The 144,179-nt window shown below is 45.5% G+C and overlaps 3 protein-coding genes, 1 long non-coding RNA gene, 1 other non-coding gene and 1 pseudogene across 12 annotated transcripts in view; 4 read left to right on the plus strand and 2 right to left on the minus strand.

The window, feature by feature from the left end:
• Window positions 1-3,360: 3,360 nt before the first annotated feature.
• LOC129623799 (E3 ubiquitin-protein ligase makorin-1-like) lies at window positions 3,361-6,751 on the plus strand (annotated as a pseudogene).
• A 27,047-nt stretch (window positions 6,752-33,798) lies between these two features.
• LOC129623150 (uncharacterized) lies at window positions 33,799-40,929 on the minus strand. Its single transcript, XR_008700385.1, has 3 exons — window positions 40,412-40,929; window positions 39,911-40,113; window positions 33,799-35,954 (listed from the first exon to the last, which is right to left on the minus strand). It is a non-coding gene; the product is annotated as an uncharacterized LOC129623150 (long non-coding RNA).
• A 101-nt stretch (window positions 40,930-41,030) lies between these two features.
• UXS1 (UDP-glucuronate decarboxylase 1) lies at window positions 41,031-97,543 on the plus strand. Of its 8 annotated transcripts, none has more exons than XM_055540260.1 (16): window positions 41,114-41,238; window positions 42,658-42,783; window positions 54,904-54,931; window positions 56,116-56,179; window positions 57,157-57,200; window positions 61,130-61,190; window positions 73,593-73,773; window positions 80,316-80,420; window positions 82,618-82,677; window positions 84,244-84,365; window positions 87,482-87,601; window positions 88,097-88,140; window positions 91,497-91,557; window positions 93,167-93,224; window positions 94,897-95,000; window positions 96,882-97,543. In XM_055540260.1, the coding sequence occupies exons 3-16, from the start codon at window positions 54,927-54,929 to the stop codon at window positions 97,011-97,013; spliced, it is 1,161 nt and encodes a 386-aa protein (XP_055396235.1). In that variant the 5' UTR covers window positions 41,114-41,238; window positions 42,658-42,783; window positions 54,904-54,926; the 3' UTR covers window positions 97,014-97,543. The 8 variants fall into 8 exon arrangements, with proteins under 8 accessions (XP_055396231.1, XP_055396232.1, XP_055396235.1 ...); XM_055540261.1 differs by having other exon boundaries at window positions 56,131-56,179; XM_055540256.1 differs by lacking the exon at window positions 42,658-42,783 and having other exon boundaries at window positions 41,031-41,238.
• Window positions 97,544-97,715: 172 nt separating this feature from the next.
• On the plus strand, window positions 97,716-97,827 carry LOC129623947 (U5 spliceosomal RNA). The gene has a single exon (XR_008700692.1). It is a non-coding gene; the product is annotated as a U5 spliceosomal RNA (small nuclear RNA).
• A 34,225-nt stretch (window positions 97,828-132,052) lies between these two features.
• On the plus strand, window positions 132,053-132,785 carry LOC129623151 (60S ribosomal protein L14). The gene has a single exon (XM_055540265.1). The coding sequence runs from the start codon at window positions 132,086-132,088 to the stop codon at window positions 132,725-132,727; it is 642 nt and encodes a 213-aa protein (XP_055396240.1). The 5' UTR covers window positions 132,053-132,085; the 3' UTR covers window positions 132,728-132,785.
• Window positions 132,786-143,764: 10,979 nt separating this feature from the next.
• Window positions 143,765-144,179, minus strand: part of ECRG4 (ECRG4 augurin precursor) — a 9,954-nt gene continuing 9,539 nt past the window's right edge. Inside the window, exon 4 of the mRNA XM_055539099.1 lies at window positions 143,765-144,179. This exon is cut by the window's right edge and continues 185 nt beyond it. The gene's annotated coding sequence lies outside the window, so the exon portion shown is untranslated.

Here is a 144,179-nt window from a genome sequence, read left to right on the forward strand (position 1 = left end):
GATACCCACACACCAGCTTTCACACAGATTTGATTTTACCAAGCATTTTCCAAGAATTGGGCTTCCCAGGTGGCTCAGTGGTAAAGAATCTGCCTGCCAATACAGGAGACACAAGAGACAAAGGTTCGATACTTGGGTCAGGAAGATGCCCTGGAGAAAGAAATGGCAACCCACTCCAGTATTCTTGCCTGGGAAATCCCATGGACAGAGGAGCCTGGTGGGCTACAGTCCATGGGGTTGCAAAGAGTTGGACACAACTGAGTACACACACATTTTCCACTTATTATCTCATTTGATACAGAAAAACTTTGCAATGTATCAGACTTTTTATCCCTGTTGTTCAGATAAGAAGACAGACCTTGAGAGAATCTTCAGTGCATTTAAGAAAGTTCCTCGGAACAAAAAACAAGTTAATGTGGAGGACCAGCTGGTCCAACAGGACCAGCCTCTGTTATGACACAGTCTGGACTTTTCCTATCACTAATTTCTGTTGTTTTCTTTCTTAAAGAGGCCATCTCCATCTGCCCACAATAAGATCCAGGTGCCCACAATGCCAGCCCTCTGCTGAGTGGAAGCAGCCTCTAACCGCCCTCCCCTTTCTGCAGGCCCGTTGGCCAGAGCCTCTCGGGCCACAGTGAGCACAGCTGGCCACATGCTCAGAGATGCTACACACCTGAAAGTAGAGCCAAATGAAACCAGATCTGAATCCTGGCAACAGAGATGCCTGCCCGACTAGCTTCTCAACTGATGCTGACTAAGGTTGCTCTCTCATACAAAGATGAATTGCAGGGACTTTTCTGGCAGTCCAATGGTTAAGACTCTGTGCTTCCAATGCATGGGGTGCAGGTTTGATCCCTGGTCAGGGAGCTAAGATCCCACCTACCATGCAGTGCTGCAAAAAAATTAAGAATTTTTTTTAAAATCATCATATAATGATTTTTTAAAAAAGATGAATTGCAAATCACATCATTTTTACCAGTCAAATATATGCAGCCCCACAAGATGAAAAGCTCCACACCCACTTCATCCCCATCCTTGGACTGTGCCACTGAGTGGGTAAAGGGAGTCCTTTGGATGGAGGTGTAAATCTGTGCAATTTAAAGAAACCCATTGAAGGCACAGCACCCCAGCCACCAAGGAAAGAACATCAGAAATAAGGTGTTGCCCCTGGATCTCAGATGAGAAATGAGACAGATTTCATGGGGTCACAAGGGGGAGAACCCTGGGTTTAAAGAGAATCCTGGGTTTAAGTCCAACTACAAACCCGCAGGCTCTCCTGGGCTCAACTCTGTCTCCTCCAAGGTGCCCTCTACCCCCAGAAACTGGTGGCAAGGCTGAACAGAGACCATTTCCAAAGACAGAAGACAAAAAACACTGTTTGGGCTAAAACCATTAACATATGCTCATCCTTACTGGAGCCTGTCTCCCCAGATCACGTATCTTGCCGTTTTTGTGTAGATACAGTGCCAAAGCGTGGGAGCAAGGGAATGACTCGGAGATGCACAAAAGACAAGAGCTGCCCTTATTCCCTCCGTGGCAGACGGTAAATGGCATTTCTCACCTACAATTCTTTAGGCAAGCTGAAGGCTGAGGCAATGACTGTCTCATACATCTGGCCTGCACTGCTCCGGGGCTCGCTATAAACGCCTTTCAATTTGAACGCACCAGTGAAAGCAGGTGCACAGAAAGAGAAATGGGTGCTTTTATGGGACTTTTAAAGTGCTGTGCTCTTTGTTTCTAGAGTTATTGTCTCTGTTGTAACTCTTCCTGCAGGTTGGGCATCTTGATGTTTCATGATGAAGATCATGGTGGTTCTGGTATGAATACTAATGATGTCTGATTGAACACTGGTTCATTTTTGAGATAGTGATTTTCATTTGAAAATGGGTATGCAAATAATTTGGGGCTTCCCAAGTGTCGCTAATGGTTAAGAACCCACCTGCCAATGCAACAGACATAAGAGACTTGTGTTTGATCCCTGGCTCAGGAAGATCCCCTGGAGGGTAGCAACTCACTCCAGTATTCTCACCTGGAGAATCCCATGGACAGAGGGGCCTGGCGGGCTACAGTCCATGGGGTCACACAGAGTCTAACACGACTGAAGTGACTTAGCACGCAGTACACATACAAATAGTTGTATACATCACAGGGAAAGGAACACAATGTGTGTTTTATTTTTTTTTTAATTTTATTTTATTTTTAAACTTTACATAACTGTATTAGTTTTGCCAAATATCAAAATGAATGTTAACAATCACTGAACAAAAGCAGAAGTACTCTTTCTCCGTGCCTTATAGATATGCAAGCTCACCTATTTGAGGACAAGTGGGACACTATGAGCAAACTTGAAATCAGAAAACACAGGAAACTACCCATAAAATTAGCAGATGTTTTCAGGTAATTCTCAGTGATAAGGAGGGAAATTAAAGAAACAGGATTGCCTCATGGTGGCAGAACTGAAAATTGGCAGAACCTTTCAGGAGGGTGGTTTGGCAGGATGTCTCGGTACCCTTATAACTGCTCTTCCTCTGCAGTGAGTCATGTCTGTTTGAAGAAATAATCTAGAGAAATAATCCTGGATGTAGGGAAAGGCTCTAGACACAATAGGGCTCATCTCAGCATTCTTTATCCTAAGGGGAATATTAGAAATGACTGAGCAGGTATGGGAGAGAGACATCATCAAAATGGTGGAATGGGTATTTTCTAAAAATCTTCTCCCCAATTAAAAAAAAAACACACACACACTTTTAATTTTGTATTGGGGTATAGCTGATTAATGATGCTGTGATAGTTTCAGGTGAACAGCAAAAGGACTAGCCATACACGTGTATGTATCCACTCTCCCCAAACTCCCCTCCCCTCCAGACTGCCACATAACATAGAGCAGAATTCCATGTGCTATACAGTAGGTCCTTGTTGGTTATCCATTTTAAATATAAAAGTGTTGAATACCAATTTTAATAATTACCCACCAGCGAGAGAACCTTTGTGGAAGTCCAGCAGAAGGGTTCCAACATGCCATTGGCACAAACACTGAGTGCCTTGGGCACACTAGTAAGAGGAACAGCATCAGTTTGCCAAGTCACCTCTTCCCCAAGGGTCACAGTTCAGGGCCAGGACTGAGGTCCACGATCTTTCTCAGGGGAAAAGGAAGAGGAGATGAGTGAGTGCCTTTCTTCCAGATCAGTGCACAGCACTGCCAGAGAGGCCCGTTTCATCCACGTCCCTTGCAGAACACCGCAGTGCGTGGCATGATGGAGGTGAGGAGCGGTTGGGAGGACAGTAGCCAGAGCTCTCAGAGAGCGCCAGAGGGGAGCAGACCCCGCTCTTCACCTCATCATCTCCAACAGGAAGGCTCCCATGAGCCACGACGGACACCCTGCCTGCAACCTCCCCCCACCCCCGCTGGTCCACAAGCACCTCCACGTGCCACACCCTGTGCCTGGCTCCCTGGGCGTGCCTCCAGGGGAGGAAAGTATGAGCCTCTGCAGATGGCTGGTGAGCACATGTAGAAAGCCAGTCAGACTCTGCAAGACGGGGAGAAACACACACACGCTTGAGCAGTTGGCACCACCAGAGGGGAAGCACGAAGTTCAGTTTTGCAGGATCTAAAGATACAGGTGTGCTAAATCGTTCAGTGATGTCCGACTCTTTGCAACTTCATGGACTATAGCCCACCAGGTTCCTCTGTCCATGGGATTTCCCAGGCAAGAATCCTGGATTGGGTTGCCATTTCCTTCTCCAAGGGATCTTCCCCACCCAGAGATTGAACCCAGGTCTCCTGCACTGGCAGGCAGGTTCTTTACCACTGTGTCACCTGGAAAACCCAAAGAACACAATTCTAAGAATTCCCTCCAAAAGGAAACAAGAAGTGTGAAGCAAGGATATCCATAGAAAAGACTGAGAAATCTCAGAATCCTGAGCAAAACTGATGGAAGGCGTTAGTCTTCTGAAGCCAGTGAGTGAAGACTGAAGGAGGTGACTCTTCAAATGCAAAGACAGCAACACAAGACTTCAAGGAGCATGGAAAAACAAGGAAACATGACATCACCAAAGAAACGGAGATCTGTGATTTGCCAGATAAATAATTCAAAATAGTTGTTTTAAGAAAGCTCAGGGTGCTACAAGAAAACACAAAAAGACAGTCCAAAATCAAGGAACTGATACACACACAAAATGAGAAACTTAACTGAAAGATACAAATTATAAAAAAGAAGTAAACAGAAATTCTGGAGCTTGGAAACTACAGGGAATAAAGTGAAAAATGCCCTAGGGAGCAACAGCAGACTTGACCAAGTAGAAGATAAAGACCTTGAGAAGTCAAAAACAGGTCACTGGAAGTTTGACCTGTTTTCAGGAGAAAACAAAGGAAATAAAAGAATGGACAGAGGGGGAGAAAGTATACATGAGCCATGGGAGACAATTAAAGAAACATCTACAGTTACTGAAGTTCCAGAAAGAGAAGAGAGGAAGCGCATTTAAAATATTAATTCTTGAGAACTTCCCAAAGCTGTGGAGAGATTTGGGCATCCAAGTTCATGAAATTCATAGTTCCCAAAAAAGTCTATTCCAAGATAGCACTGGATTCCCAGATGACTCAGTCGTAAAAGAATCCACCTGCCAATGCAGGAGACTCAGGTTCAATCCCCGGGTTGGGAAGATCCCTTGGAGAAGGAAATGGTAATCCACTCTAGTATTCTTGTCTGGGAAATCCCATGGACAGAGGAGCCTTGTGAGCTGTAGTTCATGGAGTCACAAAGAGTCAGACACGACTGAGCATGCATGGCAGGGGGAAGAGAGCATTAATAAAAATCAAGGAAAGAATTTTAGAAGCAGCAAAAGAAAAATTCCTCATATGTAAGGAAAATGTGATAAGGCTCCAATTAGATTTCTCAGCTGAAACTCTGCAATCTGGAGATGGCAAAATAACATACTCAAAATGAAGAAAGGGAAGAAGGTCCAACTAAGAATACTTTACCCAGAAGATGCGTACTTCAGAAAAAAAGGAGAAAGAAAGACTTTCCCAGACAAACAAAAGCTGAGGGAGTTCATCACCACTGGTCCTGCTTCACAAGAAGCGTTGAAAGGGTTCTTCAAGCTGAAGTGAACAAACGCTAAGTACTAACATAAAAATGTAAAACCCACTGGTAAAGGTGAGTATACAATTAAATTCTAAAACTGCAATACTGAGTATGAAAACACAGCTGGATTAAAGGTAAAGGAATAGGCAGTGACAACGGCTGGACTAAGCAGTTCACCTGCAGATGTAGAGATGGGCTGGCAAGGAGGGATATCATACGAAGACTGAGAGACAAAAGGCATGACAAACAAACCAGAAACCCTGATGGTATTTCAGGCATGGGGTTTGTAAGGAAGGAGATAACTGTCGCTGCTCACACGACCTCTCTGACAGTCCATATGGTATAGTGTGCAAGCATTTTCAGTGAGGGTACTGTATTTACAGAGACCACTCCAGATATGAACATAGCAAGCCACTGAAACAGGAAGAAGCAACTGCTACAGATTGCTTAAACTGCAAAGTCATCCCTTGCTGCTTCCTGGAGTCTCTCATCAGTTGGACCAACCGTTGAAATGAATATGGGCAAGGGTGAGCCAAGAAATTCAAATTTTGCAACTGTAGGAACTGGTTCAGAAGACTGAGTGAACACCATCGAGTTTGTTCCAGGGCAGCCCTACTGTGACCAAACTGCCCCTTCCTCCACTGAAGCCCCCCTGCAGGGCTCAGTGACCAAGGAAGACTTGGAGAAGGAGCAAAGTGCAGTGGAGACCAAGAAGCAGCTCTCACCCCATGCCGTGGTGGGGGATTGCCACTATGGGGAGAACTCTGCGTATCTGCATGGAGACGTGTGTGATATGTGTGAGCTGCAGGTCCTCCATCCCGTGGATGCTGCCCAGAGGTCACAGCATATAAAATCCTGCATCGAGGCCAATGAGAAGGACATGGAGCTCTTGTTCATGGTGCAGCGCAGCAAGGACACGGTGTGTGGCATCTGCATGGAGGTAGTCTACAAGAAAGCCAACCCCAGCGAGTGCCACTTCGGGATTCTCTCCAACTGCAACCACACCTACTGTCTCAAGTATATTTGCAAGTGGGGGAGTGCTAAGCAATTTGAGAGCAAGATAGTAAAGTCCTGCCCAGAAAGCTGGATCACATCTAACTTTGTCATTTCAAGTGAGTACTGGGTGGAGGAGAAAGAAGAGAAGCAGAAACTCATTCAGAAATGCAAGGAGGCAATGAGCAACAAGGTGGGCAGGTATTTTGATAAAGGCCATGGGAGCTGCCCATTTGGAGCAAACTGTTTTTACAAGCATGTGTACCCTGATGTGGAGAAGGAAATGGCAACCCACTCCAGTATTCTTGCCTGGAGAATCCCAGGGACAGAGGAGCCTGGCGGACTGCCGTCTATGGGGTCGCACAGAGTCGGACACGACTGAAGCGACTTAGTAGCAGCAGCAGTACCCTGATGGCCTTAGAGAGGAGTCACAGAGACAGAAAGTGGCAACAGCAAGCAGATACTGGGCCCAATGAAAGAAGCACTTCTGGGAGCTCATCGAGGAACGAGAGAACGGCAACCCTTTTAACAACGAAGAGGAGGTTGTCACCTTTGAGCTGGGCAAGATGTTGCTAATGCTTTTAGCTGCAGGTGGGGACGATGACCTGACAGACTCTGAAGATGAGTGGGACTTGTTTCACAATAAGCTGGAAGATTTTTATGACTTGGATCTATAGCAGCTCAGCGGGGTGCATGAGCCGATCTGCCGAGCCTCAGATGGTAGCAGGCCTCCGGGGTGGTGGCCGTGCCCGGGCCGCTCTCCTAGGCAGGCCTCTCAACTCCAGGTACTGTAGTACTCATTTTTACCCAGGGCCTGTCTTCTCAACCCCTCACCTTTCCCCAAGGAGTATGTTGATTTCTCTGTTTAAAAAAGTTACAAAAATAAATCTGAAAGTTAGTTTTTTTGTAACATGAATTTAACTGTCTAGACAGTTAGTGTAGGTGTGTCCCGTCATGTTTTCCACCAGATCCACACAGTTTGAGGGGAGTGTTTCTGGATTTCCAGGACTCATGGTTGAGGACCCCGGGTTCAGAAGTATCAGCACTGGCTCCTGCTTTGGGGGCCCAGGAATCGGGGTGATGGGTAAAGGATCTGAACTGTAGCAAGGGGCTGCCTTCTGCTCTAAACTTGGGAGGTGGGCACTTGGTTTCTGATGAAATCTGCACATCTGTGTTTTCTGTCTGGTCCCTGTCCTGTCTTCCACCCCCTATCCGCTCCCCCACCCCTGCTCCCATGCACTCACCCTGTGGTTTTGGTCTCTTGTTTCATTGCACACAAGTAATACTACTGGGTAACCAGAACTAGGTGTGAATGTATTTGAGATTTCTACCGTGTCTAGAGTGAAAGGAAAATTGTAAAAGAACACGTATGAAAGACGGGAGTGGAAGAAAATAATGCAGAGTTGGAAACTGACTCCCCAAGGCTGATGGACTTCGAATGTGCGAGTGTGACTGCGTGACAAGCTTCCCATTCCCGCATAGGCGCAGGGTTTGCAGCCTTAGCGAGAAATCTCAGTTTAGTGGTTTCAGCCTCACGGGGCAAATAGATCTTAAAAAACAAAGCAGTTTATTGTTAGCTGTTAATAGAGCAGAGCTAGCTCTGTCTGTATAAACAGAGGAACGGGCTTAGCCATAGAAGTGTAACACTATCTGGTATCCCATGTATTAATACAACCTAGGGCTTGGGTCCACAGTTGTGTTTAATGTTGTATATCTCCAAGACTTCCCAGTCCAAGCACTTTTTGACAAGCCTGGGTCCACAGTTGTGTTTAATGTTGTATATCTCCAAGACTTCCCAGTCCAAGCACTTTTTGACAAGCCTTTGTCCTCATTTGAGGGTTTTTGTGTTCCTTTTTTTGTGGATATTTGCCTCATTCCATCCCCAACCTTTTCTGCTAGACAGTGTGATTCAAATCTATGTTCTAAGGTGTTTCCTGTAGTGGAGTCATTGGTTGGCAGTATAGTAAGTCAGGCTTCTCCACTAAAAGGGAAAACAGAGGGTGGTAATCCACAAGATAAGCTAATGTTAGACTATTAGGAGAATCCCTCGATCAGAAATTTTAGCTTTGCGTTTTGTTGTCTTCTTTCCCAAAAATAACTTGGAGGTGCCCCGGATGTGTACATCTACTGCTCTGATGCCTCGGATATCACTCATTCTTTTCATGTTAAGACCAAAAAAAAAAAAAAAAAACTGTAATTGTTGCAGAGGTCTTTGTATTTTGCAGCTATCCTTTTGTAAGAGGCACTTTTCCCAAATAAAACAATTTCCTCCCCCCGCCCCTGCCCCAAAAAAGCAAAGGAACAGAGAAAAACATGCTACACTAAGTGAAAGAAAGAGGAGTGGGTAATTCAGTTTAAGACAGAGTGGACCTCAGAGCAAAGAAAGAAGATTATTAGCTTAGACAGAAGGATTACAATGGCAAAAGGGTCAATTCATCCAGAAGACATGACAGTAACAGTTCAGTTCAGTCGCTCAGTCGTGTCCGACTCTGTGACCCCAGGCCTCCCTGTCCATCACCAACACACAGAGCTTGCTCAAACTCATGTCCATCGAGTCGGTAATGCCATCCAACCATCTCATCCTCTGTCGTACTCTCCTCCTCTTGCCTTTAATGTTTCTCAGCATCAGAGTCTTTTCCAATGAGTCAGTTCTTCGTATCAGGTGGCCAAAGTATTGGAGTTTCAGGTTCAGCATCAGTCCTTTCAAAGAATATTCAGGACAGATTTCCTTTAGGATTGACTGGCTTGATCTCCTCCTTGTAGTCCAAGGGACTCTCAAGACTCTTCTCCAACACCACAGTTCAAAAGCAGCAATTCTTCAGCACTCAGCTTTCTTTACGGTCCAACTCTCACATCCATACATGACTACTGGAAAAACCATGGCTTTGACTAGACAGACCTTTGTTGGCAAAGTAATGTCTCTGCTTTAACATGCTGTCTAGGTTGGTCATAGCTTTTCTTCCAAGGAGTAAGCATCTTTTAATTTCATGGCTTCAGTCACCATCTGCAGTGATTTTGGAGTCCAAGAAAATAAAGTCTGTCTCTGTTTCCATTGTTTCCCCATCTATTTGCCTTGAAGTGATGGGACCGATGCCATGATCTTTGTTTTTTGAATGTTGAGTTTTAAGCCAACTTTTTCACTCTCCTCTTTCACTTTCATCAAGAGGCTCTTTAGTTCCTATTCACTTTCTGCCATAAGGGTGGTGTCATCTGCGTATCCAAGGTTACTGATATTTCTCCCAGCAATCTTGATTCCAGCTTAGGCTTCATCCAGTCCAGCATTTCACATGATGTACTCTACCCATAAGTTAAATAAGCAGGGTGACAATACACAGCCTTGACATACTCCTTTCCCAATTCGGAACCAGTCTTTTGTTCCACATCCAATTCTAACTTTTGCTTCTTGACCTGCATACAGATTTCTCAGGAGGCAGTTAAGGTGGTCTGGTATTCCCATCTCTTTCAGAATTTTCCACAGTTTGTTGTGATCCACACAGTCAAAGGCTTTGGCATAGTCAATAAAGCAGAAGTAGATGTTTTTCTGGAATTCTCTTGCTTTTTCTATGATTCAAGGGATGTTGGCAATTTGATCTCTGGTTCCTCTGCCTTTTCTAAATCCAGCTCAAACATCTGGAATTTCATAGTTCACATACTGTTGAAGCCTGTCTTGAGGAATTTTGAGCATTATTTTACTAGTGTGTGAGATGAGTGCAATTGTGCAGTAGTTTGAGCATTCTTTGGCATTGCCCTTCTTTAAGATTGGAATGAAAACTGACCTTTTCCAGTCCTGTGGCCACTACTGAGTTTTCCAAATTTGCTGGCATATTGAGTGCAGCACTTTCACAGCATTATCTTTTAGGATTTGAAATAGCTCAGCTGGAATTCCATCACCTCCACTAGCTTTGTTCAGAGTGATGCTTCCTAAGGCCCACTTGACTTCACATTCCAGGATGTCTGGCTCTGGGTGAGTGATCACACCATCATCGTTATCTGGGTCATGAAGATCTTTTTTGTATAGTTCTTCTGTGTATTCTTGCCACCTCTTTTTAATATCTTCTGCTTCTGTTAGGTCTACACCATTGCTGAACTTTATTGAGCCCATCTTTGCATGAAATGTTCCCTTGGTATCTCTAATTTTCTTGAAGAGATCTCTAGTCTTTCCCATTCTGTTGTTTTCCTCTATTTCTTTGCACTGATCACTGAGGAAGACTTTCTTATCTCTTCTTGCTATTCTTTGGAACTCTGCATTCAAATGGGTGTATCTTTCCTTTTCTCCTTTACCTTTAGCTTCTCTTCTTTTCTCAGCTATTCGTAAGGCCTCCTCAGACAACCATTTTGCCATTCTGCATTTCTTTTAGGGGGGGTGGTTTTGATCACTGCCTCCTGTACAATGTACGAACATCCGTCCATAGTTCTTCAAGAACTCTGTCTATCAGATCTAATCCCTTGATCTATTTGTCACTTCCACTGTATAATCATAAGGGATTTGATTTAGGTCATACCTGAATGGTCTAGTGGTTTTCCCTACTTTCTTCAATTTAAGTCTGAATTTGGCAATAAAGAATTCATGACCTGAGCCACAGTCAGCTCCCAGTCTTGTTTTTGCTGATTGTGTGGAGCTTCTCCATCTTTGGCTGCAAAGAATATAATCAATCTGATTATATTTAATCAATCTGGTGATGTCCATATGTAGAGTCTTCTCTTGTGCTGTTGGAAGAGGGTGTTTGCTATGACCAGTGTGTTCTCTTGGCAAAACTCTTAGCCTTTTCCCTGCTTCATTTTGTACTCCAAGGCCAAATTTGCCTGTTACTCCAGGTATCTTTGACTTCCTACTTTTGCATTGCAGTCCCCTATAATGAAAAAGACATCTTTTGGGGGTGTTAGCTCTAGAAAGTCTTGTAGGTCTTCATAGAACTGTTTAGTTTCAGGTTCTTCAGCGTTAGTGATTGGGGCATAGACTTGGATTACTATGATATTGAATGGTTTGCCTTGGACACAAGCAGAGATCATTCTGTTATTTTTGAGATTGCACCCAAGTACTACATTTCAGACTCTCGTTGACTATGAGGGCTACTCCATTTCTTCTAAGGGATTCTCTCCACCATGACCCATCCATCTTTGCTGGTCCTACATGGCATGGCTCATAGTTTCATTGAGTTAGACAAGGCTATGGTCCATGTGATCAGTTTGATTAGTCTTTTGTGACTGTGGTTTTCATTCTGCTCACCCAATGACAGATAAGGATAAGAGGCTTGTGGAAGCTTCCTGATGGGGCAGACTGACTGTGGGGGAAACTGGGTCTTGCTCCGATGGGTGGAGCCATGCTCAGTAAACCTTTAATACAATTTTCTGTTGATGGCAGGGCTCTGTTCCCTCCCTGTTGTTTGACCTGAGGCCAAATTATGGTGGAGGTAATGAAAATAATTGTGACCTCCTTCAAAGGTCCTGTGCGTGCACTGTCACGCTTAATGCCCCTAACCCTGCAGCAGGCCACCACCAACCCACGCCTCTGCCAGAGACTCCTGGACACTCACAGGCAAGTCTGAGTCAGTCTCTTGTGGGATCACTGCTCCGTTCTTCTGGGACCTTGAGCACACAAGGTTTTTTTGTGCCCTCCAAGAGTCTGTTTCCCCAGTCCTGTGTAAGTTCTATAAATTCTGTAATCAAATCCCACCAGCCTCCAGAGTCAAATTCTCTGGGAGTTTTCAGTCCCTTTGCCAGATCCCCAGGTTGGGAAATCAGTTGTGGATCCTAGAACTTTCTTAACAGTGCGAGAATTTCTTTGGTATAATTGTTCTGCAGTTTGTGGGCCGTCTGCTCGGTGGCTCTATGGTGGGATTAATAGCAACCTCATCCAAAGGGCTTATGCCACAGGATGTGTGACCCAGGTAGCTGCACCCAGAGCCCCTGCCTCTATGGCAGGCCACTGCTGACCCATACCTCCACAGAAGACTCAAACACAGATCTGCCTCAGTCTCTGTGGGGTCTCTGGGTCCTGGGATGCACAAGGTTTTGTTTGAAGCCAAACACGGCACCTTTGTTTGTGTCTGACTCTTTGCCATCCCTTGGACTGTAGCCCATCAGGTTCCTCTGTCCATGGGATTTTCCAGGCAAGAATACTGGAGTAGGTTACCATTCTCTTCTCCAGGGGATATTCCTGACCCAGGGATCAAACTGAGGTCCCCTGTATTGCAGGCAGATTCTTTACCATCTGAGCCACTAGGGAAGCCCTTGACAATATTTAATATATGTGTATCCAAAAGAAAGCACCCAAATCTATGAGGCTAGAACTGCAAGAAGAAACAGGTGAATCCACTGTTACAGGCCAGAGAATTTAACTCCCTGCTAGCAGGCAGAAAATCAGGAAGGATCTTCATGGCACCATACATAAACTGGACCAAACTGACATTTATAAAATACCTCATCCAACAGCAGCATCATAAACATTCTTCTCAAGTTCACATGGGACATTCACCAATGCATACCACGTTCTGGCCCATAAAACCGACCTTAACAGATTTAAAGAATATATATCATACAACGGAGAAGGCAATGGCACCCCACTCCAGTACTCTTGCCTGGAAAATCCCATGGACCAAGGAGCCTGGTGGGCTGCAGTCCATGGGGTCGCTGAGTCGGACACGACTGAGTGACTTCACTTTCACTTTTCACTTTCATGCATTGGAGAAGGCAATGGCACCCCACTCCAGTGTTCTTGCCTGGAGAATCCCAGGGATGGGGAAGCCTGGTGGGCTGCAGTCCATGGGGTCGCAGAGTCAGACACGACTGAAGCGACTTAGCAGTAGCAGCAGCATATCATACAAAGTGTGCTCTCGGACAATAATGGAACTAAAAGTCAATGACAGAATGAAAATCCCAAAATATTTGGAAATTAAACAACACACTCCTAAATAACAGAAGAATTTCAACAGATATTCAAATACATTTTGAACTAAATGAGACTGAAACCACAGTCTATCAAAATTTGTGGGCTGTAATGATAGAAGTGCTTAGAGGAAAACTTATAACATTGAATGCGTACATCAGCAGAGAAGAAAGATCTAAACTCAGTAATTGAAGCTTTCACCTTAGGAAACTATTCAAATCAGAAGAGATTCGATGCAAATTTATGTGGAAGAAAATAAATTTTTAAAATCGGAGCAGAAATCAGTGAAATTGAAAAGAAGAAAATAATGAAGATATCAATAAAAACAGAAGGTGTCTCTTTGTAAAGGTGAATAAGCTGAATAGACCTCTAGCCAAGTTAACCAAGGAAAAAAGAGAAGACATAAGTTACTAGTATCAAAAATGAAAGAGATGTCATTTCTACCAATTTGATGGACATTAAAATGATAATAATATTATACATAACTCTGTATCCACAAATTTGGTAGCTTAAATGACATAGACTGAGTTCTTAAAAGATATAATCTACCAAAGTCACACAGGAAAAATAGATAATCTGAACATTTAATAAATTTTCAGCATAGAAAGCTCCAGGTCCAGATGGGTTCACTGGTAAATTCTACCAAATATTTAAGAATTTATACAAACTACTATGCAGGAAATACTGCTGCTGCTGCTGCTGCTGCTGCTGCTGCTAAGTCGCTTCTGTCATGTCCGACTCTGTGCAATCCCATAGATGGCAGCCCACCAGGCTCCCCCGTCCCTGGGATTCTCCAGGCAAGAACACTGGAGTGGGGTGCCATTGCCTTCTCCATGCGGGAAATACTACCAGGATATATTCTACAACACAGGGAATAGGGGAATACAGCCAGCATTATAAGAACTATCAATAGAACATAAACTTTAAGAACTGTGAACAACTTACTGCACACCTGTGATTTAAATAATATTGAATATCAACCATGCATCAATTTTTTAATAAATTAAACTTAAAAATCATTCCAATGGGGTGCAGGCTGTATGATACTATAACGGTCGATACATGACATTATGCACTTGTCACAAATCTATAGAATGTACAACACAAAGAGTGAACCCTGATGTAAACTCTGGACTTACATTAATAATGTGTCAGTGCTGGGCCATCCACTTTAACAAAAGCACCACACCTGTGCTGGGTGTTAACTGGGGCTCCTGAGGGACTGTGCATGGTACCTATGGGAAATAGCTCTACTTTCTGCCCGATTTTCCATAAACTTAAAACCACTCTTAAAAATAGTCCATTAATTTTTCCTTTTAAAACTGGAAAGGTGACCAAGTCCCATCTGAACAGTAACCAGATGACCAAATACAGTATTTATGCCATAGGGCAAGGCCCACCAGGTGACACCAGCTCTCTGCAGGGTAACCAGGTAGCTCGGGCTCCAAGTGGTCTCCAACCCCTGCCCCCACCAGGTGACAGCCCAAGAGCATCCCTGCCCCCCAAAGGAGCCCCAAGTCAGCAGCATCTGCAAGCCTGGCAGCTGCTGGAATTTCAGGTTCATCTTCCTTCTAGGTAGGGGCTGGGAGGCAGCCGGTGCCAAGCCCGCAGGCGGACATGCAGGGGTTGGGATCCGAGGGCAGACCTTCCTGTGGTCCTCAGTGCCCACAGGTCTACTGGCTTCCTCCCAGCAGCTTCTCCTCCCACCCTTCTCAGCGTACCCGGCTGCTCCACTTTCTCTAAAAGGAGGAGAATGACTCATCTTCTCCTGCTCCAGTGCCTTTCACGCTCAACAGTGATGCATCCGTCTTTCATCTTACAGAGAAAATGGCACTCAGGCATGGCAGCATCATTCCCTGACTCCTCACACAGGAACACAGCAGCACCTCACACACCCCAGCTTTGTCCCCTGAGCTGAGAGTGAGGATACTGTCCATCTTCCTACCTGCGAGCAGTGACCCCCCCCTGGCCATTCACCCCATCAGCCAGTCTCCAGGGCCTTGTCCTCTACAGGACGATCATGTGTGGGTATATGTAATAACTGTCTCTGCTTCAATTCACCCTCTTTAATCAGACACATCTATCGGCTTTAAATTAACCACCTCCTACTTCTCTGAGATCCTTTCTACTGCTTTTGAGTAAGTTTCTGCTTCTTGTATTTTAAAGCACACTGGGATGACTGGGTGGGGCTACTGGTAAAGAATCTGTCTCCATCAATGCAAGAGATGCAGGAGATAAGGATTCGATCCATGGGTCAGGAAGATCCCCTGGAGGACGAAATGGCAACCCACTCCAGTATTCTTGCCTGGGAAATCCCATGGACAGAGGAACCTGGAGGGCTATAGTCCATGGGATTGCAAAGAGTCAGACACCACTGAGTATTTGAGCATAGCACAGGGATGACCTTCACTTGACCTTAGCTGCTACCATATGTCCTTTTGGACCCTCGTAAGTCTCTTTAAAAGTTATTTAGAGGGTCTAGATGGAGTAATAAATTCATGTTCTGGTCCACTCCCTCTGCTACCAGCCATGATACTTGAAATAGAGAGGAAATCAAAGTGAAATGACTTGTCTCAAACAACAAAACCAAAAAGGATAAACCATAAAGGAAGACATTTATAAGTCTAAGGACATTGGAATTAAAAACATCTGTTCAAAGAAAGACACCAAAACAAACTGAAGGGTAAGGCACAGATTGAAAAAATATTTTTTAATGCACATTCCTGAGAAAAGATTTGGGTACCTAAAACATAAGAAATTCCCAGATGTTAATAAGGAAAAATAGAAATTTCCAGAGAGTAATGGGCCAAAAGATGAGATGACGCAGAAGAGGAAGCCAAACTTCCCATAAATGAAATAAACACATTCACCTCCGTTCAGGCTCATGACCTTACATCCCAAGATCCCACTTCTAACAGTCCTCTGACATGTATACAAAGAGACAGATGATGGTGAGTTCAGGACAACAGTATAGCAGTAAAAACCAGAAACAGTTTAAATGTCCATTACACATGAGCATCACATATATACACATGTTCATGCATGCATGCATTGTACACATATGTCACATGCATTATACACATGTGCGTTTATGTTACATGCATGCACACATGTGCACTCACGTTACATGCATACGGACATCACATACATGAATGCATGAACGCATACATACACATTCCGTTACATGTGTGTGCACCTAGTGCACACATATACACACTGCATGCACACATGCACATGTGCACACGTATGCATGCACGCATGTGCCCAGAAGCCTGTACTCTGTTCCACTCCACAATGCCCCCCTCTCGCAGCTACCAACAACTCCTTTAAAGGCAGTGGCTCATGAGCTATATTAAATGACATCCTCCCATGTATTTAATTGACTCAAACACTAAAAGGTAAATTAAAAATCTAAAACAATCAATATGTAACAGTGGAATGACAAGTAAATGCTCTTGTTTTATGTGAGAGCATCATATCCTTCCTCTTTCATCCTCAGTTTAAACCCCATCTGCTCCTAAACCTGGCCAAATTGCATGACAAGTCAGGAAATAAAGCAAGTATGCTGGAACCAAAAAAGCCTCCAGCCATTTCTGTGGACAAAGTGCCAGCTTATTAGCGTTCATTTTATTTCCTGAAGTTTAATTTACTAGACTTAAAAACCTTTAGTGATAGAAAAGAGGAAATTTCAGAGGTGCTTGAAGCTTTAAAGCATGCATGTGATATTCTAGGAGATATCTGTGAAAATTAGAAAATTAGATTGCAAAATAGAAACATTTAACCCCATCTGAGTCACCTGAGCCTCAACTGAGCCATCCCTGGTGGCTCAGATGGTAGAGAATCTGGTGTGTCAGGTGTAACTGTTGAATATAATAACCCGTGAAGTGCTAGTGAAATAACTAATTTTGGGCCAGCCAAAATAAACATTGCCGTCACAGGCATTAGTTTCTGGGGGGGGAAAAAAAGCCGGCATTTTAAATGCACATAACCAATGACCCAGTAATTATCCTTCTTAAATTCTATTTCACAGAGAAATTCATCCCTTTATAGTCATTAATTTGATGGGTCTCCATAGGTCACAGTTTAATCGACATAAGAATATTTATTCCCTATTTGCATTTAGAGGATTTCTGGAAGGGGAAGGTCACACGCAGGGCAGAGGTGTGAATAAATATCAACCAGAGGGCTGAGGACAGAGGTCCTCTGAGATCCTTTGATCCGCTCCTGCGGTTCCTGCCAGGCCAGTGCAGATTACAAGGTGAGTGATGAATGAGAAGGGAAGCCAATTCTCGGATCTCGGTGGTTGGATTTAGCTGTCTTACCTCGTGTGGACGCCAGGTGACAGCACAACCCGCATCTTTCTCTGTTCGGGCCACGGAGCCTACGCAGCAGTTGTGCGGGTGCAAATGTTCCGCGCCCTCCTCGTAGGCGTGTGTGCAGCCGGCCAGAGTGAGAGGGGGTCTCCTCATTGCACACAGCTGGCCCATTCCCTCAATACCTGCAAACTCAAGTCACAACGCACTTTCAAGGTCAGAGAGGGAGCTGTGGTCTCTTTGATTTGGGGGTTTGCACCAACCCAACGGGCATCCCTGGGCTTCCCTGGTGGCTCCATTTGTAAAGAATCCGCCTGCAATGACCGAGACCAGGTTCAGTCCCTGGGTTGGTAAGTTCCCCTGGAGGAGGAAATGGCAACCCACTCCAGTATTCCTGCCTGGAGAGTCCCATGGACTGAGGAGCCTGGCAGGCTACAGTCCATGGGGTCACAGAGAGTTGGACATGACTGAGCGACTAACATTTTCACTTCAGTGGGCACCCCAACCTTTCATGAGGTGACCCCAAAGCTGCTCCACTGTGCCTGGCCCAGCTGGGTCCCAGGACTGCACAGCCCGTGTGGTGTTCACAGGCCCCTTGGGACCACCCGGGCTAAGGCCCATAAGGTCTCCTTCCAGCTGTTCTGTGCAGGAGGAACAAAGGACCAGGGGCCACACCTGCAGTGCTGGACCCTCCACTCTTTCTGTTCACCCAGAGGGACAGCCTAAAAAACACACTTATAGACGAAAAGGGAAGGAAAGCAGTGATGAGAGAGAGGGCCAAGCAGGCCAGGAGTCAGGGAGCGGAAACAGAAGAGATAAACAAGCAGCACAGCGTTATCCTGAGGCGCGGATGCTGTGATTTTGAAATGAGGTGGTGAGGGGACGTGCTCTCTCTGGGTCTCTCTGTCCTTGTCTGTCTCTGTCTTTCACACACACTTCATGTAAAATGTGGGAAAGGAGAGTTGGATAAGATGAGTGCACAGATGTGAGATGGGAGTGGGGCAGATTGACAGGCAGGAACGGCTGATGAGAAACCCTGCCAGCCTGTCTCGCCAGCAAATATGTCACTCGAGTCTCTCATCTCGTTAGGGAAGTGGAACGAACAGAAGGCCCGGCTTCTGCTGGCGGGGGAAGCGGGTGGGGGGATTGTGAGCGAGTGGTTCCACTTGATAGAACAGGTGGGGCGAGGGTTGGGTAGGGGGTGAAGAGACGCTGCAGGAGTCCACAGCCCACAGCTGGCAGACACGTGGCAGACAGGACAGGGTGCCCCGAGCAGGTCGACCTTAAGGTGGCAATGGTGAAGCATCTGAAAAGGCCAGGGACCCAGACTGAGGTTGAAGCTGCAGTTAAAACTGGGCTTCCCTGGTGGTCCAGTGGTTAAGAATCAAGCCTGCATTGCAGTTCCATCCCCGTCCAGGAAGATGCCACATGCCTCAGCACAAATAAGACCCTGTCCACATTACTGAAGCTCACGTGCTCAAGAGCCCCTGCTTCACAAAAGAAGCCACTGCAATGAGAAATCCGCACACCACAGCTAGAGTGTAGCCCCCTTTCGTGGCAACCAGAGAGAAGCTCAAGCAGCAAGCAAGACCAGCACAGACAAATAAATAAACCAATTTTGTTAAAAGTTGCAGAACAGAGAACATTTGGGGAAAAAAAAAGGATGCAAAACAGAAGAGAAAAAACCCAGCAGCTTTGTTGACATAAATCAGTGCAGAGATCTAAAGAGCCCTGGTGATGACAGCAACCTCCAGGCCACTCACCAAGGAAATTAGATGAAGATCCAAAACATTCCCTCCCTTGGAGTGAAGTGTTGACAGAAGCAGGGAAGCATGAGTTTAGCAGCCAACTTAGGAGGGGTGAGCATTGGCCTTGAAAATCTCGGTTCTGTTCCATTCTTTCCTCCCTCCCCCATCGTGGCCCTGGAGCAGGGCAGTGAGTTTCTGCCAGCCTCGCTCCTCGGGCTTAAGTGACAACACCCATCGGGTCAGAATCCACAAGGTGAACAGCAGAGAGAAGGGGCAGGAAGTCCCTGCGGTGATGGGAGAGCTGAAAGGACATCACCCTCAGATGAGCAGTGGCAGAGGGGTGGGGGGTCCTGGAAAAGCTGGTTATTTGGGGAAATCAGGAGCTAGGATTATGAGTATTTACGTTTAAATATAACCTGTATGCTCAGCAGAGTAAGGATGAGATAACGCCATTTGCAGCAACATGGATGGACCTAGAGATCATCGTACTGAGTGAAGTCAGTCAGACAGAGAGAGATAAATATGTGATGTCGCTTATATGCAGAACCTTTGAAAAGATGACACAGATGAACTTATCTATAAAATAGAAACAGACTCACAGACTTAGAGAATGAAATTACGGTTGCCGGGGGGAAGGGAGGGAAGGACGGGGGGGAGGGGATAGTTAGGGAGTCTGGGATGGACACGTACACACTGCTGTATTTAAAATGGATAAACCACAAGGACCTACTGTATAGCACAGGGAACTCTGCTCGATGTTATATAACAACCTAATTGGGGAAAGAATTTTAAAAAGAATAGATACATGTATATGTGTAAATATACATATTTACTGGATATGGATACTGGATAAGAATACTGGAGTGGGTTGCCATTCCCTTCTCCAGGGGATCTTCCTGACCCAGGGATTGAACCCAGGTCTCCTGCATTGCAGGCTCAGATGGCTACCATCTGAGCCACCAGGGAAACTCCACACATATGTGTAAATATATATGTATACATATATATGCATGATATATATTAAATTAAAAAATAAGCATATACATACCATACTGGTATATATAAAATATGTATATTATATACATGTATAAAACTTATATGGGATAAATTAAACTTGATATTACAGGTACCATATTTTTAAGGGAAAAAATGAATATATGGCTGGACAAAAAAAAAGTTTCTGATTTGTGAATTCTTATGTGAAAATCTATAAACAGGTCTGAATACAAAGCCTGTTTGAAGCAGTCCATAGAATGTGTGCTCAAGAGCAGGCCCATCGATGGACTCCTGGTGCGCTCCTACCAGCCCAGGGGGACAGCCTCCTTCCTCCTGAGGGGCCGGGGAACCAACATTTCAGCCTCAGTTCTCATCAGCATGGCTGAAGGCTGCTCCTGCTGGTCTCGTCTCCTGGGTGCTTCTGGAATGTTCTGAGCAAGCCGGGCCTGGCAAAGAAACATCTCAGTGGAGAACCCCAGGTGCTTGCAATAGAAGCTTACAGAACAGCTGGGGAGGGCCACACCTGAGGGGCCTCTGGCACCATCAGCATTCTCTGTGCATGCAGGTGGGAGGCAGCCGGCAGACCGCGAGACAGCCTGTAGACGTGGCCCCTGGGGCCACTGCCCCGGGAGACACAGACCACTGCCTGGCCTCCCCTGGCTCCTGGGGAGCAGCTGTTCGGTCTCAGGAACAGCCAGTCAGGTCTGTTCGCACAGTTCCTCTCTGCTCCCGGGGCAGCAGACATCCTCCAGGGCAGTTCTAACCCCGGGTCACCAAGTTCACCAGGCCCCAAGGTGAAGACGGGAAAGTGTCCTCTGGGAGCCACCCCGGCCAGCTGTGCCCGTCAGCGAGGGCTTTGACCCTGGGCACTGGGCAGGAGGTGACCCCTGGGACGTGAAGGGGTGCCTTTTTTATTTTGCTGGCTGCCTGGGAGTTTTCATACATCCAAGCTGACGGGAAACCCTGGACATGATGTGCAGAATGAAAAAAAAAGACCATTGACAACTTAGTTTGTGGTTTCTGCAGACATTTCACTTTCCTGATTTAGTCTGAATTCAGATCTGCCCCAACGTTCGTGTCCCCGTCGAGCTAACAATATTTAAACGTCTAAATTGGCCAGTAGTGTAACTGGATGAATTTTTGTCGTCCAACCTGAGTCAGTCTCTCACCCACCTTTGAAGGTACAAGACTCATTTCTCTGATTGTTTGCCTTCTGAAGTTCGAATAGAGCATCTCTAAACAGAGTTTATGACATAATCAGCTTGAGATTAAAAATATCCATCTCATTTTTTTTGGTTTCACAGCCACTGCTGCTTCAAAAACCCATCACTTTGCTGTGTTTATTGTCATATCATTTATAATATGTCCATAAATCCAGAGCCAATTATTCTAGTTTCTCATTTGTTGCCAATAAAAAGTCCTCCACCATCTCAACTTCTCCACTGATGGATCCTTTCCATAAGAAAATTAGAAAGCTTCCAACAATGCATCTGATGTACAACTTCTAATTTTTTCTCCTTTCCAAATGACACAGGGGCTTCCCAGAAGGTGCTAGTGGTAAAGAACCTGCCTGCCGATGCAGGAGGTCAAGCAACTAAAAACGAACAAACAACATGGACCCAGAGAAAGAGGGTTGAAGATGATGCCTGTGCCCACCTGTAGGGCAGGGAGGAGCAGGGCTGGGGAGTGGCCAGAATGTACCAGTGAGGGGGAAACCTGTGCCCATCATCCAGCCTCACCCCTCCTCCGAAAGGGATCAATCCAAGCGCCACAGCTTGGCCACAGTCTCTCCCGGATTCCCTGGACACAAATCCTTGGCTTCCCGGAGTGCTTTGTCCCTAAACATCTGCATGTACAGCTGCCAAGGAGGAGGAATTGTGGCCTCTGAAATGATGGTTTTTTCCTCCTACTGTCCATTTCTTACAACAATGTTGGGAGGTTTAACCATGGTTCATCTTGGTTTCTTGTAGTAGTATTATTATTGTCATTGTTGTTATCTTAGCAGAGAGTCTCCGCGCGTTTGGGCAGGAACAGGGAGCCAGTCTCTCCTGCTTCTGTGATTTGCAGAGACCGAGGGGCAGATGCTTTTCCCACTCTGCATCCCTCCCCCCACTTCAGTCTGCCCTTCTTCCTCCTTTGTCACCATGACCCCTTCTCCCTCTAGAGAGAGTCTACTGGCAATTTTCCCTGTGGGGAATCTCTGTTTGGGAGAAAGTTTCCTTTCCGGGTTTGGGGCCTTCCTGTGCCTGACCCCAACCTCTCAGCACCTCATGCAGCCCTGCAGACACCCCAGGGCCCCCTCCAGCTCAGCCTGCTCCATCAGTGCCCACCCTCCCCCCGGGGTTGTCCTGCCTTCTCTCTGCTCCCTCCGGAGGAGGACCAAGGTCTCCCTGGTCCTGGGCACAGGCGCTGGGGTGGGTAGGGATCCCTCAGCACCCGGCTCTCCTGGAGATGCTGGATGCGGGTCTCTGCCTGAGCTGTCTGGTGCCACAGGCTGCCCCACCACCCGGAGCTCCATCTAGAACAGAATCTGCAGAAGAGAGGGGACATGCTGAGAGAATCTGGCAAGACCAGCACTGACATGAGCTCTTTCTTTGCAGCTAAGATGTGTTTATTGTCGAATATCTATGACCCGCCCCTCACATCTGTCTATGAACTTGTTGAGGAAAGCTATCCTATTTATCCATCTTCCTACCCCCAGGGCCTGTGATGCTGTCCATCATGGAAGAGACACAATCAATCATGGTTGCACTGAATTAAAGTCATGTTTCTTGCTGGAAACTGTGGTTCCTACCAGGGCTAGACAACTGCTGGGAAGTAAGAGATGTGTGCAGTCCATACAGTTTTGAAGACCCAAACACATTTTCTTTTCTTGAAGGGACAGCAGGAGAATAAATAAACCAAGGAGACCTGGGGTCAAAGTGCTAAAATCTGAGCCCCTCGTTGATAAACTCCACGGATGGACACTCCCTTGTTTAGAAAAATAATTGGTGTAAAATTTTCAAAATTGCATTCTTAAAAAGTCAATGTGGGACATCCATGGTGGCACACTGGATAAGAATCCACCTGCCAATGCAGAGGACACAGGTCCCATCCCTAGTCTGGGAGGATCCCTCATGCTGTGGGGCAACTAAGTCCATGCGCCACAACTACTGAGCCTGTGCCCAGGAGTTGCAACGGCTGAGAAGACATGCTGCAACTACCAAAGCCCATGCCCCTAGAACCTGTGCTCCACAACAAGAGAAACCACTTCAATGAGAAGCCGGAGCACCACAGCTAGAGAGTAGCCCCCACTCGCCACAACCAGAAAAATGCCCACACAGCAACTAACACCCAGTGCAGCCAAAATAAATGAATAAATAAAATTATTTTTTTAAAGGTCAATGTAAAAACGGTAGCAGTTGTAATCATGCATTTTGTTGATTTGCTGCCTTGTAAGATACATCCCCGTTCAGGCAATTTTCAGAGAAACTTTGCAAAGGAAATAACTTTTATTTTCCTCTTCAAATGTCAATAACACCTCCATATCCCCTGCTCACTACAAAATTGGGTTCTTATTAGCAGAGGAGGACAGGAAAGACTAGTGGGCAAAGGACAATATTTGCCATCTTTGTTATCAGAAAAAAAAAAAAAGTGGGTGCAGTTTCCTCAAGGAGCAGCAGAGGGCAGCAGTGGGCCCACATCTCACAACAGTAGGACCCTAAACAAACCTTGAGCATCTGCCTCTGACTTTGCTATTTGAGCATCACTGAATGGGCTGCCTAAGTAGACAGCAGTGACACATGTGTGATGTACCCAATAGCAACACTTCCAGAATTTAAATGTCTTGATGCCAAAATGATAAAAAAAAAAAAAAAAAAAAACATCTTAGTAGTACTCTCGCCTGGAAAATCCCATGGATGGAGGAGCCTGGTAGGCTGCAGTCCATGGAATCGCTAAGAGTCGGACATGACTGAGCGACTTCACTTTCACTTTTCCTTTTATGTACTGGAGAAGGAAATCGCAACCCACTCCAGTGTTCTTGCTTAGAGAATCCCAGGGACGGAAGAGCCTGGTGGGCTGCCGTCTATGGGGTCGCACAGGGTCGGACACGACTGAAGCGACTTAGCAGCAGCAGCAGCAGCAGAGTATAATAACATAAAGTGTAAGGTATGCAAGAAATCAATAAGTCAAACTGTATTTAATATAAATGTTACATGATTCCAAATGAAAGTCTAAATGATGAAAGTTTAGCATTTTCTGAAGACCAAACATATCCACTGGGACTTAGAAAACAAAATCTTGGTTACCAAAAAGGAATGTGTTAGTCACTCAGTGGTGTTTGACTCTTCTGCGACCCCATGGACTGTAGCCCAACAGTCTCTGTTGGTGGATTAGTAACTGGTCCATGCCCCTTCTTGACCACGTGATAAATACCCAGTTTCTTTTTTTTTAATTTTACTGAAGTTTAGTTGATTTACAATGTTGTGTTAATTTCTGTTGTACAGCAAAGTGATTCAGTTATACGTATATATTCTTTTTCATATTCTTTCCTATTATGGCTTATCACAGGATAACATAGCTCCCTGAGTTATGCAGTGGGACCGTTCTATTAATAGATATAATAGGTTGGATCTGCTAATCCCAAACTCCTGATCTACCTCCCCACACCCCTCTCCCTTGGCAACCACAGATCTATTCTCTGTGTCTGTGAATCTGTTTCTGTTCTGAAGATAAGTTCATTTGTATCATTTTTTTTTAGATTCCACATCTAAGTGACATTATATATTTGCCTTTCTCTGTCTTAGTATGATAATATAAATATACATACATTTTCTTAGTATGATCATCTCTAGGTCCATCTGTGTTCCAGCAAGTGGAATTATTTTATTCCCTTTATGGCTGAGTAATATCCCACTGGATATATGTGCTGCATCTTCTTTATCCACTCATCTGTCAGTGGATGCAGGTTGCTTCCATGTCTTGGCTGTTGTAAGTAGTGCTGCTGTGAACATAGGGGTGCATGTGTCTTTTAAAATAATAGTTTCGTCTGAATACCCCCAGTTTCTTGAGGAAGACAGTGATTTGCAGTGGTCTCCCTTGACTTTCTTGGCTCACATAACTCCTGAAGCAGCTAGCTGAGGCACCCGTGAGACCCTCTGCCCCGCAAAAGCCATCTAGACCAGCACCTGACCTCGACTGACCTCCAGCCGGGCTCCTGCCAGTTGGCAGTTACTCTGCTGCTGCCGTCTTGACCAAAGCCCCAGTGTCCTTTTGAGGCATCTGCAAGTATGTGTCTTTTTCACACAGAAATAATTTTTATTCAAGGAGACTTCCCCCAGCACAATCACTGGACTGCAAACAATCAAATGCCTTCCTAGCTCTAACACTCCTCCATGTGATCAGCAGCACTTCTCTATTCTATTTCTGTGTACTTCCTTGTCTTTTTTGGGTTTAATGTATGTTTTGAATCTTACAGCCTGTTTTGATTTCTTCTATACAAAAGAAAGTATTTCATAAATTCCTAATAACTAATACATTGTCAAATAAGATTAGATGTTAAATGATTTCTGAGGCAAACTGTACCATTCTAGGTTTATATCTGCCTTTTGTATTCTGACGCCTTTTTACCACCAGTGACATCTGTGCTAAGACGAAACAAACCCTGAACAAACCCTGAACCCTGTGTTACCGATGAAATGAACGCTGAACACTGAGCAAAGTGTATCAAGCTGAAAATTTGCCTGGCATTTACTGGAGGCTCATGCCTTGCCTTTTAAAAATTTATTCGCCTGTCTTTTCTGTTGGAGCCTCACAAAGAGTGGCCCAGACAAAGCATCAGGCTGGTAATATGAGCTGCGTGACAAGCGCTCCATATGGACCCATATGAGCTGCTAATAAGCTCTGAAAAAGATGAGGTCAGTACAGAGCGCTTGGGTCAGTCCATCCCTCTGGTTTATGGCTCTGCCGACCCTCATGCAGATAATGGTACAGCTTCTGCCTCTAGGCTTCCTCCAAGGAGCCCAAAGTGCTTTGCAAATGTCTTCTTATCGATTTTCACGTCTCTGATGCAGTTTTAAAGGCAGCAGACAGAAGAGGTGAGTAGGCAAGCCAACCTGTTCAAAGTCAATGAGAGATGCAGCTCTGCATCCCACAGCCCAGCCTTGGTGGGCTCCTCCCTGGCGGTGGGTCTGCCCCTCTTCACATCTTCCTCCAAACAAGCGAGAAGCTTGCACGGGGTGGGGGGTGGGGTGTGGGGGGGTTGTTTCTCTGTGCCTGCAGTTTGCTCATTTAGATAGCTATTACTTCCTTTGGAGGCTTATCCCAGTGAAGTGTTTCTCTACTGGAAAAAAGACTTCCCACTGTCCCAGCCTGCTTTCTTTTATCTATAACACAATGGACAATGGCAGACACTAAGAAATTTGTTTAAAAAGAAAAAGAAGGAAAAAAGGACAGGAAATTTCTTAAAACTCCCAAAGGAAATACTTCCTTGACTTTAAATCAGCTTAAATATATATTTATATATAACATTTACATCTATTTATTATTTAAAGTTTAATATACAAATTAATTTTACATATTTTAATAAAATTATACATGTATACATATATATTTGACCTTTCAGAACTAATTAAAAGCAAACAACCCTAAAGCATTTAGCTTTCTGACCTGGTTTCCTGGAGACTGGAACACAGCCCAATAAGGATGTCCAGGCGGGGCCGTGTGGAGAAGCAAAGCAGATGCCAGTGGGAACTGCCGTTTCCACACACCAGCTGCTGTGCTGTATTCACCTGGCTTCTGGGAGGCTGGGCAGTATGGACCTGAGAGGCCCGTGCAACCTCCAAGGAAGCAAAAAGCACTGCATCCAACTCAGTTCCCAGCATCAGGACCAGAAATTCTCTGTTGTGTTGGGATGGGAGGGGGGTATGCTGGGCTCTGTAGAGGACTCAGTGGCATCTCTGGTATCTGCTCACAGATGCCAGCTGACCCCTCCTGACTCTGCCAGGGAAAGATGTCTCCAGAACCAGTGTCCTTGATCAGGCACCCTGAAGGGTTAAAAGCTAAACACCCCCAAAGCTGGCTGTTGTCAAATGTCACCAAGAACACTGTCATTCCACGGGGGCTGACCCAGCAGCACCTCAGCACATGTGTGCTAAGTCACTTCAGTCATGTCTGACTTCTTGCGACCCCATGGACGGTAGCATGCCAGGCTCCGCTGTTTATGGCATTCTCCAGGCAAGAAGACTGGAGCAGGTTGCCATGCCCTCCTCCAGGGAATCTTCCCCCATCCAGGTATCAAACCCACATTTCCTGCAGCTCTTGCATTACAGGCTGATTCTTTATCGTCTGAGCCACCAGGGAAACCGAAAGATGAAACACATGGTCCCCTAATCACAGGCAGAGGGAAGAAAAACTTTGCCCTCTTCCCTTCTTGGTTCACTGGCTGGTCTAATAATGAAATTGACAGAAGACGGACTAACAGAACAAAAAACAAATTTAATTTTGTCCATACGTGCATGCTGAGTTGCTCAGCCATGTCTGATTCTTATGTGACCCCCATGGACTATAGTCCTTTAGGCTCTTCCGTCCCTGGAATTCTCCAGGCAAGAATAGTGGAGTGGGTTGCCATTTCTTACTCCAGGGATCTCATAAAATAGGGGATTCAAAGATCAAAGCAGGCAGCTTTGATACTTTTCAGACAAAGAAACTGCACATTTTTGAAGAATTGACCCGACGAAAGGGGTTTGGGCTGGGTTAGTGAATTAGAGAGGAAGTAACAAGGTCTGTTTGTACAACCTTCTCAGCCCTTAAAGTCTGGTCTCCGGGAGTAAGGAGGCTTCTTCCTCCTGTCCAAGGAGGGCACCTTCACCCAAGAGATTTATCTTCTGTGTTCAGAGGGACAGAGGGAGATCAGAATGTATCAGCTATTTCTTAAGTAACTTTAATTCAAAATAATCAAAATGGCATATTTGGGGTGGCATTGTCTGTTCCCTTTCACAGGTGTTACGAATTCACTGAGGGCTTCTCTGGTGGCTCAGTGGTAAAGAACCATCTGCCAATCCAGGAGACAGGGGTTTGATCCCTGGTCTGGGAAGATCCCACGTGCTGCCAAGCAACTAAGCCTGGGCACTGCAACTACAGAAGCCTGCCCACCCTAGAACCATGCTTTTCAACAAGAGAAGCCACCACAATGAGAAGCCCACACACCAACCAGAGTAGTCCCCTCTCACCTCAACTAGAGAAAAGCCCACACAGCAGTGAAGACCTAGCACAACCAAAAATAAACTTAAAAATGAAAAAAAAGAAAGTTCACTGAAAGGTTACACTTAGCAATCAACTTTAAGATGAACTGCTTTGCCCTTAAAAATGCATTCTGATTGTAGGAAAACTTAGTGATTAGCCAAGCAAATTGACACACGTTATAATCATGCTATCACACTGAATTTTTACCTGTTGATGACTAAATTATAGATTTCCACTTCAAGAGTAAACAAATTCCCTTGCATTATAATATCTTTGACTGTTGGGAGTTTTTAGAAAGATAAATAATCAATCATTAAGAGTTTTTTCAAAGTGACTCATTTACTGGTTTACAAGCAGTACTGTTACCACTAATTTGACTGTTACAAGTATTAATTAAGTTATCTACCATTTCCTTTTCTTTGAAATGTTCAGCTTGGACAAAGTGCAACCCTAATGAATTAAGTCTGCAGTGGCTGCAGACAGATCTCATTTATAGCAAAAACAACAAAGGCAGTATTTTCCAAGGGAAGTCCCCCGGCAGGACCCTGCTGGTACAAGCATTTCGATGCTGCATCAGTAAGAATACACCACCATGCACAGTGGATCAAACATAGCCAAGCAGGAAACAATGGGACTGCAGGAAACATTTTTTAAATGGGATCAAAGAAAAGCTAGAGGAGGCCAAGAGCTGAAGCCCAGAGCCTCAAAAGGAAGCCCACAGCGAGTGAAGTAGCAGTTATATGGCATCAGCAGGGAGAAATCAGGAATTAACCAACAGAGAAGGCTGCGGTGTGTGCTTCTAATGAACTACAAGGAGAGACTCAGAGACCAGACAGGACGGCTTTATGCTACCTGACAATCATGGATTGGGTTGTAGCATTTGTTCTGAGAGTTGCCGCACTGTAGCAAAAACAGGTTAGTAAGGTAGACATGCCAGCGCCCTCACTTGCCTTTTAACTAATAAATGCTACAGCGGCTACTTTCCAAAAAGAGACAGAGCATGCTCGGGGGCTGGAAGAGTCAGTACCGTTCAAATGAAAATTCTTCCCAAATTGATCTAGAGACTCAGTATCATCCCAACCCATCTCCTGGCAGGCTTTTCCTGGATGTATAGACATGTATGTGTATGGTGTGTTTATGTGTGTTTACCTGTGTATATATATGTAGATGTGTGTATGTATATTGTGTTTATGTGCGTGTTTAAGTGTATATGTATATTTGTATATACTGAAGACTCTTGAGAGTCCCTTGGACTGCAAGGAGATCCAACCAGTCCATTCTGAAGGAGATCAGCCCTGGGATTTCTTTGGAAGGAATGCTGCTAAAGCTGAAACTCCAGTACTTTGGCCACCTCACGTGAAGAGTTGACTCATTGGAAAAGACTCTGATGCTGGGAGGGATTGGGGGCAGGAGGAGAAGGAGACGACAGAGGATGAGATGGCTGGATGGCATCACTGACTCGATGGACGTGAGTCTGAGTGAACTCCGGGAGTTGGTGATGGACAGGGAGGCCTGGCGTGCTGCGATTCATGGGGTCGCAAAGAGTCGGACACAACTGAGCTACTGAACTGAACTGATAGACCTGTATGTATATTGTGTGTTTATGTGTGTATGTATATTTGTGTAGATCTGTGTGTATGTATATTGTATGTGTGTGTACACACATGCGTAGATGTATGTGTATAATGTTTGTGTGTGAATGAGTGTTTATGTGTGTGTGTGTTTACATGTGTACGCACATATGTGCTTGTGTGTGTGTGTGTGTGTGTGTGTAGATGGATTTGGGAAGAGAAATGTCAGAGGAACTGACCTGTCTGGGTCTGATGAGGAAACAGTCTCCACTCTCTACATTCTGTGTTCACAGCATTAGCGGGGCTTCCTGACTCTGGGAGGAGCAGGAGAAGAGCATGTCAGGAGGCTGCCAGTGAAGGTCAGAGAAGCCGAAGATGGAAACATCAGTGAAAGTATCAGGGGCAGGTATCAGGGGGAGAACCAGAATTCTACTGCCTCCATCAGGCGGGAGCTTCTGCAGGGCTGTGTGCCCACCACATCGGCACCCAGGGAGAGACCCACAAACAGTCCCGTCCTACCAGCAGCCCTCCTCGAGTGGGGTCTTCCCCTCCCACACCTCACACATACCCTCATTCTCTGACTGTGACCCAGAGTCACACAGGTAGGGCAGCATCCCGACCTCAGGTGGGTGGATGACAGTGCCAGTGGCCGCCCACAGCCCCGCCCACAGCCCCGCCCACAGCCCCACCAGGCACCTGTCGGGATTCACCCAGTACCTTCATAAGGTCAGAATCTGAACGTGTGGCCCCTACTCACAAATGCTGTCACCGCCTGGATCACTCCCGGAGTTCATCCAATCCCCCACACGGCACATCCACTGGGGAGACATTGCCTTTAACACAACCACTGAGAATGTGACCACGGTTCCTGTTAATTAACCTCTCTTTATTTTCATTTGAACAGAAATAGATTCTAGCAAAGTGATGGGCATCTATTCAAATGAGTCATTAAAAGCCCACTGACAGCTGCTCACAGGCGATGATAAGTGCCTCTTGTAGAGATTTATGATGGAGAAAAGCAATGCACCTCATTTGCCATTTTCTCTCCAAGAAAGATGCACAGGGGCTCACCTTCAGGTTACCGTATGTCTCACTCTTCTATCTCTTGCTTCTGAATCCAGAACATGGAGGCAGGCAGATTTACTGCCTGTAATGCCACTTCCCCTTCCCAGGATGGCAGAGACCAGTTTGTTGTTGTTGTTGTTGTTTAAATTATTTGTTTATTGGCCACAAGAGCAGCATGTGGGGCTTCAGTCCCCCAACCAGGGATTGAACATTGGAAGTCAGGAGTTTTAACCATTGGACCACCAGGGAAGTCCCATAGCTCTAAGACTTGGGTGAATTTGACTGATCTGAGGTATTCTCTCTTCAGGAATCATTCCAGGCGGCCCAAGGAACCTTGAGGGACTTGAAGGAGGTCGTGGGTTCCTCTCAGAAAGGTTTCCCTCAGTCATCCAAGGAGCCAGGCAGGACAGCATCTTATCTCTCAGCAGATCTCGTCCTACCTGGATGTGGCACCCAGACAGCCATCTTCATGGTGAAGCAGTGTGGGAAGCGGCCAGGCTGAGGGCAGTGCAGGGGGGACAAGGCTCCTGGTGCCCTAAAGTTAGGGTGGAGTGCCGCGCTTGCCCCTTCTCTGCAGGACAGTGGACAATTTGATGTCTGCTGCTTTCCATTAATGGACCTGGGATTACTGGCATCCCAAACTGTCTTACTTGATAGCAGCTACTCTTATTAGAATCCTTAATTATGACCCTGGGCATCCTCGCATGCTCAGTTGCTTCAGTCGTGTCCAACTCTTTGCGACCCCATGACTGTAGGCTGCCAGGCTCCTCTGTCCATGGGATTCTTCAGGCAAGAATACTGGAGTGCGTTGCCATTCCCTCCTCCAGGAGATCTTCCCCACCCAAGGACTGAATCCGCGCCACTTGCATCTCCTGCATTGCAGGTGGATTCTTTATTGCTGATCACCAGGGAAGCCCCTTCCTCTCCTCAGAAGTGAAATTTAATGGGAGCATGAGGTCACATTAAAATCTAGACTTGCCGCCTTCTTAAGCTCATCTCTGTTCCTCAGTTAAATCATCGTGATAACCGATATTTCCATTCTGTCATTTTAGGACTAGTCGCTAACTTTAATCCATCCTCAATGGATTTGAAAAGAAGCCGGTAATGAAATCAGGAAATCAGCCACGTTGGGTCCATAAGGAATTTCATGACTGGTGGGGCACATTTACAATGCTTGGGTCACTAGGATCTTCCCAGAGCAAGCTGGAAAAGCGGCTACTCTTTGAACAGATGGACATATTTTATTAGTTTTTATTGATCTTATTGATTTTTTTTTTTTTTTGCTTTTATGCTTCCACAATTATAGGCTGCTTCAGCAATAAATATGTGAGAGTTTTGTTTGAAAAGGTTAGACCAATTTATTAACAGCCATGCTTTCTTTTATATTTTGGGCAGTGAATCTGATGGAATTTGTCACAAAATGTTTCAAGCTGAAATAGATGTTATCAATCACATTACTGTTTTCTTTCACTCTTTATACTGTTAATAGGGGCCTTACCTGATGGCTCAGCAGTAAAGAATCTGACTGCAATGTGGGAGACGCTGGTTCAGTCCCTGGGTTGGAAAGATCCTCTGGAGAAGGAAATGGCAACCCACTCCAGTATTCTTGCCTGAAAAATTGCATGGACAGAAGGGACTGGGGGGCCACAGTCCATGGAGTCCCAAAAGAGTTGGACATGACTGCGCAACTAAGCATGAGCACTGTTAACACTGCTGGTTGATTGGTTGTTGGTTAATTCTAAGAAATCTTCAAAAGTGGAGGAAAACTCTGCAAAGCATTCTATCAACACATTTAATCACACGATACTTTTCCTTGAGCAGAGAGAAATAACTTAGATTTATGATGATATAAAGAGATTCATGTTAATATGGTAAGCATAATAATAACGGGGCTTCCCTGGTGGTTCTAGTGATAAAGAACTCACCTGTCAATGCAGGAGACAAAAGAGATTCGGGTTCAATCCCTGGATTGGGAGGATCTCTTGGAGGAGGGCATGGCAACCCACTCTAGTATTTTTGCCTGGAGAATCCCATAGACAGAGCAGCCTGGTGGGCTACAGTCCATGGGATCACAAAGAGTCAGACATGACTGAACTGACTTAGCATGCATACAATAATAATATTGTAGTGATTTAAGACCTTTATATTTGAAGATAATTTCTGAAATATTTATAAGTGAAATGCTAGTGTCTGAAATTTGTTCAAAAATTCAGGGTGGAAACAGTGGGTGGAATAAAAACGAAATCAGATCAGCTGTGACTTGATAATTAATGAAGCTGATGGCGATGAACTTTTGCATATGTTTGAAATTTTCAATAACAAAAAGTACTTTTGAAAACTTTCAGGACAATCCAAAAATAAAATTTTAAAATACACTTTCATCTGCAATAACATCAGAAAGAATAACAGAAAGAATATATAGGAGTAAATTTTTTAAAAGAAGTACAATCTTAAACCTCAAAACTACGAAACAAATAATTTCATCTACATAACTGGGGAAGGATCCCATGATTATGGATCTAAAGATTTACTGCTATGATGGCAATATTCCCCAGACTGATTTACAGATTAAATCAATTCCTATTGGTTGGATGGCATCACTGACTCAATGGACATGAGGCTGCTACTGCTGCTAAGTCACTTCAGTCGTGTCCGACTCTGTGCAACCCCATAGACGGCAGCCCACTAGGCTCCCCCATCCCTGGGATTCTCCAGGCAAAAACACTGGAGTGGGTTGCTATTTCCTTCTCCAATGAATGAAATGGAAAAGTGAAAGTGAAGTCGCTCAGTTGTGTCCGACTCTTAGCGACCCCATGGACTGCAGCCTACCAGTCTCCTCCATCCATGGGATTTTCCAGGCAAGAGTACTGGAGTGGGTCAATGGACATCAGTTAGAGCTAACTCCAGGAGAAAGTGAAGGACAGGGAAGGCTGGCGTGCTGCAGTCCATGGGGTCACAAAGAGTCAGAGATGACTGAGCAACAGAACAACAATCAGAATCTTGGCCAACTTCTTTGTAGAAAGTGATAAACTGATTCTAAAATTCTTATGAAATTGCAATGGATCCAGAATAGTCAAAATAATCTTTTAAAAGAACAAAGTAGGAGGACTTACATTTCTCAATACAAAGCAAGTATTACCGACGTGGGTTCTTGGACCCTTTAATCCATAAGAATTGAGGTCAGATGAGAAATTCAGGCTTTATTGGGACTTGTGCTGGAGCAGGAGGAGGGAGCAAAAACAAGTAACAAGTTAACAACTAACCCTAACCCTACCTACTCCCTTAAATGGAGTACGGGTGCAGTGGTGAGCTGATCCCTCAAGTGGAGGGAGGGTGGGGGAAGATCAGTGGTGCTCAGACACAGAACAACTAGACATCAAAATGAGAAACCCACAGAAGACATTTACAACAAAACTAGGAGACAAGGTACCTCTGCGTGCCCCAAGATACAAACATCCGCACAGGAGAACTGAGAGAGAAGCTGACAGAACAAGTAAAGGGGTCCTCCTGGAAGTTGATGGATGACTCCCGAGCAGAATTGTTTCAAAGGATTTGGTTTAAAGGTCTAACATTATTTGCAAATTTTCTTTAACAGAGGTCCTAGGCAAATAAAAGCCAACCTGCATTCCAGCTCTGTGTAGCTTTGTATTGGGCTAGTGGTATAGAACCCTCTTGCCAATGCTGGAGATGAAAGAGGCATGGGTTCGATCCCTGGGTCAGGAAGATCCTCTGAAGGAGGGCAACCCACTCCAGTATTCTTGCCTGGAGAATCCCATGGACAGAGGAGCCTGGGGGGCTACATGGGGTCACAAAGAGACACAACTGAAGTGACTTAATGTGCGTGCATACATAGCATGCATTGTATCCCTAAAGTCCCCATGGAACTTCCTAGTGGTCCAGTGGTTAGGACTCCACGCTTTCACTGCTGAGTGTCCAGGTTCAAACGCTGGTTGGGGAACTGGGATCCTGAAAGCAGCACCACTCAGCCAAAATAACTAACCAACCAAACAAAAAGACTCTGATGCTGGGAGGGATTGGGGGCAGAAGGAGAAGAGGACGACAGAGGATGAGATGGCTGGATGGCATCACTGACTCGATGGACAAGAGTTTGAGTGAACTCTGGGAGTTGGTGATGGACAGGGAGGCCTGGTGTGCTGCAATTCATGGGGTCGCAAAGAGTTGGACACGACTGAGCGACTAAACTGAACTGAACTGAACCAAACAAAAAAGTTAAAGTGGCTCTTCTTTCCTCCCTTTGTTCTTTCAGTCAGCCTGTGTCCTGTAATTTTTTTAAAAATTCCAACTCAAAATTCATCTCCTAAAGAAACCTTATAGGATTGGTCCTTCCAGGTTAATCCCTACTTGAGGATGACCCCCTCCAGTTCTCAGATGCCTAGTTTACAGGATACATTTCCTTGTGTTGAGGTTTTGTGCTTTTTCCAGGTGGGCCTGCCCAGTGAGTGCAGGTTTTCCTGGATAGGAGGCTGATTTCCCTGCATCACCCCAGGGTGACCAGGATGGGTTAAGTAGGACACAACAGGAAAGCTATTCTGATGCCTGTTCCTGCACAATCATGGGCAAGTGGGGACCATTCATATTCCACTTTAAGCAGTCTGCTTAGGGATATGTGATCTCTGATGGCTCATCAAAGTGCTCTGTCTTGTTTTAAAATGCTGAGAGGATCATTAAAGAAAACCACAGTGTCCTTTTTACCTACTCCTGAGGGAAGTATTGAAAGTATTGCGCTAGTAAACTTCCCAACTGCATTTCTGTTTGAAAACTTGTTTATAATTTAGAGAGCAAACTTATGTCTAGGTGAGCCAAAGTGACGTCCTGTGGTACATTTTCAGCAGCCCACTCAGAACATCATCGGTATTCCCCCAAAGGAATGAAGAGAGGTGGATATTTCGCAAACCCACTTGACCAAGCATATTTTACAAGGCTGTCCTCCCCCATAAAGGGTGATATAAGATACTAATTTGCGATTTAGATACTAATTAAGCAGTTGGGAATGGATCATCTTTTCCAAACAGTTAGGGAGATCTCCTTTCCATTTCAAACAGGTTTCACCTCTTCTCCTGGGAAAGAAAAAAACAATGATGGGTTATTAAACCCCACCCTTTTTTTGCAAGGCTTTTGAATTTTCACTCAAAATCATCTGGTATCACTATATAACCATGTAGTTAGAGTGCTTAAAAATTAATTGGACTTCTAATAGTGAACAGATTCACAGTAGATAAGGTGCCTGTTGAAAAGGCAAGGCATCTGCCTCTTAACTGCACATAATAATCGTCAAAAGCGGACTTTGTGAATTGTGATGTATGTCTGATGACTGCTTTTTATCTTCGCTGATGGGAAGTTAATTATTTAACACACCCCAGAGAAATCATCTTCTTTAACAGCCAATGCAAACTTCAGAAAATAACAAGTAAAAAACGTAATTTGCCTGTATCTGGCACTTCCCCCAAGTCCATTGGTTGGTAAGTATTCACTGGGCATTCACACTACAGCTGGCACGCATATTAACAACCAGAATTTATTACTTGCTCATCAGAAACCTGGCTCTAGTGGAGAGACGATATTACCAGTCAGATATACAAATCACAGTGTATGTTTCCCAAAGGACGCAGAGCGAGAACCTTAAGGAGACCCCAAAGGCAGTGTCTTTCTTCCCTCCCCTCAGCAACAAGAGCTCAGTAGGTCCTTCAGCAGATCCTTCACGTTCTACAGAAGTTTACAATTAAGCACTTTAAAAATGACTAGTCCCAGCAGCATAATCTACTTCTCAACCTGATCTTGGCTGATTTTCGGCAAAACCCTCTGCTCACATGCTCTGGGGCACATAAGCCAGGTGGAGGAGGGAGGTGCAGAGAGGAAAAGCTGTCACCTTGTAACAGGAAGAACACATCTGACTCCCTTTCAGATCTGTTTCTTTTACCTTAACCTTTGTATCCTTTTACCTTAACCTTTGTATCTGTTTGCAACAACCAATCCTTTGGATATAAAAAGAAAAAAAAAGTGTTAGTTGCTCAGTTGTGTCTGACTCTGTGACCCCATGGACTGTAGCCTACCAGGCTCCTTTGTCCACGGAATTTCCCAGGTAAGTGGAAAACCGACTGGAGTGGGTTGCCATTTCCTACTCCAGGGGATCTTTCCAACCCAGGGATGGAACCCGCATCTCCTGCATTGGCAGGCGGGTTCTTCACCACTCATTGAGCCATCAGGGAAGCATTGGCTTAATAAGAAAAGTAGCAGGAAGAAAAAGCAGGTGAAGTGCACAACGGTTGGAGGCCTGGCTTCTGCACTCTCAGATACATTGCTAGAGGCTTTCTTATCCAACATTATCTGCACCTTTTTTTCCTGCTCCTCCGGCCAAACAGGTTCCACTATGTCCTATAGAGTCCTTTCTCTCCCCAACGCCCCTGCCTGATGTGTGTGAGCAAAAACCTTACATGTGATTTCAAATTCAGCCCACATAGCCCTGGCTCTGCACAGCCTCCCTCTTGCTGTTCTCACCTGGAAGGGAAGGTGTGCTGGTCAAAAAACAGAAAAAGCCCTGATCTGTAGCAATTGCTCATTCACATGGGAATGAGCACACCACAGAAGAGTTGTGAACACTCAGCTTTCGGAGCCAGGAAGCTGTTCAGCCAATTAACTGGGCAAACCACACTCCCAGGGAGTGATGTCTCTTTCTTGTGAATGCCTTGGCCATTCATCTGCATTGTCCTGGTCCTCACCACTTTCTACCATGAAGTATGATGGATTCTGCATGCCTTCGCTCTCCTCCCCAAAAGCATCCCCTTGCCCCCCTCCCACCCCAGCTGTGTGGACACTGACAACTTTCAGAGCCTGTTTTCTGTCTATTAAGCACAGTCCCATCAGCAACCCTGTGTCTTGGGGCTGTTACAGAACTCGGGTGAGGTGACACATGCGAGCATCTCACATCACAGTCCCTGCCTGGCTCCTGGTGGACACCAAATAGACGGAGGTTTTCTACTCTTCTTGAAAAGTGTTGGTTGCTCAGTCATGTCCGACTTTGCGATCCCATGAACTGTAGCCTGCCAGGTTCCTCTGTCCATGGATTTCCCAGGCAAGAATACTAGAGTGGGTAGCCATTCCCTTCTCCAGGGTTTCTTCCCGACTCAGGAATCAAACCTGGGTATCCTGCATTACAGGCAGATTCTTTACCATCTGAGCCACCAGGGAAGCCCTACTCTTCTTAGTTGGTTTTTTTTTGTTTTTTTGTTTTTTGTTTTTTGTTTTTTTTGCTGCACTGGATCTTCCTTGCTTTGTACAGGCTTTCTCTGGTTGCAGTGAGCAAGGATTACTCTCTAGTTGCAGTGCGCAGGATTCTCATTTTGAGCATCACCAGCTCTAGGTACATAGGCTCAGGAGTTGTGGTGCATGGGCTGAGTTGCTCTGAGGCATGTTTAATCTTCCTGCAAAAGGAATCAAATGCATGCCCCCCTCCCCCCGGCAGACAGATCCTTTACCACTGAGCTACCAGGGAAGTCCCCTCTTCTTTGGCCTTTAACACTCTAGGACAGGAGTCCTGTTATGATTCATTTTTTAATCATCCCAAGTGTCAAGAACACTGCCTTGTAACTAAGTAGTCACTGTCAAAATATTCTTGTTGATGTATCCACTGAAAAAAAGGAGTAGCTGATAGCAAGGTTGAGGCAGGAAGGGGACCTGAGCATAGAACTCACTGGGGCAGAGGGCGTGGGCAGCCAGAAGAGGGAAGAGAAGCTCAGGGAAGTGACCTGCCCAAGCCCACAGTTTCCCTGAAGAGCCCGAGGTGGCGCCTTCTTCCCTGGAGCCTTCTCATCTCTGCTGGGCAAGCACTTACTGCTGCTTACTCCCAAATTCTGGCTTTGGTTGAGCGGAAAATCAGGGTCAGGGCCACCCACGACCTCCTGAGGGGTCGTAAGGACAGCAGTGGCTCATCTACATGTAGCTGTGATGGTGTTCCCATACACTTCATCCCTTGGGGCAGGAGACCTGTCAGCAGTGTCTGGTGGTAGAAAGGAGGCTTAGGTAAGAAAGCTGGATTTAGGGACTTTTGTGCATAGGTAGCATGTGTTTCACAATTTCTGGCCTGCTTGAACAGATAAATATATATCAATGAAATACCACCTACACCCAAAAAGCTTGGAATCCACCTACAGCTTCTATCTAATTTTGCCTTAGGGCAAATGTTAATCTTTTCTCATAGCTCATCTTTTATCTAAAAATCATGGAATTCCTACTGCTTAGGACAGGGAACTCTACTCAATATTCTTAATAATCTAAATGGGAAAAGAATCTGAAAAAGAATGGATATATGTCTGGTGGTGGTTTAGTCACTTAGTCGTGTCTGATTCTTTGCGACCTCATGGACTGTACCCTGCCAGGCTTCTCTGTCTATGGGCTTTTCCAGACAAGAATACTGGAGTGGGTTGCCATTTCCTCCTCACTCAGGGATTGAACCCATGTCTCCTGCATTGCAAGTGGATTCTTCACCACTGAGCCACCAGGAAGCCCTAGATACATGTCTATGTATAGCTAAATCTTGGCTGTACACCTGAAACTAAAACAGCATCGTAAGTCAACTATATTCCAATATAAAATAAAAAATTAGAAGAATAAAGTGATCACGGTAAATAAAAAAAGTAAAATAAAAATCATGAAATCATAGGATCAGAGGAGCTCAGGGCACTACATGTTCTAGATACATCTTTTCAAAAATTAGAGGTTTAACCCAAACTTAAAATGTTAATGATGAGGAAATAAAGTTGCTGTTGTTGTTGTTTAGGCACTAAGTTGCGTTGTACTCTTTTGACCCCAAGGAATGTAGCCTGCCAGGCTCCTCAGTCCATGGGATTTCCCAGGCAAGAACACTGGAGTGGGTTGCCATTTCCTTCTCCAGGGGATCTTCCCCACTCAGGGACGGAATTGGGGTTTTCTACTTGGCAGATGGATTCATTACTATGGAGTCAACAAGGAAAAAAGACTCCCAGACAAAGAGAAATTTGTCCTTGGCTGGTGTGCTTACCTGGAAGCCCACCCAGGGGGGGTCTCTGTCTGGCTCCAAATAAAGTGTCACCTGGCAGCCTTCTTGGATACTGGAATGGGTTGCGAGCGTGTTGAGGAGTGGGCGTCCTGACAGAAGGCCGCTTCAGATGTGAGTATCCTCCTCTGGGAAGAGGCTTAACGATTTTCCTCTTGTTCCACATTTCTCAAGGTTAATGGGGAGGCCTGGAACGGGGAAGGTTGTCTTACAATCAGAGAGTCATGGCATTTGTGCTGAGTAGCTAGAAAGATGTAACCAATTACTGCTTTGATTTATTGCTAATTGTGATGGTTATTTTTCTCGGAGGTTTATAACAAAGTTGAAGAAGGGCATTCGACTGTTTAGCAAAAGAGCCCAGCGTTCATAGAGGTTAGAAGCGCTGCGGGCCGCTCTGCAAGGTCTATAAGGTCAGCCTGCAGCCCCCGCACTTTGGGTCTCCCTCCGGGTCGCTCCAGTCCAGGTTTGGCTAAGGTCCGAGCGCACCTGTCTTCCCCCGCCAGGGGCCCAGCTCCCCGCGGGTCCAGGACTCCTTCGGCATCTGTGCGTCCTTGGGCACAGCTCCTCGCCGGGAGCAGACATGCAATACCCGCTTATGGAAGAAATGAGCCGGGACAGCGCGTGCATCCGTGTACTCTCGGCGCATAGCTATGGCTAGTGCACTCACTCTCCTGTAACGAGGCATCCGTTTTTCTGCAGGCAGACAGCGCGGTCCACTCTTTCCTTCCTAGTCTATCCTCACTGTACAACACTAGCACTACTTTTTAAAATAATAATAAACGCCTTATTTTTAAAAGAAAGACGTCCTAGCTGATCAGAGGGTAAAACGCACGGAGTCTGGACATCAGTGATATGTAGGGGACTAATCGTTGCCGCTGTTTCAGCTAAACAAGCCGGGAAAACAGGTAACTTTCAGAGTGAGCTGGTAAAGAACTCCAAACACCTGCCCAAATATAGCACAAATCAGCCCGGCAACCGCCTGGCGCGCTGGTACCCAGGTCTGAGGCGGACCGCCCACCGCGGCGTCCACGCTTTCTCTTGCGCATGCGCACGCGCCACCAGCTGGGGCCACCGCACTGCGCCTGCGGAGTGGGGCGGGGCGAACGCGGAGCATGCGCGCGGACCCCGCCGGCAGGAAGCGCGCGTGGGGCGGGGCGGGGCCTCCGGGCCGCCCCCGCCGCCGCGCTCGGAGTCGGGCGGCCGCAGCGCGCGGCCCGGGATGCTGAGCCAGCCGCTGCTTCGCCTAGTGTCCGCTGTCAGCCGCAGGAGGATGAAGCTGCTGCTGGGCATCGCGCTGCTCGCCTACGTGGCCTGTGAGTGCTTCGGCCATTCATTCCCGCCCGCGGCCTGCTCCCTCCCGCTCCGCGCGCGGCCGCCAGCCGAACAGCGGACCCTCGGCCCTCGGCCCCGCCGCACTCCGGGCTGCGGTCCACGGCTCCCGAGCGTGCGGCGCCGCCGGGCGGGACGCGGGGCTGTGAGGACGGTCTGCTGGCAGAGCCCCCATCGAGGCTGTCTGCTCCCAGGAAAATTACTGAGCGTTTGGCTGCTGGGAGCCCAGTGTGTCGCCCGACCCCGCCGGCCCGCGGCCGAGCCCAGGGGTCCTGGAGCCCACGGGTCTGATGCCCCGGGGTCCTGGCGCCCAAGTGTCTGTACGCCCCAGGGGGTCTCTTGGCGGGGGGGTCCCCGCGCCGAGTTGTCCGCTCCAGGGCTACTGGCGTCAAGTGTGGGGGGGGGTCCCCGAGCCCAGGTCTCCGCACGCCCCAGGGGTTCCCCGCGCCTGTGTTTTGAGGGTGCGGGTCGACCCAGAGCCGAGGCGCACCGCGGGGGGTGGGGGTGTCTCGGCGCCGCTCCATTTTGTGTGGTTCCCCTGTCATCACTCCCGGAGGCTGCGGGACAGAGGGCAGGAGGGGACACTTTGCTGGCAGGTGGTACACCCTGTGTCTTAGAGGCAGAAGCCGTCCCTTTAAAAAAAAAAAAAAAGAAACCTATTGGATGGGAATGTGTTTTCCTTGATGCTATTAATATTTCCCCAAGTACCAAAATTGGACCAAGTGTGAGCTTGTTTGAATCCTAGCCACGAGGCCGATCCACGCTGAGACGAAACACCTGCTCACCGGTTAAGTTACTGAGGTCTGACTTCCGAGTTGAGGGGGACCTGCAGACGTGGCTTCAGTTGAGCTCTAGGCAGATGCGCAGTCATTGAGACCTGGCCTGTCTGCAGCCCAGCTGGGGGCTGTTAGATGCAAGTATGCGGAGGAGGAAGATGGTTTCTGAAGTGTATGTCAGTCTTGAGTTAGGAAGCGGAGACCCCGAGGGGGAAGACTGCTTCAAGTTGTGTAATTCCTGTTAGGACTATAGTAACAATGTTCAAACTTGCTTCCAGTTTCCCCGTGTGTGGTGAGTCTGTTTCCTTGTCTCATTTAAGTATCTCAGCAGTCCGAGGAAATAGTTCCCATCATTATTCCCATTCTAGAGGTGAGTCTGTTAAGACCAAGAGAAATTAGGCAAATGATGATCACACAGGTTCTGAGAAGCTACAAAGACCAAGAATTTGAGCCCAGAAGGGCTGGGGACCTGGGACTGGAACCCAGGTCTGCCCGCAGGCTCCATGTTGATTTTGAGGCTTCTGCAGGTCAGAGGTCGTGGAATGTCCTTCACCATTCTGCAGATAAGGAAATCCTCCTGCGTCCTTACTTTTGTCTGCCAAGCCCTTGTCTTTGTCCCTGTGCTAGGTCCCAGGGATCCCCAAGGCTTGCAGAACACCTGGGCGGTGGTTCTCAACCTGCTGTGTGCATCGGAATCACCTGGAGGGCTTTCCAAACACAGGCTGCTGCCTCCCATCTCAAGCTTCTGATTCAGTAGGTCTGGGCTGTGGCCCAACTAATAGTTTCACCTCACATATTGTTGGTGTGTTCTGGGGACCCCCCACTTGAGAACCACTGGCTTGGATGGTGAGTTGGCCACAAATTAGATTCTCACCTAAATGAGGGTGAAACTACAAACTGGTAGGAAGGAAGGGAAGGAATGCATGAGGGCTCCTGACAGGGGCAACCAGCATGTTTTCTTGAGGAAGTGAGGCTTGAGCTGAGAAGTGAGGCACGTGTGGGAGTTAATGGGCTTCCGAGGTGGCGCTAGTGGTAAAGAACCCGCCTGCCAGTGCTGGAGACTTGGCTTCCATCCCTGGGTCAGGAAGATTCCCTGGAGGAGGCCATGGCAACCCACACCAGTATTCTTGCCTGGAGAATCCCATGGACAGAGGAGCCTGGCGGGCTACAGTCCATGGGGTCGCAGAGAGTGGGACGCCCTGTGGCATCCCGAGCAGGGCGTGTTCTAGGAATGCAGAGAATGGTGGCGGTGGGGAGGGGGGGACGCGGGGGTTGGAGCGTAAACATGAAGCGGTGATGTGGCTGACGGGCCTTGTGCCAGCTCACTCTATGGGTGAATTTAGCTGTGAGGTTTAAGATAGGTGTGCAGGCAGTGTCACTAATGGGCATGGGATGGTAACTCCAAGACACTTTACAGGAAAAGCGAGATGGCAACTCCTGACAGTGTCCGAGAGCGGTGATTTCTAGTCTTGGCTCTCCTTGTTAATGTAATAATCTTGTCTCCTTGTTTGAGAAAACTGTCCTGGCTGCCAAATGACACACAGCCCCTTCTGGAAAGTCTCTTCCTGGTCCTCTCAGGCTCTCTCCCATCTTCCTCTGTTTTTTGAGCTCATGAGGGCCCATCCTCCTCCCTGCTGGCACGTAACTCTTCAGTCCAGGGCCCAGGGCCTGAGCACGGCCAGCTTGTGCTGCCCTGGGTTCTTTGCCTACACGTGTTTTCTCCTATGGGATTCCAGTCCTTGTAGCCCTCAGGTCAGTGCTGGTCACTGGTCGGAGGAGCTCAGAGGCCTGATTGTCTGAGAGTCACACCAGCCTGCTCATAGGAATCCCTAGGCAGAGACTCAGCTGGAATTACCTGTAGTGTTTTTGACATGAGTACAGTTTAGAAAATCGGATTGCCTTTGCCTGGTTTCTTGGTGTCCCCAGGCATCTCTTCCCTGCCCAGGGGCAGGCGCTTCTCTTCTCTGAACTGATGATCTTGGTGTTTGTGCCATAGCATCCTATGCTTCCTAGTTTTTCGTTTGTAGATACTGTTGTATACCTTGTGACTTTCCCCTTTAGAAGGTGACTATTCTCTTTACTTTCCCCCCACCCGTGCTCACCCCCACATAGACTTAGTGTGATTTTGAGGAGGTCAGCATTTCATGTTTACACGTGTGACTAAATGTTGGAGGAGGAAATGACAGCCCACTCCAGTACTCTTGCCTGGAGAATCCTGTGGACGGAGGAGCCTGGCAGGCTACATCCATGGGTTCGCAAAGAGTCAGACACGACTGAGGGACTGAGTACAGCATTTGGTGTTCACAGTACGACTACATGTAATCAACATGAGCCAGGTTGTATGTCCATCAACTTTTATTCTTCCTGGAGCTGATGACTCTGCTCTGTAAACTCACTGGACTCCAGCGCTTGTCACCTGTGTCATCTCCCCCAAGATTTCCCCGAGGAGAGGCCCCTGGCCTCAGCTGCCCGGCTCTGTTGGCCTGGAGATCGCCTGTCCCCTGACTTACCTCACCTGATGTCAGGGAGGAGGATTGGCAGGTGTTGGCCATGCCTTCTCCGTCTTCACATTTTAAGTGATGGGCGGGTGGTGCAGAATTCTAGAAAAGGCCCCTCGAAGCCTCTCAGGCAAGTCTCCGTCCCTCCTGGGTCCAGGCTCCAGCCGGCACCCCTCTCTCTCTGCGACTTGATTTCTCCTGGGAGATCCTAGGTGCTGCTTCTGCCCTGGTGCCATCCTCCCACCACACACCTTGGCTTGGGCTTGGTCCCTCCTCACTCCGGTGGCCTCTCTTGGCCCATGTGCCCAGAGTGTGTCCTTGTGAATGGTATCCCTGTGGTGGATCACTGGCCTCCTTCAGGACCGCGGTGCTCACATGCAGAGCTCCTCCCAGAGTGAGGCCTCTGTGCTGGGGCCGGGGTGGAGGGTGGCAGGGAACCAGGTCCACGGATGCTGGTGACATGTGCCAGGCACCTCCAAGCCCTGGCCACCAAGGTCCTTGCTTTGCAATTCTGAAAACTTCTGAACTGCCCTTTGGCGACCCCCCTTCCTGGAACATTCTCCCACAGGTGTGGGGTTGCCAGGTCTCATCCATTTTGTTTCTTCACGTCTATCATTTTAGATTTTTGCTCAACTTTTCGGGAACTTTGTCATCTTTATAACCGAACTCTTCCAGTGATGTAAAACATTTGTTTTTGCTGTTATTTTTTGCTCATGAGACTTTTTTTTTTTTTCCTCTTAATTTAAAAAACTAAAGCATGTGGTCTTTGTTTCAGAGTCTTCTGCTTGGTGGTCCTTTGCTCCCTTTTCTTCCCATGGAGGGTCTCTTCCCTTTGGGGGGGTTGCTTTTTCCAGGGAGGGACCCTGGGCCATCTGCTCCATTTAAGCGGATCCTAGATGAGTGGAAGGCCGCCCACTGCCCCAGACCCTCAGCTGCCTCCCTTGTTGTTGGATCACTCAGCATCCCCTAGGGGCAGTGCCAGCTTCCCTGGACATCTCAGGGGCCCCAAGGGAGAGCTGCGGGGCTGAGTGGTACCCTAGTCATCTCCCCAGCTGACAGGGGCTTGCCTGCTGCAGATCCTCCATCCTACCCTCTGCAGAGATGGGACTGGGCAGGGCTGCAGCTGGCAGGTGCCCCATGTCCAGGTGTAGCAGGCAGGCTCCTTCTGCACCCTCCACAGGCTGCAGGTGCTCCACTCTTCTGTGCTGGTCCCAGGGCTCCTCCCCTTCTCCCTGTCTTGTCTCCCCTGTCCCTTATAAGGACACTGATCAGGGGATGGAGGGCCCAACAGGATAATTTAGGGTTATCTTTTGGTCTCAAGATGCTTAATTACACCTGCTGCTGCTGCTAAGTCACTTCATGTCCGACTCTGTGAGACCCCATAGATGGCAGCCCACCAGGCTCCCCTGTCCCTGGGATTCTCCAGGCAAGAACACTGGAGTGGGTTGCCATTTCCTTCTCCAATGCATGAAAGTAAAAAGTGAAAGTGAAGTCGCTCAGTCATGTCCAACCCTCAGCAACCCCATGGACTGCAGCCTTCCAGGCTCCTCCATAGGATTTTCCAGGCAAGAGTATTGGAGTGGGGTGCATTGCCTTCTCCATAATTACACCTGCTAAGACCCTTTTTCCAAATCAGATCCCCAGGTTCTAGGAATTAGGTTGTGGACATGTTTTGAGGACAACATCAATTTACACCCATCTTTTTTTTTTTAAATCACGGAGGACTCAGAGGTTCTCCCAGTCTTTGAGCACTCCCTTGATCTGCAGATGCTCTGTGCTCCTCCTGTGTTTTCCGTGCCCAGACCTGCAATCAGCCACTCCTCCAAGGTGCCCTGCTTCCTTCCAGTGGAGAGTGTGGACTCAAACTCAGGGTCTCAGCGCTGACTGAAGTGCCCTTAGTGGATGGAGCAGCCACTCTTCCAAGGCATTCTGCTTCCTTCCAGTGGAGAGTGTGGAGTAGAACTTGGGGTCTCAGCACTGGCTGAGGTGCCCTTAGTGGATGGAGCCAGATACAGATTTTTTCCCACCATGAGTTTATGCTGCTACCCCCAATTTAAGTCATGACGAGGTTCTTCCTCCTCCTCCTCCTCATCTTGCTAGTTCCTTCTTCCCACAGTGAAAATTGTTTCCGACATCAGTCCAAACTCATTTGATGAGTACCACCAGGCAAAACAGTTTCAGAATTACTGCATCATTACCAGTACCAAGAAAATTCAGAATTCCTCTGCCATTCCTTTTGTCCTTAGACTCTGCCTTGCTCAGAGTGTGCTGTTACTGTGTCAAAAAGCTCCGTGAAATGTGTTTTTCTGTGCCTGATACAAGTCATGTTCCTTTTTTTTGTTTGTGTTCCGTTCAGTTTATTTTAGGATTTACTTTTTTCTTTCCAATTGTTAAAATGTGTAAGCCATTTACATGGTTCAAAAGTCAAACTGAATGAAAAGTTATGTGCAGACGTGTCTTGCTGCAATTGCTGGCCCCACCCTCTTTCCCATTGTTACTAGTCCGTTTCATGCATCTTAGGTTTCTCTTTGCAAATGCAGGCATTCATCTGCGTGTGTAGAAGCACATGCTATTCATCATTCCCGGAAGGTATCAAACCACCTGGACCATTTTGTTCTCTTTTTTTCCTGCATTGTGTTTCCTGGAAAGCTCTGGCATCAGTGAATGGAGCGCACCCTTGCTCTGTCTGTCACTGGCACATACGTGCCCTGAACTCTCCACGACTACCTCCTGTGCAGGACACTTTGCTTATTTCAGATGCCCCGCTCTTAGAAATAACCACCGCAGTGAGCAAGCTTGTGCCCGCTGTCCCCCAGCCATGTCCCAGAACAGCTGTGCCCACCCCCCCACACACACACCATCAGAGCTTGTGGATGGCATACCAGGCAGAAATGGTCCCTCCTAAAAAAAAAAAAAAAGAAATGGTCCCTCCTGCTTCAAGGGGCCTCTTTCTTCAGGAGTGATGTTGAGCATCTTTGCAAGCGTTAAAGAACTGTTAATAACCTCCTCTTCTGAAAACTGTTACGTTTTTACCCACTTTTCTGTTGAACTTTGGGTCACCTTTCGCCTGGTTTTTAAGAACTCTTCATCTAGTGGGGATGTCAGCCGGCCTCTGTGAAGTGAACTGCAACTGTTTTCTCACGCCTTGGGTGGAACAGAGGAAAAATGTCTGTGGTCTCGGTCCCTTCATGGCATAGATCTCCCCAGAACCTCAGGGTTTCCCAAACCATAGGGGCATCTTCTATTGTTCCTAAGAAGCCCCCTTTAATCACTCTGAATTTTTGCCCAGGGGGTGACTCAGGGTGGGCCCTAGGTTGGCCTGGGATGGAGGCAGGTCACTGTCAGCCTTAACCCACCCACCTCCAGGAAGGGGTTGGAGCTGGAGGTGGAGCTTTGTGGAAAATAAAAAAAAAACTCCTCAACAATGAGACCTGATGGCTTCCCAGTAGGTGAGGCTTGGGTTCGCCCCCCGAGACCTTCTGTTCCTGAGCTGTAGCCTTCACAATGAACTGGTCGTTGTAAGGAACCTGTTTCTCTGAGTCATCTAGCAAATGATCAAACCCAAGAAGCTGGTAGTGGGTGCCCTGACTTAGAGCTGGCTGGTTAGTCAGAAGCACAGGTGGCCCTGGGCCTGGAGGCAGGCATCTGAAGTGGGGTATCCTGTGGGCCTGGGCCCCTCACCTGTGGGGTCTGCGCTCAGGGCAGGTCGTTAGTGTCCAAAGGGCTGGAGGGCTGGTCAGTAATGTGGAAAACCCACACTCTGGGAAGTCAGCTGTATCCTGGGAGTGGAAACAGACCTTAGCACAGTTTTCCGGTTTTCCCTCATGGTTCTTAAGAAACATCCAGGTGTCCAGCGGGATTCCTCAAATAACCGTTGGGTTTGGGGTTTGCTAACTGGCCAGTTGGGGGATTTCATTGGTCACCCTGTACTTTGCAAGCAAGGCACTCCCCTACCTGGATGGACAGAACCCCTCAGCTCCTCAGCAGACCTCAAGGGACCATCCTTTGAGCTCTCTCACTGCAAGCTATGGGAATTGCAGTAATGCCGGAGCCCAGAAAGTTCTTCCTTGTGTTCCCCAGCTCCTCTGAGCAGCTATACCCACTTGGCATTTTAAACGAGTGTTTCATGTGACAGCAGAGATGGCTTCTAGGAGGTTTCCCTTCTGGGTTTCCCATCTCACTTGGTGACATTTTACACGTGAAGACTTTTTAGAGGAACACATGTCATCTGCAAAGCCCACGGTTTCTTGCATTCTTAACCATTTTGTTTAAAAAAGGGGAACATCTTCGGGCAAAAAAAATTTTCCCATGGGAATGTTAGTGTGATTTTCTGAGGAAAGTCTGTGAGTCACTCAAAGGTGTTTTATCGCCAGAGCTCAGACCTGTCAGTGGGGACTGCTGGGGCTACAGAGCAGAGAACTGCGGAGCCTGTTCTGGGGCTCATCCTGGAGGCCAGCCTGGGGGCGGGGATAGTGCAGGGTTCGCTCAGGGCCCCACAAGCAGTGCCCCACATGCGGCCTGTGAAGGATGTCAGCTGGTAGGTAGCCTGCTGGGCTCCCCAGGTCACCTTCTCACCTGGGCAGCTTCCTCCTGTGTAACCACATGGGTGAACGCAGGCCTGGCCAGCTAGGCACAGGTGTGCGATTTGGGGCCAGCTCTCTCCAGGTCGGGGAGCAGAAAGGCTCCCCGCTCTTCTGTGTGTGATGCTGTCTGAGCCAGAGCACCTGCTTCTTTCAGGGGAGCTGAGGGGGAGGTTCCCTCCTCTGATAACCTCATTTTGTAGTTGGAGAATTTTAGCAGAAGAGTATCTTCGATTTGAACCTTCTGATCTGTTTAAACAGCTCTTCTGATGCTTCTCTTGCGACACTAACGATGCTTTGTGCCACTGTGGAGTTTATTCAGGCCGGGCAGGTGTCTGCTTCTCTGGGGCCGGGGTTGTCGGGGTTCATGGGGTGAGCAGGGCACCACTGTCCTGGGCATGTTTAATGCTTTGATCACAAGGCAGGCAGCCTGCATGGTTGGGGTGCAGGGTCCCCCAGAACTTCAGTCTGGAGCCAGGTGTTCTGCCCAGGTGGGCACCCGGGGCCTGCGACGTGGGCGCTGGGCACTGGGAGGATTGTAGCCCAGATCCAGGGTCGACAGGGAATTAAAGGCCAGGTTCCTGTCCGTGCTCTGGTTCTGGTGGTTGTGCTGCGTAAGTGACCACCTCAGGACCTGGTGGGATGGAGCGGCAGTGGTTCACATGCTCACAGCTCTGTGGGGGTGGGAGTTTGAAGAGTCTGTTCTCTTTTTGGTGTTATCTGGGATGATGGCTGGGACTCAGACAGCGGGACTGGAAGGTCCACTTCCAGAGGCTCTGCGAGCAGGTCTGCCCTGACCTTCTTTTCCCATACAGGTCGTTACAAAGTATTGAGTAGACTTCCCTGTGCTGTGCACTAAGTCCTTAGTAGTTTTCTGTTTGGTATACAGTAGTGTGTGGGTCAGTTCCTAGGATTTATTTTAACTGCTTTAACCTATTTCACCCACTTCACCCACCTCCACCTCTGGCAACTGGTAGTCTGTTCTCTGTATCTGTGAGCTTGGGTTTTTGTTGTTTGTCTTTAGATTCTACATGTAAGTGAGACCCCCCTGGAGGAGGGCATGGCAACCCTCTGCAGTATGATTGCCTGGAGAATCCCAGGAACAGAGGAGCCTGGCAGGCCGCAGTCCATGGGGTTGCAAAGACTTGCACACGACTGTGCGACTTAGTATGCACGCACATAAGTGAGATCATGCATTTGTCTTTCCCTGACTTATTTCACTTAGCGCAGTGTCCTGAAGATCATCCATGTTACTGCAGTTGTCAGGATTTCCTTCTCGTGACAGCTGAAACCTATTCCATTGCATATATTCACATCTTCTTTATCCACCCTTATTTCTTGAACACTTGGGTTGCGTCCATGTCCTGGCTATTGTATAGTGCTGCTAAGAGCACAGAGGTGCATGTATCCTTTTGAATTAGTGTTTTCATTGCCTTTGGATAAATGCCCAGAATTGGATTTCCTGGGTTGTATGGTAGTCCTATATTTAATTTTTTGAGGAACCTCCGTACTATTTTCCATAGTACACCACTTTGTATTCCTATTCATGGTGAGTGAACTAGGGTTCCCTTTTCTCTACATCCTCGCCAACACTTGTTATCTCTTATCTTTTTGATAATAGTTATAGTCATACTTAATGACTTTATGATTTCATTAAATGAATGGCTATATCATATTCTCAGCTATTTGTAAGGTCTCCTCAGACAACCATTTTGCCTTTTTGCATTTCTTTTTCTTGGCAATGGTCGTAATCACTGCCTCCTGTACAATGTCATGAACCTCTGTCCATAGTTGTTCAGGCACTCTGTCTATCAGATCTAATCCCTTGAATCTATTAGTCACTTCCACTTTATAATCATAAGGGATTTGATTTAGGTCATACCTAAATGGTCTAGTGATTTTCCCTACTTTCTTCGATTTCAGTCTGCATTTTGCAGTAAGGAGTTCATGATCTGAGCTACAGTCAGCTCCTGGTCTTGTTTTTGCGGACAGTATAGAGCTTCTCCCGGAGAAGGCAATGGCACCCCACTCCAGTACTCTTGCCTGGAAAATCCCATGGATGGAGGAGCCTGGTAGGCTGCAGTCCATGGGGTCGCTAGAGTCGGACATGACTGAGCGACTTCACTTTCACTTTTCACTTTCATGCATTGGAGAAGGAAATGGCAAGCCACTCCAGTGTTCTTCCTGGAGAATCCCAGGGATGGGAAGCCTGGTGGGCTGCTGTCAATGGGGTCACACAGAGTCGGACACGACTAAAGCGATGTAGCAGCAGCATAGAGCTTCTCCATCTGATTTCGGTATTGACCATCTGGTCATGTCCATGTGTAGAGTCTTGTCTTGTGTTGTTGGAAGAGGGTGTTTGCTATGACTAGTGCGTTCTCTTGGCAAAACTCTGTTAGCCTTTGCCCTGCTTCATTCTGTACTCTTCATTTCATTCTGAAATACCAAGGGAACATTTCCTGCAAAGATGGGCACAATAAAGGACAGAAATGGTATGGACCTAACAGAAGCAAAAGATATTAAGAAGAGGTGGCAAAAATATACAGAAGAACTGTACAAAAAAGATCTTTATGACCCAGATAACCACAATGGTGTGATCACTCACCTAGAGCCAGACATCGTGGAGTGCAAAGTCAAGTGGGCCTTAGGAAGCATCACTCTGAACAAAGCTAGTGGAGGTGATGGAATTCCAGTTGAACTCCTTCAAATCCTAAAAGATGATGCTGTGAAAATGCTGCACTCAATATGCCAGCAACTTTGCAAAACTCAGCAGTAGCCACAGGACTGGAAAAGGTCAGTTTTCATTCCAATCCCAAAGAAAGGCAATGCCAAAGGATGTTCAAACTACCGCACAATTGCACTCATCTCACACACTAGTAAAGTAATGCTCAAAATTCTCCAATCCAGGCTTCGACAGTATGTGAACCGTGAACTTCCAGATTTTCAAGCTGGATTTAGAAAAGGCAGAGGAACCAAAGATCAAATTACCAACATCCCTTGGATCTTCAAAAAAGCAAGAAAGTTCCAGAAAAACATCTACTTCTGCTTTATTGACTATGCCAAAGCCTTTGACTGTGTGGATCACAACACACTGTGGAAAATTCTGAAAGAGATGGGAATACCAGACCACCTGACCTGCCTCCTGAGAAATCTGTGTACAGGTCAAAAATCAACAGTTAGAACTGGATGTGGAACAGCAGACTGCTTCCAAATTGGGAAAGGAGTATGTCAAGGCTGTATATTGTCACCCTGCTTATTTAACTCATGTGCAGAGTACATCATGAGAAATGCTGGGCTGGATGAAGCACAAGCTGGAATCAAGATTGCTGGGAGAAATATCAATTACCTCAGATATGCAGATGACACCACCCTTATGGCAGAAAGCGAAGAAGAACTAAAGAGCCTCTTGGTGAAAGTGAAAGTGGAGAGTGAAAAAGTTGGCTTAAAGCTCAACATTCAGAAAACTAAGATCATGGTATCTGATCCCATCACTTCATGGAAAATAGATGGGGGAACAATGAAAACAGTGACAGACTTTATTTTTCTGGGCTCCAAAATCACTGCCGATGGTGACTGCAGCCATGAAATTAAAAAACACTCCTTGGAAGAAAAGCTATGACCAACCTAGACAGCATATTAAAAAGCAGAGACTGTGCCAGCAAAGGTCTGTCTAGTCAAAGGTGTGGTTTTTCCAGTAGTCATGTATGAATGTGAGAGTTGGACTATAAAGAAAGCTGCATGCCAAAGAATTGATGCTTTTGAACTGTGGTGTTGGAGAAGACTCTTGAGAGTCCCTTGGACTGCAGGGAGATCCAACCAGTCTGTCATAAGGGATATCAGTCCTGAATATTCATTGGAAGGACTGATGTTGAAGCTGAAGCTCCAATACTTTGGCCACCTGATGTGAAGAACTGACTTATTTGAAAAGACCCTGATGCTGGGAAAGGTTGAAGGCAGGAGGAGAAGGGGACGACAGGATGAGATGGTTGGATGGCATCACCGACTCAATGGACATGAGTTTGACTAAACTCCGGGAGTTGGTGGTAGACAGGGAAGCCTGGCGTGCTGCAGTCATGAGGTCACAAAGAGTCGTACATGACTGAGTGACTGAACTGAGATGAACTGATATCGTACTTTATATGATAGTTCTCTAATTGTAAGATACTTTGATTTATGCCATTTTTTACATTATAAATAAAGCCGTCATTTGTGAAGGTAGTTTTCTTATGTGTATACTTATTTCCTGAGGATAATACTCAAAAGTAAGGTCACATGGTCCAAAAGTATAAAAAGATATATATATATACTTTTTTTTTTAGTGAATAGTGAAAAATATATGCTGCGTGCTCAGTCGCTCAGTCGTGTCTGACTCTTTGCAACACCGTAGGCTGTAGGCTTCTCTGTCCATTGAATATTCCAGGGAAGAATATACTGGAGTGGGTTGCCGTGCCCTCCTCCAGGGGATCTTCCTGACTCAGGGCTCAAACCCAGGTCTCCCGCACTGCAGGTGGATTCTTTACCAGATCTGCGCCACCAGGGAAGCCCAAATAGTGAATATAGTTCAGTTCTATTTTAAAATCCTCCCATTTCATGCTTACTTGCCACTTTTTAGTTATTTATTGCTGATCTTATACTATCATAGTTTCTTCTGTTTGAACAAGGGCTGTGCTTTTATGCTTTCCACACCCCTTTGTTAACAGTGGAAATTTCTTGGGGGGGGGATGTGATTTTGGACCCTGAGAACTATCCATTGAACATGTTATCCCTGCTGTGTACCTGAGGATGCAGCGAGAACATGCCTGGGGTCGCCCCTCACCTCGCCCCCCGCCCAGACTCACAAAATCGCCAGTCCTGGACTCCAGGGTGTGTGTTTGCTCTGTGCCTCTCCCAGCATCTGGCAGCACCTAGGGGCACCTGGTCCCTGAAGGTGAGCAGCATTGGGACGGCCATATGGGGCCCGCATCGGGATGTGGACAGAGTGGGAGCCACACCATTCTCTGTGAAGGTTTCTTTGTGAAGTAACCCTCTGATTGGGAGCTTCAGTGGGTGTCACGGTCTCCTGTGTCAGTGGTCACCCCTGGTGAGATATTTATAACTGGTTCACAGTTATTCGGGTGTCTGTCATTCAGGAGGTAGCCCTGCAGGGGAAACGGATGTAGGGGAGATGAGTGAGGGCCAGCCACAGAGTCAGGCCGCCTGTAGCTTCTCTGGGTCTCGTTGACGTTTGATGGATGCGATGGGACTGAGCCCTGGCATCTCTTTTATTCACGTGGTTCTTTAATTTCTGTGACTGGCTCATCCCCAAAGGCTGGACATACTGTGTATCACAATGCCTGGCCCGGGACTTCCCTGGTGGTCCAGTGGTTGGGACTTCACCTTCCAATGCAGGGGGTGTGGGTTTGATCCCTGGTCAGGGAGCTAGGATCCCAGATGCCTTGTGGCCAAAAAAAAAGAAAAACAAAACCAATATTATAACATTCAAATTTCAATAAAGACTTTAAAAATGGTCCAGATACCCCTTCCCCCCAAAAAAAGAACCTTAAAAAAAAAACACACGTTCACCATTGCACTCCAGATCCCAAAGTGTTATTCTAAATTAGGAGATATAGAGGATCATCTTCCCACTTAAGTTTAGTAGGGCTTATTATTTTAAAAGTGTGCGTTTTACTGTCTTCGTGAGCTAGAGTTTTCTTAGTGTACTTTAAGATATAGGTTAAAAATTAATGTTGTATTAGTTGGAGTCCTTGAATGTTGCAAACTTAAATATTGACTTTTCCTTTTTCTTTCTCTTACAGCTGTTTGGGGCAACTTGATTAACATGAGGTAATTGATTTTTAACAACTTGGCTGTTCTGTTTGGGCTGAAATGACACACCACTGTTACACACATACCTCGGCGGCACAGGCCGATTTGAGGACAGTGTAACAGTGAACTGAGCTCCTTGCTGCTCACACACCCATGTGCATCTCTCTCCTGGACGCTCCGGAGGACGCGGCTAGTGTTCAGGCTGCCCTGGTCAGCCCAGATGAGAGGGGTCTCTGGGCAGCAGTGGCGGCTCCTTGGTGTTGTCCGCACCCGTCTTCCTGGCTTTCCGGCTCCTGAGATGTAATTGGCATTTCTGGGTGGTTAGAGTGAGTGCTGGGGTGCCTTTCCTAAGCCCATTAGGGAAACCGAGACTGCCCACCACCCCAGGAGCAGACCAGTGGATGCTGAGACCACCTTCCATCACAGGGGAGGGGAGGCCCGAGGACCTTCCACTCTGGGTGGGCATCGTTTGTGCTGCTCAACAGAGAACGAAGGGCCCTTGTAAAAGTCAAATCCTGTGTCAACTGTTGTTTCTTAAAAAAGATCAGTCAAAGTAATAGGCATTCACTGTAAAACCAGATTTGGTGCCATGAGTACTATTTCACATTTAAAGAACAGCCCTCTCCACTTCGTACTTCTTGTGTGACAGTCAAAGAACAGCAGTCGCATTGTGGTGACAGCGGGGGCTGCAGGGCTGTGGGGAGGGTAGCTCTGCCCCACCCGCTCGGCATGCCCAGTGGGGTTTGCAGGGCGGGTGGGGCCGCGGGGACGGACTCCTCCCCCTTGGCGGGTGTGTGTCTGCCAACAGAGGCCTCTGTGTGTGGCTGGAGGGCTGCTCAGGTCCCATTAAAGGAGCTCAGTCTTTTCAGTTGGAAAAATTCCACTTTGCCTTAAATCCCAGGACAGCCCAGCAGGAACTTGCTGCTGTAGACACACTTCCTGCCTCTGATTTAAAATCGCACATTGGGCATCACGGGAAAGTGAGGCGATCTTAGTTTAGCAGAAACACCCTGGAGGTGTTTGCGATCCCTGGAGACCCACCCCCACCAGTTGTCTAGTCCCCTGGCCTCCCCTCAGGGTGGGGCTGGGCTGATTACTTGGGAGGAGGCGATGGTCTGCACTGGTGTGTTGCATGTTGCGGTGGTTTGTTCAGAAGTAGACCTCGCGGTCACAGAGCCTTTCAGTCTATCTCAGTCTTGCAGTGTTCTACTCAACAGGTCCATCCAGGAAAACAGGGAGCTCAGAATTGAGAGCAGGATTGAAGAGGTGAGTCTCCTCTCTGTGTTTTGTTCCACTCCGTCTGCTGTCTCTCCACTTAGTTCCTTTGTCTATGCTGGTACCTTTATTGTGGCCACATCATGCCAGCCGTGATCCACTTGCTGTCTGTGAGGCTGTGGATGCACCTCTGTGTCAGCTTTGCCCATTTATAATGGTGCGACATGCTAAATTCTGCCCCACAGGCAAGATGGGTTCACGCTTTTATGTGACTTTTCAGGAGAGCCTTTACAGGGTTCTGAAGAGAGAGGGCAGTGAGGATCTTTACCTGGATGGAGACAGGGGTCCACCTCTGCTCACCTCAGCCAGTGTAGATGGAAACACGGCTGGACTCAGATGCCAGGGCCCTGGGAGCTCACAGGGCAGCGGGGACACATGGGTTGGGGGGGCGGCGCCTCGACGAGAGCCGGGAAGTCTGGCCTGCTTCACACCTTCTGTTTAGAACAATTGCTTGTGTTTTAGTCCAGTGTCTGTGTAGACAGACTGTTGTAACACGGACTTGGTGAGGGGGTCCCTCACTGGGATTTGGAGCCACATGCTGGTCGTTCCATGCAGCCCCAGCCCTGACGTGGGTGCGGTGGACGTGTGTGCTGGGCTGATGGCAGGTGACACAGGCAGCTCCTGGCGGTTCTGTGTCTCACGTGAAGCGAGGCGGGGGTGGAGATTCACCTGCTTTTGTGGGCCTGCACCACCTTGAACGGTGCCCGTGTGGTCTGGAAGGAAGAAGGTGAATTTCCTCAGAGTTCAGGCATCTCTGGAGTCAGAGATTCTAGCATGCAGTTCAGCAACTTGGTTCTAGAATTGTGACTTAGGGGCTCTGACTTAATTTCAAGCTGGAGGTGGATCGCAGAAGTAATTGGAAATCTGTTTTGTGTCACGTCCCATCCTCCTGGAACGTCAAGAGTGGGTGCAAGTACTGGAGGACTGTGTTTCTGCTTCAGAACTGATCCTGGTTATTTTTGTTTCAGATCATTGAACCACTAAGGGAGAAAATCAGAGATTTGGAAAAGAGGTACGTGTACCTGTTACTTGTGGTTTAATCTTTCTTGCCACCACTTGGTGCTGAAGTTACACTGCCTATAACATTTCAGTGGGTGGGATCCAGAAATTCTGCCTTTGACAGGACTGCCGTAGTTTGAGCAATTTTACTTGAAGCTTTAAAATAAATAGTTTAAAAAGAAACCCACCACAAGTTTTAGGTTGGCGGAAAGAGAACAAAATCTGCCCACCAGTGATCATTTTCGCCTTAACTTTTTTGAAAAGAAAGTGAATCATTTGGGTAACTTTTCTAAGACAGTGGCTTTGCACACAGGATCTCCTGAAATATGAGAATCGCATGACTCCTTTCGGTACCACACGTATGACTGTCATCCTAAAGAATTTTCTGGTAACTCGTTCCTATCAAACAGGAGCATCACCTGTTACTTGGGGCTGCTTCCCTGGTGACTCATCCTGAAGGGTTCTGTCCCTCAGGTAGTTGAGCCAGGCAGGTTACTGTTGGAGTCAGAAAGTCAGATGTGGATGAGACCTTGTGTTGGAAACCGACGGAGCTCTGTCTAGTTTCACATTTCCTGACTTTGTGTTAGGAATGTCCACACAGCCATCCTGACCCTGGCAGCATAAGAACGTCCCTGAGGGGAACATGAACTCATTACGTAGGGGCACTGGGCCCACAAGAAGAAAGGATACACTTGAGAGGTCAGGGCCAGTTTACACAGGGAGACTCAGGGATCAGTGCTATCTCAGAAGCCTGGGTTGTGGACTCTATGGACCTTTTTTTCTTTTAAGAAAAGAGTACTGACCCCCTGGGCCCTACTCCCTGAAATTATGATGTAACTGAGCATGCAGACTGGGCTTTAGGGGTTTGCAAATTTCCCTGAGTCGTTCTCATATGCAGGCAAGTTTTATATCTTTTTTTAAATTTTACTGAAGTATAGTTGATCCACAGTGCTGTGACTCTGCAGTCTTTCTGTCTTCTTGATCACACGCCCTAATAACTTGATTACGTGCTTGATTCCATCTCCCCATCTTTTAATATTCTTTGGATAGATAGCAGGTAATAAAGCTAATTAGGGCTTCCCTGGTAGCTCAAACGATAAAGAATCCATCTAAAGAGCAGAAGACCTGGGTTCAATCCCTGGGTCAGTAAGATACCCTGGAGAAGGAAATGACAATCCACTCCAGTATTCTTGCCTGAGAAATTGCATGGACAGAGGCGCCTGGTGGGCTACAGTCTGTGGGGTTGTAAAGAGTCAAACAAAGGCTGAGCAACTAACACTTTCAATTTCAATGCTAATTAAAATTCTAGGGACTTGCCTGGTGGTCCGGTGGTTAAGACTCAGAGCTTCTGCTGCAGGAGGCATGGGTTTGATCCCTGGGTGAAGAACTGAGATCCCACATGCTGTGCAGCACAGCCAAAAAAAATAAAACCTTTGATTTTAAAAAAAAATTCTAAGTACTGAGGCTGTGCTAATAAACAGGAAGGTTCAAGTCTGAAATGGGGTAAGTAATGACTGCAGGATTGATTTGGGGGTGAGGGAAGGTCCATTATTACTGAATTCACAACTCCTCCTGTCTTCTCGCTGCTTCTCACTCAGAAACGTAGGCTCTGGTGGGCGGCTCCCACGTCTGCTGTGTGGCCACTGTGTCCCCAGGACAGAGCGTGGCCTAGAATAGGTACTCAGGAGAAGGTGCTTGAATACACAGATACGTGGCTGAGCCAACACCTGAGCAGTTTTAAAGGGGCTCCAGGCTTAGAAGAAGCCCAAGCCTTGCCCTTGCCCTGCCCTCCCAGCATGGGGCCCCGGGCCTAGCCACCTTGGTCACCCAGCTCTGTCACTGTGGCCTGGGCGGGCCATTGCTTGGCTCCTGGAGCTCTGTGCCCTGGGTCCTGAAAGCAAGAAATGAGGGCTGTGAGATCATTTTTTCAAAGTTGAGTAACACAATCACACATGTGGAGTCTGAAACTCAGTCGCTACACATGGAAGAGAAGCAAGGCACGAAAACCAGCTAGTGTCGTGTTTTGTAAACCAGAGGCGTAGCACACACTCTTTGAAGCAGTTTTCAAGTGTATTTCCTGCAAGAAAATGTTTGCTGTTTCTGCCTGGGTTAAATTATTGTTGCTCAGTCATGTCCGACTCTTTGTAACCCCCATGGACTGTAGCCCACCAGGCTTATCAGTCCATGGGATTCTCCAGGCAAGAATACTGGAGTGGGTTGCTGTTTCCTCCTCTAGGGGATCTTGCAAGCCCAGGGATCGAACCCACATCTTCTGTGTCTCCTGCATTGGCAGGATTTGAAATTTGTTTACCACTGAGCCACCAAGGAAGCCGCATGTATAGATAGCATATCTAATTTCATGTTAAGTTTTTACTCAGGTACTGTTCTAAGCTCTTCACTTGGATGAATGTCGATTTCAGTGTCCACGTTTGGGCCGACCCCCACCCCTGCCTTACCCTCTGTTCCTCCTGCCCCTTCTGCCCCAAGTGCAGCCCTGGTCTGCTCCCGGTGACACTGTCTATAAACCCTGCAGGGGATGAACCTCAATGGATGAGGGAAGGGAGGCGCCAGGAGGATCTGGAGAAAGCGCCAACAGGCAGGCCTGGGAAGTGGGCAGAGTCGGGTCAGCTGTGCCTGAAGCTGCTGGGAGCTCAGACTGGGACTTGAGCAAGGGGTGTGGGGTCCTTGGAGAAGGGGGCCGGACAGGTGTGAGGGTGCCCTGGCCAGTGCTGGGCTTTGCTTTGCTGTCCTCCCCACCTCCACTGCATCAAGCACTTACATGGCAGCCAGAGCTCAGGCAGCCAGTGGGTTGCCCTTGGCTCCACGGAGCAGGAAGCCCCCGTGTGCCTGGAGCACCTGGGGGGTCTTTCTCCAGGAGGGGGAGTGTGGGTCACAGAACTAACAGTGTGAATTCTCATCCACCCCCTGGGCATCTCCCACTGGCCTGCCTGTGTTTGGTGTTTGCAAAGGGAACTGACATCTTGAGAGTCTGGAAGTGCTTATGGGGGAATCATGTGCCCTGTCAGAAGCCTCCCACCCCCACCCCCCCATGCCCAGCTCCCAGCCCCAGGGTCTGTCCGAGGACCTGTCCTGCTCTGTCCAATTCCACCAGCACAGGGAAGATGTGTTCCATATCTTGGGTGTGCTGGGGAGGTGGAGGGGATGGAGACTGGGCCCCCGCCCAGCGTCTCTCCAATTAAAATAATGACTCCAGAGCCGGTCTCTCCATGTTTCTTTAAAGCACTTTTGTTTCTGACCAAGTCACTTTAAGGGGATATTTCCAATCTGCATGTATTGACTCTCATTTGATACTTTCTGTGCTCTTTGTGCTGTACAGGTCCTGGGACATCCGTATGGTTGGGGGACCAGTGGTGCCTTCACGGGGGTGGGAGGCATTCAAAGATAAGACGAGACTCAAGACCAGATCATATGGACCCCGGGGGGTAGGAAGGACTGATTCCCAGTCACTTTGTCCCGGGGCCTCTGGGCAGGGGAGGCTGGAATTGTGAAGCTGCCCAGTCAGGGGATAGGCAGACAGAGTTGTGGTCAGCACCTTCCTCTCTTCCTCTCAGAGGCACAGTCGGCTGGGCTGGGTCTGTGACCCCACACAGCCAGCATCTCCCTCCCTGTCCTGGGCCCAGCATCTCAATGCCATGGTCTCCGGTTTGTGTTTAGCTCTGGCTGCCAGTGGCTGGTTCATCCTTCAATTTTCCCCGCCCAGGGATAACATCTCTTGTTACACCTATTTGATCCTAGACAGGGAGCAGGTTCATCTTGAACTCAAGTTAGTCAGTGAGAGCTTAGTTCCTACAGCACTCATTTGGAAAGGAGAGGGGAGCAAACAGTAGCAGTTCTCACGTCCGCGTTTGTTTTGGGGCCAGGTGAAGAAAAGACTCAAATAGATGTTTGACTTTTCTTTTATAATCTCTTTATGCTCTACAGCTTCACTCAGAAATACCCACCAGTAAAATTTTTATCAGAAAAGGACCGTAAAAGAATTTTGGTAAGTTTACACATCTGATTTATGTTTGTGATATCAAGGAATTTGCTTTTTAAATGGAAGTGTAATTTGCAACCCATAAAAGTCACTGGTACAGTGTATACAGTTCAGTGGTTTATGGTTTGTTTGCATCCTGATTTCAGAGAAACCCCATGCCCATCAACAGTCATCTCCTAACCCACCCCCCTGTCCCCAAAGCTCCTAGCAAGCACAGGAATGACTTTGTCTCTTTGGATTTGCCTGTTTTGTGTATTTCAATGTTGCAATGTGGTCTTAAGCTGAATAATGTTTCCGGGGTTCATCCATACTGTAGACAGTCCAGGCTCCATTCCTCTTTCTGGCTAAATAGTATTCCATCGTGAGGCTGGGCCACGTTTTGGTTATCCAGTCATCATTTGATGGGCATTTAGGGTTGTTTCTGCTTTAAGGTTACTGTGAACATAAGATACAAGGCTCTGTGGACATAGCTTTCTTGTTCCTCTCGGCATATATACACCTGGGAAAGGATTTACTGGGTCATGTGGTGACCCTGTGTTTAACTTTTTGAAGAAATGTGAAACGGATCCCAGAACAGTGGTCTTAAAAAACCTTTTCTGGTTCACAGAACACCTTGCTGAATATGTCGGGGGCTTTCCCAGCTAGTGGTTGCCTTCTTAAACATGAACACAAATTCACCAGTGAAAGAACCCCATGTGGGTGTTGTGTAGGAAAGTGTGTTCCCAGAGACTGGCACCTTTGCCTTTTGAGCCCGTGCCAGCTGTGTTGAGATGTGATATGCCCTGAGGTGTATATTTCAGTAGTTCAAGCATGTCCACAGTTGTGCAGCCATCACCGGCTTTAGAACATCTTGTCCCCAAAGACACCCCAAGCCCATGAGCAGTCACTCCCCGTTCCCCCAGCCCTGCCACCCCGAGGCAACCACTGGGTTACTTTCTGTCTGTGGACTTTTGTCAACTCTGGGTGCTTATACAGGTGGAATAATGCACAATTTGGCCTTTTGTGACTGATTTCTTTCACTTAGTGTGTTTTTAAGATTTATTCATGTTGCAGTGGGCTTCCGAGGTGGCTCAGTTTTAAAGACTCTGCCTGCCAATGCAGGAGACACAGGTTCAATCCCTGGGTTGATTGAAAAGATCCCTTGGAGAAGGAAACGCCAACCCACTCCAGTGTTCTTGTTTTGGAAATCCCATGGACAGAGGAGCGTGGTGGGCTACCGTCCATGGGGCCGCAAAGAGTCAGACACGACTGAGCACATGCGGACATTGCAGTATTTATCTGCACTTCATATCTTTTTATTACAAGTAATATTTCATTGTATGGATAGGCCACACTCTATCCATTTATCCTATGAGTCACATGGCAGCTCTGTTTAACCTTCGGAGGAACTGCCAGACCTTTTTGTGAAGTGACTGCACCGTTTCACATCCTATTACAGACTTCAGTGTGTGCAGGGTCCGATCTTTCCTTGTCCCTGCCAGCATTTGTCATTATATGTCTCTGTCGGTAGCCCTCCTCGTCGTGTCACATGGTGTCTAATTGTGTGTCTGTTTCAGATAATGTCTCTTCATTTATTTATATTGGCTCTCTGTGCAGCGCGCGAGATCTTAGTTCCCCACCCAGGAATCAAACCGGGACCCCTTGCATTGGGAGCGCAGTCTTAACCACCACACCACCAGGGATGTCCCTCATTGTGGTTTTAATTTGAGTTTCTTGGTGGCTGATGATGTTGAGCATCTTTTAATGGGCCTGTTGGCCATTTCTTTTATTTCCATGGAGAAATGTCTTTTCAGACCCTTAGCCCATTTTAAAATTGGGTTCTCTTTCTTTTCATTTTTGTGTTATAAGAGTTCTTTATCCTAGATACAAGTTTCTTATCAGATACATGATATACAGATATCTTTTTTTACCATTCTGTTTGTTGTCTTTTGTTGATGGTATTCTTCGAAGCTCTAAAGATTTAAATATTGATGAAGTTTATTTTTTCTTTTGTTCCTTGTGCTTTGATGTCACATTGAAGCAGACATAGTCTAATCCAAGGTCACTGATTTGCCATGTTTTTTCCTAAGAGTTTTATAGGTTTAGTTCTTACATTTAGGTATTTTGTGTTCATTTCTATATGTGGATTTAGATAAGGGTCTCCCATCCTTTTGCATCTGGACTGCGCAGTGGTCCAGTGCCCGTCAAATTGTCTTGCCACCCTTATAAAAAATGAACTGTCCATAAACCCAAATGTTTATTTCTGAACTCTCAATTCTGTCCATTGACTGATGTCTGTCTTTGTGCCAGGACCACACTGTCTTGATTACTGTTGCTTTGTAGTAAGTTTTAAAATTGGGAGTTGTGAGTTCTTCAACTTTGTTCTTCTTTTTCAAGATAGTTTTGACTGTTCTGGACCCCTTTCAGTTCCTTGTGAATTCTAAGATCAGCCTGTCATTTTCCACAAAGAAGCTGGCTGAGATTCTGATAGAGGTGAATTGAATCTGTAGGTCAGTTTGGGGCATATAGCCATATTAATGGTATTCCAGTTCTTGAACATGGGGTGTCTTTATATTTATTTAGGTCTTCATTACTTTCTTTTCATTTTTTCTTTTGTAGTTTTCAGAATATAAGTTTTGTATTTCCTTCATTGAATTTATTCTAAAGTGTCTTATCCTTTTTGATGCTAGTATAAATTGAATTGTCAGTTTCGTTTTTATATTATGTATTCTCTTGTTGCTTTCCTGGTGGCTCAGTGGTGAAAAATCCACCGTCATGCAGGGGACGTGGATTCCATTCCTGGGTTGGAAAGATCCCATGGAAAAGGAAATGGCAATTCACTCCAGTATTTTTGCATGGAAAAGCCCATGGACAGAGGAGCCTGGTGGCCTACAGTCCATTGGTTTACAAAGAGTTGGACACAACTTAATGAGTAAAGAAACCAAAAAAGAAATTCTCTTGGTAAATAGAAACACAGTTAATTTTTGTATTTTCTTAATGTCTTGCAGCCATGCTGAATTCACTGATGAGTCTAATAGTTTTAAGTGAATTCCTTAGTATTTTCATGCAGGTCATGTTACCTGTAAATACGGGTGGTTTAGCTTCCGCCTTTTCAATATAGATGCATTGTATTTCACTTTCTTGCCTAATTGTCCTTGCTGGAATCTATAACACTTGATGCTGAATAGAAGTGAGAGGAGCAGACCTCCTTGTCTTGTTCCTGATCTCAGGGGAGAGGTTTCAGCCTTTCACCATTGAATATGGTGTTACCTGTGGGTTTTCAGAGGTGCCTTTATCAGACTAAGGAATTTCCCTTCTCTCTTCCTAGTTTATTTGCTTTGCAACCCATCTTGCATACCCAGGATAAATCTCAGCTGATTACCATGTATAATCCTTTTTCATATGTTGCTGGATTTGATTTGCTCGTATTTTGAGAATTCTTATGTCTATGTTTATAAGAGCTGTTGGTCTGTAACTTTCCTTTCTTGTGATGTCTTTTCCTAGTTTTTGTCTCAGAGGTGTAATGGCCTTGTATGTTAAGTGGGGTAGTGTTTCTTCCTCTTCTACTTTTTGGGAAGACTTTGTGTAAATTTGATGTTAAATTGACCTTTGAACAACATGGGTTTGAGCTGCACTGGTGGGTTTTTTTTTTTTTCAGTAGCTACACACTACAGTACTTGACTTACTGGGCGGCTCAGGGGTGAAGAATCCGCCAGGACTGCAGGAGATGTGGGTTTGAGTCCTGAGTCAGGAAGATCCCTTGGAGAAGAAAATAGGCAACCCACTTCAGTATTCTTGCCTGGGAAACCCCATGGGCAGAGGAGCCTGGTGGGCTGCAGTCCATGGGGTTGCAAAAGAGTTGGACACAACTTAGTGACTAAACAACAAATACAAGACTATAGCCCACCAGGCTCCTCTGTCCTTGGGATTTTCCAAGCAAGAATACTGGAGTGGGTTGCCATTTCCTTCTACAGGCTGCAGTCTACAGGCTACTGTCTATGGGGTCACAGAGTTGGACTTGACTTAGTGACTAAACAATAACAGTACTTACTACACGGTCCGTGGTTAGTTGAATCTGCAGATGTGGACGGCCCACTGTAAAGTTACCTTGGATTTTCCAGTGTGTGGTGGTTTGGCACCCCTGAATGTTGAGTTGTGTGAGGGTCAACTGTAATTCTTCTTTAAATGTTTGGTGAAGTTCACCAGAGAAGCCATCTGCACTTGGGCGCAATTCAATCTCTTGTTATGAGTCTGTGCAGTTTTCTGTTTCTTCTTGAGTTAGTTTTGGTAGTTTCTAGCTTTCTAGGAGTTGACTGCTTTGGCTGCATACCCTAAGTTTTGGCAGTGCTGTTTCTTCTTTGTCATTCATGTCAAAGTATTTTCTAATTTACCTTATAATTTACTGTTTGATCCATTAGCCTAAACACTTGGGGATTTCTCAGATTGGTTACTGAAGTCTAATTTCATTCCCTTATACTCAGAGAACTTGCTTTGTATGTTCTGAATCCCTTTAAATTTATTGAGGCTTGTTTAGTGGCCTAGAATATGGTCTGTCCTGGAGAACATTTCCTGTTCTCGTAACAACTTATTGACCAGAGATGTATTAATATGTCTTTTGTTACCCAAATGGTATTGATCTGAGATATATCAATATTCACTTATATAACAAATTACTGACACAGGTGTTGGTTTCTACAAAGATCCCCTAGTCAATAATGTGTTAGAAGAACTGTGTATTATACTGCTGTTGAATGGAATGTTGCAGAGGCATCTGGCAGGTCCAGCGGGCTTGTGCTTTTTGAGTGTTTATTTCCTTTATTTCTGCTGCGTAGTTCTGTGCAGTGTTGAGAATGAGATGTTGATGTTTCCGGTTATTGTTGAAGTCTCTGTTTCTCTCTTCGGTTCTTTCAGCTCTGCTTTACATGTTTTGTATCTCTGCTGTTAGGTGTGTAAATGTTTATACCTGTTGTATTCACTTGATAGATTGACTCTTTTATCCTTACACAATGCCCCCTCTTTGTCTGTGAACATTTTTTGTTTTAACTCTATTTGTCTGGTAGCATTACAGCCACTCCCTCTTTCTTACTGCTATTTCTGTGATACTGTGTTTTACGTTCAGTGTGTTGTCCTTTGCGTCTACAGTGACCCCTTTAGACCATGTGCGCTGCCGCCGCCGCTGCTGTCGCTAGTTGCATCCAACTCTTTGTGACCCCGTGGACCGTAGTCTGCCAGGCTCCTCTGTCCATGGCATTTCCCAGGCAAGAGTACTGGCATGGGTTGCCATTTCTTTATAGAATGTTAATCTTTTTATCACCAAGTTCACTTTGCTTTTTTTGTTCCTGTGGATTTGAATTAACTTTGGTGTCATTTCTTTACTGCAAACAACTTTGCTCTTGCCTACCTTCGTTTTATTGTTGTCAAATATGTTTATTTTATAAGGATAAATTGTACAGTTTTTTAAGGATAATACATTTTTATAGGGATACATAATACAATTATATACATATTGTTTTCAACTGGCTTTTTCTTTTTTGTTGTAGTGCTAAAACATATAACATTTTTATTTTAACCAGTAGGTGTTTAGTTCTTTGGCTTTAAGTGTGTCCCCAATGCTGTGCTAAGTAGTTTGGTCTTTAACTTGAAAGCATTTCAGAAGAGAAGGAAAAAATGCGATTATATAGCCTTTTATAGTTAGTTACTCAATTACTTTGCTCTCCCCCTGCCTTTTAGAATCATTTGCCTTCAGCCTGAAGAAGTTAGTGTTTCTTGTATGGCAGGTCTGCTAGCAATGAATTCACTTCTTATCTTATTTTTTTTTTTTATCTCTAGAAGTTATCTTTGGTGTTTGTAATTCTTGGCTGCAGTTTCTCTCTACTGCTTCCTCTGTCACTTGTTACGAAACGTCAGCAGTGAGTCACGGGGTTCCCTGCACTTCAGGCGTCATTTTCTTTTCCTCCTGTTCAGTTTCCTGTGGCTGCAGAAACAATTCCACCGACTCTGTAACTTACACCAGCAGATGCTCCCAGTTCTGGAAGCTGGATGTCTACACCCGCATTGTTGGCAGGGCTGTCCTCTCTGATGGCTCTGGGGGGGATCGTTCCAGGCCTTTCTCTCCACTGTACTTTGGCCAGGAGTCCCTTAGCCCCCTGCTCTATGGGGCTTCACCCCAGTCTCTGCCTGCACTGTCACATGTTGCTCTCCCTGTGTCTCATGCTGGACTCGTGGTCCACCCTACTCCATAGTGACCTCACTGTAACTAATCACACCCTCAGTAACCCTGTTTCCAAATGACGTCACGTTCTGAGGCTCACAGGACATACACTTTGCTGGACAGTATCCAGCCCAACGCAGCTGCTTTCAGACTTCACCTTTGTCTCTGGTTGTCATCGTTTTTAGCATGACATGTCTGCCTGTGACGTGTCTACCCTGCTTGGAGGGTTTACGTTTTCCTGCTTGGAGCTTGTGGACCTTCTTGAATGGGTGGGTTACCATGTTTCATCAGTTTCGGGGAGTTTCAGCTGTTCTTTCCTTAGTATTTTTCCATTACCTGCATGTTGGGGAGGTCATCGGTACCTCATGTTTGTTAGAAGCTCTGCTCACATTCCCTTTCAAGTTCTCTCTGTTCTGCATGTTGCATAAACCCCCTCTGGTCTGGCTTCACATTTGCACGTTCATTCTTCTGCTGGATCCAGATTGTTGACTCTGCTGCCTTTTCCTCTTTGGTTACTGCACTTGATGACAGAATCTCCATCCGTTTCTGTCTCACAGCTTTCTTCTCTTTAGTCTCTCTCCACTTCTTCAGCTGGCTTCCTCCAGTTCTTTGCGTGTACTTGTGGTGGCTACTTCGGCGACCACTGAATCTGACGTCTGGGTCCCACGGGCGGGTGTGTCGCCTAGTTGCTGTCCTATGCTGATTCCCACACAGCTGTTTCTTTGTGCATCTTGACTTTTTTGGTAGAAAACTGGCCACTTTGGGTGGGACCTGCGGCAGCTGTGGATCCTGTTCACCCCTCCCCACCAGGCCTGTTGTATTTTGGTTTGTTGGTGTGTTTGTGTCTGTTCAGTGGCCTGGTTGGTCTATATTGCTGACATGTTTCCCCTGGAGTGTGAGAGTGGTGGCTGCAGCTTCGGGCGTGGACACGGTCACCCTGGACAGGTGGTCCCAGCACGGTCTTTGTCACTGTTTCTTTCCCTGATGGCCCTGTTGAGCCGTCCCCTTGTGTAGGGTCACAGCAACTGTTAGGCTCCTATAACTGGCCTGTGCTGTGGTCTGTCCTTTCATTAGGACCTAATAAATTGTCCCTTGGTCCTACCCAGTTAAATTCTCGCCCCTTTGCAGAGGGCGCTTTGAGCCAAGCTCTGGAGGTTTGTCCTGACCCTGGGGGCTCCACGGTCTCTCCCGGGTCTGCCTGCTGAACCAGCTGTCCTTGTGGGGCACCAGCCCCTCTTCGATGCTCTCCATCCCAGTCCCCCTTACTCTTGAACTTTTCCCCCTTTATTCCAAATAAAGTCAGTTCCTTCAAGGAGAGCTTTGTTCTTTTTTTTAATTGACTCCTTCTGTCCCCAGGGAGCAGTCTCTGAGCCACCTGGCGGGAAACCTCTGGAGCTGGAGGAGGGAGTGAACCCTGCTTATAGGCGGGGGGTGGGGCAGGAGGAGTAGCCCCTGATCTTCTTGCCTCGCCCCTAGGCCATGTGGGGGCTGAGCAGGGGAGACCAGGGCCCCAGAGTCACAGCCTTCCGTGGAGGTGGTGAGGAGCTTCTGCTCTAGGGTGCAGGTGGGAGCTGGGTGGGGAAAGGGGGCCCTTGACCACCAGGCTCAGGGGTCAGGAGTCCAGACCAGAGGGGACCAGAAATGAGAAATGCTGGGGGCAGGGTTTGCCCTCCCCAGTGAGATGCCGAATCTTGTCACTGGGAGCCCCTGTTTTTTGCCATCCCTGAGAGTCTCACCTTCTCACCTGCTCTGAACTGGTAGAGGTGGGGATTGAGGAGGGGGGTGGACAGTGAGGCAATGAGTGGGCTGGGGCTCCTGTGTCCAGACTGAACTTTAGTGGATTTTCTTGGATAAGGGTTTCTTCATCTGCCATTTACCTTAGGACAAAATCCAAAGACTTAAATATTGGGTTCTATGTGGAGCACCTGATTGATCTATGACCTTGATGTATGAAAAGTTAGGATGCCGGGGGGTCTATTCATAGCCAACATCTCTGTTGGGGAACCATGCATCCCTGACACCAGAGTTGACACTCGTGACTCGGAGTTAAACTGCTTCCCCCACACAACCTCCCTTTTCTTTTAGAAGTTACAGAAGGTCCCTGCCTGTTCGAGTGGCTCCATAAATCTCACCACAAGCAGACTCTGAAGCCTGTGTACACTTGTGTTCTGAGTATTTTCTATCAAAAACGTACAAGCCTTTAGGCACAGATTGGGAGAGACATCAGTGAAAGGGCTTCCCCAGTGGTGCTAGTGGTAAAGAACCCACCTGCCAGTTCAGGTTAGACAGGAGAGACGTTCGATCTAAGACAATAAGAGGGTCCAGTCCCCGGGTCGGGAAGGTCCCCTGAAGGAGGGCATGGCAACCCACTCCAGTATTCTTGCCTGGAGAATCCCATGGACAGAGGAGCCTGGCAGGTTACAGTCCATGGGGTCGCAAAGAGTCGGACATAACAGAAGTGACTTAGCCACACACACATCAGTGAAAAGCTGATTTTCCTAATCTTCCTCTTACCACCCGTTAGAGTGATCAGAAAATCTGACACTCTGTGCTGATACATGAGCCCTGCATAGCCTCTCCAGGGTTCCTGTCACTGCCAGGGGGGATGGTTTTCCTGTTAACGCTAAGTCCTGTGGAATTAATTTCACTTTCCATACAATTACAGTCAATAGGCTTAGTGTTTTTCACTCTTTACCACCTCATTGGTTAAGCCACATTTCAGAGTCATTTGGTGCCCAAGGCTGGCATATGGCTGCTGAAACTTAAAGCCTTCTCAGTAATTGTTGAAGCCTCAGCACAAAGAAGAGATTTGCTCCAACAGACTTTTTTTTCTTTTTGCTGATGAACTGTGAGGCGTAAGTTTGGGTTCTGACCTGAGCTGGACCCTGCTGGCTCCCACAGGAGCATGTGGGACTGAGATCACGGACCACAGGGGCAAGCGGAGCTGTGCAGGGCCTGATCCGTTCCATGGGTGAGGCCTGAGGAAGCTGTCTGAGTGCCAAGCTTCTGCCCATTCTGTTTCCATTTAAAATGCTTGCCTGAGGGGATGAAGCTGAGTAGAAGAAACATTTTATAAACACCCAGTTATGTTACATGGTGGCACTAGTGGTAAAGAACCTGCCTGCCAGTTCAGGAGATGTAAGAGACGTGGGTTCAGTCCCTGGGTTGGGAAGATCCCCTGGAGAACGAAATGGTAACCCACTCCAGTATTCTTGCCTGGAGAATCCCAGGGACAGAGGAGCATGGCAGACTACAGTCCATGAGATCACAAAGTGTCAGACATGACTAAAGCGACCTAGCATGCACACATGTAGCTGTGTTATGTAAACCTAAATACTTTAGATAGAAAGGAATTATTCCAGAAAAAATCTTTAATCTATTTTAAGACAGGCTAAGATACTTCCTTCCCCAGGAGATCTTCCTGAACCAGGGACTGAACCCACATCTCCTGCTTTGGCAGGTGTTTTTTTTTTTTATCACTCCTGAAGCCATGAAATTAAAATCACTTGCTCCTTGGAAGAAAAACTATGGCCAACCTAGACAGCATATTAAAAAGCAGAGATATACCAACAAAGGTCCGTCTAGTCAAAGCTATGGTTTTTCCAGTAGTCATGTATGTATGTTGGACCATAAAGAAAGCTGGACCATAACGAAAGCCGAGCACTGAAGAATTGATTGTTTTGACCTATGGTGTTGGAGAAGACCCTTGAGAGTCCCTTGGACAACAAGGAGGTCAAACTAGTCAGTCCTAAAGGAAATCAGTCCTGAATATTCATTGGAAGGACTGAAGCTGAAGCTCCAATACTTTGGCTACCTAATGTGAAGAACTGACTCACTGGAAAAGATGCTGGGGAAGATTGAAGGCAGGAGGAGGAGGGGACGACAGAGTATGAGATGGTTGGATGGCATCACCGACTCGATGGACGTGAGTTTGAGCAGGCTCTGGGAGTTGGTGATGGGCAGGGTTGCTGGCCTGCTGCAGTCCATGGGGTTGCAAAGAGTCAAACTGGACTGAGCAACTGAACTGTAACTGTATTCTTGCCTGGGAAATCCCATGCACAAAGGAGTCCAGTGGGCTACAGTCCATGTGGTTGCAAAGAGTCGGACGTGACTTAGCAACTACAGAGTAACAGAGGTGCTTCACGCAGTTTTTCGTCGCTACTGAGGCTAGTGAAATGTTGGCGGCTGTCCTGTATGACTTAATACCCTGCTTTTCTGCTGGCTCCAGGGTCTCACCCAGTTATTTAGGTGCAGAGATAAAGTTGGCATGCTATGGGACATTTTATTTTCAGAAGTGTTTGCATATTGATATAGAGTTACATTAAGAGGGGTTAAATTTCTTCTGAAAAGATGTAACTGATGTAGAAACTGTGGGAAAATGCAACTAAACAAAGGTAAGACACAATGAAATCTCACCTGAGGCAAGCACTAGGAGTGAGCCAGATTGGAGGTTAGTTATTTTTCCGGAAAATTATTCTTTCAAATCACTGTCCAAGTGTATAGATGAAAATGTAGGAGCATTGAAGAGAAAACGCACCCCAGACAAGTGGACAGGTGGTGGACAGACTGTGGAATCAGGAGGACAGGCTGATGTGTCTTTCTCAGGGATCCAGGGATCCTGGCCCAAAACTCCAACCCCCAGATGTCGGTTCTCATCCCTGAAGTAAAGGGGAGTAGAATGACAGGGTTCCCGACAGAGAACAGATGCAGCTGATGGGAGAATGAGGGGCATCAGGGCTTCTTGGTTGTGCGTGTTCTAAACCTTCGTATTTGTATTTTCATCTGAGCACACCCTCCGTTGGTGGACAGGTGTGTCGTCCCCCGCGCCCCTGCCCCTGCCGCAGTCAGCCTTCTCCCCTGCTCCCCAGGCAACTTTGCTCACACCTGGGATAAACACTGGAAAGACACGTCAGGTTTTCTATGAACAGAGGGCTTCATGCAGAGTAAATGTTTTACAACCACAGACCTAGAGGTTATGGTGCTTTCTCCTTAGGTGAAAAGAGTGCATGTTTTCTTTACTGTTAATTCTTTCACTTGGAACAGGAGGGTGACAGGAATGTGAATATTGAAGGAGGAGAAGGTGAGATGGGTCACCAGGATGAGTAGAGAATGTATTTTCCATCGGTTTATTATTTTTGCTCCTACCCTCCAAAAACAAGATGCACTTTATCTAGCCCCCTCTGCGTACATTATCTGGATCAAGTCTTTTTATTAGTTAAAAATTTTTCAGTCATAATTGCCTTTTCACATTTGCTGGGTGTTTGTTTTAGAAGCACATTCCTGTGATCTCTGGCCTCCAGTGGTCATTCAAAGCTGCCCCACTTCTGTTCGGCCGGGTCTCTGACCGTGCACGACTAAACAGTGCAGTTCCTCACGCAGGGCCTTGATCTGCACACAGTGTCTGCTGCTGCTTATTTTGTTCTTATGAACAGCTTGAAAGGTCATAGCTTTTTATGAGGTTTCTGAGTCCAGTTTAAACATTACATCCTTCTTTTTGGTAGTTCACCAAATAGACGCATGTTCTGGTCACTTTTTACAAAAGTGATTCTAAAAGGTTTAGAACCCCATCAGTGATGCTCAGCGTCCCACCCATATAGAACAAGGATCTTTTAGTAATGTCAGGTTCGCCGTCGAAGAGTGCACTATGAACTCATAACTGCTACTTTCCGTATCACTTACTAATGGCAGTTTGGATTTCCAGGCTGCCTAGACGTATACAGGTCCAACTCCCTGCTCTGGAGTCAGAGGACCCGCCCCTCCACAGCCTGCCTGCACATACCCTCCCCTGCCCACACATACACCCCCTTGCTCTCACACACCCTCCCCTGCTCGCACACACCCTCCCCCACCTGCACATACACCCCCTTGCTCTCACACACCTTCCCTTGCCTGCACACACACACCCTTGCCCTCACACACCCTCCCCTGCCCGCATACACAACCCCCTCCCCACACACACCCTCCCCTACCCACACATACCCCTCTGCCCGCACACACATACACCCCTGCCTGCACACACAAACCCCCGCCCACACACAACCTTCCCTGCCCGCACACACCCTCTCCTGCCCTCACACACCCCACTGCCCGCCCACACATGGCCCTGCCTGCACAGTCTTCCCTGCCCGCACACACCTCCCCTGTTCAGTAGGGGCTGCACTGGTACACATCCCTTGTACCGAGTGATCACCGTGCTCTCCCCTGCTGTCCCCACACAGGTAACCGGGGGCGCAGGCTTTGTGGGCTCCCATCTCACAGACAAACTCATGATGGACGGTCATGAAGTGACCGTGGTGGACAACTTCTTCACTGGCAGGAAGAGGAACGTGGAGCACTGGATCGGCCACGAGAACTTTGAGCTGATCAACCACGACGTGGTGGAGCCACTGTACATCGAAGGTGAGCGAGGGCTGCTGTGCTGGCTGGTGTCTGGTGGGTGGGTGGGCTCGACGGGGCCCCCGGATGGGTGGCTGACTCGGTCCTGCTGAGTCCCTGTCTGGTTTTGGAAACAGTCTCACCACATCCCGGGCACTACCCTGGCGTCTGTGATGGAGACTGGATTGGGAAATGGTCTGGATTCACTGTTACACGGCTGTCGATCTGATATTTACAGCAGGGCAGGAATGTTCTCCTGTTTTAACAAGCATTTTGTGGGACTGTGTTGGTCTGTTTGTCTCCCGGGCTGGCATGCTGTGTGGCTTTTAACAGGGTCCCAGTTGGTACCACTTGATCTTCATCTCCCCAGCAGAGCTCTACCAGCTTCTCAGCACACATCTTATTATTTTCAAAGTGTGATCACTGTGGTTTATTCTGATTTCCTATTTCCAGTAGGAAAGTAACTGTTGTCTGGACTCAGGATGGGGTGGTCCATGTGGTGGAGGAGCTTATAACTGGGTTGGCTCGGGTCTGGGCGGGCGCAGTGGCCTCAGGGCCCCCTTGTGGTGATGAATTATGAAATGGTCAGACAGGAAGCCTTGTTGTCACAGGGGTTGTGACAGAGGCCTCTGCATTGTCGGGGTTAGAGGATTGGGAAAGAAAGTTGTTGCTTTGGAAGGAATTGTAATCACGGAAATAACTTAATCAGATTGTCTATAGCTTTAAAAGAATTCTGGATTTTACCCACCACAGGGTTTAAGTTTCTGATGTTGAATCTACCCTGCAGACTGGCTCTGGAAGCAGTAAAGTGAATTATTCTTCCCCCCACCCCACCCCCAACCCATTCAGGACATGGGAAGTTTCTAAGAAGCCAGGGCCAGTAGAGGGTGTGTGTGGTTTGTGGGGTGGACGCCAGGCCGTCGGGATGGTGGTCGCTGAGCTGTGGCCTGGGACGGCACTTTGGACGCAGGCAGGTGTCTATCCCAGGAGAGGGCCCTAGGGACAGGACAGCGGGCGGTGACCAAGCTCTCAGAGCTGATCAGATGCTCCTGAAGGGAGGGGGAGCCCCTCGGAAGATGAGCTGGAAGAGGAAGGAGCTATCTTCATGGGCGGGTGGACTTCAGGTTTCTGGTCTGACCGATTGGGAACCTGGAGTAGCCCCTCCTGTCCTCACAGCTGGGAGATGAGCAGACTGATGGCCGGCAGCCTTCTCTGCTCCTGCAGGGGACAGAGGGCCCAGGGCACATTGCCCCCTGGGATCCCGAGATGGTGCTGGGCACTCCTGGTGTGCCTGACTGGGCGGAAGTGAGTGGGAGCTGCCCAGGGACTGGGACAGTGTGGATGGGCTGTAAGTTCCAGCCTCAGCTCTGTGAGTCGGGGGCCCGTGTGTTAAGTTTCCCCTCCAGGAGCCCCATGAGGGGGATTCTCAGTGAGAGGTTTCCAGCAAGGGGCAAGGGGGCGGGGGGAATGAACCCTCCTAAAAATCCACCCAGAGCACCCAGTTCTCCCCTGAAGGCTCCTCAGGGGAGACCTCCCCCCACAAGCTGACTAACATGGAGGGATGCCCCCAGCCCAGGCTTACAACAAGGAGACCCCATCCTGGGACCCTCCTCTCCCCACCTCACTCCCGCCTCCCCTCAAGGAGACTCCAAGGACAACAGGTACACCAGAGGAATCCCAGGCCCCCAGGTAAGGAAGAGTCTCTAGGGAAACCCAGGGACAACCAGGGAGACCACACCGAAGTCCCAGGGGGTCAGCCTCTGACCCCGAGGGCTACAGGGCAGCGAGTGCAGCTTGTGTCCAGCCTGTTTATCCCCACTGTGCCTGGTGCGCGGCCACAGTACAGACTTGGTCTGAAGAGGCAAAGCCAGCATCAGACCTGGAGCAGACGTAGCAGGGACATGGAGTTGCCAGAATGGCTGTTTATATACCTCTCTGATCCATGTGCAGAGGACACTGATGGGTAAAGTGGAGTCTGCAGAGATGGGAGGGTCACAGGGGCTGAGAGATAGAATGTTGTGGTCAAGGGTTAAGAGTCTGGCTTTCTATGCAGCGGACACAGGTTTGATCCCTGATCTGGGGAGCTCCCACATGCTGCAGAGCAGCTAAGTCCGAGCAGCCACAAAGACCAGAAATAATTAACTAACTAAAAGGCCAGAAATAATAAAAAATAAACAAAATTTTTAAAAGTTACATAGAAGAGAATCTTAATTTTTTCTCTCCTTTCAAAAGATGATTCTTTCCTAGTGATAAAACTAATACACAGATGCTACAGAAAATTTGGAAAAGTATAAAAAAGAAAATAGAAAATGAATCCTCTTATCCAAAAATGCTCTCTCTGTTCTTGTTAACATCTAATAATTTCTTTAAATGTGATCTTTTTAGATTAAATGTATGGTTAATAGGCAATATAAATTATATGGTTCAATTTTTTTTTTTTTTTAATTAAAAAGAAATGCCTTAAAAAGTCTTCCTCTTGCCTCTGTCTGCCACCTCACTCTAGGAGACTGCTCTTAACATTCGCTCATCTGCAGTTCCCTTCTGTGACCCAGTTAACACAAGCAGGTATTCATGATTCTTCCCCACGGTAGAGAAAGTAGCATTTTTTTGTGTTGCTCTGAATTTTTTCCCCTTGCTTTTTGTATCCTGATGATCTTTCTGTATCATTCACGCAGTGCTACTTCATTATTATTTTATCATTATTTTCTTTTTTGGCACTTAGTCGTGTTCTGTTGTGCGGCTGCACCAGGTCTTTTTACAGAGACACGTCTCCCCCACTCTGTGCTGTTAGCAGTTCCCCATGGCGTGAACGCAGCACAGCTTCGTTACCCCATGCTGCTGGGGGCGGGGCTTGTGTGCTGCACCTGGCCGTCCAGGAAGTGGACGTGGCTCGGGAAGTGGCCAGATGGATGTGAGGTCACTGCCGTCGTCACCCTGGGTTGTGTCTGAGCTCCTGATGTGTGTAGCCTGTGACTCCCCAGAGCTTCCCTGAGAGCTTGTCCCCCCGCTTCACGGGCAGCGTGTCTGCAGAGAAGGAAACGGGCAGAGAGGCCCTCGTGTCTGGGGAGCTGGGTCCTGGCCCTGGCGGTGCCCTGGGAGGACATCCAGGAGTCTGGAGCCACGGGCAGCCTGACCACTGCCAGTAGCGACCCCGATGTGCTCTGCCATGTCCCGGGCACTGTCGTCACCTCTCTGTGGTGGACACGGTTAGTTGCCTGAACATGTGTGTTGGGTGGGCTGTTAGCCCTGGGTGCTGGGCCCTTTCTGTTAGTGCCTTGTACCAGGCAGAGGAATCCAAGGGGAGACCTGGGTGGGGGGAGTTGTCAACACCTGACCCCCCCACCCCCACAACCTTGCCAGGTGATGGTAAGAGGTGGGACTGAAAACGGCATTTGCTGAGAGCTTTGGGTCTGTGTTTCTGTGGGCATTTGAAGAGTGCCCCTCAGATTGGAATGTTTCTGTAGAATTATATTCAGTAATTTAGACATTTTCCCACTTACAGTGATGGTGCAAGTGTAAGCATTGAACGCAAGGCTGTGGGGCCGAGACCCTCCGTGTAACGTGGAATTCCTCCAGGGAAGCCAGCACGCTGGCTTGTTATCGTGGTGGGGGGAGGGGGGGCAGGCATGCCAGCTGGTGGCTGATCCGGGGCTGGGCCAGACCTCAAGCAGGCAGCCTCCCCTTGGCATTAAGTCAGTATTATTTGATATGAAGTCAAGGCAAAATCCCACTCTTAATTTTCCGTGCCAAGAGAAATTTGGTCTTTACACTTTGAAAAGTTCTGTATCTTTAAGCCTTATTTTGCATCACAGACGCTGGTGCCAGGCAGCAGGAGTCAGGCTGCGTGTGCCGTGTGCAGATGCTGGTGTCGGGCAGCAGGGGTCAGGCTGCGTGTGCCGTGTGGCCACGGGCGGCTGTGACACAGCAGAGGTTTGACAGGTCACGCGGCAACTTGGTTAAAAACATGGTATAAAGAAAAATACTGCAGGAAGATGGAAATGTTCCGTCTGTCTCTCTGTGGATTTCCCCTTTGGTAGGAGATAGCACTTGATTTTTTTTTTTTTTTTGGTATGGATTCTGAGCAGTAATTTTGAATGATCTCACGAGCTGTTAGTTTTGAGCGCTTTTTCTTTCTGTATCTATGTCTCACGTGTGCAGAATTCATTCATTTGGGGTTAGACTGCCTGGGTTTTCAGAATTCACAGGAGGGCCAGTGCACTGTGGCCACCCCACCCTGGGCCGGTCTTCCTCCCAGCATAAAAATAACATGCCCACAGCCTGCCAAGAACACTACTTTGAACCTATTTAAGGAAATTATGTGAGAAAGGAGAACTCGAGAACTTACTGTTTTAATCACTCTTTAACTTGAGCTCTTTCGGGCTCATTTCTCAAGGCTCCTGTTTTCCCAGTTGCGGTTCCGGCATGCAGCCTTGTTCTTGGGACGGGGTGGCAGGAGAGTCGCTTGGTGGCCGGCAGCCAGCATGGACGGATCGCCACGCTGGTCGCCCTCCCCCGGCTCGGGTTTGAACATCATGCTTGTTCTGGGTGCAGTGTGCCATGCAGTGGGCAGGCTCTGAGCACTTTTTCCTGGGTGGTGAGAGTTCACCTTGGTTATTAATGCCTTGTGGTATCTGCCTAGCACCTCTCATGACTGATTTTTTATACTTATTCTGAAGTTTCCCCCGCTGTCCTGCCCGTAATTCCTCCCGGGAGACTGTAAGTGACTGGGAGGCCACTGGGGCCTTACTGTTACAGGCAGGACGTGTCCCCGTAGGAAGGAGACACTGCTTAAGGCAACACGAGGTCTCGTGTTACAGGGCATGCCTTAGCCCTCCCAGGAGGGGCGAGGGGGCAGTCATTTGCTCATTGGGTCATCCATCCAGGGACACTGTGTGGCTCTCACCTCTTGGCCACTGTAAGTAACGCTGCCGTGCGTGTGGGAGCGCGAGCACCTCTTTGAGACTCTGCTTTTTCACTCCCTTGGCTGTAACCCCAGGAGTGAGATGTCTTATCCTGTGTCGATTCCATTTCTAGTATTCTGAGGGAATGCCCCGCTGTTCCCATGGTGGCTGCTGTGTTTGCATTCCCACCAGCAGTACACAGGGGCTCCAGTTTCTCCACATCCTTGAAGACAGCGTTTGTTACTTTTTGGGGGGTTGTTTGGTAGTAGACATCCTGATCCATGTGAGGCAATACCTCAGTGTGGTCTTGATTTGCGTGTTTCTGATAAGCACCATTGAGCATTTTTTCATACACTTATTAGCCATTTGTGTATCATCTTTGGATGATATATTCAATATATTCAGTGTTTGCCATCTTTTAAGTTGGTTGATTTTGTGTTGTTGTTCATTTTAGGAGTTCTTTATATATTCTGAATATTAGCTTATCACATATAATTAGCAAGTATTTTCTCCCATTCTGTGGGCTGTTTTTTCACTTTGTTGATGGTGTCCTTTGATCCTGGCAGAATGTTTGATGTAGTTTCATTTGTCTATTTTTGCTCTGTTTCCTTTACTTTTGGTGTCAGATTCAAGAAATCGTTCCTAAATTCAGTGTCATGCAGCTTTTCCCGTGTTTCCTTCTCGGCGTTTTCTTCCTTTAAGTCTTGTGTTTAGGCTCTTGGTCTGCTTCGAGTTGGGTTTGTGTGCTGTAAGATCAGGGTCCAGGCTTGTTGTTTTGCATGTGGATGTGCAGTTTTCCCAACACCACTTGGCAAAGAGACTGTCCTTTCCCCACCGCATGGCTCAGCACCCTTGTCAGAGACCGTGTGATCATACACAGAGGGTTCATTTGTGAGCTGTCCTCTCTGATCCTTTGGTCTCTATGTCTTGATGCCAGTAACACACCCTTCTGTTACCATAGCTTTGTATTGTGTTTTGAAATCAGAAATGTGAGTCCTTTAACTTTGCACTTTTTCAAAGTTATGGCTGTTTGGACACCCTTGAGTTTCCGTATGTATGTTGTTTTAGATTTTTATTTATTCATTCCTTTTTGAGGTCAAGGGCACTGATATTAAAGCGTTACCTCTACCAGGGGAGTCATGTGGGATCCAGACATTTTGCTGTTCATGGCTCTAAACCCACCTCCAGATCTGGTGTTTATATGCAAGATAAGTAGAAACGGAACAAAAGCTCTCATCTCCCACACTTCCCTACCTTTTGTGTCAGATTTGCTTTTATAAACTTAAAATGTCGTTCATCTTGATATTCACACTTCTCTCTGTGTCTGAGAACTCAGTCTGCCTTCCAGTCTGAGCACTTCATCTGGATAGATCTTCTCAGAGAGCAATCCACTCTGCGATCAGACCGATTCCAGGTAGAGGGGAACAGGCCACGTGAGGGGCCCCAGCACACTCTTGTTCCAGGTGATCAGACTTTGTTTCTGTTTAAAGTTCTTCCAGTCGCATAAGTAAGCTAGTTTCTAAGAAGAATGAAAGGTGATGAGTAGAATTTCACTGAAAGATACATGAGCGCCGTTTTCACATGGTCCAATTCTGGGAGGTCAGCGTTTTCCAGTGTTTTCCCTGGAAGTAACAGGTGTATTTTGCCTCCTGCCACCCCCCACAGTGGACCAGATCTACCACCTGGCCTCTCCTGCGTCTCCTCCCAACTACATGTACAACCCCATCAAGACACTGAAGACCAACACCATCGGGACCCTGAACATGCTGGGTGAGTCGGCCCCTCGTCCTGCAGACGGTCAGGGTGTTGGGACCAGGAGTTTGATCCCGACAGTTCTGTTCTTGCATGTTCTTGCATGCTTTCAGGGTGACTGGATTTGCCGTCACGACTCGTCATGGGGGTCCGTCACTGTGTGAATCGGTCTGCGTTGCCTCAGTGACATCCCCTGCCTTCCAAGTGGCCGCCTGCCCCTCCTGCACTTCCCCTACTTGTGGCATGTGTGCCTCGGGGCTAGAAGATTCTGATGAGAGGTGGGGCGTGGGCTGGTCCCACAGAGTTGAGGGTGGGAGAGCCTCCTCGTGGGGTTGAGGAAACGAGCTCCAGACTGACTGCAGGCCTCACCCTGAAAGTGGAAGGTGAGCATGAGCACCGCCCCGGGTGGCTGCATGTGAGCCCACAGACAAATCCAGAGAGTGGGCCACACACACGTGGGTGGTTGAGGTCAGAGGCGCTTCTGTTTCCATGGGTTTAAAAACCAAGGGTTTTGATTAGGTGCAAAGTGAAGATAGGAACCACTTCTTTAAATGTCAAGTGAAAAGTGGATTTAATTATGGAATATTTAAAGCAGATTCTGTAATTGAAATAGCCCTGCATTTCAATTTGAGAAAAGGGCAGCGGGGAGGGGAGCACGGTCTGTTAGACAAAACCTTCGGGGCAGCGGGCTCTGCGGAAGGTGAAGGATGCTTTCTCTAACTCAGGGCACTGTGTCCTGACAGTCAGGTCACCTGGTGGAGACACCCCTGTTCTTATCACTGCATACATCTGCCCCCAACTCTCTCCAGCCCCCAACCCCGCCTCCACGTGGAGCTAGAGGCAGTGCAGAAACAGCTACCATGCTCACGGTGTTTAGAAAGATGACCTTCCTCCCACCTGTTACAGGATGCTCCCTCCTGTCCCCTGACAGGGGGTAGGGTCAGATGAGGGTTACAGTTGGGGACTTGGCAACCATGGGGATGGAGAGGTTCCCAAAGCTGATGCCTTGAAATGCCCTTAGAGCAGGGGCCCCAGGTACTGGTCCATGACCTGTTAGGAACTGGGCTGCACAGCAGGAGATGAGCAGCGAGTGAAGCTTCATCTGTATTTACAGCCGCTCCCCATCACTCACATTTCTGCTTGAGCTCTGCCTCCTGTCAGGTCAGGGGCAGCATTAGATTCTCGTAGGATCATGAACCCCAGTGTGAACTGCACTTGCAAGGAGCCTAGGTTGAGAGCCCTTTATGAGACTCCACTGGAGCTGAGGCGGTGATGCTAGTGCCAGGGAGTGGCTGCAGTTACAGAATATCACTAGCAGAGAGGTGTGACTACAGAGACCCGAATAAATGAACTGCAGACTCATGTCAGAACCCTGCCAGTGAGTGGCAAGTGACAGCTAAGCTGCACCTGGCGAAGTGTGTAATTATTTTACTGTATATCACAGTGTAATAATAATAGAAATAAAGTGCACAATAAATGTAATCTGCTTGAATTGTCCCCAAACCATCCCCCAACCCCCGCCGAGTCTTTGGAATAATTGTCTTCCATTAAACTGGCCCCTGGTGCCGAAAAGGTTGGGGACCGCTGTCTTAGAGCTTGACCTGAGCACTGCAGGTGACAATAGTCCATTCTTGCTGGGAGGGGTGAAGGCGAGAAGGGGTCAGAGCTAGACACGGACATGGCCAGTTGCTTTGGAGAAGCTACTGCGGAAGCTGGACCTCAAAGGAAAGAGGGAGTGGGGCAGAGGTGCCCGAACAGGAGACGCTCTTGGGCACAGTTGGAGGTCCCCGGGGCACGTGGGGAGCAGAGGATAGAAGGCTGACCATCAGGGAGAGAGTGGCAGCCAGAATTTGAAGGACCTTGCCCTCTGCCTATGGGGGTGGGGGTAGTTACCTGATGGAGTGCTGGTTGCTACGTTCAGGTGAAGGAATCTTTATAAAATTCCCTAAGTCATACCTTATAATAAAGCCCACAGACCGTGCATTTGGCCCTGTTCACAGTTACACATGTCCAGCTAACTGCTGTGTTTCTGGAAGTTCGTTTGTGCTTTTCTTACGGTTTGAATTTAGATTCCAAAGTAGATGCAGCAAGAGTGGATAACTTACAATGCATGGATGGCCAGATACCATTTGTACTAAAACATTCCTTCAGTTGGCTGTGTGCCTGTGTTTTCCGTGTTCCTTGAAGCTGACAGTGTCCTGTCATGTTTCCACAGGGCTGGCAAAGCGAGTTGGGGCCCGTCTACTCCTGGCCTCCACCTCAGAGGTGTACGGAGGTGAGTGGGTATCACTCTGTCCCCCTGGACAGCTGGCTCCTGTCACAGCAGGAGGGAAAAGGGACCAGTGAGTCTAGACTTGTTTCCAAAAGGCCCTCCCGGCTGTTCCTCTCCAGAGGGCAGCGACCAAGGTGTTCCCTCCTCCGGGTGGGATGAGCCTTTTTCTTCTGCTGCAGGACCTCCCAGTCCAGGACTCAGTTATGTCACCTTGCCAACAAGCAGCAGCCACTTAAAAATCCACAGAAGTGTCTTTGCTCCAGAGGCACCTCAGGAGTCAGATCACGGAGGCTTTGCTGGTTTAGCCAGAGGATTTGCTCTTTAGCGAAAGCAGCAACCCCCACCCCCTCCACTCTCCAAACCCCGAAAGCTCAGGGGTTAGGAGACAGATGGTGGGGGGACAAATGTGTGCTGGTCGCCTCCACTGTTTTAGGGTAGTTTCTGAGAGAGCCTTAAGTAGGTGGAGCTAGAAAACCCTGGCGCCTGCTTTGCCCTCCCCGCCCCAAACCTTGAGGATGTGAGCGTTCAGAGGGGGCTGAGGGCCCTGTCCACTCAGGGGTTCCTGCCCGCAGGCGCAGGGTTCTGGAGAACCAGTTAGTGGATGCAGCAGAAGCCAGTTGCTAATGCAGTGTGATTTTCTCCAGGCGTTGCTGCCACGGCTGGGAAGTGAGAGGGCAGTGTGGGGAGAGATGCCTCTTAAAAAAATAAATAAGGGAACCAAGTGAAAAAAATCATAGAAGCTGCAGTTCTGATGACGCAGCTCTGCTCTTTGCCTCCACTGGCAAGGCAGAACACCCCCACAACTCTGACGTCCAGGCAGTGCCCTCCTCCCACCAGCTCCAGGAAGGGGCATTGGGAGGTGGGGACCTTGTGTCCCTGTGCTTCCCACCTCTGGGCTCTGCAGAGCTTGGCAGGTCCCCATGCGGTACCAGGAGGCCCATTGTGTCATGTGTCCTAGAAGCAGCGAGGCCAGGGCCTTGTTCCTGTCTCAGTGCCCTGATGGTCCCTATCCTGCCCAGACGTCTTTTCCACGACCCCCTACTACCCTCACTTAGCATCTCGCCTCTGACGTCAGCTTGTGAGTGATGTTGGGGTGACTCTCAGAGGTCCCCGGGTCTGCTCCAATGGTGGTGCCTGCAGGCAACCCCGTCTGGTCTGCTGGCCCCCCCATGCTGAAGGGGGGACGGGTTTGAGATGATGTGTCCCCTGCACCCTCGCTGTTGTAGTAACAAAGCGGCTTTGTGAGGGGGTGAAGCTGGCACCTCCTCTGAACCTCTGGCATTTCCGCCCCAACGGTGCAAGCCGAGGAGCAGGTGTCTGTGTCCACCCTTTTCTGTTGGTCCTCTGCGGCATTCAGGGCCTCTCTGTGGGTGTCCAGCCTGCCCTGCCCTTAGCAGAAATCCCGAATCCCCTCTGATAGGTGTCTTTCCAGGTGAGATGCTTATCCTGGTCTTTCCCAAACTCCCTTTTGCATCATTGTTACCCATTGTCTATCAAACATGTGAACTTGAACAAAGGGAGGTTCTGAAAGTGCTTCCTCTTCCACCACCACCCCCCGCCCTCCCGCAGACCCTGAAGTCCACCCACAAACTGAGGATTACTGGGGCCACGTGAATCCCATAGGACCCCGAGCCTGCTATGATGAAGGGAAGCGTGTCGCCGAGACCATGTGCTATGCCTACATGAAGCAGGTATCTCGGGCTGGTGGTGTAGACACGTCACTGTGCTGGATCGAGTACAGTTGACCGTGGTTGACCCTGTCTAGGGTCGGGTTCCCTGGTTCCCCACTGTCGTAAATTAATGGTGCTGTCAGCAGCCTTCCCCTGTCTCTTTTTTAAAAAATGATTTCTGGGGATGAAGCCTTGGGTTTTGAAGACCCCAGCGTGGCTGGATCAGCTTTATGACTAACCGCCCACCAGCAGTTATTAATAAGTGCTTCAGTTTTCCCAAGGCCTCTGGGTTGGTAGACGGTTTGTTTTTTTTTTTAACTTTTTACTTCTCTTTCTGTTATCTAGTGGGTATACTTCATTTTTGCTTTCACATGGGCATCTTCAGGGATTGTTATTCACCCTCTGAGTCCCTGCCTCCTTAGTCACCCCGTGCTACAGCCTGCCCATGGATCTTCTCACTCCCAGCTGAGGGGTGGGGTCTGGGTTCCCACCTGGCTTCCCGCTGTCTGCCCTGGGCCGGGAGCTGTTGCTCACAGGCCCTGTCCCGCCCACCTGAAGGCTGTGCAGACACCAATGAGATGTCCAGGCCATCCATTGTGCTTGATCAGTTCTGGGGTCCTCACTGACATACTCTTTACTGGAGGGACATGTAGGTAGATGACTGTGGCCAGGTGTTTTCAGGGCAGTCCTCTGTGATAGGGAGACCTCTTTCTCTCTCGGACTGAGAGACGAGACCTCTGAGACTGAGAGCTCTGAGGACTGAGAGACTAGCAGGCGTCCATCCTCGGAGCAGCCTTGGATTGAGGGTTCATCATCGTGGCCCAGTCGGAGCTCAGTTGGCCATGGTCTTTGTGCAAGGTGGGGTGGGCGCTGCCTAGGTACCCAGCGCCAAGAACTCAGGGCTGGGCCGGGAGGCCCTGAACACTTTGTTTCTTTTTGGAGGGGTGGGGTGCAATTACCAGAGACTTTTTTCCTTATATTTTTAACGTTCACAAGTGTTGAAGACCCACTGAACAACCTTGTGCTGATGTAGGTATTTATATTTTTCTGCATATTTCATATTTCTTGGCAGAACTAATCGCTTTCAAAGTTTCTCTGGGGCAAATGACTTGTATTATTCATTTATTTTAATCAGTTTTAGAAAAGACATACCTATATCATCTTTTTTTGAAATTGGAGTATAATTGCATTACAATCTGTGTTAGTTTCTGCTGTACAGTGACGTGACTCAGCCCTGTGTGTACACATATCCCCTCCCTCTTGAGGCTCTCTCACCTCACCACCACCCCCCACCCCTCCAGGTCAGCACAGAGCACCAGGCTGAGCTCCCTGTGCTGCACAGCAGCGTCCCCCGGGCCGTCGGTTTTACACGTGGTAGTGTAGTTATGTCGGTGCTACCTGCAGCATTTTTGAGCCCAGAATATTTTGACACCAAAAGTTAAACCGGTCTCCCAGGAACAGCCTCTGTGTATGTTGGTGCCTAAGAACACTAACTCGAGCACGTGAGGGTACATAATTACACTTTATTGTGTGATAAGTTTGTAGACTGTTTTGTGTTCAGTCTGTGGAAGTATTTCTTGGCTTTTATGGAGCTAAATAAAGATGGTGCACAAATAGGACATTTTCGTTGAACTTTCAGTTTTTGTTAAAAAATGAGTAGCGTAACTTAATGTTGTAAGTGTACATATTAAGGTGTGAGCTCATAAAAACTAAGGGTATTTAGTAGCAGCATAGCCAGCATTTTTGAGCACTGACTATGCCGGGACCTGTGGCCCATGCACAGGTCTTGAGAGAGTCACACTGTCTCGAAAATCTGTACAGTAAGGTACCCACTGGGAGTCCTTTGGGTGGTGGCCCTCAGAAGGTGTCACTCACTGCCCAGCGCGTCTGCTGCAGGTGCCGCCTGCCCGGGCTGCCCACCGAGAACCCGAGCAGATGATGTTTCCTGTGTGCAGAAGTCACGTGGTGGTCAGGGTGACAGTGGGCATCCCCCTGGGGACAGTGTACAGACTGATCCCTGTCATGGTGTCCAGTCTAGGAGTTGCCCATGGACACAGGCTTAGCAGTTTTTGTGACAGTGGGGTCTGGGCCAACAGTGCCAAGTACCTTGTGGGTTCTGGTCAGCACACCTGCCCCAGGACTCGTGTCTGCCCAGGTGAGCAGTGCGTCCCAGCTGTCTGGAAATGCACCCTACCCCGCAAGGCCTGCCCTGTGGGCTTGGGGGCATGTGTGGGTCCCCACTCTACACAGCCCTCACCTGCTCCTGGTGTGGGGAGCCCTTGGGTCCAGGAGACACATGTCTATTGTCTGGTGGATTGCTCTAAGAGTTCACTGATTCAGAGTAGGTGATAGAAACAGTTATCACTGACAAAGCAGCCTGTGAAATTAATAGTTTGCAGAAGGCTTTTGGGGTTTAAAAAATACATACTTTTCTGATTACATGTTTGAAAGTGTGTTTTCCCCAATTACAGAAGTAATAGATGTTTATTGTAGTGAAAACAGGAACGTTGGAAACAACGTGCAGAAGAGAGTGAAGGTCTGCAGTCTCACCACGTGGGACTCCCATGGCTCTGATCAGTGTTAAGTGTGTATCTTCCCAGGCATTGAGCTAATCGATTGTATCAGGTGCTAGGTGGTCTGGTTTTTCACTAAACAGATGAGTTTTTCAGCAGAACAGAAGGGGATGTAGGTACAATGTGGTCCTTCCCCAGGACAAAGTGCTGTCTTACTTTCCTTCAAATCAGCTATTAAACATTCACTGACATTTAAATCTCTGTTGAGTGATCAATTTACACAAAACTATGTGAAAGAGATTGGGAAAGAGATGCATAGCATGATGCTTGTTGAAAAAATAGATACTTATTTCCTGGGGCAAAAAATGTACACCCATCATTTCCCCTTGCCCCGATTAACGGCCTCGGGTGTCTGCACTGTGTTAATGCCAGGGCCTCCTGGAGGTGGGATCCGGGGCTCCCGTGTGTTTGGGGTGACTCTGCAGACTCCAGGCTTGATTACAGAGCACACACATCCCGTGTGTGCAGGGCAAGGCCCCTGCATCCGGAAGGAGCAGCCACGAGGCATGGCAATGGTGAATCCTTCATCTGTGGGGCACGGGGCTCACATTCTCTCTGTTGCAGGAGGGCGTGGAAGTACGTGTGGCCAGGATCTTCAACACCTTCGGGCCCCGAATGCACATGAATGATGGCCGGGTGGTCAGCAACTTCATCCTGCAGGCGCTGCAGGGGGAGCCGCTCACAGTGCGTGGCCAGCGGGCAGGCATGGGGTTGTTGTCTGGGGGGCTTGGAGTAAGGGCGTCCCATCCGGGGGAGCTGGCCCTGAGTCCCATGTCCCCGCTCCCCTCAGAGGGAGGGAGGGAGCTTATGGGAGCTGTGACTGAGGACGGGCTCAGGTCACCCTGTCCCCAGCCACAGACACCCTGTTGCCTTGGGCACAGGGTCTGTCTGTGAAGACCCCTCTCTACATGCTTTTGGCCCTAGGGCATCATCCTGTTCAGGGCCTTTCCCCCTGGGAGGGGTGTCTCTGTACTCAGGGCCTCTCAAGGTGCCTCTGGGTGAGGTTCCAGGTCTGGTGGAGGCCCTCCCACAGTGGGACCCTGGGGTGTCATCCATGGGGGCTGGACCCTCTCCCACCTGACCTGGCAGGGCCTGGAGCCACAGCCTCTGGATCCTGAGAGCATCAGGCCTGAGGTCCCCGTCTGCGGTTTCAGGACTCTCACTGTCATCTCCCTGCAGGTGTACGGATCTGGATCGCAGACGAGGGCCTTCCAGTATGTCAGGTAAGACCCCGGGCTGGCCGCAGCTCCCATCTGAGTTGCTCAGCCTCAGGCGGGACTGACTGCTCTGCTCCTTGTGGGTGCCTGGAATCTCTCTGATCAGAGGTCAGACATGCTGGTCCCTTGCTGCCACCTAGTGTCTGGTCGGCAGACCCACCGGCCCTGCCGGTCACCCGGGGGCTCCAGGTCAGGCTGGTGAGGCGCTGGCCTCTGCATCCAGCAGACTCGCAGGTGCTGGAATCAGACCCTGTGGACACGGCCTCCTGGGTGGACAAGATCGTCCTCATTGAAGGAAAGATAAGGCCGAGTGTCGTATTGTCAAGGAATGTGGTGTCAAAACTACATGCAGTTAAAAGCACTTTTAATAACTTTGTTGAATTATCTCGCAGGTAATATTTACATTTTCTCGGTCATCCTCCTAAATCTAGCTTTTTTGTCAGCCAGTTTGGTTGGTGGCAAGTTTTACAGTGCAGTCTAGGTTCTAAGAGTTACTATGTGAGCAGTTACATCTACCAGACTGTTCTCCCACATGCCAGCAGGTGGTGAATCCCGCATCATTCTGTGGTGCCCTGAATCACTGGGCATACGCTAGCTGGGTGTTTGGTACCTTGTGCCCTAGGAAATGCCATTCCTGGTGCTCTGTGGCACCCCGGGGGTGCTGTCAGGGGAAGTGGCAGGTAGCCCCAGCCCCACCCTGGCCCAGGGAGTCACTCTAACTTTTGCCTGGCTTAAAAGAGAGAAAAAATTAAACATGTAATCACTGTAGTTTTTTTTTTTTTTTCCTGCAAGTGTTTGTGAATTTTCACATTTAGTCCAGAGGAAAGTTGTGAGTAAATGTATATAATGAGCAGTGTTTTTTCTCACACCTGTTAGTATGTTGGCCAGGAGGGCAAAGTGCCTGAGACCATCTTGTCACTGGCCCACTTCGTTGCCCAAATATTCTGAGAAGGGATTTGAGCACAACCTAGCCGCCTGTTTCCAGGTCAGGGCACTTGACCCCAGAGCCATGCGTGCTGAGGGAGTGGGCGAGGTCCGTGTCAGTGTGGGGACTGTGCTGGGGGAGGGGCGTGTCTCTCAGGTACCACCTGCTTTACTGACACATCTCCATCCCACCCCTCCGCCCCGTCTGCACACTTCTCGGGGATCTTGGTATCTTAGTCACATTGAATCTCCTCCAACAGCCTCATCAAGGCCCCCAGACTCCTCCAACCATACCACCTCATGGAATATTCCAGAGTCTGTGCAGTAAAGAAGACATCAATCAAAACACATTCTTATTTCAAAGGCATCAATCAGATATGAAATCACTTAAAGTAGCCTCTTGGATGCTTTTTTTTTTTTTGCTGATGGTTAAAGTCTTTTAAGCATCACGTGATACATGGGTTGCGTTCTGTCCCAAGCAGGACAGGACGCACCTTGCTGCCTGCCCTGCACAGTCCATGTGCCCCTCACCAGACACCAACGTGCAGCCTGAGGGACCTTGATGTGGTCACTGGAGTGTTGCTGGGGACCCTCTGGCAGAATGTCTCTTCATGGGGCTGTGGTGTCTGCTGGTCTTGCTTCTGTGGTCACTGGGCCCTGATACATGAGGCTCCCCCAACCTTCCCAAACTTGGGGAACGAGCTTTCCTGGCCTCCACTCTACCTTGTTCAAGGCTCGGCCAAGATGGTCAGCTCCCCAGGGCTAGGCTGTTTTAAATAAGCTGGTTTATAGACACTGAGACTCTTCTACTTCACAGTTACTAATCAAAATGTACAATGTGGGGGCCTTGCATTGCTGAACTAAGTTACCCATTTCCAAAATCCATGGTTGCCCGGAAGCAGCATGGCACAGTCTCTGGGTGACTGTTGGGGTCTCAGGGTGGCCTGTGCGCCAATGTCCTGTCCTCTTTGTACCTGGTCCTCTCGTAGGCAGATTGCATCCTCACCCCATCACAGACGCAATGCAGTGTTGTCTTAAAAAGTAGCTTTGTCAAAATGACACTTTAAAAGAACTTCAGGTTAAATGGGTACGATCTATGCAACTCTGACCTTAGAAGTGGAAGGTCTGTTGCACAAAAGATGCATGCCCCATCTCCACCTCCTCCAAATGATTACATGATGCTATCACCTTCCAGCTTAGTATGGGGACCCCCCCCCCCCCACCATTCAGTGTTAAAAACTCATGGATGCTACTGAACAGCAGCTTTCAATGTCATTCAAAACAGGCAGAAACGTGTGTCATCAGAGGGGGAGTTGGGATGTGGTCATTACCGCCATAGTGATGGAGGGGCCTGTGTTCGTTTCTAGGAGAGAGGAAACATCCTGGGTCACCGAGTGTTTATCTGCATCTGTGCTTGATCTGCAAGAGCAGAGTGGACTTCAGGCATGTTCCCAAAACACCCATTGGTTGTAAACAAGATCCTAGAAAACCGTGTTTGCTAAATAGCAACCCCCCTGCCCTGATTTTTTTTTTTCCCCCTCAATGAAAAGGAGAGGAAACACTAAGATCCTTTTTCGGAGGTGAGCACAGTAATGTGCTCCTTGCTGGTTGTGATGGAGGAGGAAAGAGAGTTTCCCAGCGGCCACGTGTGCAGAACCCCGACAACCTCGACAGAAACAGCTGGGGGAATGCCTTAGCCCGTGCTTACGTAGCACTGAGGTGTCATTTTTACAAGTCACTTTTTTTTTCTTGACAGAACCACCCTTTAATGGTTCTATAAATTAAGAACCAAACCTTGATAAGGGCAAGTTTGCCTCCTCACAGTCCCCATTATGGTCCAGTTGCTCACAGTCCATTGGCAGCATCTAGACACCCCGACTGTCCCCTCTGGGAGCCACGGGCTCTGGGGGGAGGTAAGGCCCGGAGGGCCAGGGAACTCATTTTAACGCTTGGGGTTGTCTGCTTTATCTGACTTGTTAGTATAGGACTCACATACTGGAGTTCTTTTTTTTTTTTTTTTTTTTTTTTTTGCAGGGGAGCTTATTTTTTTAAAAACCATCCGCTTTTCCATATGGGCCAACTACCTGGGTTCATGTTAAACATCGTCTTTCCTCAGAAACTTGCATAAACACCATCTCTTCTGGATGTGTGTCTACTTTTACTTTTTAATTGTTAAACAGTTTCAGAAATACACAGCATAGGGAACTCAGCCCCATCTCTCAGCTCCCATCCTGTCCAGTCGTCTGTCTACACCTGCCCACAGAAGGCAGCTCCCCAACACCACCTTGTCTCCCAGAATACTTGAGCATCCTCCACGCCCTCTAGCGTGCAGGATTTTATTCTGATGTCCCATCTCTCCTCCCGGGAGGTGGCTCATGTCTGATGCACCACACCTGTGGGCATCAGCGGGCACCTGAGTGGCCTCCCCTCTTTTCCAGTGACCTGGTGAATGGCCTTGTGGCACTCATGAACAGCAACGTCAGCAGCCCCGTCAACCTGGTGAGTCCATCCCCGCCACCCACTGCCTGCTTATCAGTCCAGTTCCTACTGTGGTTCACTTGCTGTCAGCAAGCTTAGCCCATGAACCTGTTTGCCACTTAACCAGCACTAGAGGAAAAACCACAGAACAGAATGAAACAGGGGTCTGTCTGCCATGATGTAAGGGGTCTGCAAAGGATGGATGAACCGTATAATAAACACTAACCTGACTCCATCCACCTGGAGGCTAGGTCTCAGAGCTCGCAAAGTCTGCCGGTTGTGGGGGTGTGTGTTTGTCTTTTCTCCATCATATATCGTGCAGTTTTGTTGTCCAGTCGTTCAGTCGTGTCTGACTCTCTGACCCCATGGCTATGCATGCCAGGCTTCCCTGTCGTTCACTGTCTCCCAGAGTTTGCTCAAACTCATGTCCATTGAGTCGGTGATGTCATCCAACCATGTCCTCCTCTGTCATCCCCTTCTTCTCCTGCAGCTAGTCTTTATAAAGCTCACTTTCCAGGGACATAGAAAATAAAGGATTAGGACGGTTTCCCTCCCTTGCCAGGGCTGCGGGTGGCCCAGACCCACCTTGGGCAGCTCTGTGTCTGGCTTCCTGTAGCCCCAGACACTCCTGGCAGGGTTGGGAGGTGGTTTATCCTGCTGTCTCCTCCAGCCTTTCGCCCCTTATGCTGGAGGACACGCTTCTCTGCAGAGCAGCTTGTTTTTGGTTCTTGGTGGCAGAAAACTCTCCATATATTTATGGTACAACCTTGGGCTTCCCCAGTAGCTCAGTGGTAAAGAACCTGCCTGCTAATGCAGGAGATGCTGGTTCAATCCCTGATTCGAAAATGTCCCCTAGAGAAGGAAATGACAACCCACTCCAGCATTCTTGCCTGCAGAATCCCGTGGACAGAGGAGCCTGGGGGGCTGCAGTCCAGGATTCGCAGAGTCAGACATGAGTTAGCAGTTAAACAAAAACAACCCTGCCTGCCTCTGTCATCTTCTTGCTTCATAGGAAATTAGGAGATTGAGAACAAAGAGTACTTAGGACATTCAGTTGCCAGACTTCATGGTGGTCTCTCATGATGGGATGAGCAGGACTGGAAAGGGAAGGGGCTGAGGCTGCTGGAAGGTGTAGGGGAGGAAGAGAAGGAGAAAATGGTTTTCCTCAAATCCCCCAGAAGTCAGCTGTCCTTCAACCACGTCCTGTCTCTCCTGTTGGCTGCCCGCAGCCCACATCTCTGAATACATTTCGTTTCTGTTGGGCTTTGTGTCTGAGCTCAGGGGTCTTCACTACCGAGGTGGTGAGCATGGTGCCCCATTGGGGTATTGAATGTCCCAGGGGAGCCTGCTGGCAGAACCAGGCTTTCCTGCCCAGCAACACTGCGGTTATAGAACCTTTGCTCCTGGACACCATCCTGTACCTGGACCAGGGGATGTGTCCCCATTAGCTGCCCCCGACCAAGGCCAAGGCGGGGACAGGCACGGTGCAGCCCCCAGCCGTGCTGTGCCTCCTGCGGAACCCTCATGGAGGTGGGCGTCCAGTGACTTCGTGAGCCTGCAAGCACCCTTGGGGACGTGGGTGGTGGCGTCCTGTTGCATCAACACTGCTAACCAGAGACCCTCTCCTCAGGGGAACCCGGAAGAACACACCATCCTAGAATTTGCTCAGCTCATCAAAAACCTCGTTGGTGAGTAGAACAGGGGCAGGGGCCTCCCTGAGTGAAGCTGGCCTGTCGGTTAGTAACACCTTGTCTGGACAGTGCATGGTTAACGCTCGCTGACTGAATTGGATGGGAAGCAGGACTGGGTCAGGAGCGCCCCACTGTTTTGAGATGCTTTAAGTAACGGAAAGATGAAGGGGAAGGGGCTGGCTTGGGTCCCTGTGGTAACATCAGGTCTTTGCGTAGCGGGAACGTCCAGTTGTCCCTGGTGCCTGAGATGTGACGTGGTCAGCAGTTCTCTACCGGTGACCACTGTCTGGTGCCACATGCTGGCCATGACAAGCACAGGACTTCAGGCAGCAGGAGGGCAATGCTGGCCTGTGTGCTTCTGACCGAGTCTGGTGGCCAGCTTTAGGTTCCGTGTGCAGTCCTGGCCGAGGGGGCAGGCGGTGTGGACACTGGGAGTGGCTCCAGAGAGGGTATGCTCTTAAGCCACAAGCAGTTTGTGTATTTCCAGCTGGCCGTGGGCTGCTGGTGTCCACGGGCTGTGCCCTTTGTCACAGGTGTCCTGGGGCTCCCAGGAGCCTGTCTCAGGAGTGTCTGCTTCCCACGGTCAATCAGGAAATCAGAGTTTCAGACACAACCAGATTGGAATGGGTTTGGCTAAACTGCGTGAGCAAGATGTGGGCCTGTCCGGACCCCCACTTTAGCCGGCTACGGTGTCTAGGGTGGTCTGTCCTGGCACCAAGCTGTCAGCTACCAGCCTGGACAGTCGGACAGGACAGGGGATAGTCTTCCTAAGACAGAAATCTCAGCAGCCTCTGTTTACATTCTTCCCCGGCGTCTCCACTGGGGGTCCGTCCACCCTTCCCCAGTGGGGAAGCTCACCTTGGACCCCGGGCCTTGGCACCCCGAGTGAGGCCCTTTGACCAGCAGCTTCATCACCATCTTGTGAGAAATGCAGACCCACAGACCTGCCCGCATGTCCCAGAGCAGAGCCTGCATATGACCAGATCCTCAGGGTTGTGCTCATGCTGAAGTGGAGAAGTTTGTGTAAATCCCAGGAGGATGGCTGTGTGACACACAGCCCCAAACACCAGTGGCTTCAGACAGCAGCTGCTTTATTCACTCCAAATCCTGGAGTGGGGCCTCCCTCTGCAGGCCTGGCCAGCGGTCGCTGGGATGGCTTCATTCCTCTGACTGGCAGGGTGTGGGCCCAGCAAGGAAGCTGGACCGGCCAGGCTTCCATCCTTCTGCGTGTGTTCTGTCCAGGGTGGCTGGACATCATTGTGTAGGCTCAGGGTGGCTCTTGTAGGGTGTCGGTGGCCAGGCCTATGTAAGGTGTTGGCCAGGGCTGGCCCACATTCACTCCCCTGCATGCTGCTCGTTAGGCGGCCTGACTGCAGGCAAGGGGCTCTGGTAGGGTGTTCATGCCTGGAGGATGGCTCGCCAGGGCATCTGTGGTGTGGGCAATGGGCGCAAGGCCATGTTGGCTGAGGGTGGTGGTCAGCGTGGGGCCTTCCCACTCACCCACCTCAGGGTGGCTCAGGCCTGTGGAGCCAGAGCGAGGGGACTTGGACACATCACACCGTCTGCATCTGTGTTCCTGTGCAGGTGGGACTTGACGCTCATGTATAAAAATCACACCTCAGTGGTTCCTGATTCTGTTTTTTTTTTTTTTTTTTTTTCTTAAATTCAGGCAGTGGGAGTGAAATTCAGTTTCTTTCTGAAGCCCAGGATGACCCCCAGAAAAGGAAACCAGACATCAAGAAAGCAAAGCTGATGCTGGGGTGGGAGCCAGTGGTAAGAGGGGGTCGGGACTATCGCCGCCTCTGGAGAAGGCCTTTCCCCATGTTTATCCTTCACGGGCACTGCCGAGTGGGGCAGCCCTGGCAGGGTCCTCTCCAGGCCTGTGTCCTTCTTCCTCCGTTACGGGTTGTGACCTGGACTCTTGGGGCATCTGCCATCGAGGGTCTCACTTCGCTGGCTTCACTTGGAAAGCCGCACTGAGGGGGCGACGGTGCATGCTTAGAACTGAGTAGCCCTGCAGGGTCTGGCCGTCCATTCAGCCAGGGTGTCATGGGTGAGGAGGGCCAACCTTGGTGTCCATTACCTGTTTGACCTCATCCAAACTGGCCCCCACACAGGCCAAGCAAGGTGGGCGAGTGAGAAGCCGAAGCCTGCAAACTGCAGATCTCCTAGCTTTTCCCGTCCTCTTAAAGGCCTTTGGCCTCCCAGTGTGGCTCCCCAAGCCAGGAATGCTGTCCCCTGGACCTGGTGTCCCCAGGTTCCAGAGGCTGACTCCCGCCCCCCAGGGCATGGGGCCCCCTCAACCAGAATGACTGCCCCCCTGGGATGAGGGTCCCCCAGGCTGACTGCCTACCTCGTGGGGCGTGGGTCCCCTATCCCCCTGGCTGACTGGCCCAACCGGACTGACTGTATACCCTGTGGGCTAAATGCCCCTTCCTGTGATGAAGGTCTCACAGTCCCCAGGCTGACGGCCTACCACCCTGCAGCCTGGGTCCTCCCCGGGCTGACTGCCTCTTCCTGGGATAAGAATCCCCTGTCCCCCAACCCTGGGAATGACTGCCCCCCTTCTGGGACCTGGGTCCCCCACCCCTCTTGGGGATGACTGCTCCCCTTGGGCAAAGGTCTCCTTCCCACCCCAGGGCAAAGCTCTCGTTGTCTCCTCCTGGTAGACTGCCCCTCTCCCTGGGACATGGGTTGTCCCCCCGGGACTCAGTGCCCCATCTCCGAGGTGTGCATACCCCCAGGCTGACTACCTCCCTCCTCAGGTGAAGGTCCCCGTGTCCTCCCACGCTGACTGCCCCTCTCTTGGGGCATGGTCCCTCATCTCTCCTGGTTCACTGAGTCCACCTGGGGTGTGGGTCCCTTCTCCCCCTGAGCTGACTGGCCCCCTTAGGGCTGTGGTCCCTCTATCCCCCAGGCTGACTGTCCTACCAGGACTCACTGCTCTCCTTTCTGGGCCTGGGTCCCCCTCCCCATCCCCTTTCCCCCCAGTTGACTGCCCCACTCCTGGGTTGTGAGTCCTTTCTGGTCTGACTGGTCCTCCTTGGGGCCTGGGTTCTCCCCAGACTCACTGCCCCCACCTGGAGCGTGGGTTCATCTGTCCCCGCCGGGTTGGTTGCCCCCCTCCCTGGGGGTGGGTCCCTTGCCCCTTGAACTGCCCTCCTCCTGGGGCGAGGGTCCCCCATTCCCTGGGCTGACTGTCCTCCAGGTGGGCTGCCCTTGGGCTGCTGCTTTCCTGTCCTTCGTGGTGTCTGCATGACGTGGGCACCTGCTGTGATTCCTGCTCCGTGCCTGCTCTGGCGGCCTCCACATTATGAGGCTGCCCAGTTGTCCCGGATCCCTGTGCGGAGGGTGAAGACTCCCCAGGGTTGAAGGTGCAGATGGTTTCGATTCTCTGGGAGTGACAGAGCAGAGGGTGTCAGGTCCCAGGGCGGGGGGTTGGGGGGGCTGTGACAGAGCAGAGGGTGTCAGGTCCCCTGGGGTGAAGGTCCAAAGGGTGGGTGTCCCCAGGAGAGTCAGGTGTGTGGCTCTTACCTGGCTGCCTTCCTGAGCACCTTCCTCCGTGGAGACTTCTGAGAAGAAAGGAGCACCATGCTGGTCTAGTGCACCATGCAGGCAGGGGCTGCCCCTCATCCTCACCCTCTCTTTAAACAGGTCCCGCTGGAGGAAGGGTTAAACAAAGCCATCCACTACTTCCGGAAAGAACTTGAGTACCAGGCAAATAACCAGTACATCCCCAAACCAAAGCCGGCAAGGATAAAAAAAGGACGGACACGCCATAACTGAAAACCTCGCCTTTCAGGACCGTAGATGCCCTTTTTCAGACTTGACAGGATGTATTTTTTTTTTTTTTTTTTTTAAAGAAAGACTAACTAAAACAGGTGTCATGAAGAAAACAACTGGAATTCATACTGAAGCTTGCTTTAAGAAATGGATGTGCCTAAAAACTCCCCTAAAAAACTGCAGATTTTGCCTTGCACTTTTTAAAATCTTTTTATGTAAAATAGCATCGATGCATCTCTGCATATTTTCAAGTTTTTTATCTTGCTGTGAGAGCCTATGTCGTGACTGTCGTCGACAGTTTTATTTACTGGTTTCTTTGTGAAGCTGAAAAGGAACATTAAATGAGGTGAAAATGCCGATTTATTTATGAAGTGGGTACTTATAAATGAGATGTTATTCTATGCATAGAGGAGAAAAAGCAGACCGGCAGTAATGTCAGGGGGGTGGTATACTGCATTAATTCTCAGGCAGAGAAAAGAATTCTGCTCGAGAGCTTTGTGATGTTTTTTCTAATGCAGAATTTTTCCAAGGTCTAGTTTTTAGTTGCAAACTTGACTTTGAAATGTTTCTGTTGGTTATCACGATCAAGGATATTTGAAATCACTACTGTGTCGTGCTGCATATGGGGTTGGGGTGGGTGGGACAAAATTAATATTCTTGGTTAACAGTGGTTAAATATGCTATTTTAATAAAATATTGAAACTCATACTCTGGTTTATCTTCAGACTATATAAATCGTCTGCCTTTTACTAATTTTTCTAAGAGGAACAATTCTGAGTGTGTACCCAATTTTTTGAGGCCTTGCTCTTCCAAGGCTAAAAAAAAAGAAAAGAAATTTAAGCTCACTTTAAGTTTTAACAGTTGGCTTTCTACTTTGCATGGTGCATCTTTGAATGTTAAGGAAAATATTAGAGAATTTAATTTTAAAGATCGAATGGCTACAAAAAATAATGGTGAATTTGATTTTAAAGAAAGTTCTGTAAACATCCAGGTTGGTATAATATGTAACTTCATGCATGGATGTGGGCTGTGTTGTTCTCTGCTGTGTGTACCCAAGGTTAGCATCATTGTGTAGCCTTCTCTGGGAGCACAGACCAGATGGAGAAAAGGAAGTGCCATTACCGACCTGTGCTATAGAAACTGAGAACTTCCACTTTCACTAAGAATTCTTTCAAAGTTTAGTGTTCGGTTTTTCTAAGTTCCTTTTACGACAGATGGAAGAACATGTAGGGAGTTAAAGCGACACGTTTTTGAGTCCGTTGGCACTGCATGGTGGTGACATAGACCGCACGGACACCAAAGGGATCAAAGCATGACGCAGGGGGCACTGTGCTTGTTTCCATACTTACCAGGGTGACCTAGGCTTGTCTGTCCTTCAGAATCTCCTGGGGTGTACTTTTTAATCAGACCTGTTTTTCCAGTCAGAATCTCTGGGCTCACACCAGGGAAGCTGTGGTTTTGTTGTATTTGTCGTGCAGAGTAGGAGTGTTTTGGTGTGAGAGGGAGAGGGCTGAGGATAGCGTCTTACATTCAGTTGTCATTATTTTGGCCTGAACTGAGTGACACACCACTTTGGGGAACTGCTGGTAGTGCCCGGGGTCACCAAGGAAAGCACGCAGACATGGAGCTCCATGGCGCTCTGCTGTGTAGTGCATTTGGGAGAACCCCAAAGCCTCAGGCTCCAGAATTCTCTCACCTTCCTTATTGCTAATATCTAGAATTCTTCTGGGAGATTAATTCCTTCAACTTTCTTCCCCATGATTTTCATGGAATATGTTCAGAGAACAAGGGACAGAAAAGGGGAGCTGAAAAAAATGTTCCAAGAAAAAGGGCTGACGGTTTCCTGACTTTGGCAAAGCCATGTAAAGGCTCAGATTCAAAATGCTGATGAGCATAAGATAAAACCAAAGGAGTCCACACCAAGACCTCACAGTAAGACTCAAAACTAGAGCTGGAGGAAAAGAACCTAAAAATGGGCCAGAGAGAAGACTTGTTTCCTCCCGGTGGTGATGTCTTAACACAGAATGGCAGCAAGTTCCTCAGAAACCAGGGGGCCTGGAAGTGAATGGCACATTTCTCGTGGACTGAAAGAACTGTCATTCCAGAATTCTAATGAAAATATCCTTCGGAAAGAGAGGGGAAATTGAGACATTCTCAGAAGTAAAACGGAGAAGTTTTCACCAGCAGACCTACCCTAGAAATATGACTAAAGAAAAGCTCTCTAAACAGGAAGGAAATAATAATGGAACCTCGAGACATCAGAGAGGAAGAGCATGGAAAGTAAAAACATGGGTAAATGGAATAGGTTTTCTTTCTCTTCTCAAGTTTTCTGAGACCTTTGATGGTTGAAGCAAAAATTGTAGCAGTTTTGTGGTTTTCAATGTATGGAGACACAAAAGACCCCAAATAGCCAGAGCAACCTTGAGAAAGAAAAATGAAGTTGGAGGAATCAGGCGCTCTGACTTCACACTATATATACTACAAAGCTACAAGTTAATCAAAACAGTATGGTACTGGCACAAAAGCAGAAATATAAATCAGTGGAACAGGATAAAAAGCCCAGAAATAAATCCATGCACCCATGGTCAGTTAATCTATGACAAATGAGGCAAGAATGGACAATGAAGAGTCTCTTCAATAAACGGTGCTGGAAAAATTGGACAGGTATATGTAAAAAAAATGAAACTAGAATACTCTCAACACAAAAATAAATTCAAAATGGATTAAAGATCTAAATGTGACACTGGGTATTGATAAAACTCTTAGAGGAAAACATAGGCAGAACACTCTGACATAAATTGCAACAGTATCTTTTTTGATCCTTCTCCTAGAGTAATGGAAATAACAAAACTAAATAAATGGAACCTAATTAAATTCAAAAGCTCTGCACAGCAAAGGAAACCATAAATAAGACGAAAAGACATCCAACAGAATGCCAGAAACTATTTGCAAATGATACAACTGACAAAGGATTAATCTCCAAATTTTACAAACAGCTCATGTGGCTCAAAAAAATAAACAAAAATTTAGGCAAAAGACTTGAAAGTTGCTCAGTCATGTCAACTCTTTGCACCCCCATGGACTGTAGCCACCAGCCTCCTCTGTCCATGGAATTCTCCAGGTCAGAATACTGGAGTGGGTTGCCATTTCCTTCTCCAGGGGATCTTCCCAACCCAGGGATTGAACCCAGGTCTCCCACACTGTAGATGAATTACTGTCTGAGCCACCAGTGAAGCCCCATCCAAAAAGAGGCAGAAGACCTGAGGAGACATTTTTCCAAGAAGACGTACTTAGGGCCAAGGGGCACATGAAAAGATGCCCAACACTGCTAATTATTAGAGAAATGTGAATAAAAACTAACGTATCACCTCACATCAGTCAGAATGGCTGTCATGAAAAAGTCTGCAAATAATATGAACTCCATACACAAAAATAAGCTCAGAATTATTAAAGACCTAAATGTGAGACCAAACACTAGAAAACTTCTAGAGGAAAATATAGGCAGAACACTCTGACATGAATCACAGCAACATCTTTTTCAATCCATCTCATAAAAAATAAAAATAAACATGGGACCTACTTAAATGCTTTTGCCCAGCAAAGGAAATAATAAAACGTCCACAGATTAGGAGAAAATATTTGCAAATGATGGGACTGAAAAAGGATTAGTCTCCAGAATTTACAAACAGCTCATGGTGCTTAACATCATGAAAACGACCCACTCAAAAATGGGCAGAAAACCTAAAGAGACATTTCTCCAAAGAGGACATACAGAGGGCCATGAGGCTCATGAAAAGGTGTTTGACATCACTAATTACTGGAGAAATGCAAATATAACTGCAATAAGATAGCACCTCACACCAGCCAGAATGGCTATCATCAAAAAATCCACAAACAAATGCTGGAGAAGAAGGGAACCCTCCTACACTGTTGATGAGAATGCAAATTGGTGCAGCCACTATGGAGAATAGTATGGCGGTTCTGTAAAAAACTAAAAATAGAACTAACATACCCCGCAATTCCACTCCTGGGATATATCCAGAGAAAAACATGATCCGAAAGGACACACATACCCCAGTGTTCATTACAGCACTGTTTACATTAGCCAAGACATGGAAGCAGCCTAAATGTCCATCAACAGAGGAATGGATAAAGATGTGGTACATATATACAATGGAATATTAGCCATTAAAAGAATGAAATAATGCTATTTGCAGCAACATGGATGGACCTAGAGAGGGTCATACTGAGTGAAGTAAGTACAGAAGGAGGAATATTGTATGACATCTCATATTTAGAACCTAAAAAGAGGTGATACAAATGAATTTATTTATAAAACAGAAAGACTCACAGTCTTGGAACTTAATTGTTGCTGCAGGGGAAGGGTGGGGGAAGAGAGGGAGTTTGAGATGGACACGTGTACATTGCTGTATTTAAAATGGATAACCAACAAGGATCTACTGTACAGCACAGGGAACTCAGCTCAGTGTTATGTGGCAGCCTGGATTGGGGGGGAGTTTGCAGGAGAATGGATACATGTATATGTATGGCTGAGTCCCTTCGCTGTTCACCTGAAGCTATCACAACACTGTTAATCAGCTACACCCCAATACAAAATAAAAAGTTTAAAGTTTGGAACAAAGAAAAAGTCTACAAATAATAAATGCTAGAGAGGATGTGGAGAAAAGGGAACCCTCCTTCACTGTTGTTAGTAATGTAAATAGGTGCAACCACTATGGAGAACAGTAAGGAGATTCCTTAAGAAACTAAAAATAGAGCTACCATGCTGCTAAGTCGTTTCAGTTGTGTCCAACTCTGCGACCCCATAGACGGCAGCCCACCAGGCCCCGCTGTCCCTGGGATTCTCTAGGCAAGAAGAGCTACCATATCACCCAGCAAATCCCACTCCTGGACAAATACCCAGAGAAAAACATGATTCAAAAGGACATATGCAACCCTATGTTCATTGCAGCACTGTTTACAATAGTCAAGACATGGAAGCACCCTAAATATTCATCAACAGAGGAATGGATAAAGAAGATGTGGTACAAAATATACATGGGAATACTACTCAGCCATTAAAAGAATGAAATAATGCCATTTACAGCAACATGGATGGACCTAGATTGTCATACTAAGTGAAGCAAGTTAAAGACAAATATCATATACTATTGCTTATATGGAGAATCAAAAAAAAGGATACAAATGAAATTACTTACAAAATAGAAACTTACAGTTACCAAGAGGAAATGGTGGGCAGGAGGGATAGATCAGCATGTACACACTGCTATATTTAAAATAGACAACAAGGACCTACTGCATAGCATAGGGAACTTTGCTCAATAATCTGCAAAAAACTAAATGGCAAAAGTATTTTAAAAAGAATAGAAACATGTATATGTACAATAGAATCACCTTGCTGTACACCTGAAACTAACAATATTGTTAATCAACTACAATATAAAATAAATTTTTTTTAAATGAGAAAGTGAGCTCAGATGGTAGGAGACTCAGGTTCGATCCCTGGGTTGGGAAGATTCCCTGGAGAATTCCATGGACAGAGGAGCCTGGTGGGCTACAGTCCATGGGGTCAAAAAGAGTTGGACATTACTGAACAACTCAGATTTTCACTTCACTTTCACAACTATGCTATCTACAGGGCTTTGAAAATACGAAATTCAGGCTTCTTACAAAATGACAGAAGCCATGAATAATCAAGATTATGAATGAAACAAGGAATATACAAACATCAAAAGGATTCTACATAGATTTGACAACATTTATGAAATAGACCAACTCAGTGAAGTCGCTCAGTCGTGTCCGACTCTTTGTGACCCCGTGGACTGTAACCTACCAGGCTCCTCCATCCATGGGATTCTCCAGGCAAGAACACTGGAGTGGATTGCCATTTCCTTCTCCAGGGGATCTTCCTGACCCAGGGATTGAACCCAGGTCTCCCGCCTTGCGGGCAGACGCTTTAACCTCTGAGCCACCAGGAAAGCCCAAAGTACAAACTCGCACAGCTTGTGCTCATTCAGTCGTGTCTGACTCTTTGCAAACCCATGGGCTATAGCCTGCCAGGCACCTCTGTCCATGGAATTTCCCAGGCAAGAACACTGGAGTGTGTTGCCATTTCCTCCTTCAGGGATCTTGCCAACCCAGGGATCAAACCCACGTCTCCAGTGTTTTCTGCATTGGCAGGTGGATTCTTTACCAGTAGCGCCACCTGGGAAGCCAGATGAGGTTGCAGTGATGTGACATTCAGATGTAAGGAGGAAATGGTGAGGGTAGTATTTCTTTATTCCCAGAACAGAACCGTGTCTGAGTCACCTGGCTGACTAGAAGGAGGGTCACTGAGGGACAATTCATCACATTCTTCGTCCCTAGCTCCCTTGATCCAGTGGCAGAAGGTGGAGTCTGTCTGCTGTCAGTGCGGGAGTACAGCTCAGTGGTGTTCCCGGCAGCATCTGGGCTTTACTAATGGATACTCCACGTGTTCCCTTCCACAGTTCCTGGCTTGGTTTCACAAAATTTGCTTCTCAGCAAAAAGGGAAAGGGACTAGAAATCCAAAAATAGGATGAAAGTTTCATTAAAAGCAATAAAAATCCAACCCTGAGTTGGCATCAGATGCTCACCACACAATGTAGGTAGCAGAGTGCATTCCATACCTTTTTAGATTTATGTATATGTATAATATATATACATGTATATTAAGTATATATGATGATGATGATGTTAGTCGCTCTTTGTGACCCCATGGACTGTAGGCTCCTCTGTCCATGGGATTTCCAGGCAAGAATACTGGAGTGGGTTGCCATTCGCTTCTCTTCTCCAGAGGATCTTCCCGAACCTGGGATTGAACTGGGTCTCCTGCATTGCAGGCAGATTCTTTACCATCTGAGCTGCCAAGGAAGTCCATGTTTATATATAATATACATTATTTAATTATATATTATATTAATAATATATAATACATATATAAATATGTTAAATATATTTAAATATATATTAAACATATAATGTATATGTTAAACATTAATATATAATGTGTATCAATCAGTTCAGTTCAGTCGCTCAGTCGTGTCTGACTCTTTGCGACCCCATGAATTGCAGCACGCCAGGCCTCCCTGTCCATCACCAACTCCCAGAGTTCACTCAGACTCATGTCCATCGAGTCGGTGATGCCATCCAGCCATCTCATCCTCTGTCGTCTCCCTCTCCACCTGCCCCCAATCCCTCCCAGCATCAGAGTCTTTTCCAATGAGTCAACTCTTCGCATGAGGTGGCCAAAGTACTGGAGTTTCAGCTTTAGCATCATTCCCTCCAAAGAAATCCCAGGGCTGATCTTGCAGTCCAAGGAACTCTGAAGAGTCTTCTCCAACACCACAGTTCAAAAGCATCTACATATAACATCCTCTTCAACAAACCCTAAAAAGGAATAAAAGTAAGCATAATCATTATCCATAAAAATATTAGGTCAAGATGTAACTCTGGGATGGAAAGAAATGGGCTACATTTTCTATTTTAAGAATATGGTCTGTATATGAAAATTCTTATGAACTCTAAGAACTAAAGGAGGATTTAGTGATAAGAGTTCTTAATAAGGCCAAGAAGCACGCACATACCGCCTGCCATCTCCCTCAAATAATATAACAAAATACCTAAAATTATTTGTTAAGTGCTGTGTGAGGGGAAACAAGTCATAACAAGGTCACATACCAGAGAGTGTGCTTGGATAAATCACAGCATAGCTTAAATAAAGCACCGTAATTTGTGAATGCCATGAACCAAATCTATCCCACGCCTTTCCCCATGATACTAGCACAACCAAATTAAATAAAACATTTACTGAAATATTCAAAGTATAGGAGATAGAAATGTGAATAATATTTGGTGCTATAGAGAAAATGCTGCAAAGGAATGATGAAAGAAAAAAGTAACAAAAAGCACAGATTATCCTTTGTACCTTCTGCATAATGATTCAACTAGCAAAACTTTAACAAAGAGAAGTTAAATTATCCGAAACCAGATGATTTACTTACAAACAGTTTATCAGAACAAACTCATCTATGTGGCAAAATAGAAGTTTGTAGGTAGAGGTGACAAGCCTAACGAGCCTGCTGATAGCTGATTGTTCAGGAAATGAATTTTAATTCAACTTTTAAAAAGCCCCAAAACCCCATAAATCATAATGTATTTTTAGGAGTTAATCTTAAAAGACACAGCCTTTTAGAAACAGATACAATCTTCACTAGAGAGTAAAAAATAACCACCACCACAGTTGGCCTAAAAGCAACACAATTAAGAAAGTGGTAAAGCTCAACAACACTTCCTTAATACCAATAGTAAATAAATCTACCTATTGCTCAATTACTGGACTAATCTTTTAAATAATAGAAGCAATAATGTTAATGAGTAACAAGAAGTATTTCTCCTTGCCTAAGTTTATATCATCAACTGTTATTATTTAACAATAAACGTAACTTAGCATTACATTGGGAGTAGGCAATGGCACCCCCCCTCCAGTACTGTTGCCCAGAAAATCCCATGAATGGAGGAGCCTGGTAGGCTGCAGTCCATGGGGTCGCTAAGAGTCAGACACGACTGAGCGACTTCACTTTCACTTTCCACTTTCATGCATTGGAGAAGGAAATGACAACCCACTCCAGTGTTCTTGCCTGGAGAATCCAAGGGGAGCCTGGTGGGCTGCAGTCCATGGGGTCGCACGGAGTTGGACAAGACTGAAGCGACTTAGCAGCAGCAGCAGCAGCATTACGTTGGGCTTCCGTGGTATCTCAGATGGTTAAGAATCCACCTTGCCAATGCAGGAGACCCAGGTTTGATCCCTGGGTCGGGAAGCTCCCCTGGAGAAGGGAATGGCAACCCACTCCAGTATTCTTGCCTGGAGACTTGCATGGACAGAGGAGCTTCAGGGCTACAGTCCACAGGGTCCCAAAGTGTCAGACGTGACTGAGCAACTTAACACTTTCACTAATTCAGCATGAAATTATTTATGAACGATACTGTTAACCCAACACAGGTATGCACCCAAGGAAAGGTTAAAAAGAGTAAAGAGCTCTGCAATCACAAACCCCACCTATTTGTCAAAAACATGACCTCTATTAATAGCATTAGTAGTATTAGAGACACTGCCTGCCCGGTGACAATCATTCAACGGCCATAGTATCCTAACTGTGCAAAGGTAACAAAACAATTTGTTTTCTAAATAAGGACTCTAAAAAATGTGGCCATTTATATAATGGCCACACCAAGGTTTTACTGTCTCCTACTTTTAATCTGTGAAATTGATCTTTTCGTGAACATGTGGGAATAAACAAATAAGATGAGAAGACCCCATGGAACTATAATTCATTAACCCCAAAATACAAGATTAAGCCATCAAGGGATACTAAAACTATGTGCGCTGTGCTAAGTCGCTTCAGTCATGTTCAGAATCTTTGCAACCTCATAGACTGCAGCCACCAGGTTCCTCTGTCCATGGAATTCTCCAGGCAAGAATACTGAAGTGGGTTGCCATGCCCTCCTCCAGGGCATCTTCCCAACCGAGGGATCAAACCCACATCTCTTATGTTTCCTGCATTGGCAGTCAGGGTCTTTACCACTAGTGCCACCTGGGAAGCCCTGCTGCTGCTGCTAAGTCACTTCAGTCACGTCTGATTCTGTGCGACCCCATGGACGGCAGCCCACCAGGCTCCCCTGTCCCTGGGGTTCTCCAGGCAAGAACACTGGAGTGGGTTGCCATTTCCTTCTCCAATGCATGAAAGTGAAAAGTGAAAGGGAAGTCGCTCAGTCATATCTGACTCTTAGCAACCCCATGGACTGCAGCCCACCAGGCTGCTCCGTCCATGCGATTTTCCAGGCAAGAGTGAAGCCCTACTCCAATATAAAATGGCAATGAAGAATGGAAAAGGTAAAAAAGGTGGGGCATGAAGAAATGCTGCTGCCTTGTGGCCATGTTTTGTAACTACAACTATAAAAGCTGTGTTGACAGGGTAGTTCACAAGGTCCTGCTAAGTCGCTTCAGTCATGTCTGACTCTGTGCGACCCCATAGACGGCAGCCCACGAGGCTCCCCCGTCCCTGGGATTCTCCAGGCAAGAACACTAGAGTGGGTTGCCATTTCCTTCCCCAATGCATGAAAGTGAAAAGTGACAGTGAAGTTGCTCAGTCGTGTCTGACTCTTAGCGACCCCATGGACTGCAGCCCACAAGGCTCCTCCATCCATGGGATCCAGGGGATTCTAAATAAACAACTGATCTCCTGGACTTTCCTAGGGGTGGCCATTAAAAAAGAATTCATAACTGGGTGAAAGTGAAGTAGCTCAGTCGTCTCCGACTCTTTGCAACCCCATGGACTGTAGCCTACAGGCTCCTCCGTCCATGGGATTTTCCAGGCAAGAATACTGGAGTGGGTTTTCCTTCTCCAAGAGATCTTCCTGACCCAGGGATTGAACCCGGGTCTCCCACATTGTAGGCAGACGCTTTACCATCTGAGCCACCAGGAAAGTCACCTGGGTAGACCATCACAAAACCAATTTTAATAGGTATCTTTAACTCACACATTTTTAAAAAATCACATGAAAAGATGTCAACAATGCCAATATTAGGGAAGTGCATTCGATCCTGCAATGAGGTATCACCTCACACCGATCAGATCAGATGAAATAACACCAGTCAGATCAGATTAAAACTATACGGGTTAATAATTTTGGTTGGGGTGTCCTTGGAGAACAAAAAATCCTCTGAGTGATTTTAAAGCCTAGACCTACCAGTCAAATCACATTATCACTTATTGATCCAAAAATGGATCAGCAGAACAAGTTACCCTAGGTATAACAGCACAAGCCTATTCTAGAGTCCATACCGACAATAGGCTTTATGACCTCTGTGATGGATCAGGGCACCCCAATGGTGTGACCACTATTAAAGTTTCATTTGATGATTAAAGTTCTATGTGATCTGAATTCAGACCAGTATAATCCAGGTTGGTTTCTATCTATTATATATTTCTCCCAGTAGGAAAGGACAAGAGAAATAAGGCCAACTTCAAACAAGCACCTTAGAAATAATCAATGATCTCATCTTAATTAATAAGCATAAAATTTTACCCAAGAACAGGGTTTAATTAAGGTGAGAGAGCCTGGTAACTGTGTAAAACTTAAACCTTTATAACCAGAGATTCAAATCCTCTCCTTGACAAAATGCCCATAATTAATATTTTAATACAGTCCCTGTCCTTTTAGCCATAGCATTCTTAACACTAGTCGAACGGAAAGTTTTAGATTATATTCAATTTTGAAAAGCCCCAAATGTCATAGGACCACATGACTTGAACCCATTGCCAATGCAGTCAAGCAGTTCATTAAAGAACCATTATCACCAGCCATGACCTCGGTATCTATATTCATTTTAGCACCAATTCTAACCTTAAGTTAGCCCAGACCTCTGAATCCCCTACCTACTTATACCTGACTCTCTCACTGACATAAACTCTATTTATACCAGCCACATCAAGTTTAGGCATGTATTCTACTGTATGATCTGGATAGGCCTCCAACTCAGATATGCACCAACTGGAGCCTTATGAGCAGTAACACAGTCTCATATAAAGTAACACTAGCAATCATTCTCCTGTCAGTCTTTCTAATAAATGGGTTCTTGACCCTTTACACTCTCATCATCACACAAGAACAACTGTGACTAATTTTTCCATCATGGCCCTTAGTCATAATATGACCCATCTCCACTTCAGCAGAAATCAGCTGAGCCCCATTTGATCTAATAGAAGGGGAATCCGAACTCATCCCAGGCTTTAATGTAGAATACACAACAAGCCTATTTGCCTTATTATTTACAGCAGGATATGCAGATACTATTATAATAGGTATTTTCACAACAGTCATTCTTATGAGCATTCCACAACCCACATATGCTAGCATTGTATACAATTTATTTTGTTGTTAGTAAAAGTGAAGTAGCTCAGTCGTGTCCGACTCTTTGCGACCCCGTGGACTGTGGCCTATCAGGCTCCTCCCTCCATGGGATTCTCCAGGCAAGAGTACTGAAGTGGGTTGCCATTTCCTTCTCCAGGGGATCTTCCTGACCCAGGGATCGAACCCGGGTCTCCCTCATTGCAGGCAAACGCTTTAACCTCTGAGCCACCAGGGAAAGTCACTATTATTAACAATTTTTCTTCCTATAAATTTGAGCATCGTACCCCCAACTCTGGTATGATCAAGTAATACATTTACTCTGAAAAAATTTTCTAGCCCTATGCATATGACATGTTTCATTACCCATTATATTATCAAGTATTCCCTCACAAACATAAGAAATATATCTGATAAAGGAGTTACTTTGATAGAGTAAATAATAGCAGTTTAAATCCTCTTATTTCTAGAGTTACAGGAAATGAACCTACCCCAAAGAATCCAGAATTCTTGGTGCTACTACATTACACTATCTTTTATAAGTAAGGTCAGCTAATTAAGCTATCAGGCCCATACCCTGTCGAAAATGTTGGTTTATACTCTTCCTGTACTAATAAACCCCATCATTTCTATTCTCATTTTATCAACCATTATTTCAGAAACTATAATAATTATTAGTTTCCACTGACTACTAATCTGAATTGACTTTGAAATAAATATATTGGCCATTATTTCTATTGTGATAAAAAAATTTTAACACACAAGTCATAGAAGTCTATGTCTAAATATTTTTTAACACAATCTGCTAAATCACTATTACTTATTATAGATGCTATCATTAACTTATTATTCTCCAGTCAATGAACTATTACACAAATGTTTAATCCAATAGCATGAATAATAACAACAATGGGCCTCATTGGGGCTTCCCAGGTGGCACTATTGGTAAAGAACCTGCCTGCCAGTGCAGGAGACTTAAGAGACACAGGTTTGATCTCTGAGTCAGGAAGATCCCCTGGAGAAGGAAATGGCAACCCACTCCAGTATTCTTGCCTGGAGAATCCCATGGACAGAGGAGTCTGGCAGGCTACAGTTCAGGAGATCACATAGAGTCAGACACACACAACTGAAATAACTTAGCACAGCACAGTTAGCATCGGGCCGAATTTTATCAACATGACAAAAACTTGCACCCATATCCATACTATATCAAATCTCACCATCATTAATTTAAGCCTAATACTAACTGTATCCAAACTATCTATCCTAACTGGGGGCTGAAGAGGACTAAACCAAACACAGCTATGAAAAATCATAGCCTATTCATCAGTTGCCCAGGATGAATAACAGCTATCTTATCACATAATCCCACTGTAACACTACTAAACTTAGTTATTTATATTTAACTTTCACTGTATTCATGATGAAGAAGGGTAAGTGTTGGTGGTTCAGTCATATCCGACTATTTGCAACCCGATGGGCTATAGCCTGCCAGGCTCCTCTGTCCAAGGAATTCTCCAGGCAAGAATACTGGAGTGTGTTGCCATTCCCTTCTCCAGGGGATCTTCTTGACCCAGGGATCGAACCTGAGTCTCTTACATTGCAGGCAGATTCTTTACCATCTGAGCCACCAGAGAATCCCCATATTCACAATACTTATATGCAACTCAATCACTACCACATTATCATTATCACACATATGAAACAAAATATCCATCATTACAACTCACATCCTCGTTACTTTGCTATCAATAAGAGGTCTCCCTGCACCATCAGGATTCATACCTAAGTGAATAATCATTCAAGAAATAATAAAGAATAATAACATTATACTACCTACACTTATTTACAGCACTAATCAACCTGTATTTCTATATGTAACTTACATACTCCACAGCACTAACCAGGTTTCCTTCCACAAACAGCATAAAAATAAAATGATGATTTGATCTCACAAAACAAATAATTCTTCTACCCACCATTGTAGTATCTACAATAATCCTACCCCTAACACCAGTTCTCTCAGTACTGGAATAGGAATTTAGGTTAAATAGACCAAGAGCCTTCAAAGCCCTAAGCAAGAATAATTTACTTAATTTCTGCTTAATAAGGATTGCAAGATTATATCTTACATCAATTGAATGCAAATCAAACACTTTAATTAAGCTAAATCCTCTCTAGATTTGTGGGCTAATTTTCCCACAAATTTTTAGTTAGCAGCTAGTCAACTGGATTCAATTTACTCCAGCCACAGGAAATTCAAATTCAAAGCTCCTTCTTTCAGTTTGCAATTCAACATGTAAAATTCACCATAGGACTTGGTATAAAGGGGAATAGATCACTGTCTTTAGATTTACAGTCTAATGGTTACTCATTCTACTTATGTTCATTAACCACTGATTATTCTCAACTAATCAGGAAGATGTAGGTACTTTCTATTTACTATTTGGAGCTTGAGCTGGAATAGTAGACACAGCCCTAAGTTTATTAATCTGTGCTGAGTTAAGCCAACCTGGAACCACACTTGAAGATGGCCAGATCTAAAATGTGATTGCAAAAGTACATGCATTTGTAATCATTTTCTTTATAGTAATGCTTATTATAACTGGGTTTTTAGGAAACTGGCTAGTTCTTCTGATAATTGGAGCTTCTGATATAGCCTTTCCCTGTGTAAATAACATTTAAGCTTCTGATTACTTCCACCCTCTTTCTTATTTCTGCTTACATCATCAATAGTTCACTGGTACAGGGTGAACGGTCTACCCACCCTTGGCTGGAAACTTAGTAGTTTCCACTGGAGCTTCAGTAGACCTTATCACTTGTTAATGTATATCTAGCAGGCATTTCTTAAATTTTAGGTGCTGTCAATTTTATTACTACAATCATTAATATGAAACCCCTGCCATATCCCAGTATCAAACACCATTATTTGTATGAAAGTGAAGGTGAAGTCGCTCAGTCATGTCCGACTCTTTGCGACCCCATGGACTGTAGCCAACCAGGCTCCTCTGTCCATGGGATTTTCCAGGCAAGAGTGCTGGAGTGGATTGCCATTTCCTTCTCCAGGGGATCTTCCCAACCCAGGAATCGAACCCAGTTATCCTGCAGTGCAGGCAGATGCTTTACTGTCTGAGCCACCAGGGAAGCCCATTATTTGTATGAACAGTCCTAATTACTGCCATACTACTATTATCACTACCTATATGAGTGGCTGGTATGCCTGATGTGCTGCAGTCCACAGGGTCACAAAGAGTCGGACAAGACTGAGCGACTGAACTGAACTGACTGATTACTACATGACTAACAGACCAAAACCTCGGACAAGACTGAGCGACTGAACTGAACTGACCTGACTGATTACTACATAACTAACAGACCAAAACCTAAATACAACTTTTTTTTGATCCTGCAGGAGGAGGTAACCCAATCCCGTACCAACATTTATTTTGATTTTTCAGACAGCCTGAAGTGTACATTTTACTTTTACTTGGGTTTGGAATAATTTCACATATTGTAACCTATTATTCAGGGAACAGAGAGCCTTTGGGGTATACAGGAATGGTATGAGCTATGGTATCAATTGGATTCTTAGGATTTATCTTACGGCCCCACCATATAGTCACATTAGGAATAGATGCTGACACACGAGCATATTTTACATCAGCCACTATGATTGCTGCCATTCTTACACAAGTAAGGGTCCAGTTGACTAGCCGTGTTCCATGGGGATAATATTAAACGTCCTCTGGCCATGACATGAGCCCTGGGTTTCATTTTTCTTTTTACAGTAGGAGGACTAAGAGGAACTGTCCTGGCTGACTCACCTTTAGATATTGTACTCATGATATGCATTATGTAGTTGCCCATTTCCACTGTGTACTCTCAATAGGAGCTGTATTTGCCATTATCAGAGGCTTCATACACTTATTTCCACTCTTCTCAGGATATGCTCTTAACTCCACACGAGCAAAAATTCACTTCATGATAATAAGTATCCATGATGATAAAGGACAGACTAGAGCATTAATACTAATATTACTCAATTTATTTATTGGATCAACAAACTAGGATTATTACTTCACTCATTCACACCAGCTCCATAACTATCAATAAACTTGGGAATAGCAATTCCCTTATGAGTAGGGACTGTCATTACTGGTTTTTGCAATAAAACAAAAGCATGCTTAGCTCATTTTTTACCACAAGGAACATCAGCTCCTCTGATTCCTATATTAATTATCATCGAAACTATTAGCTCATTTATTCAACCAATGGCTTTAGCCAGATGACTAACAGCCAATATCACAGCAGGTCACCTACTAATTCATTGGTTGGGGAGCCATTCTGGCACTAATGAGCATCAGCACCCTCATGACCCTCATTACATTTATTGTTCTCATTTTACTTACTATTCTTGAGTTTGCTGTTGCCATAATTCAACCCCAGGTGTTTATTAGTAAGACTTCACTTACATCACAATGCATGCTGCTGCTGCTGCTGCTAAGTCGCTTCAGTCGTGTCCGACTCTGTGCGATCCCATAGACGGCAGCCCACCAGGCTGCCCCGTCCCTGGGATTCTCCAGGCAAGAACACTGGAGTGGGTTGCCATTTCCTTCACTAAACCCACACCTATCATATGCATATTAAGCCCCAGCCCCTGACCCCTCACAGGAGTCCTTTCAGCTCTTTTAATAATATCTGGCCTAGTTATATGATTTCATTTTAATTCAACAGTATTATTACTACTCAGTCTACTAACTAATGTCCTCACGATATATCAATGATAACAAGACATCATTTGAGAGAGTACTTCTCAAGGTCACCACACACCAACCGAACGAAAAGGACTTTGGTATGGAATAGTTCTATTCATCATTTCAGATGTCCTCTTTTTTTTACCAGCTCCTTTGGGGCTTCCCAATGACTCATTGGAAAAGACCATGATGTTGGGAAAGATTGAGGGCAAGAGGAGAAGGGGGCAACAGAGGATGAGATGGCTGGATGGCATCACCGATACAATGGAAATGAACTTGGGCAAACCTTGGGAGATGGTGAGGGACAGGGAGGCCTGGTGTGATGCAATCCATGGGATTGCAGAGTCAGACACTGACTGAGTGACTGAGCAACAATGGCTCAGCGGTCGAGAATCTTCCTCCAGTCCAGGAAACACAGGTTCAATCCCTGGGTTGGGAAAATTCCCTGGAGGAGGAAACAACAACCCACTCCAGTATTCTTGCCTGAAAAGTCCCATGGACAGAGGAGTCTGAAGGGCTACAGTCCATGGGGTCACAAGGAGTTGGACACAACTGAGTACTGGGCTTTTTACCACTCTCAAGTCTTGCCCCAATACCCAAGCTGGGTGGATGCTGACCACCCACTGGGATCTTCCTTCTTAATCCCTCAGAAGTCCTACTCTTAAATTCTTGTGTATTACTAGCCTCCAGGGTATCTATCACCTGAGCTCATCATAGCTTTATGGAAAGAAACTGGAAACATATACTCGAAACCCCTTTCATTACAATTGCCTCGTGCCTCTGCTTGACACTCCTACAAGCCTCAGAATATTATGAAACGTCATTTACCATTTCAGATGGATTGTCTGGCTCAACCTTCTTTGTGGCCACAGGATTTCGTGGGCTTCATGTAATTCTTGGATCTACCTCTCTTATTGTCTGATTTTTTACATCAATTAAAATACCATTTCACATCCAACCACCCCTTTGGCTTCGAAGCTGCTGCCTTAGCTTTGACCCTAGAATCAGCTCATCTTCCTTTCTCTATAAAATTATTTTTAGTAGCCATTACATCTCTTTTCTTTGGTTTAGAAATTGCACTCCTCTTAGCACTCCCTTGAGCATCATGAACGTAATTTAAACACTATACTCAATATAGCCTTTTTCCTAAGAATTTTATTCTTAGCAATTAAGCCTAGCCTACAAATGAACTCCAAAAGGACTAGAATGAGCCAAATATGGTATCTAGTTTAAAACAAACTATTTCAACTCATTAGATTATGGTTAAATTGATAATTACCAAGTGTCTTTACTATATATAAATACTATTGTAGTACAGTATCCCTTATAAGACTATTAATATATCCATTTTGTTTAAAATTATTATTATGCTTAAAAGGCATGATATTATCCCTATTTCATTATTAGCGACCCCATGGACTGCAGCCTACCAGGCTCCTCCATCCATGGGATTTTCCAGGCAAGAGTACTGGAGTGGGGTGCCATTGCCTTCTCTGCTATTTCATTATAGGAACCCTAATAATCCTAAATACAATACTTGGGTTATCCATACTAGTAATAGTATCAAATACTATGTACAAAAATCTCACTTTACTCCAATTCTAAAAATCATTATTCCCACGGGAACATTAATTATATTAATACCCCTAATTTAGTTATCAAACAATAGTATAATCTGGATTAATACTACTACTCACAGCTTATTAATTAGTCTTACAAGCCTACTTCTTAAGCAATTCAGTGATAATACTCTTAATATTTCATTAGTTTTTTCCTGACTCCTTATCTATACCACTACTAATTTTAACAACATAATTATTGCCTCTGATAATAGCTAGCCAATATCACCTATTAAAAGAATCATTAACCCCCCAAATTATATATTACATTAATTATAGTTAACACTATATTAGTTATACCTACAATTATTTCTAATCATAACTATGCACAAAATTTATTGCTACAGAATTAATTCTCTTCTACATCTTATTTGAAGCACACTAGTCCCAACACTTATTATTATTGCTAGATGAGATAATTAAACAGAACATCTTAACTCAGGCCTCTATTTCTTATTTTATACACTAGTAGGATCGCTCCCCCTTGTAGTAACACTGGTCCCTATCCAAAATACCACAGGGTCCCTGAATTTCTTAATACTGCAATACTGAACCCAAACAATATCCAACTCTTGATCCAATGTTTTTGTATGATTAGCATGCATCATAGCCTTTATGGTAAAAATACCACTACACTGTCTTCATCTTTGATCACCTAAGCACGTGGAAAAGCCCCATTGCAGGTTCCACTGTTCTTGCAGCCGTGCTACTAAAACTTGGAGGCTACAGCATATTATGAATTACAATAATACTAAATTTACTAACAGACTTCATAGGATATCCTTTTATTATATTATCTTCTTGAGGTATAATCATTACTAGTTCAATTTGCTTACGTCAAACAGACCTAAAATCACCCATCGCATATTCTTCTGACAACCATATAGCACTAGTAATTGTAGCTAGCCTTATCTAAATACCTTGCAGCTATATAAAGGGTGAAAATGAAATCATTAATCACAGTTGTGTCCAACTCTTTGCTACCCCATGGACTGTAGCCTCCCAGGCTCATCTATCCATGGGATTTCCACTTAAGAATACTGGAGTGGGTTGCCATTTCCTTCTCCAGAGGATCTTCCCGACCAAGGAATCAAACCAGGGTTTCTTGCATTGCAGGCAGATTCTTTACCATCAGAGCCATAGGGAAGCCCTTATATAGGGGTTACCACTCTAATAACTGCCCACAGCCTTGCATCGTCTATACTATTCTGTTTGGCAAATTCAAATTATGAACAAATTTACAGCCAAACAATAATTCTAGTCGAGGACCTAGAAATATTTCTCTCATTAATAGCAACCTGGTGATTATTATCAAACCTACCCCTCTACCATTAATTTAACTGGATAATTAATTATAGTAGTATCTTTCTCATGATCAAACATTACAATTATTCTAATATGAGTCAATATAGTAATTACTGCCTTATACTCCCTATACATATTAATCATAACACGGCAAGTTAAATATACACACCATACCAACAATATCTCATCATCCTTTACATGAGAAAATGACCTTATATCATGCCACATCTTACCCTTCCTACTCCTATCACTAGATCCCAAAATTGTTTTAGGTCCCTATACTTAAACATAGTTTTTAAAAAATGCTAGACTGTGAATCTAGTAACACAAGATTATCCCCCTTCGAAAAAGTCTGCAAGAACTGCTAACTCATGCCTCCTTGTCTAATAACATGCCTTTTTCAAACTTTTAAAGGATAGTAGTTGCATGGGCCTGTACTTTATAATAATTTATGGATCCTTCTAGTTAATGCAGTCTTTTCCATATGTGTATATTGGATTATGAAAAGGTTTTTGAAAATTACTTGCTAATAATTTATTTAGGAATTTTGTGTCACTATTCAGGGTTTCCAGGTGGTGCTAGTGGTAAAGAACCTGCCTGCCAATGCAGATGTAAGAGACACAGTTTTCATCCCTGGGCTGGGAAGATACCTTGGAGTAGGAAATGGCAACCCACTCCAGTGTGTCACTATTCAGAAGTGAGATATCTATATATTTCTCTTGCTTTTATTGTATTTTGAGATTTGGTATGCTGGCTTCATAAAAGGAACTTAAAGATTTTCCTTTTTGTCTGGCTTTTAAAAGTATTAGAATCACTGTACAATTATCTGTTCTTTATAACTTATTTTAAAAATTTTGCCTGTGTTGTGTGGCATGCAGGATCTTAGTCCCTGACCAGGGATTGAACTCATTCCCCCTGCAGTGGAAGCACAGAGTCTTAACCACTGGACCACCAGAAAAGTCCCTAGCTGTTCTTAAAATACTTAAATGTAAGACCCTGAAACTATAAACTACTAGAAGAAAACGTGTAGAAAAATATTGATATTAGTCTGGGCAATGGGGTATTTTTTGGAGATGACCCCAGAAGCACAAGCAACAAAAAGCAAAAATAGAAGAGATTACATCAAACTGAAAACGCTTCTGCAAAGCAAAGGAAACAACAGAGTGAAGAAGCAATCTACAGAATGGGAGAACATATTTGAAAACCATACATCTGATAAGGGGCTAATATTCAAAATACATAAGGAAGTCAACTCAATAGCAAGAAGACAAATAACTCAATTTAAAAATGGGCGAAGAATCTGAAGAGACATTTCTTTTGAGAAATACAGATATACAAATGGCCAATATGTACATGAAAAGATACTTGATATCTTCGTATCTTGAATCATCAAAGAAATGCAAATCCAAATCACAATGAGATGTCACCTCACACCTGTTAGCTGTTATCAAGAAAACAATAGATAACAAGTTTTGGAGAGAATGTGGGAAAGAGAATCCTTGTGCACTACTGGTGAGAATGAAAATCGATGCAGCCACTATGGAAAAACAGTATGGAGTTCCTCAGAAAATTAGAAATAGAACTACCATATGATCAAGCAATCCTCCTTCTGTATGTATATCCAAAGAGAATGAAAGCAGTATCTTAAAGAGATGTTTGTACTCCCATGTTCATTTCAGCAATTTTCACAATAGCCAAAACATGGAATCATCCTAAGTGTCCACTGACAGACAAATGGATAAAGAAAATTTGATACACACAGGCATTCACACACACCATGATATATTCAGTTCAGTTCAGCCGCTCAGTCATGTCCGACTCTTCAGACATCACCAGCACTCCAGAAGACCCTCAAGTAACTTCCCCCAGTCATCCCTCTCTCCTCTTTAAAGATGACTGCTATTCTAACTTTTATGATAATCATTTTGTTATTTATTTATGTTTATCACCTAAATATGCATCTCTAAACAATGGCACCCCACTCCAGTACTCTTGCCTGGAAAATCCCATGGATGAAGGAGCCTGGTAGGCTGCAGTCCATGAGGTCGGTAAGAGTTGGACACGACTGAGCGACTTCACTTTCACTTTTCACTTTCATGCATTGGAGAAGGAAATGGCAACCCACTCCAGTATTCTTGCCTGGAGAATCCCAGGGACGGGAGAGCCTGGTGGGCTGCCATCTATGGAGTCGCACAGAGACGGACACAACTGAAGCGACTTAGCAGCAGCAAACACTCTAGTTTTGCCTATTTTGGAACTTACATAAATAAAATCATGTAGTATATACTTTGTGTCTTGCTTTTTTGGGAAAATTTAAGTTATGTTTGCAAGATTTATTCATTTTGGTGCAAGTGTTTGTAATCTGTTCATTTCCATTCATGTATAATACTTAATGTATAAAATACTCCAATTTGTCTATTGTTTTCTTGGTGAAATTGTTGATTATTTTCAGTTTTTGGATTTTTTTTAATAAACAAGAAGATAAGCAAAAAATAAATAAATAAATAAAGCATAGTAGTTATCCATTGGTCTTAGGAACCAAAAAATTGGTGCAACTCCAAATAAAAGTGATAAATTTACTCTCCTCTTTCACACTAGCCACTCTATTTACATTAATTATACCAATCATAATGACAAGTAGCAATATCTATAAAACTAACATATACCAATCAAATGTAAAAACCACTATTTCATATGCCTTAATTATTAGCATAATCTGCAGCCATGAAATTAAAAGATGCTTACTCCTTGGAAGGAAAGTTATGACCAACCTAGACAGCATATTCAAAAGCAGAGACATTACTTTGCCAACGAAGGTCCATCTAGTCAAGGCTATGGTTTTTCCTGTGGTCATGTATGGATGTGAGAGCTGGACTGTGAAGAAGGCTGAGCGCTGAAGAATTGATGCTTTTGAAGTGTGGTGTTGGAGAAGACTCTTGAGAGTCCCTTGGACTGCAAGGAGATCCAACCAGTCCATTCTGAAGGAGATCAGCCCTGGGATTTCTTTGGAAGGAATGATGCTAAAGCTGAAACTCCAGTACTTTGGCCACCTCATGCGAAGTGTTGACTCATTGGAAAAGACTCTGATGCTGGGAGGGATTGGGGGCAGGAGGAGAAGGGGACAACAGAGGATGAGATGGCTGGATGGCATCACTGACTCGATGGACGTGAGTCTGAGTGAACTCCGGGAGTTGGTGAGGGACAGGGAGGCCTGGCGTGCTGTGATTCATGGGGTCGCGAAGAGTCGGACACGACTGAGCGACTGATCTGATCTGAACAATAATATTTATTCATACAGGCCAAGAAATAATTATTTCAAACTGACACTGAATTACTATCCATCCAAACTCTTAAATTATCACTCAGCTTCAAAATAGATTATTTCTCAATAATATTCATACCAGTAGCACTATGTGTCACATGATCAATCATAGAATTCTTAATATGATATTGCACTCAGACTCCAATATCAATCAATTCTTTAAGTATCTTCTCCTTATTACAATATTAATTCTTGTTACTGCTAATAACCTCTTCCAGCTCTTCATGGGATGAGGAGTAGGAATTTTATCTTTCCTACTTATCAGATGATGAAAAAGACGAGCAGATGCAAACACAGCAGCCCTACAGGCAATCTTATATAACTCTATTGGAGATATTGAATTTATCAGAGCAATAGCATGATGCCTATTCAGCAAAAATTCATGGGATTTATAAGTTTTTGTGCTTGACTTAAATAACTCCAGTTTACCTCTGCTAGCCGCAACTGGAAAATCCACTCAATTCGGCCTCTACCCATTACCTTCAGCAGTAGAAGGCACTACCTCAGTCTCGGCCCTACCCCACTCCAGTACCCTAGTGGTAGCAGGTCATCTTTTTTACTCATTCACTTTTATCCTTTGACAGAAAATAACAACTTTACTCAAACAATTATATTATATTTAGGAGCCATTACCACACTATTTACAGTAATATGTACTCTTATCCAAAATGATATCCAAAAATCGTTGCCTTCTCTACCTCTAGTCATTCAGGACTTATAATAGTAACAACTGGCATTAACTAACTTTACCTAGCATTTCTTCACATTTGCACTCACACTTTTCTTAAAGTTATATTACTCATAAGCTCTGAATCTATCATCCGCAGCCTGAATAATGAATAAGACATCAGAAAAATAGGACATCTATTTAAAGCAATACCATTTACCATGATGCAGGAGATCTGGGTTCAATTCCCTGGGTCGGGGAGATCCCCTGGAGGAGGGCATTGTAACCCACTCCAGTGTTATTGCCTAGGAAATCCCATGGACAGAGCAAAGAGGAGCCTGGTGGGCTACAGTCCATGGGATTTCAAAGAGTCGGACATGACTGAGCGACTAACAGTTTTACCACAATAGCCCTCATTATTGGCAGCCTAGCTCCAACAGGAGTACCTTTCCTCACTGGATTTTATTCCAAAGACCTAAACATCAAAACCCCCAGCATATTTTATATTAATGCCTGACCCCTTTTAATAACTCTAATCACTACCTCCCTCACAGCCATCTACAATACCCGCATTATCCTCTTTGAACGTCTAGGGCAACCTCGATTCTCTGCCTTAGCTATCATTAATGAAAACAACCCCTCCTAATTAATTCTATTAGATGCCTACTGAATGGAAGTGTTTTCACTGGTTTTATTATTTTCAACAACATTCCTCCAACAATTCCCCAAATAACTATACCTTCAGTTCAGTTCAATCGCTCAGTCGTGTCCAACTCTTTGCAATCCCATGAACTGAAGCACGGCAGGCCTCCCTGTCCATCACGAACTCCCAGAGTTCACTCAAACGCATGTTCATCGAGTCGGTGATGCCATCCAGCCATCTCATCCTCTGTCATCCCCTTCTCCTCCTGCCCCCAATCCCTCCCAGCATCAGAGGCTTTTCCAATGAGTCAACTCTTCGCATGAGGTGGCCAAAGTACTGGAGTTTCAGCTTTAGCATCAGTCCTTCCAAAGAACACCCAGGACTGATCTCCTTTAGGATGGACTGGTTGTATCTCCTTGCAATCCAAGGAACTCTCAAAAATCTTCTCCAACACCACAGTTCAAAAGCATCAATTCTTCAGTGCTCAGCTTTCTTCACAGTCCAACTCTCACATCCATACATGACCACTGGAAAAACCATAGCCTTGACTACACGGACCTTTGTTGGCAAAGTAATGTCTCTGCCTTTGGATATGCTATCTAGGTTGGTCATAACTTTCCTTCCAAGGAGTAAGCATCTTTTAATTTCATGGCTGCAGTCACCATCTGCAGTGATTTTGGAGCCCAAAAATATAAAGTCTGACACTGTTTCCACTGTTCCCCCATCTATTTCCCATGAAGTGATGGGACCAGATGCCATGATCTTAGTTTTCCGAATGTTGAGCTTTAAGCCAACTTTTTCACTCTCCTCTTTCACTTTCATCAAGAGGCTTTTTAGTTCCTCTTCACTTTCTGCCATAAGGGTGGTGTCATCTGCATATCTGAGGTTATTGATATTTCTCCTGGCAATCTTGATTCCAGCTTGTGCTTCTTCCAGCCCAGAGTTTCTCATGATGTACTCTGCATATAAGTTAAATAAGCAGGGTGACAATATACAGCCTTGACGTACTCCTTTTCCTATTTGGAACCAGTCTGTTGTTCCATGTCCAGTTCTAAGTGTTGCTTCCTGACCTGCATATAGGTTTCTCAAGAGGCAGGTCAGGTGGTCTGGTATTCCCATCTCTTTCAGAATTTTCCACAGTTTACTATGATCCACACAGTCAAAGGCTTTGGCATAGTCAATAAAGCAGAAGTAGATGTTTTTCTGGAACTCTCTTGCTTTTTCGATGATCCAGCTGATGTTGGCAATTTGATCTCTGGTTCCTCTGCCTTTTCTAAAACCAGCTTGCACATCAGGAAGTTCACGGTTCACGTATTGCTGAAGCCTGGCTTGGAGAATTTTGAGCATTACTTTACTAGCGTGTGAGATGAGTACAATTGTGCGGTAGTTTGAGCATTCTTTGGCATTGCCTTTTTTGGGATTGGAACTGTACAAAAAAGATCTTCACGACCAAGATAATCATGATGGTGTGATCACTCACCTAGAGCCAGACATCTTGGAATGTGAAGTCAAGTGGGCCTTAGAAAGCATCACTACAAACAAAGCTAGTGGAGGTGGTGGAATTCCAGTTGAGCTATCTCAAATCCTGAAAGATGATGCTGTAAAAGTGCTGCACTCAATATGCCAGCAAATTTGGAAAACTGGTCAGGAAGCAACAGTTAGAACTGGACATGGAACAACAGACTGGTTCCAAATAGGAAAAGGAGTATGTCAAGGCTGTATATTGTCACCCTGCTTATTTAACTTATAATGCAGAGTACATCATGAGGAATGCTGGGCTGGAAGAAGCACAAACTGGAATCAAGATTGCCGGGAGAAATATCAATAACCTCAGATATGCAGATGACACCACCCTTATGGCAGAAAATGAAGGAGAACTAAAGAGCCTCTTGATGAAAGTAAAAGAGAAGAGTCAAAAAGTTGATTTAAAGCTCAACATTAAGAAAACTAAGATCATGGCATCTGGTCCCATCACTCTATGGCAGACAGATGGGGAAACAGTGGAAGCAGTGGCAGACTTCATTTTTGGGGGCTCCAAAATCACTGCAGATGGTGACTGCAGCCATGAAATTAAAAGACACTTACTCCTTGGAAGGAAAGTTATGACCAACCTAGATAGCATATCCAAAGGCAGAGACATTACTTTGCCAACAAAGGTCTGTCTAGTCAAGGCTATGGTTTTTCCAGTAGTCATGTATGGATGTGAAAGTTGGACTGTGAAGAAAGCTGAACGCCGAAGAATTGATGCTTTTGAACTGTGATGTTGGAGAAGACTCTTGAGAGTCCCATGGACTGCAAGGAGATCCAACCAGTCAATTCTGAAGGAGATCAGTCCTGGGTGTTCTTTGGAAGGACTGATGCTAAAGCTGAAACTCCAGTACTTTGGCCACCTCATGCGAAGAGTTGACTCATTGGAAAAGCCTCTGATGCCGGGAGGGATTGGGGGCAGGAGGAGAAGGGGACGACAGAGGATGAGATGGCTGGATGGCATCACTGACTCAATGGACGTGAGTTTGAGTGAACTCTGGGAGTCGGTGATGGACAGGGAGGCCTGGCGTGCTGCAATTCATGGGGTCGCGAAGAGTCGGACACGACTGAGAGACTGAACTGACTGATATCTTACTACCTACAATTAACTGCCATTGCTGTAACCATTCTAGGTTTCACTCCAGCACTTGAAATTAATAGCATTACACAAAACCTAAAATCAGTTATCCATCAAATACATTCGAGTTCTTCAATCTCTTAGGATATTTCCCCATCATTATTCACTACCTTGCACCCTATCTAAATCAGCATTCGCCTTTCTAGATTTAATCTGATTAGAAAATATTTTGCCCAAAGCCACCTTCCTTATTCTAATAAAAATCTCCATGTTAGTATTAGATCAGAAAGGCTTTAATTTAAATTATATTTCCTTTCATTCTTCATCACCCTTCTCCTTAGCACGATTCTAATTTATTTCCATGAGTAATTTCCATAATCACCACAACACCAATTAACAATGACTAACCAGTGGCAATCACCAATCATTCCTATAGCTTCTTCACTAAAAAATCCAGAATCCCCTATATCATAAATTACTCAGTCCTCTAAATCATTAAATTTATACACAATCTCCACCTCCTCATCCTTTAAGGCATAGAAAACTATTGAAAATTCCATAGTTAAACCAGGAAGAAATGCCCCCAGTACAGTCTTATGGGAGACCCAAACCTCACTACTAACATCCCTGCCAAATAAATTAAAAGTGCTATTAAATGTAAAAATGACCCGCCAAAATTTAATACAATACTACAACCAATACTACCACGTACAACCAAAGCAAGCCCACCATAAATAGGTAGTTTTTAAGAGAAACCCACAAAACCAATCACAAAAATAGTACCTAAAATAAATACAATGTATGTTATCATTATTCTTATTAATCTAACTATGACCAATAACATGAAAAATCATCATTGTTATTCAACTGCAAGAATACTGATGACCAACATCCAAAGACCACACTCGCCAGAAGATAAGGGCTTCCCTGGTTGCTCACTTGGTAAAGAATCTGCTTCCCAATGCAGGAGATTCAGGTTCAGTCCCTGAGTCAGGAAGATCCCCTGGAGAAGGGAATGGCTACCCACTCCAATATTCTTGCCTCGAGTATCCTGTGGCCAGAGGAGCCTGGTGAGCTACAGTCCACGGGGTCACAAAGAGTTGGACATGACTGAGCAACTAACACTACTTACTTGCAGAAGACAATGGCATAATAATAGCGAAATAATGAAGGAAAATGATTGTTGACCCAAATTCTAAGCTCAGGTAAAAAATAATCCAATAGAGAGAGCACACTTAGACAATATAAAGGAGAAAGAATTTGCCACTAACTAAACCTCACTCGGAGAAGGCAATGGCACCCCACTCCAGTACTCTTGCCTGGAAAATCCCATGGATGGAGGAGCCTGGTGGGCTGCAGTCCATGGGGTCGCTAAGAGTCAGATAGGACTGAGCAACTTCACTTCCACTTTTCACTTTCATGCATTGGAGAAGGAAATGGCAACCCACTCCAGTGTTCTTGCCTGGAGAATCCCAGGGACAGGGGAGCCTGGTGGGCTGCCATCTATGGGGTCGCACAGAGTCGGACACGACTGAAGTGACTTAGCAGCAGCAGCAAACCTCACTAGAAAAATTACTAAAGGATAAACTCCAGAAAGAAGGAATTTCAACTCAGAAGGAACAAATAAGACCAAAAAAAAGAAAAGAGTTGACCAAATAAATCAGCAAATATGTAAATTGATCTAACTATAATCAGTTGTATAAAATTATAATAATGTCTTGAACAGTTTGAAAACAAATTGGAAATAAAATACCATAAAAAAAGAAAATCACACCCACTACTAAAAATTATTAATAATGCATTTATTGACCTCCCAAATCCATCAAACATCTCTCATCATAATGGAATTTTTATTCTCTGCTAGATATCTGTTTAATTTTATAAATCTTAACAGGCTTGTACCTAGCAATACGCTACACATCAGATAAAATAATCACCTCATCAATCACACACATTTGCCAAAATGTAAATTACAGATGAATTATTCGATATATACATGCAAACAGGGCTCCCCTTTTCTTTATCTGCCTGTTCATCCAGGTAAGACGGCCTATACTATGCCTTCTTAGAAACGTGAAACATTGGGGCTATTCTATTAATACTGGTCACATAGCCACAGCATTTATAGGCTATGTACCACCTTGAGTACAAATTTCATTCTGAAGAGCAATAGTAATTGCTAATCTCCTTTCAGCAATCCCATGTATTGGCTCAGATCTCGTTGAAGGAATCTGAGATGAGTTTTCAGTAGATAAAGCAACTCTCGCACAATTCTTCCTTTGCCTTTCACTTTATTTTTCCATTTGTTATTGCAGCACTAGCTGCCATCCACTTAACTATCCCTCCAGGAAACAGGATCCAATAATTCAAAAGGAATTTCGTCTGACATAGACAAGAAACCATTTCACCCATATTATACAGTTAAAGCTATTTTAGGTGCCTTGTTACTAGTTCTGATATTAATAATATTAGCCCTATTTTCACCTGACTTATTAGGAGACCCTGATAACTATACCCCAGCAAACGCCCTCAATACACTACTCCATATTAAACATGAATGGTATTTCTTATTCACATATTCAGTCCTTCGATCGGTCCCTAAAAAACTAAGAAGGGTTTTAGCCCTTATCTTTTCTATCCTGATCAGTACTAATATCATTGCTTTGTAAATCTAAACAATGAAGCATAACATTCTGACCCCTTGGGCTTAATCGCTCAGTCACGTCTGACTCTTTGTGACCCCATGGACTGTAGCCTGCCAGACTCCTCTGTCCATGGGATTCTCCAGGCAAGAATATTGGAGTGGGTTGCCATGCCCTCCTCCAGAGAATCTTCCCCACCCAGGAATTGAACCCACATCTCCTTTGTTTTCTGCATTGCAGGTGGATTCTTTATCTGACCCCTTATCCCATGTCTATTCTGAATTCTAATAGCAGACCTATTAACACTAACAGGAATTGGAGGACAAGCAGCAGAACAGGGTCATCATTATGATCAGACAGTGACCATCAACCCTGTATTTTTCCCTAATTCTAGTACTAACACCAGTAACTAGTATCATGGAAAATAGTCTCCTAAAATGAAGAGTCTGCATAGTTTATTTATTACCTCAGTCTTGTAAATCAAAAAAGGGGAAAAATAAATCTCCCTAAGACTCAAGGAAGAAGCTAAAGCTCCATCATCAGCACCAAAGCTGAAATTCTACTTAAACTACTCCCTGAAATTTTTTTGTGATACATTGTCAAGATTTTTAAGTACTATGTCAGTGTTGAAATAACCTAATTCCTCCAAACCCCTCATGTACTTCATGCATACTTATATCTCCTTCTTCTATTATATATATATAAAACATATAATTATATATTGTATTATATATAAAATATAGACAATATAATTATATATAATACATATATATTAACTATATATAATTTTATATACTTGTTTTAGCATGCCAGGCTTCCCTGTCTTTTATCGTCTCCTGGAGCTTACTCAAACTCATGTCCATGGAGTCAGTGATGCCATCCAAGCATCTCATCTTCTGTCATCCCCTTTTTTCTCCTCCTGCCTTCAATCTTTATTGGCATTGGGGTCTTTTCTAATATATATTAAATATACATAATTATATTAGCTATATATAAATACATTAACTGTAACATTTGCCTCATACATGGGCTGCTTCTTGGTTTCATTTTTAAAGTAATGTTATTTATTCATTTTTGGCTGTGTTGGGTCATTGTTGCTATGTGGACTTTTCCCTAGCTGTAGAGAGCAAGGGTTTCTCACTGCAGTGGCTTCTCTTGCTGTGGCTCCCAGGCTCTGGAGCACAGGCTCAATAGCTGTGGCACAAGGGCCTAGCTGCTCCACGGTATGTGGGATCTTCCTGGATCAGGGACTGAACCCGTGCCTCCTGTACTGGAAGGCAGGTTCTTTATCACTGAGCCACCAGGGAAGCCCCTGGTGGTGGCAGCAGTGGTATCTCTGCTCTCTCCCCAGACCAGCTTATATTAGGTGTGATAGGTGCTTGTTTAATGAGAAAAAGAAATATACATTCCATGGAAAGACAGCTCTTTATAAATCTCAGTTCCCTGGGTTTATGCACCTGTTTCCCCGCCCCCCAAATGCCTCAGCCTGATTTGAGAAGCAGATAAATCATGAAACTATTGGGTTGGCCCAAAGGTTCATTCAAGTTTTTCCATAAGATCTTGTGAAAAAACCCAAACGAACTTTTAGGTCAACTCAAAAGTTAGAAACATTAGAAAATTTTAGAAAAGCACTGGCCTGTTGTAAACAAGACTCTTCAACCTTAACTCATTGCTCTGCAGCTTGAATGAGATGAATTCCTTTGGCCCGAACATTTCCTCCAATATCTAGTCTTGCCTGTGCTCCTTTTGTATGAACACTGTTACAATTTTATCCCAGAGAAACGTTTCATCAGTTTCAGAGGGATCAGGTGCCAGGTCCCTTCACAAAGGCTCTGTAGGGGTGGAGGATAGTGTGTTGCCCATGAAGAATGCCAATGGGTGTCCATCCCGTGACCTCAAACTGTAAGAGATCTTCATTTGCAAGAGCAGAATTTTCAATAAACAATCTTGACAAAGGTTCACGTACTCTTTTGGGGACACTTTCACTCTGTGAAGCAGCCTGTTCCAATTTTGGAATTCTGAGCTAACTTCAGCTTCACTGAGCATCCAGGCATGGGTTCTGGTTGTGCCCTCGGGCTCTCCAAGAACAAGACTCCTTCTCCATACAGCCTTCAGTTGTTTGTAAATGAGTGACCAGGTCACTCTGGGTGTGACATCCCAAGCAGGGGTCCCCTGGATGACCTGGTCATCCTCTCTCACGTGTCATATGCTCAGAGACTTAGCTTTAAAAATACGAGAAGAGTTAACACCTATTCTGAAACTATTCCCAAAACATGCTGAAGAAGGAACATTTCCAAACTCATTCTATGAGGCCATCATCACCCTGGTATCAAAACCAGACAAAGGTAACACACAAAAAAAGAAAATTATAGGCCAGCATCACTGATGAGCATAGATATAAAAATATTCAAAAAAAATACTAGCAACTCAATTCCAACAATACATTAAAAGGATCATACACCATGATCAAGTAGGATTTATCACAGGAATGCAAGAATTTTTCAATATCCACAAATTAGTGTGAAACACCATATCAACAAATTGAATAAAAACCATATGATCATCTCGATACTTTTGATAAAAACAGTCAACATCCGTTTATGATATCAGCTTTCTAGATAGCAGGTATGGAGGGAAGCTACTCGACGTGATACAGGCCATGTGTAACAAACCCACAGTTAAAATCATACTCTAAACAATGAAAAGCTAAAAGCATTTTCTCTAAGATCAAGAACAAGACAAGGATGTCCACTCTCACCACATCTATTTAACATAGTTTAGGAAGTGCTATCTACAGAAATCAAAGAAAAAGAAATAAAAGGAATCCAAATTGGAAAAGAAGTAAAACTGCCACTGTTTTCAAATGACATGATACTATACACAGAAAATCCTACAGATGCCAACTAGAGCTCAGGAATGAATTCAATAAATTTGCAGGATACAAAGTTAATACACAGAAATCTGGTGCATTTCTATACACTAATGACAAAAGATCAGAAAGAGAAATGACAGAGATAATCCCATTTGCCATTCCATCAAAAAGAATAAACTACCTAGGAATAAACTTACCCAAGGAGGCAAAAGATCTGTACTCTGAAACCTGTAAGATGCTGATGAAAGAACTCAGAGAAGACACAGATGGAAAGACATACTGTGTTTCTGGATGGGAAGAATCGGTACTGTGAATACTGTCAGAATGACAATACTACCCAAGGCAATGCACAGATTCGATACAATCTCTATCAAATAAACAATGGCTTTTTTTTTTTTTTAACAGAACTAGAACAAAATTTTTTTAATTTGTGTGGAAACACAAAAGACTTTGACTAGCCAAAGCAATCTTGAGAAAGAAAAACAGCGCTGGAGGAATCAGGCTCCCTGATTTGAGACTATACTGTGTGTGTGTGTTAGTTACACAGTTGTGTTCGACTCTTTGCGACCCCGTGGACTGTAACCCACTAGGCTCCTCTGTCCATGGAATTCTCCAGGCAAGGATACTGGAGTGGGTAGCCATCCCCTTCAGGGATCAGACTATACTACATAGCTACAAAGTAATCAAAACAGTATGGTACTGTCACAGAACCAGAAATATAGATCAATGGAACAGGACAGAAAACCCAGAAATAAACTCACACAATCTACGATTGACAAAGGAAGCAAGAATATACAACGGAGAAAAAGTCTCTTCAATAAGTGGCACTGGGAAAACTGGACATGCAAAAGAACGAAATTAGAACACTTCCTGACACCATACACAAAATAAACTCAGAATGGATTAAAGACCTAAATGTAAGACTGGGTAGTTTATAGAAGACAAAAATCAATGTCTTTTTGGATCCATTTCCTAGAGAAATGAAATTAAAAATGAAAAACAAATGGGATCTGATTAAACATAAAAGCTTTTGCATAGCAAAGGAAACTGTAAACAAATGAAAACACAACTACAGAATGTGAGAAAATATTTGCAAAATCATCATTTGCAAATGATGCAACCAACAAGGGATTAATTTCCAAAATATATAAACAGCTCAATTGCAGAAAAAAATAAACAACCCAATCAAAAAGTGGGCAGACGATCTAAAGAGACTTTTCTCCAAAGAAGACAAATGAATGGCCAATAGACACATGAAAATAAGCTCAATATTGCTAATAATTAGAGAAATACAAGTCAAAACTACCATGAGGTATCACCTTACTCCAATCAGAATGGCCACCATTAAAAAATCTATGAACAACAAATGCTGGAGAGAGCATGGAGATAAGGGAACCTTCCTGCACTATTGATGGGAATGTAAATTAGTGCAGCCTCTATGGAAAACAGTACAGAGTTCCTTAAGAAACTAAAAGTAGAGTTGCCACATGATGCAGCAATCTCACTCCTGGGCCTATATCAGAGAAAACTCTAATTTGAAAAGACATATGAACCTCAGTGTTCTTCTATTTACAACAGCCAGGACATGGAAGCAATCTATATGTCCATATACAGACAAATGGATAAAGAAGATATGGTACATATATATAAGTGAAATATTACTCAGCCATAAAAAGGAATGAAATATGCCATTTGCAGCAACATTGATGGACCCAGAGATGCTCCTACTGAGTGAAGTAAGTCAGATAAAGACAAATACCATATCACTTATATGTGGAATCTAAAATATGACAAAAAATGAACTTATTTACAAAACAGACTCACAGACATAGAGAACAAACTATGATTACCAAAGGGGAAGGGGGTAGAGGGATAAATTAGGAGTTGGAGATTGACATTCACATACTATTATACATAATATTGATGAGGCTTCCCAGGTGCTGCTCATGGTAAAGAACCTGCCTGCCAATGCAGGAGATGCCTGAGACAAGCGTTCCATCCCTAGGTCAGGGAAAGTACTGCATTATTTGCTTTTGTGTGTATATGCTCAGTTGCTAAGTTGTGTCTGATTCTTTGTGACCCCATGGACTGTAGCCTGCCAGGCTCCTCTGTCAACAGGATTTCCCAGCAAGAATACTGGAGTGGGTTGCCATTTCCTCCTCCAGGGAATATTCCAGACCCAGGGATCGAACCTGCGTCTCCTACATTGCAGGCGGTTTCTTTACCCCTGAGCCACCAGGGAAGCCCATTATTTGTTTTCACTAACCCTCAACTCAAATTTAGCTTTTTGTTCATTATAATGGTAGACAACAAACTGCATTGTTCCTACCTGGGAGTTTGTCACCTAGTATACCTGTGGGAATACCAGACCACCTGACCTGCCTCTTGAGAAATCTGTGTGCAGGTCAGGAAGCAACAGTTAGAACTGGACATGGAACAACAGACTGGTTCCAAATAGGAAAAGGAGTACGTCAAGGCTGTATATTGTCACCCTGCTTATTTAACTTATATGCAGACTACATCATGAGAAACTCTGGGCTGGAAGAAGCACCAGCTGGAGTCAAGATTGCCGGGAGAAATATCAATAACCTCAGATATGCAGATGACACCACCCTTATGGCAGAAAGTGAAGAGGAACTCAAAAGCCTCTTGATGAAAGTGAAAGTGGAGCTTCCTTCTCGCCGAACGCCGCCAACATGGTGTTCAGGCGCTTCGTAGAGGTTGGCCGGGTGGCCTACGTCTCCTTTGGGCCTCATGCCGGGAAGCTGGTCGCGATTGTAGATGTTATTGATCAGAACAGGGCTTTGGTGGATGGACCTTGCACTCAAGTAAGGAGACAGGCTATGCCTTTCAAATGCATGCAGCTCACTGACTTCATCCTCAAGTTCCCACACAGTGCCCGCCAGAAGTATGTCCGGAAAGCCTGGGAGAAGGCAGATATCAATGCAAAGTGGGCAGCCACAAGGTGGGCCAAGAAGATTGAAGCCAGAGAGAAGAAAGCCAAGATGACAGATTTTGATCGTTACAAAGTCATGAAGGCAAGGAAAATGAGAAACAGACTAATCAAGATTGAAGTTAAGAAACTTCAAAAGGCAGCTCTCCTGAAAGCTTCTCCCAAGAAAGCCCTTGCTGCTAAGGGGGCAGCTGCAGTAGCTGCTGCTGCCGCCAAGGTTCCAGCCAAAAAGATCACCACTGAGGGTAAGAAGGCTCCAGCCCAGAAGGCTCCTGCCCAGAAAGCTGCAGGCCAGAAGGCAGCACCTCCTCCTAAAACTCAGAAGGGTCAGAAAGCTCCATCCCAGAAAGCACCTGCTCCAAAGGCATCTGGCAAGAAAGCATGAGTGCATAAGAGGCTATTTGAATCAGAATAAAAGTTCTTTTTGACATGCTGGCAAATTATTTAATCTGTGGATTAAAGTCTTCTCGCTGGGAAAAAAAAAAAAAAAAAAAGAAAGTGAAAGTGGAGAGTGAAAAAGTTGGCTTAAAGCTCAACATTCAGAAAACAAAGATCATGGCATCCGGTCCCATCACTTCATGGGAAATAGATGGGGAAACAGTGGAAACAGTGTCAGACTTTATATTTTTGGGCTCCAAAATCACTGCAGATGGTGACTGCAGCCATGAAATTAAAAGACGCTTACTCCTTGGAAGGAAAGTTATGACCAAAACCTAGATAGCATATTCAAAAGCAGAGACATTACTTTGCCAACAAAGGTCCATCTAGTCAAGGCTATGGTTTTTCCTGTGGTCATGTATGGATGTGAGAGTTGGACTGTGAAGAAGGCTGAGCACCGAAGAATTGATGCTTTTGAACTGTGGTGTTGGAGAAGACTCTTGAGAGTCCCCTGGACTGCAAGGAGAGCCAACCAGTCCATTCTGAAGGAGATCAGCCCCGGGATTTCTTTGGAGGGAATGATGCTGAAGCTGAAACTCCAGTACTTTGGCCACCTCATGCGAAGAGCTGACTCATTGGAAAAGCCTCTGACGCTGGGAAGGATTGGGGGCAGGAGGAGAAGGGGACGACAGAGGATGAGATGGGTGGATGGCATCACTGACTCCATGGACGTGAGTCTGAGTGAACTCCGGGAGTTGGTGAGGGACAGGGAGGCCTGGCGTGCTGTGATTCATGGGGTCGCGAAGAGTCAGAAACGACTGAGCGACTGATCTGATCTGAACTGAATACTTGTCACCTGGGTTTGATCCCTGGGTTGGGAAGATTCGCTGGAGGAGGGCATGGCAACCCACTCTAGTATTCTTGCCTGAAGAATCCCCATGGACAGAGGAGCCTGGCAGGTTACAGTCCATGGGGTCACAAAGAGTTGGACACGACTAAGCAACTAAGAACATACCTGTCAGCAGATCTTGTTATTTGTATCATTCAGAAGCACACTTGTTACTATATCACTAATTCATGTTTTAAAGTGTTAAGCACTCTTTCAATATAACTGTTTTCATCTGTAATCTTGTACATTTTAGTTTAGGCATTAAAAAGCATTATTTTTAGAAGAGATTTCCCAGACACACAAAAATGGTGAAGACCATAGGATTTTAAGTAAATGGTCAGGGGACATCCCTAGTGGTCCAGTGGTCGAGAATCCGCCTGCCAATGCATAGGACACGGGTTCAATCCCTGGTACTGAAAGATCCCACATGGCTTGGAGCAGCTTGGCTAGTACACCACAACTACTGAGACGGAACTCTGGAGCCCACACACTGCAACTACTGAAGCCCATACGCCTGGAGCCCATGCTCCACAGCAAGAGAAGCCACCATGATGAGAAGCCCATGCACCACCACTAGAGAGTACCCCCACCTGCTGAAACTAGAGAAAATCCATGCAGCAATGAAGACCCAGTGCAACCAAAAATAATAAATATTATTTATTAAGACCTCACCTTCCAATGCAGGGGTGCTCGTTTGATCCCTAGTTAGGGAGCTAAGATCCCACATGCCTGAAAAACATAAAACAGAAGCAACATTGTAACAAATTCAATAAGGACTTTAAAAGTAGTCAACATCAAAAAAAATTTTTTTTAATAAATAGATAATCAACTGGGAGTCTCTAGTAGTAGGGCAGATTAGATAACCTGGGCTATCAATGTTTCAATGGGAGCAAATAAATGCCACATATAATTTTTAAAAATCTTTTTAGCGATTGAATCCATCACACTGAAACGTGCAGTGAGGATGCTCTGGGAGGCGGTGGATGCATGGGTGGGGAGAGGGCATCAGGAGAACAGGAACCACAAGGGGAGGGTCTGCAGATACACACGTGGAGTTAATCTACACTGAGGGGTCCCAGTTAGCAGATGCCCACATTCTAGCCCTGGCACCTGCACTCTGGGCCTCAAGCAACAAGAAATCCAAGTGCTGATTGGAAAAGTCCAACTTAATTTAGGCTTCAGTTATTCATGAACAAAAAAGTTCCAAAAATAATGAGCACATTATGGGTAGAAATCACAGGACATCCAGCCAAGTCCAGGAAGCACAGAGAATTCCAGGCAGGATAAACCCAAGGAGGAACACACCAAGGCACATAGTAATCAAACCAACAAAGATTAAAGTCAGAGATAAAATATAAAAAGCAGCAAGGAAAAACAACAAATAACATACAAGGGAACTCCCATCAGGCTATCTATCAGCTGATTTCTCAACAGAAACTCTACAAGCCAGAAGGGAATGACATGATATATTTAAAGTAAAGAAAGGAAAGAACCTACAACCAAGAATACTGTACCCAGCAAGACTCTCCTTCAGATTTGATGGAGAAATCAGAAGCCTTTCAGGCAAGCAAAAGTTAAGCGAATTCAGCACCACCACCAAACCAGCTTTACAACAAATGCTAAAGGAACTTCTCTAGGCAGGAAACGAGAGAGGGAAAAGACTTACCTACAGAAAATAAACCCAAAACAATTAAGAAAATGATAATAAGATCATACATATTGATAATTATTTTAAATGTAAATGGATTAAATGCACCAACCATAAGATATACACTGGCTGTGGACGGAAGCATGTGTGCACTTCTACTTACCACATCACTCTGCTCGAGCCCCCAAATTGTACGTAATTACTTTATATTGTTAGGTTAATCATGTTCCCATTATGGCTTGCAATTGTAATTATCTTTTATTTTTGGTCTGCCTATTGATTATGAAAACTGAGAAACATCTTTCACTATTGTGATTATGTAACCATTACTCACTTAATACCATTGTATCATGATTGGTCAACAGAAAAATTACAGAATTCTATATCATCAAAACTACCATTTAATAGAAAAAACTGTAATCACTTTTTAAAACCCAGATGATATCAGAATTATCTTGGAACTTTTTGAGAAATACAAATGTCTATGTATTACTTTTATTTCACCAGAGCTCCAGATATGTTTCTAATGAGCAGCCAAATTTACAAACAACTGGATTATATAAGGATCTTTTACTTTTATCTAGTTTGTTTCACTTTTTCTATTTCATATTCAGTGCTGCCATTTTGTTTAGTTTGTTTTACAATTTCTCCATCTCTTTTTTTGATGTTCTTTCTTAAGCCTTTATCAAGTATAGTACAAAAGCTCTTGTATACATATATATAAATAATACGTATTTTAGAAAAACTTATGAATTTTTGCCTAACTAAAACATTTATTACATTTTGTTTCCACTTGTTTGACTTAGTATGAATAGAAAGCTCAACTTCTAATTTTAAAAAATAGACATGCAACTAGCAAGCAAATGTTTACTATAGCACAGGGAACTGCAGTCAGTAAGTGTAATAATATATAATGGAAAATAATTTCAAAAATAATATATGTGTATATGTACAACTGAATCACAAAATAAAGAATTCTACTTTTTGAAATTTAGTAATGTTTACTCTTCTGCCAGTTTTACTAAATGTCCTATGGATATCTAACAATGTATGAGATATAAAATTTTAAATATATTTGTGTAGAATATAAGATTAATATAAATAGAAATCTATTATATTTAAATTATTAATGACATAATTCAAGATGCTCCTATTCTTATTTTTTCTGTACTTGATAAAATATTCTCAGAGAAATGTTAAGATGTCACTATGATATACTTCTTTCTTTTCCCTTATATTTCTTCTGATTTTTGCTTTATGTATATTTTTGTTGTTGTTGTTAGGTGTTTATGATGTCTATCTTCTGTGTGAATTGTACCTTTTATCATTAAAAATATCCATCTTTGTTTCATTTAAAAATAAATAAATTTAATTAAAAAAAAAGAAATCACATGACACCAAGAAGGTGGGACACCATGAATAAGAAGCAGTGGGGGCAGCCAGAATTGACCTGCAAAGACTTCAGAGGCTGGAATCTGCCTGCAATGAAGGAGACCGGGGTTCAATCCCTTGGTAGGAAAGAACCCCTGGAGAATGGAATGGCAACCCACTCCAGTATTCCTGCCAGGAAATCCCATAGACAGAGCAGCCTGGCAGGCTATAGGGGTTGCAAAGAGTCAGCCACAACTAAGTGACTAAAACTTTCACTTCTTTGAAGCATATTTTAAAAAGGGAGGATAGTGAAATTTATAACCTGAATAAAGTTCAAGAAATAATGGAATGGGGAGAAGTAACATTCAAAGGAATAGAATTTTTCCAAATTTGTTGAAAAACAGCAACCCTGAGATGAAGCCCAATAACCCCAAGCAGTACAAATACGCAGATATAGATGTACGTACTAGAGGCGCATCTGTTATATAAGGCAGTGGGGAGGACAAGTGTAGTGTAAAAGCTCTTGAATAGATATATATTAAAAATATGTATAATATATATATTTCAGAAAACATATGAATTTTTGCCTAACTAAAATGACAGGTTATGGTAAAACCCTTCACACAGCAGTGGAAGCCACACAGCTGTAGGATAGTGTCTCCAAAGTGGTGATTAACTCAACCAAAACCCTAAACCGAGCAACACAAGGGAACGTGTGGACTTGGGGAGTTGACCATCAAAGGACCCGCACTAAAGGGATTTTAGAGGACGGTATTAAAGTCAAACGAAGAGGAGCTCTGATGCAGGGTCTGAGTCTCAAGGAGAGATGGTAAGCCAGGCTGGATATGATATGTGACATCTAATCAAGCTAGTGACTGTAAATGAGGCAAAGGTAACTAACATGGGGACATAAAGCAGACAAGATTTTTATTTATTTATTTAGGCCGTGCTAGGTTTTTGTTGCTGCATACAGGCTTTTCTCTAGTTGAGGCAAGCGGGGGCTACTCTTCATTGTAGTACTGAGGCTTCTCATTGCGGTGGCTTCTCTTGTTGTGGCGCATAGGCTCTAGGGCACACAGCCTTCAGTAGCTGCAGCACGTGAACTCATTATCTGTGGTGCCCGGCTTAGTTGCCCCATGGCATGGGGGATCTTCCTGGACAAGGGATTGAATCCATATCCCCTGCTTTGGAAAGCAGATTTTTTTTTTTTTTGAACCATCTTTATTTGAATTCAATTTTCTACCAAGTTTGTGACTGACACAACATTCATATATAATCAACATATAAAGGTAAAGGTAAAGAATACATGAACAGTAGTTTATTTTTTTTTCCTGGATGGCAGTATTTATGGTTGATTCTTAGTTCCTTCTATATATATTTTTTTGTACTTTCACATTTTTATTTTACACAAGAATACATTATAATGCAATATAAAAAGGAAACAAGATAAAGATTTTTATAAACTGACTCTTTGAAATTGAGCTAATGTGCATTTTAGTATTGTTTACACCACAACTAACACTTTGTAGATGGTGCTGTAGTTGAAAACACAGATTATCCTCTGTTCTTTCTATCTCTATGAAGTGAGTGGGTTACCACTGCTGTCCTGATTTTACCTGTTAGGAAACCGGAGCTCAGAGACTCAAAGTGATTTACCCAAACACTATATAGCTGGTTAAAGGCATTGGAAGTAGATCTTCCAACTCATATTCAGCTCTTTTCTGCAATGTGGAGGTTGTGGAGGCTAAAGCTCTGGGCTGTTCCATTATTATAAAAAGCTGATGATGACTGAACTTTAAGATTTTACTTAGAAAGTAATCATGTATATTTAAATTAGGTCATTTTCCCATCATAGAAACAAACATCCTTATTTGGAAAATGCAAACTATAGCAAAGGCATTAAAAAGTCTGGAATATTAGTCATAAAAAGAATGAAATTTTGTCATTTTCAGCAGTATGGTTGGATTTGGAAGGCATTACACTGGCATTTATTGAAATAAACCAGACTTAAATGATAAAAAAATAAATAAATAAATAAATAAAAATAAAAAGTCTATTCCTAATGACACTATTAGAATATGCTTATATTTATTTCTTTTCATATTTTGAAAGAGATAGCTCTTATTTAATACCATCATATATCTAATCAAGAATAAAATTTACCAAATCACCACAAAAAGATTGTCCATTTCTTAATGTTTCTTGTGTGTGTGTATGTTTAGTCGCTCGGTTGTGTCTGACTCTTTGCGGCCTCATGGACTGTAGCCCGTCAGACTCCTCTGTCCGTGGGCTTCTCCAGGCAAGAATACTGGAGTAGGTTGTCATTTCTTTCTCCAGGGGATTTTCCCCACCCAGGGACTGAGCCAGGGTCTCCTGCATTGCAGGCACCAGGGAAGCCCTTATGTTCCTTACCTAAATTCCTTTTCTGACTCTCCTTCAATGTGTCCCACAAAGTTTTTTTTTTTTTTTTCTTAACTACTAAGCCACCGGGGAAGTGCCCAGTAGACTAGATTTTAAATGCTGAGTTATTGTAGCTTATAAATTGGGAGAGAAGATGGCAAAATGAAGTATTTGGGGGTCCTTGTATTTTTCCAGGAGATGACTATGACTATTGACTGCCTATAGCTTGTTAAATATGGATTAAATGGGCAAACACTAATAGAACAGATCCAATATAACCTTCAAAGGAAGTGAAAGGAAAAGAAAGATGTAAAGGAAAACAAAAGAGTCCAAATGATGGCAAGACAGGAGGAAAAGGGAGGAGAGGACAGGAAAAATGGGACAAGTTCAAAGTGTAATGTTATAGACAAAAATCACTAATCATAACACATGTCAATGAGCTAAATTCTCCTGTTCAGACCTTAAAAGTTATACTCTATTTTAAAAAAAGCAAAAAAGATTTCAGTGATGTACTCTTTACAAAAAACACACCTAAAGCACACAGGAAGATAAAAAGTCAAACTATGGAAAAGAGAGAACAGGCAATTAGTTGTCAACAGCAGGCAAATATTAATAGCAAAAGAGAATTCAGGCAAAAAGCATTATTAGAAATAAGGCAATGTGATGCATAAAAATAAGTGATTCCATTCACTGGAAAAATTTATCATATCCCATGTGAATATGTGTATACATGTTAAGTCACTTCATTCGTGTCCAACTCTTTGCGACCCTATGGACTGTAGCCCACCAGGATCCTCTGCCCATGGGATTCTCGAGGCAAGAATACTGGAATGGGTCTCCATGCCCTCCTCCAAGGAATCTTCCAGACCCAGGGATCAAACCTGTGTCTCTTACGTCCCCTGCATTGGAAGGCGGGTTCTTTACCACTAGAACCACCTGGGAAGACCATAGCTTTCTATGAAGCCAGATTGACAGAAATTAAACAAAAAAACTAGTCAAATCCATCTTTGGATTTCAACATACCTATCAGAATCAGTAGATCAAATGGACCAAAAAAATTAGTAAGAAAATAGAGTATGTGAACAATGTCACAATTGGGCTTGAGCTAATGGATTGACTACATTTGATGTCTGGGAAACACACATTCCTTTCAGCACACGGGAACCCTTGCTGGGCTGGTACACACTCAGATGTAAAGCTGGCCTTGGTATACTTCAAAGAATTAGGATCTGACTACATTAAAAACACAAACACACAATGCAATTAAGTAGGAAAACAAAGCCAATAAGATAATTAGAAAAATTCATTCACTTGGAAATTTAATAACACTTATAATCAACTCATGGGTCAAAGGAGAAATTATAATTGAAATTAGGTGATTTCATCATCTAGCTTTTCACATCAAACTCATGGAATACAGTTCTTGAAGAGGAACCTTAGAATAGTAAGTATTTGCCTTTGGAAAAAAAATAAGCCTCAAAATTGAGCTAAATCAAAGACCCACAGATGCAGAAGAAAGGAAATTGAGTGAACAGAAATTTGTGACATAGAGAAACGTACAAAAGAGCACAGCAACAAGGCAAAAACCAAATGTTTGAAAAGATTCATTAAAAACAAAGGCACAAATATTTGAAAAGATGTTTTTAAAGGCACAAATGGAATGAAAAACAACCACAGATGCTACAGAGAAATAAAGATTAAAGGATATTAAGAGCAATTCTCAACACACTTCAAAACTTTCATATAATCAATCACTACCTAGAGAGATAGAATTTTGCAAAACAAATTCAAGGAGAGAAACAAAATTCAAATAATGCTTTACCTGTAAAATAAATGCATTCAAATAGTCAAAAATTTTATTAATACCATGAAGAAAACACTCCATCCAAATGGCTTTATCAGAATGCTCCCATATGGGACAGAGAATTCCATCCTTATATGGAGAAATATCAGAAAATAATTCATTTTAGGAATCCTGCATAAGCCAGACACCCAAACTGACCACAACAGAACCAGAAACAAAACTACAGGCCAATCTTCCTCATGGACATGGATGCAAAAATTCTGAACTAATATCCAACCAGATCCAACAATGAAAAAAATCATGATCAAGTTAGTTTTATTCCACTTCACTGATGACTCAGACAGTAAAGAATCTGCCTGCAATGTAGGAGACATGAGTTCAATCCCTGGGTTGGGAAGATACCCTGGAGAAGGGAATGGCAACCCATTTCAGTATTCTTGCCTGAAGAATCCCATGGAGAGAAGAGCCTGGCCAGCTACAGTCCATGGGGTCACAATTCAATTGCTTAATATTAGAATTCTATCAATTTAATTGTTAATTAACAGATTTAAAAAGATGATTTATCAACAGATAATCTAGGATTCAGCATCCATATGACATTTTAAACTCTTCTTAGCATATTTTTAAAAGAATAGTAACTTGCTTGAGAAAAGGCATCTACCAAAAACACCCAGCAAACATAATTTATGGAGAAGCACAGCAACATTTAAGATTAGGAATGAAATTAAGAAACGCTCTCCATCACTGCCCAGCCCCCTCCCCAACACTGCACTGGGGTTTGAGCAGCACCGTAGTGGTTAAGAAACAGAAGCAAAAGTCTGAATGTAACTCTATTACAGAGTCCAATCTCGTACCTACAGGACAGGCCAATAAGTCAAGAGACGACTTGCTGGGGCAAAGAATTGCGACTTTATCCAGAAAGCCAGCAGACGCAGGAGATGGTGGAGTTATGCCCCCAGAGAACCATCTTGCCTGAGTTAGATTATATTAAGGGCGAGGGACTACAGGCTCCTTTTATATTAAGGGGGAGGGACTACAGCCAAGCATTTCCGGTTCCACCTCCCCATTCCCCCACCAGCAGCCTCTGGAGGCAGCATGTGAATTTCATCTTCCTGTAGACACTTACAGGTGGGCCTAGTCAGGAGGTTTCCTGGGAGGTAAACAAAGGTGTTTTAGCTTTATGCTTATTATCTGGGCGGCAGGGGTGCCCAAGATGGGCCATTATGTATAATATAGGCTTAAAGGCAACATCCCTTCAGTGACTAACTTGTACAGAACACAAAAGCTCTTTCCTATTACAACTCTTGGGCTTCCCTGATGGTAAATAGCAGAGACATTACTTTGCTAACAAAGGTCCATCTAGTCAAGGCTATAGTTTTTCCAGCAGTCATATATGGATGTGAGAGTTGGACTATAAACAAAGCTGAGTGCCAAAGAATTGATGTTTTTGAACTGTGGTATTGGAGAAGACTCTTGAGCATCCCCTGGACTGCAAGGAGATCAAACTAGTCAATCCTAAAGGAAATCAGTCCTGAATATTCATTGGAAGGACTGATGCTGAAGCTCCAATAGTTAGGCCACCTGATATGAAGAGCTGATTCATTAGAAAAGATCCTAATGCTGGGAAAGATTGAAGGCAAGAGGAAAAGGGTACGACAGAGGATGAGATGGTTGGATGGCATCACCAACTCAATGGACATGAGTTTGAGCAAGCTCTGGGAGTTGGTGATGGACAGGGAAGCCTGGCGTGCTGCAGTCCGTGGGGTCACAAAGAATCGGACATGACTGAGCGACTGAACAGCAAATTACAACTCTTTTATATTAAAATATAAAATAGTACAGCTAATGTGGAAAACAAATGGTGGTTCCTCAAAAAACAAAACAAATTACTTTATGATCTAATAATTCTACTTCTGGGTATGCCCTAAAGTACTGAAAGTGGGGACAGAAAGAGGTATTTGCAGACCGTGTTCACAACATTAGTCACACCAGCCGGGAGGTGGAAGGAACCCAGTGTCTGTTGGTAGATAAACAGAGTGGTCTGCACACAAAGTAGAATATGCCTCAGCCTTAAACAGGGGAGAAACGTGGTATGCTACAAGGGGGATGAAGCTTGAGGACATAATGCTCAGTGAAATATTGAGTCAGTAACAAAAGACGAATACTGTATGATTCCACTTACAGGAGGTCCCTAGAGGAGTCCAGTCCATGCAGATAGAAAGAAGGTGGAGCAGAGCTGGGGACTTACGGTTTCATGGACAGAGTACCTACTTGGGGAAGATGAGACGGCTCTGGAGGTGGAGATTGGTGACAGTTGCATAACAATGTGAATGAACTTAACGCACCTGAACTGTGCACCAAAAAATGCTCAAAACAGGGGATTTTATGTTGTGTGTGTTTTACCACCAATTTTTAAAAGTTGTAGGGATTCCAAAGGATTGTCCAGAAACACTGCTCTCGTTAAGCCGGTATCTGCCACCAAGCCCAGGGGTTCATTACCTGCAGCCTGTGAATATCGGGGTGTCTCAGAGATTATGTGCAAATCACGTAGCAGTTTTGTGAGAAAGCTTCCAGCAGGCTGTCAGAGGGTCTGTGAGTACAAGAGCCATGCTGAGGGCCCGTCCCCTCTGCAGGTGTCACGCCCCCATCTCCCTCCCCTCCCTTCTTCCCCTTCCATCCCCTTCCATCCCCGCTTCTCCATTCACTCAGGTTGTTTAAACACGATGCAAAGTATATTCTTAAATCTTGGATTCATTAGACAAGGTTCAATTTCTTAAGGTAAGTGAAGCTCTGAAGTTAACCGAACTTTAGTGGTTTTTATATTACTCATTTTTCCTGCCTAATAATATTAAACAGGTCCGGTTCTGGCTCAGGCCATGGAAGAGCAATCAAGCTTGCAAAACCACATCAATGATTAGATCCTCCAAACTGTGTTCTGTGATCTTAAATGATTTCCAATAAATTTTCTTGCTGGGTTTTGCTTGTTTGTTTGCTTTTAGTGTGGACTGAATTCTAACACACTGAAGACCCCTGCTCTGTCCCATGGCTTGGGATGGTAGGGACTCTTGGAGGGGTCACACTTGGTGCCTCTGAGAGGTTGAGAAACATCCAGGGAAGGAAAACTCTTGCCAGCTTAAGTTTCATTCAAACTTTCAAACTCAGACTTTTAAACAAAATGCTTTTATTTATAGTTTTAAATGGAATGCAGTGTTAGGAACTTGCATGGACTCTCGAAAGGCCTTTATATTCTCTGTGTTAATGCTTCCTTTCTGGCCATAGAAAGCGAGTAGGGAAGATGGGCCAAGACTAGACACGGCAGACACAGCCCAAGAGCTGTGCAGAGCCCA

The sequence above is a fragment of the Bubalus kerabau genome, chromosome 11, assembly GCF_029407905.1.
Source record: "Bubalus kerabau isolate K-KA32 ecotype Philippines breed swamp buffalo chromosome 11, PCC_UOA_SB_1v2, whole genome shotgun sequence".
Lineage (NCBI taxonomy): Eukaryota > Metazoa > Chordata > Mammalia > Artiodactyla > Bovidae > Bubalus > Bubalus kerabau.

Coding starts and splice junctions, on each gene's coding strand:
- UXS1 (XM_055540256.1), top strand. CDS start 41,145: ATGCTGAGCCAGCCGCTGCTTCGCCTAGTGTCCGCTGTCAGCCGCAGG. Junction 87,602..88,096: donor TGCAGGGGGAGCCGCTCACA/GTGCGTGGCCAG, acceptor ATCTCCCTGCAG/GTGTACGGATCTGGATCGCA. Junction 95,001..96,881: donor TGCTGGGGTGGGAGCCAGTG/GTAAGAGGGGGT, acceptor CTCTTTAAACAG/GTCCCGCTGGAGGAAGGGTT.
- LOC129623151 (XM_055540265.1), top strand. CDS start 132,086: ATGGTGTTCAGGCGCTTCGTAGAGGTTGGCCGGGTGGCCTACGTCTCC.